Source organism: Podarcis melisellensis, assembly GCF_964234715.1.
Source record: "Podarcis melisellensis genome assembly, chromosome: 1".
Taxonomy (NCBI): domain Eukaryota; kingdom Metazoa; phylum Chordata; class Lepidosauria; order Squamata; family Lacertidae; genus Podarcis; species Podarcis melisellensis.
In genome coordinates, this window is record NC_138528.1 from 10,562,142 (window position 1) to 10,704,326 (window position 142,185).

The 142,185-nt window shown below is 47.1% G+C and overlaps 5 protein-coding genes across 16 annotated transcripts in view; 4 read left to right on the top strand and 1 right to left on the bottom strand.

The window, feature by feature from the left end:
* Positions 1-5,496: 5,496 nt before the first annotated feature.
* Positions 5,497-80,729, top strand: MTHFD1 (methylenetetrahydrofolate dehydrogenase, cyclohydrolase and formyltetrahydrofolate synthetase 1). The gene is made up of 29 exons (XM_081910642.1): positions 5,497-5,652; positions 16,513-16,597; positions 17,541-17,600; positions 18,763-18,816; positions 19,514-19,650; positions 20,792-20,892; positions 26,062-26,198; positions 26,945-27,056; positions 32,884-33,011; positions 34,593-34,690; positions 35,893-36,066; positions 37,600-37,736; positions 38,770-38,816; positions 40,778-40,885; positions 41,016-41,090; positions 42,035-42,137; positions 43,154-43,230; positions 48,412-48,552; positions 49,344-49,412; positions 51,609-51,720; positions 54,524-54,663; positions 57,135-57,176; positions 59,149-59,249; positions 62,615-62,792; positions 66,285-66,392; positions 67,567-67,719; positions 76,323-76,431; positions 76,910-78,457; positions 79,541-80,729. The coding sequence occupies exons 1-27, from the start codon at positions 5,612-5,614 to the stop codon at positions 76,410-76,412; spliced, it is 2,808 nt and encodes a 935-aa protein (XP_081766768.1). The 5' UTR covers positions 5,497-5,611; the 3' UTR covers positions 76,413-76,431; positions 76,910-78,457; positions 79,541-80,729.
* Positions 80,730-88,990: 8,261 nt separating this feature from the next.
* AKAP5 (A-kinase anchoring protein 5) lies at positions 88,991-100,594 on the top strand. Of its 6 annotated transcripts, none has more exons than XM_081913067.1 (2): positions 88,991-89,249; positions 97,680-100,594. In XM_081913067.1, exon 2 carries the CDS (start codon positions 98,466-98,468, stop codon positions 99,906-99,908), a length of 1,443 nt encoding a protein of 480 aa, XP_081769193.1. In that variant the 5' UTR covers positions 88,991-89,249; positions 97,680-98,465; the 3' UTR covers positions 99,909-100,594. The 6 variants fall into 6 exon arrangements, with proteins under 6 accessions (XP_081769193.1, XP_081769195.1, XP_081769190.1 ...); XM_081913069.1 differs by lacking the exon at positions 88,991-89,249 and adding an exon at positions 89,318-89,339; XM_081913064.1 differs by lacking the exon at positions 88,991-89,249 and adding an exon at positions 89,448-89,660.
* A 5,540-nt stretch (positions 100,595-106,134) lies between these two features.
* On the bottom strand, positions 106,135-115,996 carry ZBTB25 (zinc finger and BTB domain containing 25). 5 transcript variants are annotated; one of them, XM_081913671.1, is made up of 4 exons: positions 115,804-115,996; positions 113,483-113,662; positions 107,316-109,492; positions 106,135-106,547 (listed from the first exon to the last, which is right to left on the bottom strand). In XM_081913671.1, the coding sequence occupies exons 1-3, from the start codon at positions 115,812-115,814 to the stop codon at positions 108,358-108,360; spliced, it is 1,326 nt and encodes a 441-aa protein (XP_081769797.1). In that variant the 5' UTR covers positions 115,815-115,996; the 3' UTR covers positions 106,135-106,547; positions 107,316-108,357. The 5 variants fall into 5 exon arrangements, with proteins under 5 accessions (XP_081769797.1, XP_081769796.1, XP_081769798.1 ...); XM_081913670.1 differs by having other exon boundaries at positions 107,316-109,495; XM_081913672.1 differs by lacking the exon at positions 115,804-115,996 and adding an exon at positions 115,558-115,623 and having other exon boundaries at positions 107,316-109,495.
* A 7,660-nt stretch (positions 115,997-123,656) lies between these two features.
* Positions 123,657-142,185, top strand: part of PPP1R36 (protein phosphatase 1 regulatory subunit 36) — a gene marked incomplete at its 5' end in the record, with an annotated part of 69,582 nt that continues 51,053 nt past the window's right edge. Inside the window, one exon of the mRNA XM_081927724.1 lies at positions 123,657-124,022. Within this exon, the coding sequence (XP_081783850.1) occupies positions 123,657-124,022 (366 nt within the window). The remainder of the gene's footprint in view (positions 124,023-142,185) is intronic.
* ZBTB1 (zinc finger and BTB domain containing 1) lies at positions 128,499-138,393 on the top strand. 3 transcript variants are annotated; one of them, XM_081911371.1, is made up of 2 exons: positions 128,499-129,151; positions 135,783-138,393. In XM_081911371.1, the coding sequence occupies exon 2, from the start codon at positions 135,803-135,805 to the stop codon at positions 137,927-137,929; it is 2,127 nt and encodes a 708-aa protein (XP_081767497.1). In that variant the 5' UTR covers positions 128,499-129,151; positions 135,783-135,802; the 3' UTR covers positions 137,930-138,393. The 3 variants fall into 3 exon arrangements, with proteins under 3 accessions (XP_081767497.1, XP_081767499.1, XP_081767498.1); XM_081911373.1 differs by lacking the exon at positions 128,499-129,151 and adding an exon at positions 129,177-129,266; XM_081911372.1 differs by lacking the exon at positions 128,499-129,151 and adding an exon at positions 133,839-134,969.

The following is a 142,185-nucleotide window of genomic DNA, read 5'->3' on the forward strand; positions in this document are numbered from 1 at the left end:
ACTCGATATTGAAGACATCTTCAGGTTGTATTTGAACAGGAATCAGCCATGAGCAACATCAGTCCCCATTTGCTAAAGAGTCCCTGAGAATGTTTTCATCCTAGCTGCTGTGCTTTAAATGAAGGGGCTCCAGCCAGATTCATGCTGACTAAACTCACTAAGCAGTGTGCTGGGAAGAAAAATAGGAAGAAATAAATTTGTGCAGCTGGTGAAAACCACACAAGCACTCTGCACCCTGGGTATGATCTGAAGAGCACTCTGTGTCCAGCCTGCATTACCCAGATTCTAGGGAGTTCTCTTGCCTTGTGACCCTTCGCAATCATGGATGCCAAATCAAGAAAGGAAAAGGAAGTAGCGTGACTTCTCTCAGATAAATGCACCAGTGTTACAGAAGAAACATGAGCTGGCTTTATGCCTCAATGGGCTATTCCAGATAGCGGAGTCTAGTACAGTCATACCTCGGGTTACAGATGCTTCAGGTTGCGTTTTTTCGGGTTACGGACCGCCGAAACCCGGAAGTACTGAAATGGGTTACTTCCAGGTTACGGCAATCGCGCATGTGCAGAAGCGCTAAATAGCACTTTGTGCATGCGCAGAAGAGCCGACTCACAACCCGTGCGGGCGCAGACGTGCAGCTGCAGGTTGCGAATGCTGCGGGTTGCAAACGTGCATCCTGCACAGATCGTTCGCAACCCGAGCATCCACTGTAGTCCTAAAACAGGGTTGCAGAGCCCAAACAGGATTAAGGAGAGGATCTTGGGGAGAGGTGGGTACAGTACTTTTCTCTAGGACATCAGTGAAGATAGCATGAGAAGCCAACCGTTGTGCACGGCCTGATGGGGCTGGGTTGATTCCTGACTATGGTCTGCACCAGTGAAAACCACAGGCATCATATTCCTGGATCTTAAGACACCAGGGGAGGGGGGGAGCACTGATACAGCACTCCTGATCAATCTGGACAAACATCCTGTAAGCCAAGTTGGATTGTGGTTAAGTGTGCACAAATGCAGCACACTTCAACAGGTGCCAGACTTAAATCAAGACTGCTTAAATCAGCAAGAGAAAAAAGGCCCATCAAAACCAGTGATTTAAATCCAGCTCCCCACTGATAGCTCTTCACGTATTTCCCAAGCAGAAGCGCAAACCTGATCACCATTTATTTGTTGCACTGTATACACGTGGGGATTTTTGTAACTCATATTTTACTCACATTGCTTTCTTGTGATCAACATTCAAGACTTAAGTAACACCCCACCCCAAAAAATTACCCAAAGCACAGCAAAGGGAGTCTGAGCGGTTAAAGTCTAACTCTAGCTCATAATACGAAGTTTTAATATTTAACTATTGCTTAAGTAACTACAGGGCGATTGCGTTGATGAAAAATCCACCTGCAGTCAGGGAAAGTCTCGACCGAGCAGACTTGGGAGGGGGGAAGCTCTTCCTGGTGAGATTTTTATTGCACACTTATCCTGCCTCATTCGCTGGATTTTTCAGAGGCTCCTATTCTTAAATTAGGGGACAGGTGTGGTGCTGTGGATTAAACCACAGAGCCTAGGACTTGTCAAATTGGGCGGTTCGAATCCCCGCGACGGGATAAGTTCCTGTTACTCGGTCCCAGCTCCTGCCAACCAAGCAGTTCAAAAGCACGTCAAAGTGCAAGTAGATAAATAGGTACCACTCTGGCGGGAAGGTAAATGGCGTTTCCGGCGCTGCTCTGGTTTGCCAGAAGCTGCTTAGTCATGTTGGCCACATGACCCGGAAGCTGTACGCCGGCTCCCTCAGCCAGTAAAGCAAGATGAACACCGCAACCCCAGAGTTAGCCATGACTGGACCTAAAGGTCAGGGGTCCCTTTACCTTTTTATTCTTAAATTGCTTGTTTTTCTGAAAGCAAGCTGCCATTCTTTAACCAGAAGCTGCCTGCTATTCACAAATTGAAAAGGCAGTTTCCTCAAAAAGTCCAGGGAAGATATAAAGCACAGCTCAGGGTGTGATGGGGGGGGCATCCCTTTGCCCCACCCTGGCTAGAAAGCTAGCCCCGAATCTACTTTACCTCTGCTACCTACGGTTGGTTACTCATTATTCCTGTTTCGTTCTCAGACCATCTTCCTCACGGCCCCCGTTTCTTCCGAAAACTTCTGATTACTCAAATATTGTGACTGTCCTTTAGATGAAGGAGGGTGGACGCCAGCTCCCTGCCCAATCGTGGCTAATTAGCTGGCAAAATGCTGCAGAAGCATCGAGACAGCTCTGCAAGTACCCTAAGCATTATTGCTATGGCTGCGGTGTGAAATGTCAATTTGTAAACTCATTTGTTCCTTCTGACTCATTCCTCGCCCTGGAGAGGAGTCAAGATAACCTCAAACGAGGGGCGTATTGAGGCCATCTCTGGGATTGTTCCGAATCTTCTCCAGCTAAAATGCTTTCGATATTAATAGATCTCTTTCTTCTCTCGACCCCAGGTTCTCATCAGTAAAATAATTACACTTAACAGCCGCATGCGGTTGTTGTCGAGATAATTTAAGGCAAAAGGGTGCAGGCAGCAAGAAGAGATGGGCAGGAAAGGAGTTGCGGTAAAAAACTTCATTGGCATCAATTGCTAATGACGCCACTTAGTATTTATACAGAACTTTTCCAAAGTGCTCAAACACTGTTATCTTGACAACCTTCACAACATCCCCATGAGGTAGGCCATCTATTATCGTCCTCCGTGGGTCGTGCAAACGGCTATTCTGAATAATGTTTTTTGTACGGTAGGATAGGGAACCACTGGGTTACAGTGCCAGATTAGGAGACACAGCCAAATCCCCAATTTAGCCACAAAGCTGACTAGGTGACTGTTAAGTTGCGGGTGAACATATCAGACGACACAGCGATTCTTCAAACAGCTCTTGTTTATTCACAGACCCAGAACAGAACTGTAGGGTTCAGCCAGCCTGCTCCACTACAACGCAACAGTAACAACTTTCTGTAACTATCCAATCACTGAACGTCACTTTCAATTCCTTATTTGCATATGGGGACCTGAGTGAAAACTATCTACAGTATCCCCCTGCTGGCCCAGGGTGAGAACTTCAGTACGTAACAGTGACCCTGGCCCAGTAACTGTCTCTTAGCTTAAAACAAAAAAAATTCCTTCCAGTAGCACCTTAAAGACCAACTAAGTTAGTTCTTGGTATGAGCTTTCGTGTGCATGCACACTTCTTCAGATACACTGAAGTATCTGAAGAAGTGTGCATGCACACGAATGCTCATACCAAGAACTAACTTAGTTGGTCTTTAAGGTGCTACTGGAAGGAATTTTTTTTGTTTTGACTATGGCAGACCAACACGGCTACCTATCTGTAACTGTCTCTTAGCTTAACCTCCATCACAGGGTTGTTGTGGGAGTTAAACAGGGAAGGGAGAACTACATATGCCACGTTGAGCTCCTTGAAGAAGGAATAACACATGCAATAATAAGTGAAATATTGGAATACATGTACCCCCAGATACTGATCTTTGACATCTCCTATATATATTTATAGCAGGCATCACCCAGGCAAAATTAAGCAGATTTATCTGAAGGCAGCCCTGTATCGGCATTTCTTTATTTTTTTAAAATCCTGACTGTATTTAAACCGTTGCAAATTATTTTTTTTTAAGAATGGAACCAGTTGTTTTATGCCTCTCTGGTGCTGCTATTTTAATGATGCAATTCATGTCTTTGTCTTTAACCTATCTTTACTGTATTTTTGTGTCCTGAATCTGGAAGGAGCTGAAGAGCAAGTGGATTGATATTATTCTATTTTATACGCTTCCTTTCAAAAATATATTATCTTCCCGTCACGGCTTACAACATATAAAAACAATTTAAAACTGCATAAAGTGCAAGCAGTACACTAATAATGACAGCAGCAGTGATAAAACACCTTATTACTTCCAATTCAATTTCATCGGCCAGCCCAATAAAAATAGAAAATAGAAGCCGCTGCCTTTCGCAAACCTTCAATAAATGCAACTGCGAATAAGAATGTGTTTTAGAGTCTGCTGAAATGGTAGCAAGGAGAGAGCTGGCCATAAGGGCAACTGAAGCTTTCTTATACCAAATCAGATCACAGGTGCAGCTGACTCATCACTGTCTATACACTGACTGATAGCTGTTCTTCAGGCCCTCCCACTGAGCCATTGCAGTGACACAGAATGTTCACAAACATTCCAACTGCTGAAACAGGATTGGTAAAACACTGGACTGAAGGTGAGATAATATGAGAGAAAGGGGAAGGACAGGATAATCCTAAGGTTGAGTTTCTGTGTCAAAGCCAGATTTCAAAAGATACAAACTTTCTCAGTTTTTGCATTTATCTAGTGGCAAAAAGCTTCACTCCTTATGTTTCTCTCTGCCAGCTAACTCTTCAAACAGGCCTGCCTGAAATTTAAAAAGAGCCGTTGTAGCCCCAGTTAGAGGGCTGACTTTTTGGTTTGTACCTGGCCAGAGTTTTGAAGAAAGATTGATGGCCGAACTACAGTTACATTAAGCACACTGTTTGTTTGTTTGTTTGTTTGTTTGTTTGTTTGTAAATTTTATTTATGATTTTCGAGTTTTATACATTTCGATAATTTTACAGTTCAAATCATGACTTCTTTCCCCGATGGAACTCCTGGCGCCAGGACGACGGCAGCCCCGACGTGCTGCTTAGCATCCCCTCCAACCAGTGCAGCATCTTAATGTAGTGATTTCCCCCTCTGCATCCCTTTCATAACTCTATTTATATAAATCATTTGTGCATCCATAGTTCAAATTTTTACTACAAGTTTTCTCTCAATCCTACCAATGTATGTAACTCTTTACAATAGCCTTTCAACTAAATTATAAACTTTCCCCATTCTTTATTAAAGAGGTCCTCTCCCTGGTTTCTAATTCTGCCTGTAAGCTTTGCCATCCTGACCGACGCCGTTCATCAGTTTTGCCTGCCCCTCTTCTTTGGTCGGAGTTGTAGACCCTTAGGATCATCTAGTCCAACCCCCTGCAAAACACAGTCAGTGGCAGCCAAAGCAGCATGGCTCCATCAGTGGCGGATTTCTGTATAAACGAAGCCAAAATCCCTTATTTTGGCTGCTGATCCCTTATTTTTGAGGCTGCTGCCCCTTATTTTCAAATCTGTAAGTTGACAGCTACGGTCCGACACAACCACCCTTCTTTCCACCCTGTGACCTCTCTTCCACCAGATCGAAAGGCAGCGAGGGATCCCCACCGGCCCCACCTACTCAGGAGGAGGGGGAGGGAGGCGGTTGCACTCCCTCGGGGGAACCGACGCACCTTGGATCGCGCACAAAGGGGCGGATCGGGGGCCTGGAGGGGGCGGGCGCGCCGGAGGAAGAGGCGGCCAGTCGCGTTGGAGATCCGCTGGCTCCCTCCTCCTCCGGCTGCCTCCGCCCCTGGCGCGGGCGGGGATCGGCCGGGGTCGACCGGCCTGGGCTTGCGGGGAGGGAAAGAGGAAAAAGTTTCGCGGCCACGTGGGTGTCCCGTGCAGAGGGGCGGGGAGGGCGGGCCGGGCCTCCTCTTTTGACCCCTCGGCAGGCACCATCGGGGCTTCACTGAGCGCAGGAGCTGCATTCGCCCGGGGTGTCGCCATGCCTCCCGCCGAGATCATCAGCGGCAAGGCCGTTTCCGAGTAGGTCGCCGCCGCCGCCGCCCCCTCGGGGCTTTGGGGAGGACCGGGGTTTGCGCGCGGGGAGGCGGGGAGGAAGAAGACGCGTGTATGCATCGCTCTCGGGGCCTGCTAGGGCGCACTCGGGGCTGTAAGTGGGGGGGGGCGTGTTTTGCGCCCCACTTCTCCAAGACGGCCAGACCCCCCTTAGGATAAAGGATTCCGGGTTTGCTGCGCGCCCCAGCGCACGTCCGGACAGGAGTCTCCCGCGTGGAGTTCCGCGGGACTTGCGCGCCACTTGGCGTAGATTTCACCAGCTTCATGGAATGGTAGAGTTGGAAGGGACCACGGGGATCAGCTGCTCTTTGTCCCAGCGGGGGACTCGAACCCACGACCGTCAGGTTAAGAGTCTCGTGCTTGGAGGGAGGGAGCCCTCCCACGCGGACGCCCCCAAAGCCACGTGCCGTTTCCCTTCGCTTCCATCCAACTTATTCGTTGTTGCATGAAGTTGCCGTTCGTTTTAACTTCTTTCTTCTTCTTTTTTGAAATCGCCCGCCTTCCTCCCATCGCCTGGAGGCCAAAGGAGGGTCCTGTGCCCGGTTCCCAGGTGGTCTCCCATCCAGGCACGGGCCAGATACGGCGCTGCTGAGCCTCTGCAAGGTGGTGGTGTCCTAGGGCTGTAAATCGAACCCGAGACTGGCCTTTTCCTCCAGGGCAGGGCTAGCTGCCCCGTGGCTCTCTCCAGCTGCTGTTGGGCTGGCAACTCAGATCAGCCCCAGCCAGCATGGCCAGTCGTCAGGGATAGATCAGTCGCTAGAGCATAGAACCAAAGACTTGTCGAGTTGGAAGGGACCCCGAGGGTCATCCAGTCCAACCCCCTGCAACACAGGAATATGCAGCTGCCCCATGCAGGAATCGAACCTGCAACCTTGGCATTATCAGCACCATGCTCTGACCAACTGAGCTATGGGGCTCTTTAATTTCAGGGACATTGGTTCAAGCAAGAGATTTCTGCATTGTAGGGGGTTAGACTAGATGACCGTCGTGGTCCCTTCCAACCCTACAATTCTATGATTTTACCCCTGCACCCTGAGGGTTGCATTCCATTCTGGGCAACGTTTTATTCTTTACTATTATCATTATATATTTACTTACTTGCAAGGAAGGTGGTTTACAAACAAAAATAAGAACTGCTAAAAACTCAAGTGCAGGGACAACAATCAGAATTTAAACTATATAGATAAAATACCTTAAAAGCATACGGATAACTGCAATTAAAGCAGCATGGCACCAGCCCTTTCTTTAAAAGCAGTCTGTTCCCAGCAGCCCATTGGAACGTGAAGGTGGGAGGACAGCAAGGAGGGAGCGAGTCGAGCTTCTCGAGGGATGGAGTTTGGGAGCTGCCACCACCGAGAAGGCCCTGTCCTGCAACCCCCACCAAGAATGCCTGTGAGGGTGGTGGGACGGAGATAATAGATCAAAGCCAGCATTTTGAACGATGCCCAGATATAGATTGGTACCTGGTGGAGCTGTCGTACAAAGGGAGCCATTATGCTCCCTGGAGCCTTTGGGGAGCCATGCCTCAGTGCTGTGCATGGAGGAAGGCAAAAGTGGCCAGAGCAGCGAATGCGAATGCTGCCTTTCTACAGCAGGAGAGCTTCTCAGCATGTGCTCCTTCACCTTGTCTCTGTTCTCCATCTACACAACAAAGGACAGTGGACGCTTGGGTTGCGAATGTGATCCATGCGGGAGGCACGTTCACAACCCGCAGCGCTGTGTCTGCGGGTTGCGATTTGGCGTTTCTGCGCATGCGCATGCGCAAAGCGCAATTTAACGCCTCTGCGCATGCGCGAGTGCTGAAACCCGGAAGTAACCCATTCCGGTGCTTCCGGGTTTGGCACGGTACACAACCCAAAAACACGCAACCTGAAGCGTCTGTAACCCGAGGTATGACTGTATTATCAGACTTGGAGAGGACACATTCCAGCCTGGCAGAAATACTGGGAGAGGACCAGGGAGGAGGGCTGTGGCCTGCAGAGATTTCCAATGGAATTGTCTCCTGTCTCCCTTTATTGCTCTGCTGGCTTAATATTAACCCAGTGGCTGGTCCGTGACTGATTAACATTTGATTCCTTGATCCTGAAATCATATGCGTGTGTCTTAAACTATGTCCTCTTTTGAAACCTTTGCTTTTAAAGCTCACTTTTTTCCAGGGGCCTGGCTGAAGAAGCTGCTTTTAGTTTTATTCCTCTGTCATTGTACCTGCATGCTGCACAAAACAAAAAACCTCACCTGTTAGATTTCTGCCTGCGCCTAGGAGGCTTGTTAGACCTCTTTGCAGCATGAGAGCAGAAGCTGCCTCCCTTGTTCCGTCTGTGTGAGGTTTTGTGCTTCTGCAAAAGACTGCTCCCTTCCTCTCCCCAAGCTGCCCCAGAGGGTTGGGGAAAATCTTGAAATCTTTGTGCTGTTGAAATGATGGGGTCAGTGTTATACTGGATTCCACCATGAGTGTTGCCATTGTCCTGCAGTCTCTTTTCTGAAGCTCATCGCTACCCTTGAGTGCAGGGGTGCATTGGAGCTGAAAATTATGCAAACCATGGGATGCTGTCTTCAGTCCAAGCCAGCATGACCAGTGGTCAGCGGTGATTGGAACTGCAGTCCTGCAAGGCCGCAGGTTCCCAGTCCTTTATATATGTGCTCAGCTCCCATCATCCCTGACCATTGGCAATTTATTGATTTGTGAATTGGACATATACGTCCCTAGGCAATTTGCAGGCAGGGAGCTGTAGTTTAGTTTTAGGGTGGTGGGGATTATAGTTCCGCGAGAGGTAAACTACAGTTCCCATGATTATTATGGGGCAAGTCATTGGCTTTAAATGTATAGCACTTATGCAACCAGAGCTGATGGCTGGGCGATGTGGACTGCTTTAATTTAGTGGCGCTGCTTTCATTACTGCCGCTGAATCCATACGGGTTGACCTTCATATGTCAATTTTGCATTGGAAGCAGATAATTGGCATCTGATCCAGCTGCCTTTCCCTTCTCCCCCCTCCCCTGCTCACCACCCAATTGCACAATTTTAACACAGCGCTGGAAGTGGAAAGACAAGGGAGCCAGCAAAGCAAACAGCTTCAGGCAAGAGCACTGCACTACAGGATCTGGGCCTGCATGAAATTTAACCAGGGAGCCTTTGTAGTTTCATCTGGTTGAACTTGCAAGCCTGTGGAATGCCCTAGCCCTTTATTTGTGAAATTCCTGCAGCAACATATGCCCTTTCCCCCTTTTCGGGTTCTTGGAACGCTCACACAAATGTGTCTTCCAAGCAATTCCCATAGATAACCATAGAGGTGTGTTTCTTTCCAGCAAATTTTTATACTTCTCCCAGACTCTATACAAATTCTTCCTGATAATGTGGTTTGTAATACTCATATAAATTTTAGCTTTTCCCATACCAGACAAGCATGCCTGCCAAATTTTATGTCATGACCTTCTAGATCTAAAATGTCTGCATTTCCCAATACGATCCATTATTTTAACCAGCACAAGCAGGCTGCCTCATAATACAATTGCAGGGCAAAGCCTCCTCTTTCTTTTAAATCTATCAAAATTTTATGTTTAGTTCATGGCTTTCCCCCCTGCCAGGTAAATTTAGAGATATATTTTTTCCATTATTTGAGGCAACAATATTTATTTATTTCTGTTCCCCATTTTACAGATGGGGAAATTCTGTTTACAACTGCTCAATCCAGATTATTCTTTGAAATGACCTACAACTTGAGAACAGCTTTGAATCTGTGTTTTCTGTTGAAGCAGGGCTCTAGGCTGCCTTGGGCTCTCTGCTGTTGGGGATACCATTCATACAACACTTCAATTTACACTAGAAGACAAAAGGGACCTTTTTGTTTGGCGGTGGTAGTAGTTTACTTGACAAAAGGCCACATTGCACATTGCATTTTTCCTGCATAGCAATCAGATCATTATACCAACCTGGTACTCTCCAGATAGTGTTAGAAACTCAGTTATATAATAACCTTGGTGCCAAATGGCTCCTCAAACCAAGGTTACAGTTGCTAAAATGGAAGGTCTAATTAGCATTTTGGCATACCCGTATTTTTTGCTCTATAAGACGCACCAGACCACAAGACGCACCTAGTTTTTGGAGGAGGAAAAAAAGGAAAAAAATATTCTGAATCTCAGAAGCCAGAACAGCAAGAGGGCTCGCTGCGCAGTGAAAGCAGCAATCCCTCTCGCTGTTCTGGCTTCTGGGATAGCTGCGCAGCCTGCATTCGCTCCATTAGATGCACACACATTTCCCCTTACTTTTTAGGAGGGAAAAAGTGAGTCTTATAGAGCAAAAAATACGGTAAGTCTTTTTTTTCCTGACTGTGATTGATTCTAAGTTAAACGTCTGCCTAGTTCAGATGACAACTTTGAGCTAGATTAAGAACTTAATTAAATAGAAAAGTCACTTGATCCAGGGACAGCCCACACATATATTGGCCTATTTCAACCTCTTTTTCTTAACGGTGACACAGAGCATTCATGACGTCAGAATATTCTTCACAACTGTGAGCAGGGCAGTGGGGTGGGCTAAGTGGAAGACAAGCGACAACAGTTAACTACAACGTTGTTCACTGCTCTTGTTCAGGCTGCACAGGAAAAGCGTTTTGGTTCCTGAAATCCATTCTGATTCTGCAGATAAAATATAATGGGTAGAATTCTTCAGGGTGTGTTACTAGTGTGTGAGCACAGTCCAAGGATCCCTAGGCTTGCACCTCCAGATTTTGGAGGTATCAGGTGCTGTCCTATCAGCCTGGCACCCGCACTTGGTCACAAGTGGTCAGTAGCTAGGTGCAAAATGTGAATTTCGAAAACAGCCTCCAGATGTTCTGGACTACAACTCCTGGCTGGGACTGATGGAAATTGCAGTCCCAAACATTTGGAGGACACCAAGTTGATGACGTCTGCAGAAGCGTGAAACCAAGAAGTAAATGTTGCAGCAAATGCTATTGCTACATTGATTGTGCCACAATAAATCTGTATGTCTTTTTCAGTTGCCACAAAGTTATTTAATATATAGATACAGTGGTGCCTCGGGTTACAGACGCTTCAGGTTACAGACTCCACTAACCCAGAAATCGTACCTCAGGTTAAGAACTTTGCTTCAGGATGAGAACAGAAATTGCACAGTGGTGGCAGGAGGCTAAAGTGGTGTCTCAGGTTAAGAATAGTTTCAGGTTAAGAACGGACCTCCAGAATGAATTAAGTACGTAACCAGAGGTTACATTGCTGTAGGGATGCGAGTGACGCTGTGGGTTAAACCACCACTTGGGCTTGCTGATCGAAAGGTTGGCGGTTCAAATCCTCGCAACGGGGTGAGCGCCCGTTGCTCTGTCCCAGCTCCTGCCAACCTAGCAGTTCGAAAGCATGCCAGTGCAAGTAGATAAATAGGTACCACTCCGGCGGGAAGGTAAACGGCGTTTCCGTGTGCTGCTCTGGTTTCGTCAGAAGCAGCTTAGTCATGCTGGCCACATGACCCAGAAAAACTGTTTGCAGAAGCGAACAAACGCCGGCTCCCTCGACCTGTAAAGCGAGATGAGCGCCGCAACCCCAGAGTCATTCACGGCTGGACTTAATTGTCAGGGGTCCCTTGACCTTTATACATTGCTGTATCTGATCACACGTTATCTTGCTGAGATGTGGGACAGACCAAAGAAGGTACTTTGCTCCCACAGTTTTTTGTTTACTATCACATTTACGTCCTTCCTTTTCTCTGGGTGGTGTGCATTGTGGCCCCGCTCCATTTTACCCTCACAACAACCCTGTGAGGTTGGTTAGGATGAGAAGCTGTGACAGAACCATGGGCGAGCGTCATGTACTGAGGGCCACCAACATGGACGTCTTTAAAAGAGAATCAGACACGATGGCTATGTTCCTGTACAAAATCTAACCTTCATATTTGTAGCCCCACCCACCCCCGTCCCAGCCCACCTCAGAAGGTCGCTAAGACTTAAACGCGGCCCTCCCTACAACAAAAGTTTCCCACGCATGTATTAGGGCAAAATATGAAGAACAATAGGTTTTATTTATTTGGGACAAGTTAGGGGCACCTGTAGGGATGCGGGTGGTGCTGTGGGTTAAACCACAGAGCCTAGGACTTGCCGATCAGAAGGTCGGTGGTTCGAATCCCCGCGATGGGGTGAGCTCCCGTTGCTCGGTCCCAGATCCTGCCAACCTAGCAGTTTGAAAGCACGTCAAAGTGCAAGTAGATAAATAGGTACCGCTCCGGCGGGAAGGTAAACGGCGTTTCCGTGCGCTGCTCTGGTACGCCAGAAGGGGCTTAGTCATGCTGGCCACATGACCTGGAAGCTGTACGCCGGCTCCCTCGGCCAATAAAGCGAGATGAGCGCCACAACCCCAGAGTCAGCCACGACTGGACCTAAATGGTCAGGTGTCCCTTTACCTTTCGGGGCACCTGTAATCTCTTGTACTGGGACTTCAGCCCTCGCTTCCTGCCCCTAGCATTGCAGCCGAGGGAGATATTTGAGTGGGTTTTGGTGAAATATTAACTAGCTGACATTTAGAACAGATTGTCCTTTATGGCTCATCACAGAATCTGCCAACTCTAAAAATTGTGAAACAAAAGTTAGCAGGGGAGGTGCTAACTGCTAACAGATTCAGGTGTTGTATTTTTGCCGATTCATAGAATTGTACAGTTGGAAGGGGTCCCTGAGGGTTATTTTATTTTATTTATTTATTGAATTTATATACTGCCCTATACCTGGGGGGCTTCAGGGCGGTTCACAGAATAAAATCAAGATATAAAACCACAAAATAAATAATAAAAATAAAAACAACAACCCAGTAGCCCCCCCCCAAAAAACCCCCACACATTTTAAAAGGGCATGTGATGTAAATCAGATCAACCAAAAGCCTGGGTTGAAAGAATGTTTTTGCCTGGTGCCTAAAGGTGTATAATGAAGGTGCCAGGTGAATGTCCTTTGGGAGAGTCCAACACTGCCATCCAGGAATCTCAACTAGTTCATCCATGGCAGATGGCCATCCAACCTCTGCTTAAAAACCCCCAAGGAAGGAGAGTCCACAACCTCCCAAGGGAGGTTTTGCAGGCAAAGTATTATCTTAAGAGACAACACCAGAAGACACTACTGCGCTAGCTGGACCAATGGTCTCACTTGGTATAATGATAATATAATAAATTTTTATTTATACCCCGCCCTCTCCAGCCAGAGCCGGGCTCAGGGCTGCTAACACCAGTAAAATTACAATAAAAACATAATGGGAGGGGGAGCCACACCAATTTTAAAATACAGGTTAAAATACAATTTAAAATGCAGCCTCATTTTAATAGTAGCCCATAGATCAAAACCATAAGGAGAGGGAAACATAAGGGTCAGACTGAGACCAAACCAAAGGCCAGGCGGAACAGCTCTGTCTTGCAGGCACTGCTGAAAGATGTCAAGTCCCACAGGGCCTTAGTCTCTTGTGACAGAGTGTTCCACCAAGTCAGGGCCAGTACTGAAAAGACCCTGGCCCTAGTTGAGAGAGCATCCTTTGTCAGTGGTTCCTGGTGGTGGCAATGTTTTAGGTGGTGCTGGCAGCTGGCTCTAGCCACCCTTTTAATTTCCCGCAATTCCCCAGATCGGGGTTATTATGGGATATTTAAAGGGTGGCAAGACCCACCCATCTGGTGCTTTTTAGAGTGCTGGACTAGCAAAGAAATTAAGGGTGGGGATTGGGTGTGAATCTGCGGTGGTTCTCCTAATCTGCCCAGCTATGCCAAATGTTGGTGACAGATCTGCGTAGCACACTGGTTTCCTCCAGGTAGAAGTAATAATTTGCTTAGGTGTGAGTATTAACTTCTTTGCAGCCAGAACCAGATTTTTATCCAAAAGAAGAAGAAGAAGAAATCATGCCTAGAATCTAGCCCCTATCCCTAGAAATTGCTGGTGGGCTTATGATCCATTCTCAGAATCATGGGTTCTGCAGATTTTCCCTTGTGCATTTTTACAAGTGCATTGCCAAAACCTACATAATGAATAAATGGGTTATGTCAGCCTTTGCCGACCTGCTGCTCTCCAGATGTCAAAACTAGTTCCCAACATCTGGAGGGTGCCAGGATGGGCAAAGTAAGAAGCAGAAAGCTATAAAATCAAAGCAAAACACTTTTAAACAGAGGTCAGTAGCTGAAGATCTGCATAGTTTGTCAGATATTATGAATATCTACAGGCTGAAAATGGGCCTTACGCTTTTTAATTAAAACCTTTTTTTATTTGCAAAAGCAGTTTCTGTTACCTGCAGCTGCACCCTGCGCTCAGTAGATGGCATTGCAATGCGAGTATTATTATTTCTGCAAACCGGCGTGGTGCAGTGCGCCTCAAGAGTGACTGTAATAGCAACTGGCGGATCCATTTGATTTTGTTTTCACTGGGGTTCTTATTTTTAAATCTTATTATTTTTAAACGCACAATGAATGTGCCTGACTTAATCTTTTTAGCTTGTGCCTGAACAGCAGTTGGAGACCAGCTATATCATGAACAAGAAACAGCTACTTATCCATGAGATCCTACGTATAGTACAGATGAGAATGAATTGTGGTTTCTTTGTGTTGGCGTAGCTCATTGTGTTTGCTTTTCTGTTCCTAAATCGGGTGGAGTGAGAGCCAGCATGGTGTAATTTGAGAGCCAGTGTGGTATTTTGGTTAGGGTGTCTGACTAGGAACCTGGGAGAGACCAGGGTTCGAGTCCAGTTCTGGGCACCACAGTTCAAGAAGGACACTGACAAACTGGAACGTGTCCAGAGGAGGGCAACCAAAATGGTCAAAGGCCTGGAAACGATGCCTTATGAGGAACGGCTAAGGGAGCTGGGCATGTTTAGCCTGGAGAAGAGGAGGTTAAGGGGTGATATGATAGCCATGTTCAAATATATAAAAGGATGTCACATGGAGGAGGGAGAAAGGTGGTTTTCTGCTGCTCCAGAGAAGCGGACACGGAGCAATGGATCCAAACTACAAGAAAGAAGATTCCACCTAAACATTAGGAAGAACTTCCTGACAGTAAGAGCTGTTTGACAGTGGAATTTGCTGCCAAGGAGTGTGGTGGAGTCTCCTTCTTTGGAGGTCTTTAAGCAGAGGCTTGACAACCATATGTCAGGAGTGCTCTGATGGTGTTTCCTGCTTGGCAGGGGGTTGAACTCGATGGCCCTTGTGGTTTCTTCCAATTTTATGATTCTATGATTCTTCACTTGGCCATGAAGCTCACAGGGTGGCCTTGGGCCCGTCACTGCCCCTCAGCCTGACCTACCTCACAGGGTTGCTGTGGGAATTACACAAGGGGGAGAACTATGTGCGCCACCCTGAGCTCCTCGGAGAAAAATGCGGGATGCAATCAGTAATAATAATAATAATTTATTATTTATACCCTGCCCATCTGGCTGAGTTTCCCCAGCCACTCTGGGCGGCTCCCAATCAAGTGTTAAAAACAATACAGCATTTAATATTACAAATTTCCCTAAACAGGGTTGCCTTCAGATGTCTTTTAAAGATAGGATAGCTGCTTAATTTCTTCACATCTGAAGGGAGGGTGTTCCACAGGGCGGGCGCCACTACCGAGAAGACCCTCTGCCTGGTTCCCTGTAACTTGGCTTCTCACAATGAGGGAACCGCCAGAAGGCCCTCGGCGCTGGACCTCAGTGTCTGGGCAGAACGATGGGGGTGGAGACGCTCCTTCAGGTATACTGGACCGAGGCCGTTTAGGGCTTTAAAGGTCAGCACCAACACTTTGAAATGTGCTCGGAAACGTACTGAGACCAATGCAGAGTAACAAATGGCGTGTTTACACAGATGTTTCCCGTGAAAATGCATGGATTTCCTTGCTGCCTCTTGAAAACTGCTTTACAGTGGTACCTCGGGTTAAGAACTTAATTGGTTCTGGAGGTCCGTTCTTAACCTGAAACTGTTCTTAACCTGAAGCACCACTTTAGCTAATGGGGCCTCCCGCTGCTGCCGCTGTGCAATCTCTGTTCTCATCCTGAAGCAAAGTTCTTAACCCGAGGTACTATTTCTGGGTTAGCTGAGTCTGTAACCTGAATTGTATGTAACCCGAGGTACCACTGACTCTGTGATTGGACCTTGGTGTCTTGGACTGCATGCTTTGCATGCAGAAGGTTGCGGGTTCAGTCCCCAGCATCTCCCCAGAGAGCTGCTGCCAGTCAGTGTGGACACTACAGTGGTACCTCAGGTTACATACGATTCAGGTTACATACGATTCAGGTTACAGACTCCGCTAACCCAGAAATATTACCTCAGGTTAAGAACTTTGCTTCAGGTTAAGAACAGAAATCGTTCAGCGGCAGCAGGAGGCCCCATTAGCTAAAGTGGTGCTTCAGGTTAAGAACAGTTTCAGGTTAAGTACGGACCTCCGGAACGAATTAAGCTCTTAACCCGAGATACCACTGTACTGAGCTAGGTGGACCAAAGGTCTGATTCAGTATAATGCAGCTCCCTGGGTCCTTACAGTTTTGCTTTGTCACAATTTCTCTCTCCACCTTCATGCATTATGGCAGCGTTCCCCAACCTGGTGCCTCCCAGGACTACATCTCCCATCACCCTGACCAGGCTGGCTGGGGCTGATGGGAGTTGTAGTCCACAACATGGAGGGCGCCAAGTAGGGGAAGTTTCCTCTATGGGTAGAGGTAGCAAAGTAGTAGTTAGGGGTACATAGGTTCCAAGATTAAGTCTTCCAGAAAGTTCCAAGTTGGTTTGAACCCTGGCACATCTGTTTGGAACTCTACTTCTCCTAGTTTTTCCTGCTGCTGGATTTGTGACCGGTGCCTTCCTTTTCTCCCTCCGATCTCTTCCTTTTCTAGGCAAGTGAGGCAGAGACTCAAGAGCCAAGTGGCAGAAATGAAGGAGAGAGTCCCAGGCTTCAGACCAGGCCTTGCAATTCTACAGGTTAGCGGCTATATCTACAATTTTGAGATTTGTTTTCATCTAAAGCAGATTCTCACAGGGTCAGACGTTACAGCGTCATTCACCCACTTGGATGTCCTCATGATATTTTGGACAGAATTTCACGCAAAAACAGTTTTTCTGTAATATCTATCTATCTATCTATCTATCTATCTGAAACTTTGGCATTGGCCTGTCTGGAACGGTGTAATCCGTGGCCACTTTGTGTCTTGAAATAATACTTATTATCTGCGAAGCAGTCTTTGGGAGGAGGAAATTAAAATTTATAGGGATGAGGAAAGGCTTAACCCTTTTCCCCCATTTGCTATTGCCCATTTCAGTGGAATTTCAGTGACCGAAGAGGAACGTCAGGAAGCAGACGGTTCTTGTGTAATGTGGGATTTGGTATGGAGGCCTATTATTAGAGGGTGGGGTTGCCCCAAACTGGGAGGTCTGCTAATTTTGTGTGAGGTTCCCTCCTCCATACCAATAGGACCCTTAAAGGAGGGTCCTATTACCGTCTGGATGAGCTTGGGGGGGGGGGCGAGGAGACACCCTGTCAGGAAAGGATTTGATGAAATAATTAATTGAACTAGAATACAAAAAAGGGAGGTGTGAGGAGGTCAAGGAAACAAGTAAATGAAAGACAAGATATGGAAAGATGGATTTTTAAAAAAAATGTTTTTACTTTTTCTGTATTTTGTATTTTCTGTTTTTCTGTTTTTCTTTTTGTAATCTTTTTGAAACTTTAATAAATATTATTTAAAAAAAAACCAAAGAGGAGACACCCTGTCAGTGGTTACACAATTGGGCGGGGGGGATGAGAAACTTTTCTTTCATTGACTTCCTTGAGCTAAGTTATCTTAGGAACCGAACCAAAACTAAGTGAAACTAATAAATTGCCTTCTGTTTGTGATTTATTTTTTTCCTCTTCCTCCTTCTAAAGGTTGGTGATCGGGATGATTCAAATCTCTACATTAACATGAAACTCAAGGCCGCTGCTGAGGTAATATTACCCACACACCCAAATAGCATAGGGTTCTCTGGAGTGTTTCATTCCCCCTTTTCACTTTGGTGTTGATAATTTAATAATAATAAAATAATAATAATAATAATAATTATTTATACCCCGCCCATCTGGCTGAGTTTCCCCAGCCACTCTGGGCGGCTCCCATTCAAGCGTTAAAAACAGTACAGCATTAAATATTAAAAACGTCCCTGAGCAGGGCTGCCTTCAGATGTCTTTTAAAGATAGGATAGCTGCTTATTTCCTTCACATCTGAGAAAGGCTGTGAGGCACAGTGGGTATAGCCTGGTGGACCACATCAGAGCCAAGGAAGCAGTGACTCAGGGAGAGCACCTGTGTGTTTGCTTCAGCGCCATGTGTAGCCATGGTCGTTCTGCACTCCTCTCGCCATTCATGGCTGTGGCAGCGGCGCATGGAAAGGATGCAACGTTCTAGGAGGAACGTTGTGATGGGCAAACAGGATGGCCAATCTGCATGTGGGGAGTGAGTTCGAAACATCGGAAGCTGCCATGTACTGGGCCAGACCATTGCTCCATCCAACTTAGTGTTATCCTCGCTGACTGACAGCAACGGCAGACGCTCTTGTCACTGAGCTACATCCCTTCCCAGAACATTATGGTCTGCCACCGATCTGTGGTCGTTGCCCTGATTCCCAGCTGCTCCAAATAAGCGCCTCCATGGAAAGTCACAGTGAGTGAGAAAGAAAGAAAGAAAGAAAGAAAGAAAGAAAGAAAGAAAGAAAGAAAGACAAAATGTTCTGAATATTATTTCTGTTTATATCCCAAGACCAGGGAGAAGAGGGCAAATAGGAGACATACTGTTGCTGTCGCACACTGCCTTGTTGATGGTGGACAGCTAAACCACAGCGTGAGAAGACGGCACATGTCTCCTGGTTGCCTTGGCAACGTGTTTTCCTGCCCAGTGGGCAAACACTTTCCCTCTCTGGAAAAGTTGCCCAGAGCAAGGTCCCTTTCTGTGCATGTGGCGCGGAGAAGAAGGGAGCCAAAGGTTTCGGCTCAATTCTGCCGTCTCTTTCCTGAGCCTTCCAGAATGAGAAAATTACTTGGCTGCTTTTCATCTAATCACATCACAATTCATAGAACCTAATGATTTCTATTTTGTTCTCCGTCTTATTTTCCAGATCGGGATCAATGCCAACCACATCAAGCTGCCAAGCACTGCAACAGAAGCTGAGGTAACCCCGTTCTGCTTTACCAATCTCTCTGGGGTTTCACAGGGAGATCCTGTTGCATTTGCCGGATCACGGTTTCTTCTGAAAGTGCCTCATCGATTCCTAAATCTTCTTCCTGCGATCTTTTTCAGTTGGAGGTCCCTGGGATTGAACCTGTGACCTTACTCTCATCTGCTATTGTGCTATGAAGCTGCATGTTGGGAGGTTCAGGAGAGAGAACGATTCTATGAGATACAAAATTAAAGTGCTGTAATGAACCATCTTGTTGTCTAGATAGCTAATTTCCTCCTTTCATACAGAGGAGTTATTTATAAACTTCCTCAGGGATGGAAGTGAGAGCGACCCTCAGACATCAGTCGATAATTCAAATATTTTAACAGATATAAGTGTGTTCATCCTCCTGTGACCCCTCCCAAAACGCCCCCCAACTATACACATGTACCACATGTACGGGGAAAAACGGAGAGAGAAGGTTCAAAACAGCTCAGTGAGGACTAGCATGATGGGTTAGCATGCTCAGTAGGCACAGAATGCTGACAGGTGTGGGGAGCAGTGGGGAATAGAAGGAAGGGAGATAGAATGGCAGACTGGAACCCTGAACAGGAGAATGCTATGCTGCAACATTTTGTTGCAGAACCTCACCTGTTTCTAATTCTCTCCACCCCCACCCCCTGTCCTGTTCCTGCTTTTAAACGAACAGGTGCTGAGATGCATTCACAATCTGAACGATGACCCTGCTGTTCATGGGTTTATAGTACAATTGCCGTTGGATACCAACAAGCCCATCAACACGGAGAAAGTCACCAATTCTGTGGCACCTGAAAAGGATGTGGACGGGTAAGCTTGCGGAAGGGTCAAAGGTCTACCTTGTAGGCAAGGTCCCGGGTTCAATTCCTGGCAATTTCAAGGTAGAAATAGGAATGTCCTCTGTAATCCCAGAGAGGTGCCTGGAGATGAGACTGAAGTGAGAAGGTTTCTTTCTTCTTTGGCGATCCCTCCTAGCTGAGTAAGATTGTCTTCCATAAACACGGTTTTAAAAGTGAGTCTGTAAGTGACTGTGGAGGCCAGTTCTGGATCTGCATGTCTTTCCACAGTGGGGATGTAGGTTTCCAGGCGGGAAATTGATCACAGTGAGGGTTTTGCCAAGCGTGCCTTCCTCTTAGCGCGTTTCTTCCTTTTGTCCTGAGTTCGAGTTTCTTCAAAACACATGACACCTTGGTAAAGGCTGTTCTCCAACTGGAGCGCCTGCAGGCAAGTGTTTCCCAGTTCTCAGTGTTTATACAGTGGTACCTCAGGTTAAGAACTTAATTCGTTCCGGAGGTCCGTTCTTAACCTGAAACTGTTCTTAACCTGAGGTACCACTTTAGCTAATGGGGCCTCACGCTGCCGCCACGCTGCTGCCGCACGATTTCTGTTCTCATGCTGAAGCAAAGTTCTTAACCTGAAGCACTATTTCTGGGTTAGCGGAGTCTGTAACCTGAAGCATCTGTAACCTTTGGTACCACTGTATACTACTTTTTTTATATATATATAGATTTGCCTCCTTGAGAGAGTCTTTGAACCTCTTTTGTTGACCCACCAGCATTACGCATTCCATTTTTAAGTTCGGAGTAGAGTAGTTGCTTTGGAAGACGATAATCAGACATCTGCATAACATGACGAGTCCAAGTTGGTGTTGAAGAATCAATGCTTTGACACTGGTGATCTTTGCTTCTGAAGTGAGATCTTTGCTACTGAAATGAGAAAATTTCAGGCCTATATCACATGCATACCGTATATGGCAAAGGGATTTCAGTCCAGAACCAGATGCTTGCACCTTCTGGAACAGATAACATTTGCGTCCCCCGTCCCCCATTTATTTCCAGAGGAGGTTGCGCTTCAGTTTGCCCCAGACTTAGAACGAGGGAATAGAATTCCAGCCAGCTTTTTCCTTCCTCAAAGACCGCTGACCACTGCTGCTTTGTTCTCACCTTTTCAGCTTGAGCAGTATTAATGCAGGGAAGCTCTCACGCGGCGACCTCGGAGACTGTTTCATCCCCTGTACACCGAAAGGATGCATGGAGCTCATCAGGCAGACAGGTGAGCAAGGAAAAGCCATGTGGCCTCTTGCCTTGGTAAAGATGCTACTGTGAAAGAGGTCCAGGAGGAATTAAGGTCCTGTTGTGTTTTGCCGTGGTAGGGACAAAATATTAAGGAAAGGGCTAAAATGTACAAGAACTAATGACAGATAGGTAGCCGTGTTGGTCTGCCATAGTCAAAACAAAAAAAATTCCTTCCAGTAGCACCTTAAAGACCAACTAAGTTCAGGGGCGCCGACTTATAAAAAATATTGGGGGGGCCCATACCGGGTCCTGCCCCTGGAAGTTTTCTAAATTTTAGATGAAAATTAGTGAGTTTTAAAGTTTTTTTAAAGTATTTTAGAGTCATATGATCAACATTAGAACCCCGAAAACTCGACTCTCTATAACTCCACACTCCGGGAAACTCGACAAGCCTGAAACACTTTTTGGCTTTGAAAAAAGAAACAAAACATAAACACGCTTGGTATTTTCGTAAAAAGCTAATTTAATTTACAGTAACAATTATGCTTATAGACTATTACAGAGCAGTGAATATATAGCTCTGAAAAGACTGAAATGATATTTAAATAAATCCTAAACTATCATTAAAAGAATAAAACATAAAATATTGCTGTCACACGGTAATAGCACTTTGATTAAAAAGTGAAATAGCTAATTTAAGCTTACTTTGAATAAGGCTGAGGGTTCATTAAATAAAAATAATATCTCAAAGTTAATGCTTTAATACAGTTAATAAAGTTAATACAGTATGCCTAATACTGTATGTAAATACTGTAATACTGTATGTAAATAACGGGCTTTAATTGGGTCTTACACCCTAAAAATATTTAAGTATTTGAAAATAACTAATACAGTACTATTGTAATATAGAAATACAGTACTAAACTAGTACTAATATTTCGAAACTGAAAATTTAACATTCTGTATGTATTTAATTCTCTATTTTATAAAGATTTTTAATATCTGACAGTGAGTTTGGAGTAGCCCAATGCAAAAATCCTGAGGATCCATGTGGATCCATGCTTTGTAACCACGGTTTTTGCACCACTGTGACCCTAGGCAACAGTGGGTGCGTGATTTTTTTGGTGCAAGATGTAGCCATGGACATGCTATGTGATCTGATGGTGATTTTGCGGTGACCCAATGCAAAAATCCTGAGGATCCATGTGGATCCATGCTTTGTAACCACGTTTTTGCACCACTGTGACTCTAGGCAACAGTGGGTGCGTGATTTTTTGGGTGCAAGATGTAGCCATGGACATGCTATGTGATCTGATGGTGAATTTGGGGTGACCCAATGCAAAAATCCTGAGGATCTATGTGGATCCGTGCTTTGTAACCACGTTTTTGCACCACTGTGACCCTAGGCAACAGTGGGTGCGTGATTTTTTGGGTGCAAGATGTAGCCATGAACATGCTATGTGATCTGATGGTGAATTTGGGGTGACCCAATGCAAAAATCCTGAGGATCCATGTGGATCCATGCTTTGTAACCACGTTTTTGCACCACTGTGACCCTAGGCAACAGTGGGTGCGTGATTTTTTGGGTGCAAGATGTAGCCATGGACATGCTATGTGATCTGATGGTGAATTTGGGGTGACCCAATGCAAAAATCCTGAGGATCCATGTGGATCCATGCTTTGTAACCACGTTTTTGCACCACTGTGACCCTAGGCAACAGTGGGTGCGTGATTTTTTGGGTGCAAGATGTAGCCATGGACATGCTATGTGATCTGATGGTGAATTTGGGGTGACCCAATGCAAAAATCCTGAGCATCTATGTGGATCCGTGCTTTGTAACCACGTTTTTGCACCACTGTGACCCTAGGCAACAGTGGGTGCGTGATTTTTTGGGTGCAAGATGTAGCCATGGACATGCTATGTGATCTGATGGTGAATTTGGGGTGACCCAATGCAAAAATCCTGAGGATCCATGTGGATCCGTGCTTTGTAACCACGTTTTTGCACCACTGTGACCCTAGGCAACAGTGGGTGCGTGATTTTTTTGGTGCAGGCTGTAGCCATGGACATGGTATGTTATCTGATGGTGAATTTGAGGTGACCCAGTGCAAAGATCCTGTGGATCCATGCTTTGTAACCACGTTTTTGCACCATTGCAGCCCCAGGCCACAGTGGGTGCGTGATTTTTTTGGTACAGACTGTAGCCATGGACATGTAATGTGATCTGATGGTGAATTTGGGGTGACCCAATGCAAAAATCCTGAGGATCCATGTGGATCCGTGCTTTGTCACCACGTTTTAAATGGGGAGGGAAGGAAAAACACAGAAGGGACAAGAAGCACAAGAGGGGTGTGCGGAGAAGCAGCTGGCTAAGAATGCAGGCGATGAGTTTAACGGGGTGGGGGGGAGGAAAGGAAGGCAAAAGTCCCCCCCCCCAAGCCAGCCCTCTCTCTCTCTCTCTCCCACCTGGAGCCTGCACGCAGTGTAACTAGGAAAGAATTAGAAGGAAGGACTCGATCCTTTCCTTAACCCTCTGCTTGCCAGGAGGGCAGGGGATTCCCTGCTCTTTGTTGAGTTTGAGCAAACGCAGCAACAGAAGCGGGTGGGCAGTAAGACCCTGAGGAAAGCTTCTGCCTTCCCTCCGCCCGACTGCCCGATCTTATTTTTGCCTATTTTTGCCCCTGCGCTCCGGCGAGTCAGCTCCAGGGACCACACATTCGCTCAATAACACGCACAGAGCGAAATTTACGGTAATAGTTTTCTTAAATTATTGGGGGGGCAGAGCCCCCCCAAACGAATTTTTGAGGGGGCTCGGGCCCCCTCAGGCCCCATGGAGTCGGCGCCTATGACTAAGTTAGTTCTTGGTATGAGCTTTCGTGTGCATGCACACTTCTATACACTACTATAAAAATACAGGATGGGCGCATAGACACCACCTTATACCGTAAACCAACTGACCGACAAACATATCTACATGCCTCTAGCTACCATCCCAAACATACCCAACATACCAAACAGTCCATTGTATATAGCCAGGCACTACGTTACAGCCGCATCTGTTCCAATTCTACAGACAGAGACTCTTACCTAAGAGATCTACAGCAAACCTTTTTAGAACTAAAATAACCAGCAGATGAAGTTAGACAACAGATCAACAGAGCCAGACTGATACCCAGAGAGAACTTGCTACAAGACAGACCCAAAAAAGAAAATAACAGAACACCTCTAGTCATCACATACAGCTCACAAGTTAAAACAGTACAACGCATCATCAGAGATCTACAACCTCTCCTGGACAATGACAGTTCTCTTTCTCAAGCTCTGGGAGGAAGACCTTTCATTGCCTACAGACAGCCACCCAATCTCAAACAACTCCTAACCCACAATAATACTACAACCAGACCTAACACGGACACTGGCACCAGAGCCTGCAATAAACCCAGATGCCAACTTTGCTACCACATACACCCAGACAACACCATTACTGGCCCCAACAACATCACACATACCATCTCAGGACTATTTAATTGCTCATCGTCTAACATTGTATATGCCATCAAATGCCAACAGTGTCCTTCAGCTCTCTATATTGGACAAACAGGCCAGACCTTACGCCAAAGAATAAACGGACATAAATCGGACATCAGGAATCACAAAACAGAGAAACCAGTAGGAGAACACTTCAATCTCCCAGGACATTCTATACAAGATCTCAAAGTAGCTGTTTTACTACAAAGGAATTTCAGAAATAGACTGGAAAGAGAAGCTGCTGAATTGCAACTTATCACCAAACTTAAAACCATGGAGAAACCTGGCCTGAACAAAGACATTGGATTCTTATCTCATTATACATGACAAAGCCACTTTTCACCTTCTCACCCCTTGCTTTTTCCTGTAAGACCTATTGCAGTCGTTAAGAGTCGTCAACAGGCTCATCACAGCTATCTGCCAATCACCCATTCCCACCACCCTTCTGAGTAATACCCCTCCCCACCTTCTCACTATATAGAAGGGTCTGGAAACTTCTGTTTCAGTGTATCTGAAGAAGTGTGCATGCACACGAGAGCTCATACCAAGAACTAACTTAGTTGGTCTTTAAGGTGCTACTGGAAGGAATTTTTTTTGTAAGAACTAATGAGTGCTTGAAATCATCAGGAAAGGAAATGTATCTTCTACCACATGTGGTGAACTTGCAAAGAGGTAAAGGCTTTCTGGGAAATGGTATATAATGAGTTAAAGAAAATGTTTAAAAATACTTTTGTTAAAAAAACAGAAGCCTTTTTACTGGGTATAGTGGGTGAAGAGATACTGAGGGAAGATAAAAGACTCTATGTGTTCAACAACTGCGGCAAGAGTTATTTTAGCCAAAAAATGGAAATAACAAAAAGTACCAGTGAAAGAAGAGTTGCAGGTGAAGATGATGGACTTTGCAGAACTGGCAAAGCTGACAGGAAAAATCCAAAACCAGCGCAATCAAGTATTCCAAAGGGATTAGAGTAAATTTATACAATATCTGGAAGATTATTGTAAGCAATTAACGTCACTAGCAGGGCTGTTTGAAGACTTGTAATGAGAGATTTTCCGTCTTTTTATATTAATGTAAATTTTGAGCCATTCTGTAATGAGCGTAATTAGAATTGTAAAATGTATAAATTGCAATGATATAAAGGTTGATTTTGAAAGCCATGAGGCAAGAGGGAAGGAAGTCAATAGGCTCTAAAGAGCCAGGGCAGTATTTTGGATAATAATGATGTGAATGTATAATATTAAATGGAAAATAAATAAAAATTATATATACAGTGGTACCTCGGGTTAAGTACTTAATTTGTTCCGGAGGTCCGTTCTTAACCTCAAACTGTTCTTAACCTGAAGCACCACTTTAGCTAATGGGGCCTCCTGCTGCCGCCACGCTGCCGGAGCCTGATTTCTGTTCTTATCCTGAAGCAAAGTTCTTAGCCTGAAGCACTATTTCTGGGTTAGCGGAGTCTGTAACCTGAAGCGTATGTAACCTGAAGCGTATGTAACCTGAGGTACCACTGTATATAGGAGAAAGATGCCACCGTTCCTGTGGGGAAGCAAAGTGGCTCAGCGGTATAGCTTCTGCTTTTTTCATGCAGTGGAATCCCACAAGCCCTAGAGGCTGAAATACGTCATTACCACAGCTCAGAATTCAGGCAAAACTAAGTTGTCAGTTCTGTGTTTCAGGTGTTCAGGTGGCTGGGAAAAGAGCCGTGGTGATTGGTCGCAGCAAGATAGTTGGAGCTCCGATGCACGACCTCCTGCTCTGGAATCACGCGACTGTGACGACATGCCACTCGAAGACTGCGTCCCTGGCTGAGGAGGTAAGGCTGGGAGGCGGGCGGGATATAAATAATAAATTATTGTTGTTATTATTTTTATTTATTATGGTGCTTGGAAGTACAAAGTGGCCTTGGTGATACTATCGTGTGTCAATTGCAGTAGTCATTGTATCACCACCCTCTTCACTAGTTTCCTTGTAGAAGTCAGCAGAGAGGATGCAGGGGACAAAGATAGGATTAGTTGGCTCTGCCCATCGTTGGCTCTGGCTCCACCTACTGTTGGCCTCCTGCATTACACCCTACTACTTCTTCTTCTTCCTGTTCTTGTTGTTCTTCTAAATTTATTTATAGCTCACTCTCCCCCCTGATGGGAACAGCTAAAACAATGGGGGGGGGAATTAAACAATATCCACACACAGATGTATGTATACACAAATACACACCCACCCACTCATACATCAAAATCTGTAACAGCTATACAGATAATTACAATAAAAATAGTGCAGCGCCAGTCTGACTTCTCAAGTGGAGGGGAGTTCCAGAGTCTGGGAGCAGCCACCAAGAAGGCCCTCTCCTACGTCCCTATCAAGCATGGGATCAAGAGGGAAGGGCCTTGCAGGACTCTAGCCACCACTGGGCTCTTCTCCTCTCTTCTCCCTGTCTTTAAACATTTCTTTTAAAATAGAGTATTTGCTTTAAAGGGGTGGGGTAGTAGAGAGACTGAGCAAGAGGGAAGGGTGGTAGAGCATGCCTGGTGAACCCTGGGTTGATGCAAGCTCTGTTTGCAGGTCAGCAAAGCGGATATCCTGGTGGTTGCTGCTGGCAAGGCAGAGATGGTGAAAGGAGATTGGATCAAACCTGGCGCGGTCGTGATTGACTGTGGAATCAACCACATACCAGGTAATTTTTTTAAAAAAAGGCGTTGCACCATGTGAAATATGAGCAAGCTGGGCTGAACTGATATTACCCTTGCTGGTACCTTTCCCGGGAAAATCAGAGGCTCACTATGTCAGGTTCCTGTTGAAAGACCGGACAAACGCTAGAACATTAGCAGTGGCGAAGTTTTTAATCGGTGGTTGCAAGAACCAATGACCCCTATCTTTAAGTGTGAACAAAATGCTTGTTTAACCTGGAGGTAGGCTGTCTGAATTGTGCATTGCTTTGTAACGATTTGTTGGGTCTCTGGACCATAATAAAGATTGATAGACTGTATAAAAACCTTACATATAGTGGTGCCTCGCAAGACGAAATTAATTCGTTCCGCAAGTCTTTTCGTCTTGCGAGTTTTTCGTCTTGCGAAGCACGGTTTCCCATAGGAATGCATTAAAAATCAATTAATGCGTTCCTATGGAAACCGCCTTCAGACCAGGTCCGGGGACAGTCTGTCCCCCGACCTCTTCTGAAGGCTGGCGGGGGGCGAAAGTCTTTGCTTCCCCCCCGCCTGCCTTCCCGGGACAGCGGAGACTTTTCCGCTGTCCCGGGGCGATCTTAAAATGCTGGCGGGTGGCAGCGAAGCCTTCGCTGCCGCCCGTCAGCATTTTAAAAACCCTGAGACAGCGGAGGACTTCTCCGCTGTCCGGGGCGATCTTAAAATGCTGGCGGGCGGCAGCGCTGCCGCCCGCCAGCATTTTAAAATCGCCCCGGGACAGCGGAGGAATTCGATTTAAAAGCCCCCGGGAAGGCAGGCAGGGGGGACAAAGACTTTTGCCCCCCGCCCGCCTTCAGAAGAGGTCCTGGACCTCTTCTGAAGGCGGGCGGGGGGCAAAAATCTTTGCTCCCCCCCCCGCCTGCCTTCAAAAGCGGTCCGGGGGCTTTTAAATCGCCCCAGGACAGTCCCGGGGCGATTAAAAAACCCCCGGTTAGGCAGGCAGGGGGGACAAAGACTTTTGCCCCCCGCCCGCCTTCAGAAGAGGTCCTGGACCTCTTCTGAAGGCGGGCGGGGGGCAAAAGTCTTTGCTCCCCCCGCCTGCCTTCAAAAGCCATCCGGGATAGCGGGAAGCGCTTCCCTGCTATCCCGGACTGCTTTTAAAATGCTGGCGGTGGGGAGCAAAGCCTTTTGGCCCCCGCCAGCCTTCCTGGACCTCTTCTGAAGGCCGGAGGGGGGGGGGAATGCTTTGCTCCCCACCGCTAGCATTTAAAAGAGGTCCCCGGAGATTTCCCTATGGGCTTTCTTCTTGCGAAGCAAGCCCATAGGGAAATTCGTCTTGCGAAGCGCCTCCAAAACGGAAAACCCTTTCGTCTAGCGGGTTTTTCGTCTTGCGAGGCGTTCGTCTTGCGGGGCACCACTGTATTGATACTCATAAAACTATGCTGCAGGGGGAAAAAATAAAAAAGCGGTTTCTGGAAAACAAAAACATGAGAAGAGCCTGCAGGATCAGGCCAACGTCCCGTCTAGTCTTACAGTGGCCAGCCAGATGTCTGTGGGAAACCAGCAAGAGCGCTCTCCCCTCCTGTGGTTTCCAGCAACTGGTATAATAGAGTTGGAAGGGACCCTGAGGATCATCCAGTCCAACCGCGTGCAGTGCAGGAAAACGCATCTGTCCCTTACAGGGATTGAACCTGCAACCCTGGTGTTATCTGCACCACACTCTTACTGATTGAGCTATCCGCTACGGCCTCAAACTGTGGAGCCAGCACACAGTAGCCGTTGAGAGCCTTATCCTCCATGGAGTTCGTCTAATCCTCCTTTAAAGAAATGCAATTTGGTGGTTATCGCTGCCTCTTACAGGAGCAAATTCCATATTTTTCAGTGCTATCATGATAACCTCTTACTCGCCTTTCCTCTTAAAAGTCCCGAATGTTGCGACCTTCCCTCACAGCCCCTTGATTCGAAACAAAATAAAAAAAATCCTTCCAGTAGCACCTTAGAGACCAACTAAGTTAGTTCTTGGTATGAGCTTTCATGTGCATGAACACTTCTTCAGATACACTGAAACAGAAGTCACCAGACCCTTATGTATAGTGAGAGGGTGGGGAGGGATATTACTCAGAAGGGTGGTGGGAATGGGTGATTGGCAGATAGGTGTGGTAGACCTGTTGATGACTGTTAATGATTGCAATAGGTCTTACCAAAGCAAGGGGTGAGATGGCTAAAAATAGCTTTATCATGTATAATGAGATAAGAATCCAGTGTCTCTATTCAGACCAGGTCTCTCCATGGTTTTAAGTAAGTTGCAATTCAGCAACTTCTCTTTCCAGTCTGTTTCTGAAATTCTTTTGTAATAAGACAGCTACTTTGAGATCTTGTATAGAATGTCCTGGGAGTTTGAAGTGTTCTCCTACTGGTTTCTCTGTCTTGTGAATCCTGATATCAGATTTATGTCGCATTTATCCTTTGGCGTAGGGTTTGGCCTGTTTGTCCAATATAGAGAGCTGAAGGGCACTGAAAGCTCATACCAATAACTAACTTAGTTGGTCTCTAAGGTGCTACTGGAAGGAATTTTTTTATTTTGTTTCGACCATGGCAGACCAACATGGCTACCTACCTATCTGTAACTATCCCCTTGATTGTTTTGGTTGCCCTTTCCTGGACGTTTTTCCAACTCTGCAATATCCTTTCTGAGGTGAGGCAGCCAGAACGGCACACGGTATTCCACACACAGCTGTGTAATGCCATCAGGTCTTTTATTTTTCTTTCCTAACACTCCCTAGCGTGGATTTCACCAGTTTTCACAGCTGCTACCCTCTCAGAAAGTTGAGAAGTGACCTCTAAGTCTAGGAAGACTCCAAGGTCAGCACAGCTTGGAGTGCAAGAGACTTCCTCTGTTGGGGAGGAAGGCGAATGGAGCTGGGCAGGATCCTGGCAACCAGAAATTGGGAGATGGCATCCAAAGCCCGAAATTATGCGCCCTCCCCCATCCCTCCAATAACAAAGCCGTTTCCATACTTCATTGGGTTGACAAGCGACTTCGGCAAGCCGTGATTGTCACCATGTTAAATAAAATTATGGAGTCATAGGAGTGCTTTTTTTTTAAAGAAAAAAACCCCACTTTCCATTAGATAATTGCAATAAATCACTATAAAAACAGGCTTCATGGAAGTGCAGTTAAGTGGGAGGATAGCAACAGCCTGACAGGTGTGACTAATCCTCTTATTTAAGAACCTGAGAGTTAGATTCTTAAGCGGGGCGGGGGAGAGAAATGCAGCAAAGAAGTGTTTCTAAAGAAGCAATCTATGCCAGCCAGCCTCTGGTTCATTCACTGAGTTCTTAGAGCTGTCAACGAATAGCAGGGCAGAAAAATCTTGGTGTATTTTACGTCCGCCGTTTTGCATCACTTCGCAGGCCAGGTATCTAGAGAAAGGGCTGCCCCCTTGCAAACTGGTCAGTGTACCTTCCAAACAAGGTGGGGTGAGCTTTTCCAGCATGGTCGCCCCATGAGCAACCTTCTTGTGCTTGGGGCAAGAGCGGAGGAAAAACCTAACCCTATCAGGTCCATAAATTACCATATAGCGTATATTCAACCCAAAAAACAGCAACAGTTTGTTGTTGACAAAGGACAGCTCGACATATAAAGGGCCCCATTACCTTCAGTAGCTTAGGGCCTCATTAAACCTAAATCTGGCCCTGGTTGCAGGGGGTTGGTCTAGATGACCCTCAGGTCCCTTCTGTATATGATACTGTATAGTCAACCTTTAATACAGGGTTGAGGAATCTCAAACCCTCTAGGCCTGGCCCCTGGGGGACTCCCCAGGCCATGCACCGACCCTAGCCACACCGCTTGAATTCAGGGGAAGAGGTTGAGAGGAGGTAAAGTGGACAAGCGCAGACTTCTGCATGTGAGATAGAATTCTCAGAGACATTGAGAGCATTTGCAGGCCTGGGAGCTGTCGGATGGAGGCTCCGTCTCTGCCCTGGACATCAGTTTGACGGCGGCTGCTATGGAGACGCAGGCAGCTGATCTGAAAGTTCAAAAAGGGAGGCAATAATTTAATGATCTTGAGAATAATTGCCCTTGTTCTGCCGGTTAATATTGAGGTAGGGATAGAAAACAGCCCAATTTCAGGATCAAAGTCATTTTTTTTAAAGGCTATATTGAAATAAAATCTTATTGGATGAAACGGGCTACATGGAGCTGGTATCGAATTAGGCACGAAGCTTAAAATTCTTTATTTTTGAAATGTGGGTATAATTACATAAAAGGATAATGTGCTCTAAAGATCCCTGCTGCATAAGCTGAAGTCTAGAGCAGCTGTTGCTAACCTGGCAGCTTACAGATGTTTAGGACAAAAAATTCCCATCTCAGCTAGCTGGGGCTGATGGGAGTTTTAGGCTGAAACACCTGAGGGATGCCTGGCTGCTGAGGAATGTTCTGGAAGGTGAGATGGTGTGAAAAGCGCTGACAATTCCACCGATCCCTTTCCTCAAGAAATGACTGTCAACATAGTGTGTGACAGATGTGTTTTGTTTTTTTAACCTGAATTTTTTTTGGGAAAGTTTTCAACGTGCCATACACTAAAAACCAAACTAATCTAAATAAAAATAGAGAAGAAAACAAAACAAAAAAGACAGATAGAAAATAGAGACGGGCGGAAGAGAAGCAGAGAAAGAATAATACAGAGCCCTCTATCGAGGTAGATCTTAACCCTTTTGCTGTTGTTTAGTCGTGTCTGACTCTTCGTGACCCCATGGACCAGAGCACGCCAGGCACTCCTGTCTTCCACTGCCTCCTGCAGTTTGGTCAGACTCATGTTTCTGGCTTCGAGAACACTGTCCACCCATCTCGTCCTCTGTCGCCCCCTTCTCCTTGTGTCCTCCGTCTTTCCCAACATCAGGGTCTTTTCCAGGGAGTCTTCTCTTCTCATGAGGTGGTCAAAGTATTGGAGCCTCAGCTTCATGATCTGTCCTTCCAGTGAGCGCTCAGGGCTGATTTCCTTAAGAATGGAGAGGTCTGATCTTCTTGCAGTCCATGGGACTCTCAAGAGTCTCCTCCAGCACCATAATTCAAAAGCATTGATTCTTTGGCGATCAGCCTTCTTTATGGTACAGCTCTCCCTTCCATACATCACTACTGCGAAAACCATAGCTTTAGCCGGCCAAAAGTGCTTGCAATTTGACTGAATGGGTTTTTTAAAAAAAGAAAAGAAAGGAAAAGATTTGGCTAAGGCAACTCTGGCTCCATGGCATTAATGCAGGATTATTATTCATGCCCACCCCCTCGCCCCACAAATCCCAAGCTATCTTGCTGCCTTGCAAAGTCTTAAGAAAAGCATGATGCATCGGCCGCTTATAAAAATAGTACACGCAGGAGTTTTTGAGCAAACCTTGCTCTTGGATGAATTTATTTTTCTTTCTCTTTTTTGCATTTTTATATACACGTCCTCCTGAGTGGTTCACAGATTAAAATCTGCAAAACACAAATCCGGTCCGCGCGTAAACGATTGCTGCTGCAGTTGCACTATGGGCAGAGCTGTACGTCGAACCAGCATAAAGCCACATGGAGCAGCGTGAACACGGATAAAAACAGTGCTAAAACCCAGGGAGTGGGGAAATCCTCAAGGGGAGTTTTTCTGGATGAACTGTGCAGTTCACCAGCTTAATAACACAGCAATTATTAGTGAAACCTGAAAGAGGAGGAGTAACAGAGTCGTCTGATGTGTTGCCTTAGTGCTGCCAAGAGATTATGCGTGTGTTTTTCTGCCGTTGCAAAGATGTTCCCAGGCCTTTTCCCTGCTCCCTCTTTGTATTGCTCTGATGCGCACCCTCCCCTTATCTCTCTCTCGCACACAGACAGTACGAGGGCAAGTGGGAAAAGGGTCGTTGGCGATGTGGCCTACAGCGCAGCCAAGGAGAAGGCGGGTTACATCACCCCGGTCCCTGGAGGTGTCGGGCCAATGACGGTTGCCATGCTGATGCAGGTGTGTGCCCTTGGTTCACGCAGAGAGCGCACTGGTTGTACCTGTGGGAGGCGCATGGGCTGCGTTGCTCTCCCACAACCCCACCCTCAAAACTCTGGCTTTCCCCCAGAGCAGCTGCACTTTATGTACGGGCGGGGGGGAGGAATGGTTGTGGGTGCTCTAGGGTGTTCTCTGTGTATGTGTGTGTGTGTGTTTTTGTCCCACCTTTTGGCGTGAGCATAAATTGCAGAGGTGCAGGTGCAGCTGCTACCTATGAATGCATGCTTGTAAATGTTAAATAATGGGATAATAATAATAATAATAATAATAATAATAATAATAATAATAATTATTTATTTATACCTCGCCCATCTGGCCGGGCTTCCCCAACCACTCTGGGCGGCTTCCAAAAAAATATTAAAATAATGTAATACATCAAACATTAAAAGCTCCCCTAAACAGGGCTGCCTTCATTCTATTTGACTTTAGGAGACTGCAGAAGGCAGCTCTGTATAAGGAAGTGTTTAATGTTTGATGTTTTGTTGTGTTTGTCATATTTTGTTGGGAGCCGGCCAGAGTGGCTGGGGCAACCCTGTCAGGTGGACTGCGTGTTGTTGTTGTTGTTGTTATTTGATGGGGCTGCTTGTCTCTGCTGTATGTCTGTGTTTTTCGTCTGCCATTAGCCATGATGGCCCCCATATGTTAGTTGATTCTTAAAAAACTTGTTTGTGATAGTTTTGTAACCTTGTAAGCTGCTTGTATGTCCATCTCTGTTGCATGAAGAGCTATATAAATTGCCGGAATAAATAGCAACCTCCAGTATTTCTGATCACTGTGCCTCTAAATCAGGGGCAGATTGGAGTCTGTCATCTATTATTCTTGTCCATTAGGCATGCTGGCTATAGATGACAGGAGTCCAATAGCATCTGAAGGGCCAGAGGCTCTCAAAATATAAACCACGATGATGATTTAACCTTTGTATTCTGGCTTTCTGCTGATGTAATCAGTGTCTGACAGCAGAGATCAGAAACGATAATCCTAAAATGCAGCAACTAATGCTGTAAACAGTTATGGTCCTTTGTTTTATATCCTGCTTTTTTGCGGGGGGGGGGGATCTAAAATTGGCTTCAAGGGCAACAGAAATAATAATCGGCCTTCCCCCAAAACCTACCCAAGCAACCAGGTTGTAATGAAGATGTTAGAACGAGGCAGGGGATGGAGGTGTTGAGGCCGGGCTTCCTAGAGAGTGCATTCCATAACAGCAGTGCCACAACCAAAAAGGCCCTGCAGCTTGTACCCATCTGCGTAACAAGGAGTGATGGAGATTCTTGGCCGGGGGCGGAAGTCCTTTGTTGCTGCAGCCGGAGGAGCTAGATGCCTGTGGAAAGCCTGCAAGCGGGACTTGAGTGCAACTGCACTCTCCCTGGCTCCCAGCAGGTAGTATTCAGAGGGAGAACACAGCAATTGCGGCCAGTAGTCTTGCCAGGTGTGTGCTGGGCTCCTGTTCTGTCTTGCCTATGACATTATTGACTGATCTGCTGGAACGTTTTGTGTGATGGACCTTTCCTTGGTTCGCTTCTTTGTTTTTCAATACGAATTTAGAGCACTGTAGAAAGTGCGCAGCGCTTTCTGGAGAAATATCAGCCCGGCAAGTGGAATATTCAGTATAACCAGCTGATCCCTAGAACGCCCGTTCCAAGGTAAGGAACAATTTATGGCTGGAAGGCCATTGATAGAGATTATTTCATTCTGGTTTTTGCCTGAATTTATATGGGGGGGGGGTGTTGGGGCATGGGATAGGGGGTGTTGTTTTTATTAAGTCTTTGTAGAGGTCCAGCATGTTCTCTTCACCACTCACAGCAGAAACTTGGAACTGATGGAATATATTTCTGTGGTCTGCAAATGGGTGATGCAATTGATTTTTGTTGAATTTGCAGGGAACAGCTTTTTTATAATAATAAAAAAATAATCTAGGCGGTTGTTGTTTTAAAACAAGGTCTACCTTCCCCCAATCTGGGGAAGATCATGTGGATCTTAATCTCAGGGTTGTGCATTTGAGCTCCACATTGAGCAGAGTAAAGGTAAAGGGACCCCTGACCATTAGGTCCAGTCAGGACCGACTCTGGGGTTGCGGCGCTCATCTCGCTTTACTGGCCGAGGGAGCCGGCGTACAGCTTCTGGGTCATGTGGCCAGCATGACTAAGCCACTTCTGGCAAAACCAGAGCAGCGCACGGAAATGCCGTTTACCTTCCCGCCGGAGCGGTACCTATTTATCTACTTGCACTTTGACGTGCTTTCGAACTGCTAGGATGGCTAGGATGGCAGGGGCCAAGCAACGGGAGCTCACCCCGACGCGGGGATTCAAACCACCGACTTTCTGATCGGCAAGTCCTAGGCTCTGTGGTTTAACACACAGTGCCACCCACGTCCCTACATTGAGCAGAGAGAGCCTTGCAACTGCAGGGTGTGGTGGACCAGATGATCCTTGTATGATGCCTTCCAAGTCTGCAATTCTGTGGTTCTAGGAATATCTCCAGATGTTGTGGCTGGGACTGACAGGTGTTGTAGTTTTAAAACAGCCGGAGGGCACCCAAGATGAGAGCTCGCTCTGGTTCATCCTTCTCCTGCTAATTTTCCAGCTTGCTAGGAGCCTTTCTTTTAGGCGAGCACTCAGAAACATGACTCTTCCTCCATACACACACAACTGTAGTGGGGAGAGCCAGGGTGGTGTTGTGATTAAAGTAGTGGGCTACAGCCTGGGAGGCCTGGGTTCGAATCCTCACTCGGCCATGAACTTCACTGGGCCAGCGATCTATAACTCAACATTAAAGCAGCTTCCTATAGTCCTGCGTATCGTCTCTCTGTAGAACTCTTCCTCACCGCCCTCTTGTTGACTTTCAGCGACATCGAAGTATCCCGGTCCTGCTTCCCCAAGCCCATTGGCCAGCTGGCCAAGGAGATCGGTCTGCTCTCAGATGAGGTGCAACTCTACGGCCAGTGCAAGGCCAAGATTTCGCTGTCGGCGCTGAAGCGCCTGAAGGACCAGCCCGACGGCAGATACGTTGTCGTAACGGGGTAGGTTTCATGGGTCCCTTTCTGCTACTCTCATAGCCTTTTTCAGTTGGTGACATTGGGGAGCAGCCTGCCAGGTGGGGTGGAACAGCCAGTGGCGTAACATGGGTTTCCAGTGCCTGGGGCTGCTTGGAGCGGGGTCGGTGAGAGAGAGGGATGGAAACAGACAGAGTATGCATTCACATTCAACTGCATAATGGTGTCCGCGTCACTCAGGAGTATTGCAGCCACTGTGATAAGAAAAGAAGAGTCATTCACTGGAAGTGCATGTCGGGATCTCCGCTCGGCCAAGCTGATAAAGCTCATCTTCCTCCGACTGCTTCGGAATTGCCCCCGATGAATAATTAATGACCTGAGCCTTTGATGAGGCCTCAGGCACATTCCCCCATTCAGCAGAGAATCCAAAACAGCACGCGGAAGTGATGAGATTTATGGCTACATGCTATGCTTTATTACTAAGCTATGCAGAGAGCAAAGAAAAATACATCCTCTCTCTGTGAGAGCAGAGAGCAACTGAACAACAAAGGAACAGGAAACCAGTAATGTCACATCCGTCTCCCTTCTCCCGTGAGACTTCCAATAGCCTGGAATGTCTCTGGAATGTAAACAGAGCCTTGTGACTCTTGAGGAGATTTCACCCCTCCCATATCCAAGAATCTGCTGATGTTCTCTGCTGATTCTCCAGAGAGGAGGGGGCCGTTTCTGCTCTCTGCTTATTCCGTTCCAGCCTCACATCAGAGAGAGAGAGAGTGAGTGTTAGAGAGAGATTGTGTGTATAGATAAGGTTGCTGCTAAGAGCAGCTGCAGACACTCAGTGCAGTTCAGCATTTTTCGTTTAGACCTCATTTAGCTCTGTATATAGTTGTGTATTATAGTTGTAGATAGAATAAAGAAGATATTCTACAGAGCTGCTCTCCGAGTCGTTTATGCTCTGCTGTACTCTGCTGTGCGACGACTGTCTTCTTGTGGAAGTGAATCCGGTGCTCACAACTCTAAGCTGTGAGTCCACAGCACCTTGACTTGTTCCTGTGCAGAAGGTGGTCTCTGGAAGTGCTACCCAGCTCGCCTAGCCCAGTTGGGGCTGAAGTGGATGAGTCCAGAGGTGGCACTGGCTTAATTAAGGGCGATGCTGACAACTCTAAGCAGCTGCTCAGTGGCAAAACAGAAACTAACAGTGCGCAGCTGTGTCGAGGCAGCTCTGGGTGCTGAAATGGTGCACCCCAAACAATTTTGTGCCCAGGGCAGCTGCCCCGTGGCCCTAACCATGCTATGCCACTGGCTGGAGCCGCTGCACTCACTTCCCAGGAGGCAGGTGGTAGTTGTTTGCTGGGAGGGGCAGAGGTGAGGCAGCACGAGATCGGCATCGTGGCCGTCCTGTGATTTGCTGGACCCCAAAGAGCTTGTCTTGAGCTTTGAATACCAGCGCTAAGGGTGCATGCGGGAGATCACCTTGTTCATAGCCTGTCGGCTTTGCTCAAAGGAAACGGGTGCATTTTCCCAATGCCTTGGGGTTTGGGGTTTTTTTTTGCATTTCAGTATAACGCCCACACCCCTGGGAGAAGGGAAAAGCACCACAACAGTGGGACTGGTTCAAGCGCTGGGAGCATACCTTGGTCGGAATGCCTTTGCCTGCGTTCGGCAGCCTTCCCAAGGACCCACGTTTGGAATTAAAGGTACGTAAAGGTGGGCCGTGGGCCTGATCCAGCAGCCTCTTCTTATGTCCAGGGTGCACCTGGAGATGCTGGGGGGGGGGTGAATCTGGAATCTTCTGCATTCAAGGCAGATGCACAGCCACAAACTATATCCCTTCCCAGAACATTACAGTGGTACCTCGGGTTAAGTACTTAATTCGTTCCAGAGGTCCGTTCTTAACCTGAAACTGTTCTTAACCTGAGGCACCACTTTAGCTAATGGGGCCTCCCACTGCCACTGCGCCGCCGAAGGCTGATTTCCGTTCTTCTCCTGAAGCAAAGTTCTTAACCTGAAGCACTATTTCTGGCTTAGCGGAGTCTGTAACCTGAAGCGTATGTAACCCGAGGTACCACTGTACTGAAAATATTGTTTCCGGTATCAGTAATTTGGACTGAAAAGTTATGAGATAACATAAGACAACTTACAGATAAGCACATGATCTACTTTCATCTCTGGTAATCGGATGCAGGAGGTTTTCGGACAAGCCCTTTTTTTGACACCCATCACTGCTCCGAGAAGTTTGTCGGTTTTGGAAGCCTGTGCATCCTCTTCTAATCTAAAGATGCTCACGCTTTTAAGAAATTTAAAGAATATCTAGCTAAATATTGTAATATAAGATAAATAGGAAATTATTGGAAGTAATAAATAGGCTTAGGGGTAGAGTAAGAATATGTGGTAGTAAATATTAAGGATTAGAATATTAATAAAAGAGAAGAGGTTAGTAAATGAAAGGAGTTAATGTTATTAGAAATATGAATTTGGAGAACTTTTAAACAGGTGAAATAATGAAATTCAGTTAGAGGGGATTTGAAGAAGTCAGTTATCAATGTAACGAAAATCAGGGATTTGAAGTAATAATTCTTTTTTGTGTCTTTTTTTCTCTTTTTCTCCGTTGTGTATTTTGTAATGCTTTCTTTTTCTTTCTGTGATAAATGTGAAAATCAATTTTTTAAAAAAGATGCTCACGCTTTTTGCAAGCGCGGTCTGATGAATGGCATACTTCCTTTTATGCAGGTGGTGCGGCTGGAGGTGGATATTCTCAGGTTATCCCTATGGAGGAGGTAACTTGATTCCTTAATTTACGACTGCATTTCAGACAAAACGGTTGGTGTGGGATTAGCTCAGTCGGTAGAGCACGAAACTCTTAATCTCAAGGACGTGGATTCGAGCCCCACATTGGGCGAAAGATTCCTGCATTGCAAGGGGTTGGAACTTGTGGTTCCTTCCAACTCCACAATTCTGTGATTCTGTGTTTAAAGCAGGGCTGGGAAACCTTTGGGAAGCCTGTAGTGGTTGAAGGAACTTCTTCTACGATTCCCACTTCCCTGGATCTCTGGAAATTTTGCATTTTGACATCAAGAGACGGCTCTTGTCTCTTGCCTATCACAGAGCAACTTTCTAACCTCACCTGTAGGAACATTGCTAACAACAACAACAACAACAATTTATTATTTATACCCCGCCCATCTGGCTGAGTTTCCCCAGCCACTCTGGGTGGCTTCCAATCTAGTGTTAAAAACAATACAGCATTAAATATTACAAACGTCCCTAAACAGGGCTGCCTTCAGATGTCTTTTAAAAATAGGATAGCTGCTTATTTCCATCACATCTGAAGGGAGGGTGTTCCACAGGGTAGGCGCCATTACCAAGAAAGCCCTCTGTCTGTCTGGTTCCCTGTAACCTCATTTTCGCAATGAGGGAGCCGCCAGAAGGCCCTCAGAGCTGGACCTCAGTGTCTGGGCTGAACGATGGGGGTGGAGACGCTCCTTGAGGTATACAAGACCGAGGCCATTTAGGGCTTTAAAGGTCAGCACCCACACTTTGAATTGTGCTCAGAAACGTACTAGGAGCCTGTGCAGGTCTTTCAAGACCGTTGTTATGTGGTCCCAGTAGTCATTCCCAGTCACTAGTCCAGCTGCCGCATTCTGGATTAATTGCAGTTTCTGGGTCACCTTCAAAGGTAGAGCGCATTGCAGTAGTCCAAGCGGGAGATAACTAGAGCATGCACCACTTTGGCGAGACAGTCCGCAGGTAGGTAGGGTCTCAGCCTGCGTACCAGGTGGAGCTGGTAGACAGCTGCCCTGGACACAGAATTAACCTGCGTCTCCGTGGAATATTTCGCTCTCCAGCTCATAGTCCTGTTTTGGGACTTGCTGGGCTTTAACAGAGGATTTGAGGTTGTTGTTGAGGTCCTCTCCACCCCAATCCAATTTGTCTCCCCCTTTTTGTCATGGATATTCTACTCAATATTGATCCAGGGTAGATTCCATTGTATAGTTAGCAAAGTAAAAAACTTAAACATGTTGCAAGATTCCAAAAAAAAATAGACCAGAGGCAATTGTATTTCATCCAGCAGAGCTTTACTGCCACTGAAGGCAAATGAGCATAATGGTCACAAATCCAATACATTCAGGACTGGCCCTGTCCATAAGAAATCCAATTGCAGCAGATTTAACTTAAACTTACAATAAGTCTGAATCTTAACACTAAGCATACTATGTACAGTCATACCTCATGTTACGTCCGCTTTATGTTACGTTCTTTCAGGTTATGTCCCACGGCGACCTGGAAGTACTGGAAAGGGTTACTTCTAGGTTTTGCCACGCGCATGTGCAGAAGCGGCGAATCACAACCCGTGCATGCGCAGATGCGCCGCTGCAGGTTGTTCTCTTTTCATGTTGTGAACGAGCCTCCGGAACGGATCCCGTTCACAACCAGAGTTACCATTGTTCAGAACACCACACCAGAAGGAAAGAGAGACAGAAAGAGAAAGTGTGAAACCCAGGCTCCTTCTGGCCTATTTTTATAGTCAGCAATGACCTTGACTGAAAGAGAACAGAGCTAGTTTAAACTAGCTGCACTCGGCTTCTCTGAAGGAATAACCCAAACATCGTGAACCTTCTCTCACACAGAGAAGCTTCCAGAACCCTCTTGAATTAATTAGAATAGGAAAGATCTCAACACATCAGATCAGTACTTTCTGCGCTAAGAAATGCAAACTGACATTTTCCGTCCTCTCTAGTTCAATCTCCACCTCACTGGCGACATCCACGCCATTACTGCAGCCAATAACCTGGTCGCTGCCGCTATTGATGCCCGCATCTTCCACGAGGCCACGCAGTCTGATCAGGTAACACGGTGCGATTTATCTTTTCCCCTGTAGCATTTGTGTGTGTATGTGTGTGTTTGTGTGTGTGAGAGAGAGAGAGAGACTTGTTGAGTGCTCTGCAACCGCTAAATAAGTGCCTTTGCTCCTTAAGGCTCTCTATTCCCGATTGGTCCCTTCTGTTGACGGCGCCAGGAAGTTCTCCAATGTCCAGATCCAGAGATTGCGGGTGAGTTTGCAGAGCCTGTTCCGGTAACCAATTTCCAGGTCCCTTCCATGTGGATGTTTCATGGACTATATACTCAGGGATGTGACCATCTTGCATGTTTGCAAGCATAGAATTTGGTGCAAAGCCCAGAATACTTTTATTTTATTTTAATAACTTGTACTGAAAACAGCAAAGCATAAAAACACCAGGCAAACAGGAGGCAAAAAATGCAAGGTCGGGTATCTGGCAAATGTACGCAAAGAGTAATGTGAGGACTTGCCTTAGACATTCAGAAAACAATTCACACAAGTCACACAAAGGACTAATCAAGAACACCTAATGAAGTCATATTTGTGCATCAATGTTGTCAAGTAAGCCATCAGGAGCCAGCAGACAGTTGCAAAACCCAGAATCTTGGCCCTGTAATTTATGAGATTTGCACCCAGGCAAAGTGTGATGTACTATGCCAGCCTTCACCAATGCCCTCCAGCTGTTTTAGTGGATAGTCTGAAAGAGCTGGAGGGCACCAAGTTGGAGAAGGCTGATTTGTACAAGTCTCTCTATTTCTTCAGGAAAATCTGGCTCTACAATATATATCTTCTTTCAGATTAGGCTCCTGTTCCAGTTAGCTAGGCAGGAAACACACTTAGGTCCCCTATCTATAGCTGGCCCATTGAAGTTGAAATTCTGGCTTAAAAAAAATTCTGTCACTTACATCATTCCTAGTTTGCACAGGATGCTAACCCATGGTTTAAACAAACCATGGTTCAGAGTTATGTGCAAACCATGCTTTTTCACATTTCTTCTTGGCAGGTTTCAAGTTTCAGCCTAGGCTTTTAGACGCTGCTCTCCCTTTATTTTTTTGCTTTAAGAACGATTCCTCCCCCCACAAAAAAATGAACTTGCTCATTTCCTGTAACTACCCACCATCTTATTTCTCTCCCCCTCCTTTCATTCCTCCTCAGAGATTGCATATTGAGAAAACAGACCCAAGGGCTTTGACAGATGATGAAATAAACAAATTTGTGAGATTGGATATTGATCCAAACAGCATAACGTGGCAAAGAGGTATTGGCGCAAAAATAACTCACAGTGGGCAAAGTAGAAAGATGTTTAGAAGGGTGCGGGAGTTTGAGCTTTTGTTTTTGTGTGTGTATACCAAAAAAAAAAAAATGGTTTAAGGTTTAGACTTAGAGACTCCTGCTTATCTCCCTCCACTGCCTGTCCCCATCCCAGAGCCTTCAATGTTAGCCAAAATCTGATTGCACACAGATTATAGATAGTTTTGGTCCTCCGCTTCCTGTGTAGCAGAACTGTCCATCCTCCAAGGAGACAGCCGTTGCTTCTCTGCATGAGTCATTGCTCTGGGCTTGCCGACTTCCAATCAGGAACACCCCCAGAATTGCTGGGCCTTTACAGAGTTATTGATAGGGCTGGCTCAAGATTTGAGGAGGGCCCTGTGCGACATCCCCTCTGCTGGGCCTTCTCCTTCCTATGTGCTCCCTCTCAGTGGGCTTATCTGGCAGAAAGTTTTTGGGAGGGAGAGGGTTGTCTCTGTGCACCTGTGTGTGTGTTCCTGCATGTGTTTGAGTGTGTGCACGTATGAGTAGGCATTCACCTTTCAGCAGCTTTTCTGAGCTAATGGGGTAGGCAGCCTAAGGCCCAGGGGCCAGATGCGGCCCAATCACCTTCTCAATTCGGTCCATGGACGGTCCGGGAATCAGTGTGTTTTTACATGAGTATAATGTGTCCTTTTATTTAAAATGCACCTCTGAGTTATTTGTGGGACCTGCCTGGTGTTTTTACATGAGGAGAATGTCTGCTTTTATTTAAAATGCATGTCTGGGTTATTTGTGGGGAATAGGAATTCGTTCACCCCCCCCAAAAAAAATAGTCCAGCCCACCACATGGTTTGAGGGACGGTGGACCGGCCCACGGCTGAAAAAGGTTGCTGACCCTTGCTAGCCCCCCCCCAAAAAAACCTGCCTAAAATGCCCATATCACAGGGTCCTTTTTAACCTGCTTTCACTCATCCATCCATTCATTCTCTCCTTCCCTCCCTCTCCTCGCTTTCCCTTGCTCAGTGATGGACACAAATGACAGGTTTCTGCGGAAGATCACTATTGGGCAGTCTCCAACCGAAAAGGGATTCTCGCGCACAGTAAGTGCCCTTTCTTCTCTCATTCCGAGATGCTTTCCTATTGCGGGGGGTGGGGGTGGGGACTGGCTGGTCTTTGAACAATAGCATCTTACCCTCCCTTAGCAACTGGGTTGGCCTTAAGCTAAGAGGTGTTGGGGGTTTTTCCCCCCCACTGAGTGTTTTTCTACAGATGATGTGCATGAGAACATAAAAGTGGAGGAAGGAAAAATTAACCAATAAACTGAAACTGACACGGGGACAAATAGAAGAAGACCTTCACCCCAGTATGGCTCCCCTTTATCACATACACAGCCCAACAAGACAATGACAAAAATCCACCAACAGCATACAAATCAATATGGCTAACCTGATCCAAAACAACCACCCACCCCACTCACAGACGAAAACAAAGATCACCACAGCCAGTCACAAACAAACAACCACACCCTAGGCCAACCCCAACCTATCTCACCACCAAAGGAACACAAGTGAACAGCACAGAACCTGCACAAGTGACGCTGACGCAAAACCCCACATATATTAAGTAAAATAGAAACATCACCACCCAACCCCACCCCCACTCACCTTTCCCCCCCTCCACCTCTTTCCCCCTTTTCTTCCTAATGTCTCAACAAATGAAACTGATCTGTAAAAAATGTTACTGGGGGGGGGGAGAGAGGCATTGCACATACTTTTGTAAACCAAGAAAATGTTTAATAATAAATAAATAAATGCGGAGGGAGGGGGCGAGAATATGTACCTGGTGCTAAATTGCTCTGAGGGGCTGGCTTTTCCACCCACAGTGTTTTGGAGTACAGTGGTACCTTGGTAGTCAAACAGCTTGGCTCCTGAACAAATTGGCTTCTGAACGCTGCAAACCCGGAAGTGAGTTTGCAATGTTTGCAAATGTTTTTCAGAAGCTGAACATCCAACATGGCTTCCACATCTTCTGATTGAGTGCAGGAAGCTCCTGCAGCCAATTGGAAGCCGCACCTTGGTTTTCGAACCGTTTTAGGAGTCGAACAGACTCCCAGAACAGATTAAATTTGAGAACCAAGGTACCCCTGTAGTCTTCTCCATGTCAGACATCTAGTTTGCTTGACTCTGTGTTGTCTTTGGCATAAAAAATGGCAGCTCTTCCAACACAACCTTGCGCTATCTTTCCTGCGGAACATGGGTAGTGGTTGGAAACTGGACGGCATGCGGGTGGTAGGTGGAGCCAGAGGCAAAATGTGGGTGGAGCAATGGAGTTGACTCTTACCTTACAACAGGTGACTTTCCAGCCATACGAAAGTGAGAGGTGTGTGTATTGTAGACACCATCATTTATCTCTATTTTATTTATATATTTTGTTTCCCAAGATTTAGACACCGCTTGATTGTAATAAAACCTCAAAATGGTTTACAAAAACACTAACATTATCAGGGCTTGGGGGAACAGCTAATAAGAATGCGGCAGCTAGACTGGTGACTGGGAGCGGCCGCCGGGACCACATAACACCGGTTCTGAGAGATCTGCACTGGCTCCCAGTACGTTTCCGAGCACGATTCAAAGTGTTGGTGCTGACCTTTAAAGCCCTAAACGGCCTCGGTCCTGTATACCTGAAGGAGCGTCTCCACCCCCATCGTTCAGCCCGGACACTGAGATCCAGTGCCGAGGGCCTTCTGGCGGTTCCGTCATTGCGAGAAGTGAGGCTACAGGGAACCAGACAGAGGGCCTTCTCGGTAGTGGCGCCCGCCCTGTGGAACGCCCTCCCATCAGATGTCAAAGAGATAAAGAATTACCTGACATTCAGAAGACATCTTAAGGCAGCCCTGTTCAGGGAAGTTTTTAATATGTAATGCTGTACTGTTTTTAACGGGACGCAGGTGGCGCTGTGGGTTAAAGCCTCAGCGCCTAGGACTTGCCGATCGAAAGGTCGGCGGTTCGAATCCCTGCTGCGGGGTGCGCTCCCGCTGCTCGGTCCCAGCGCCTGCCAACCTAGCAGTTCGAAAGCACCTCCGGGTGCAAGTAGATAAATAGGGACCGCTTACCAGCGGGAAGGTAAACGCCGTTTCCGTGTGCAGCTCTGGCTCGCCAGAGCAGCGATGTCACGCTGGCCATGTGACCCGGAAGTGTCTCCGGACAGCGCTGGCCCCTGGCCTCTTAAGTGAGATGGGCGCACAACCCCAGAGTCTGTCAAGACTGGCCCGTACGGGCAGGGGTACCTTTACCTTTACTGTTTTTAACACGGATTGGGAGCCGCCCAGAGTGACTGGGGAAACTCAGCCAGATGGGCGGGGTATAAATAATAAATTTTTATTATTATTATAATAACAATTGGGAACATTTTTTTAATAACCAGAATCGGCAATCAGCTAAAAACCAGATTAATTTGAACAACCACAGGCAACACACGGCTAATAATATGCTAACAAAATATTTACAAAATTATAATGTTTCTCAATTCATAAACAGAAAATATGCAGTGGAGTAATGAATCATCAGAGTCAAATAATGTTCATGAACAATAGAGAGCGTAGTTAGTCAGTGTCAAAGAACCTGGAGATGGAGGCAAAATGCCTTTCAACAGTCACAGTCCTGCAAATGAGCAGAGATTGGTGCTCCGAACGTAGCGTAGAACAGTTTTTACTACACTTCTCGGTGATTGCTGGTCCTTTGCTACTAGATGTACCTGTAGGGACAATTCATTTGCTGATGAAGAATTACCATTGAAACAGTTAATCATCCAGAAAAACTGTTCTGCACTGACTGTGACTGTTATTGTTAGCAAATTATTAGCCGTGTGTTGCTTGTGGCTGTTCGGAGTTGTCTGTTTTGCAACACAGGGGATTTCCTTTGTTGTTTATTCAAAAACCAGATTAAAGCATGCATCATCATTCTGCACACCTTAAACAAAGATGTTTTTAGCAAGCAGCAAAAAAATTGTCAACAGGCAGGGAATTCCAAAGTGTGGTGCTGCCACACAAAAGATGGATTTTGTAATGGTTATAGGGGTTGCTCGTGCGTAAGTTGCCGCCACTCCTGGCTAGGTTACCTAGTTAAACCCTTTCTGTCTGGACAGCCCTTCACTTCGTGGCTGTTTCAGTTGCTGGCAGAATCCATCAGTGGGCGTTTCTTGAACTTCTTCCAGCAAAGAAGTTCTTTGACGCCAAGTCTCCGCCTACTCTCCCTGCGCGGAGGTCTTCTGCGCAGGGTGGGTGTGGGCAGCGGAGGACCTGTGCTCTCCCCGCTGGTCTCCGGCGAGGAGTCCTGGAGCCCTCTCTCCGATTCCTCCATCCGCCCCCCTTTATCCCTGGTGTTACGGTGATTTCCTTCCCCAGCCGATGGGCTGCCTCTCTTCCTGCTGGGCCCCTCTCCAGCATCGCTCTGGAGCCTTGCCTCCGCCTCTAGCTCTGATGGCAGTTCCCTGACAGATTCCTTCCAGGAAAGCGAGAGGCGTTGTGGCAGTTCATGTTGGAAAACGCCCTGTGGTGCTCCTGTAGCCCCCGCACTCCGAGCATCCTCCGGTGTGCGCAGTTCTGGAAAAGGCATTTCCCTTCTTCTCCAGTCTGCTCAGCGACGTATACCAGATAGTATATGCACACTAATCTTCTAGCATTGCACAGCAAGAAGCGCGAGACATCGTAGAGCTAATCTACCTATTTATTTACACACTATGTACAGACAAAGAATTATGGCGCCCTCTCTCATCAGCTCCGAGAGAGAACAGGACGAAGTAAAAGCAGAAGTACAGTCCCAACAGTGCCCACAACGGAAGAGAGAAAAGGCTGTCTTCCGTTCCCACCGTCTTCCCAGACGGGCATGTGATTTACACTGATCACATCTGCAGCATCGGATGCATGAAATACTAACAGTTCAAGGATTCATTCCAGAAAGGCAAAAGCGCTCAAGGAAGGTGTAGCTTGCAGGATGTGGGTGACCTGGGAAGCGTCTTGGGGGCTAAGCAAAAAGGCCGCATTGGCCCCTGCGTCTAATGCTTCTCTCGCCTGTTAACCACAAAAATCCATCTTGCCATCCAGGAAAACAAGAGGCACTCTTGCAGTTCAAGGCGAGAACCAGTGTGGTATAGTGGTTAAGAGCAGTAGACTCGTAATCTGGTGAACCAGGTTCGCTTCCCCGCTCCTCCACATGCAGCTGCTGGGTGACCTTGGGCCAGTCACACTTCTCTGAAGTCTCTCAGCCTCACTCACCTCACAGAGTGTTTCTTGTGGGGGAGGAAGGAAAAGGAGAACGTTAGCCGCTTTGAGACTCCTTCGGGTAGTGATAAAGCGGGATATCAAATCCAAATTCTTCTTCAAGGACACATTCCTGCCAGGCAAACCCACTTGAGGAGGGCAATGAACAGGGTCAAGGAGACGTGGCATGGAGAGAGTCCTGAGCGGGATGGAGAGGTTTGAGGTGCCACATTCGTCCCCTGGGTCTGAGGCTCCCCACCTTTGCCAGGCCTGGAAGAGCCCTGGAAGTAGCCTGAATATTATCTACTCCAAGTCCCTGCAATGCAGCAATAGGCAGCTGTCTCTTACTGGAATCAAACCTGCAACCTTGGTGTTATCAGCATCACACTCTAACCCAGAGCTTGCCAAACTGTGTGTCACATCACATTAGCGTGTCTGCTGCAGTGTGCAGGTGTGCCGTGCGAATTCTCCCTGCGCTCCTCACGGGACTGGAAAGGGGTTAGTTTAAGCCTCTGGCTTGCTAAGTAACACTGAAGTACCGTGTCGCGAAATGATGCATGTCTAAAAAGTGTGTCACCAACATGACAAGTTTGCAAAGCTCTGCTAAGCAATTCAGCTACCCAGAGGTCAGGGGTTGAACAAAATGTATGGGGTGAAGGAGGGGGGTGTTTGCTCCAGCCTTGCCCACTTTGGCCCTCCTCACCACCAGGGTGCCCAGATACAAAAGAGGGCAAAGCTCTGGGAATGTCAGTGGGTGTTGTTTGCAGGACAAGCTATCCCTGCTGAAATCCCCTCGTCTTATCTCAACCTCTGCAGTTTGCAGGAGCCCTGCCCATCCACCAGCATGCAGCCCCCAACTGCTTCCCTCCAAGGAAACAGGGCTGTTGCGAGGCAAGGAAGATTCCCCCACCCCACATCCCCACTATAGAGTTTGTATCCGGAGACAGTGATTCTCCTTTAAAACAAAAAAATGCCGCTTGGGTTGAAAGGAGACTGTTTTTGACCCTGTCCTTCCCTCCGGCAGGCTCAGTTCGACATCACAGTTGCCAGTGAAATCATGGCGGTCTTGGCTCTCACAGATGGCCTGGAGGACATGAGGCGCCGCCTAGCCAAAATGGTGGTGGCTTCCAGCAAGAACGGCATTCCAATTACCACAGAAGATCTGGTACGTAGGCCGTCATCTTCCTCAGTAGATGAAGCTTCGCCAAAACTGACCTTGATGGTGCAAGTTTCCCAGAAACCTCTGCTGGACTTAATTCGGGTTCAACTGTCTCTTGGATCTGGGTGTTTAGCTCATAAACCTAAGCTGGCCCCAGGATAACGTAGAATCATAGTATTGTGGAGTGGGAAGGGACCCAAGAGTTATCTAGTCCAGGCATAGGCAAGCTCGGCCCCCCAGATGTTTTGGAACTACAACTCCCATTATCCCTAGCTAACAGTACCATTGGTCAGGGATGATGGGAATTGTAGCCCCAAAACATCTGGAGGGCCGAGTTTGCCAATGCCTGATTTAGTCCAACCCCCTGCAGCGCAGGAACAAAGTAGAACCTGTAGAGCATCTTCTTCTTTGCGAGCCCCTTGTGATTCAGGTAGTCTGAGGAGGCCCTGCTCCAGAATACCATTGTGTGCCTAAGGTAAATTGCCCTGGACACCAGCTTTAATTAAAAATTAAAAATAGGGAGAAGTAGAGGCCTCGCACGCACCAAGGCTGGTCTCTTCGGCACTTGAGCACTATGCTTGGGATCCCAGAGGTAGATCGTACATGTGTGAAATTAACCTGCCTGTAATTGTGGAATTTAAAAAATGGTGAGCATGGCATCCTCCGCTGTGTTCATTTAGCATCCTATTTCTATCAAGGTGGAATAGTGGGCTCCCTTGCGGTTCTTGGAGCATCTTAAACCTGAAGAAATTGGTACGAACTGCCACCCAGGTAACTCTAAACACTTCTTTCTTTAGGGAGTTAGTGGTGCCCTGGCAGTTTTGATGAAAGATGCTATTGAGCCAAACCTCATGCAGACTCTGGAGGTAAGTGCATATCCTGTGCGAGCTTTGTGCTTTCAGTTGGAAATCGGAAAACCTACCTGCCCCCCCCCAAATGTTGTGAGGCAGTGGTTCTCAAGAACATTTTGCACCTGACAACCAATCACCCCTTCACGGTTTGCCTTGTTTGTTTGCTGTGTTTCCAAAGTGGTTTGCAATTAAAAAAAACATTAACACAAACAAATGGGATGAGAACCTTAATCTATGAAATGGTAGAAAAATAATCTCAGGGTGGCATCAGCTGCCGATGACACTACATCCATCCTCTTCTGCCTGCCCCCAAGGGGGGGGGGAAATGGCTGGAGAAGGAGGGACAAAGGCTGCCTCGACAGATCTCCCAGGCCACTGGCGGTCCAGTCAGGAGTTGGTGGCTCTCTGCTGGCTTGGCCTAGTCTCCCTAGCTTCTGCCTTACCTCAGCTTCTGCCTTACCTCAGAGCACACAGGTTGTAAATAGGAGTTGGTCTTCATGTTGCTTAAAATAGAAATTATATAGACCTGTCAAGGGCAACTGGCCATGATCAATAGAACCTTCCCATGCAGGGGCAGTGTATCTTGGAATACGAGTTACTGGGAGGAAAAGAAGAGGAAGTGTTGTTTATCCAGAAGTGTTGTTGGAATCAGGATGCTAGCCTGGGATTCTTGCAAATTCTGCAGGCTCTTAATCCAGAGACAAAGCTCTTGCTATTTAGAGTTAAGTACCAAAATATAACGCAGCAGGAATGGATGTGGTTTACAGACTTGTCGCATTCCCAGAAGGTGTGGGGGTGGCCAAGAAAGGACTCTGAGCTATGAGGGAAGCCAGTTCCTAACAGGCAAGATTGCATCTTCTTCCCCTACCCTCAGCTAGCAGAGGTGGAGGTGGGGGGTTTGCCATCTGCATTCCTGAAGGAGCCAGAAAGGTTTAAACTTCCTGGATCCTGCCCATTCTGTGCAGGGAAGGATATGGCTTGAGAAGTGAGAGTTCCCTCCTCTCCTGTAGAACTGTTTGGGTTTGACTGGCACAGAAAGAGAGTCTTATTTCATTTCACTTTCAATTTGTATACCATCTTTCTATATTACTATACACAAGGCGGTTTGCAGCCACAAAATATACACACCTTATAATGATCTGATCCAGTACAAAAAGGCATAATGAAACATAACTTTAAAAATGAACGACTTGTGTCATATAAAGTGATATTCAGTGATGTGTTAGAATATAATAGAACACAATAAAATTAACTCTTAAATAATACCGTATTTTTCGCTCTATAGGACGCACTTTTTCCCCTTCAAAAATGAAGGGGAAATGTGTGTGCGTCCTATGGAGCGAAGACGCCATAGCCCCGCGACCCTCTCCAGGCTGGAGAGGTGGCGTGCGGATATGGCAGGAGCCTCTATAGCCGCGCGCCACCTCTCCAGCCGGGAGAGCGCGCACAGGGCTAAAGAAGCCATAGCCCCGCAACCCTCTCCCGGCTGGAGAGGTGACGCACGACTGTGGCAGCAGCCTCTCCGCTGCGCGCCTTTCCGCTGCTCCCCGACCTGCTCTTTGGGGCTGGTGGTGGGCTTCCCCCCACCAGCCCCAAAGAGCAGGTCGAAAGGAACCTGAAGCCTGGAGAGCGAGAGGGGACGGTGCGGACCGACCCCTCTCGCTCTCCAGGCTTCCAGGCCTGAAGGCGACTGAACGCACCTTAAATGGCACCTTGTTTTAGAGGGGGGAAACAAGAGGGGGAGAAATTTTTAGCAAGTGCCATTGAGATCCATGGAATTTGCTTCTGAGTAAGTGTGCGTAGGGCTTGCCGATCAGAAGGTCGGCGGTTTGAATCCCCGCGACGGGGTGAGCTCCCGTTGCTCGGTCCCTGCTCCTGCCCACCTAGCAGTTCGAACGCACGTCAAAGTACAAGTAGATAAATAGGTACCGCTCCGGCGGGAAGGTAAACGGCGTTTCCGTGCGCTGCTCTGGTTCGCCAGAAGCGGCTTAGTCATGCTGGCCACATGACCCGGAAGCTGTACGCTGGCTCCCTCGGCCAATAAAGCGAGATGAGCGCCGCAACCCCAGAGTCGGCCATGACTGGACCTAATGGTCAGGGGTCCCTTTACCTTTTAAGTGTTTGTTGGGCTTGCAGCATTCCAGGTGGCAAAGCATCTTTTTTCCATTTGCATTTCCTTCTTCCAGTTGCATTTCCCCCTTCTCTTCTCAGGGCAACCCTGTGTTTGTCCACGCTGGTCCATTTGCCAACATTGCCCATGGCAACTCATCCGTCCTGGCAGACAAGATTGCCCTGAAGCTCGTCGGCAAGGAAGGGTTTGTGGGTGAGTCTCTGTGCGCCGACTTCCATGCACCGTTTACTTACGGAATTCATGGCCGCACGATGCAGTGGGTGGGGGACTTGTGGCCTTCCATAGGTTTCTGGACTACAATTCCCATGATCCCTGTTGGCCTCTCTAGCTGGGGATGATGGGAGTTGGAGTCCAGCAACTTCTGGAGGGGCATGGGTTCCCTATCGTTGCTGTTGCACCGAAAAACATTTGTGAAATTGACCTAGTAATTCAAGGAGGGATAGCTTTGTGAAGTTGTGTCCCCTTCCCCAAGTTTGTTTCCCATAATCATTTCAATGATTCCATGGCTTGTTTACTTGGGTGTAAGTCGTATTGAACACAGTGGGCTTACTTCTGATTGGACATGCATAGAACTGCTATGGGTTTTTACAAGGCAATTCTTGTTTTTAAAAAATAAAATAAAAAGGCAGAGAGAAATTCAAGCCTAAAACTTGTTCAGAAAGGCTTGCAAGGAACAGCACTCTGTGAGTTCATCTATTTAACAAGCCTGCTTCAGTCACTGCTCTTTCTCTGGAGGTGTGTTTAACACTGCACCTCACGGATAAAATGAGATGCTTGAGGAACAAGCCGCCCACTCTGTAGAAGTGTGTGTTTTTCTGCTTATATTCAGCTGCTGTCCACTGAACTGCCAGCCCCCAGGGAATGGCAAAGGAAGGGGCTGTGTTTTCCACCGTATTCTCAAAGAGCACCTCAGAACAGGACTTCATGAGGGAAACAAAATGGCTGCACCTCTGTTTCAAATCGCACCAAAATAATTTCACCTCACCCCGGGATTATAGCCAGACAAAACAGCCGGTTTCAAAGTGGGTGAAGTGGCTGGGAAAATGGGCTTTGTCACTTTGGTTCACCCTTCCGGCTACCATCATTTATTTATTTAGAATATTTACATGCAGCCTTTAAATCAGAAGTAACCGAGGCAGAGTGCAACATAATCTTCTTCTCTGACGATCACTTGTAGCTGAGTAAGATTGTCTTCCGTTTGAGGATCTGGACATTCGCAGGGAAACCAAAATAATATTGATTCCCAAAATGCAACACAATAACTTAAGACAATCCACTAAAACACATGGAACACCATGAGGGTTTGAAAATCTGCATCTTCCAAATCTAAGGAACAGGTTTTATTTTGGGGTGATTTTTTTTTACTTTTTTGCCAGTTATTTTTGTTGATTTTCCATAATTTTAATCGAATTGTCACCAAATTAGTACAAATTTAAAAGCTGACTTCCAGCTCCACCCCCAAGGTTCATTCTTTTTCCCTCCCTCCATTGCTGCTCCAGATACATTTGCTTCCCCAACTTTCAATAAAATCAAACATATTTATTTTTGCAATAATATTTCAACGTTTGTCCTTTCACATCGGCTGTACAAGTACCAATTTCTGCTTAAGACATTTGCATATATTATTGTAGCCTATCCATAAAATAATCAGGTAGATAAATCCTCCTTTATCTGTCTATGATAATCATGAATCAATAATGACATATCAGTACTGTCAGCGCCTGCTCTGTATCCAGGGGGAGACCATTCCACAAGGAATGACTTTTGTGGGAGCCCACCTGACTGCTTGGGGTCCCCATACCAGAGGACATTTTGCATAAACTCTTTGACACTGTTCCAGCTGGAGCAAGGACTTTGCATAGCTAGGAAAGAGGGAGGGCAATGAACTGAATAGAGCAGGCACCCCCAAATTCAGCCCACCAGCTGTTTTGGGACTACAGTTCTCATCATCCCTGACCACTGGTCCTGTTTGCTAGGGATGATGGGAGTTGTAGTCCCAAAATAGCTGGAGGGCCGAGTTTGAGGATGCCTGGACTAGAGGAATGAGGTCAGTGTGGTGCAAACAAACAGCAGAAGTGCCAGGTCAGGTCTGCTGATGTGTTTGCACCATGCTGGCCACATTGCTGCCTTGCCCCTCTCCCTCCAGGTGTGCTGCAGTGACTTGGGTGATGGGAGGCCAGGTAAGCTGAGCGCTAGGAGTCGAGAGACTCAGGGGCTTGCCGGATCTCTGCTAGGAATGCCTTACCCTTTGTGGCATCGTCATTGCCCTTCCTCTCCTAGTTTGCTGCTGCTGCTTATTAATGCCATGCCTGGGGAGCTTCTGCTGGAGGTGTGTGAATAGAAAGGAAAGAGGAGTTATTAAACCCTCAGGTTTTCATCCTTGCTGCGCATCTCTGGTTCAGTTGTGCTTTGGGCAGTTCCGTTTCCTCGTTTCGCTCTTGCTGTTTTGGGAAACTCTTGCACGTTTCCCAAAGCGTGAATTCCTCCGAGTTGAACACTAGAGTGGATAGGGACGCGGGTGGCACTGTGGGTTAAACCACAGAGCCTAGGGCTTGCCGATCAGAAGGTTGGCAGTTCAAATCCCCGCGACGGGGTGAGCTCCCGTTGTTTTGTCCCAGCTCCTGCCAACCTAGCAGTTCGAAAGCATGCCAGTGCAAGTAGATAAATAGGTACCGCTCCGGCGGGAAGGTAAACAGCGTTACCATGCACTACTCAGGTTTGCCAGAAGCGGCTTGGTCATGCTGGCCACATGACCCGGAAGCTGTACTCCAGCTCCCTCGGCCAGTAAAGCGAGGTGAGCGCCACAACCCCAGAGTCGTCCATGACTGGACCTAATGGTCAAGGGTCCCTTTACCTTTAAAAACAAACAAAAAAACACTAGAGTGGATGGTTTAAGGACGGAGATTAAAATGAGAATGATGCTAATGCTGCCAAGCAAATAGAAAGGAGATTGTACATAATATAATGCAGTTTTCTCCTTTTGTTCTGCCTGCAGTGACAGAAGCTGGCTTCGGAGCAGATATTGGCATGGAAAAGTTCTTTGACATCAAGTGCCGGTATTCTGGCCTGCAGCCCCATGTGGTCGTCTTGGTGGCTACTGTCCGAGCTCTGAAGATGCATGGTGGAGGCCCTACGGTGAGTGGCAGGCTTGGCGATAGGGAAGCCCAGAGACCAGTGCTTAAGTCATTTTAGTTCCCCCATTCTGGTGCCCTCCAGGTATTCTGGACCACAGTGCCCAACAGCTCCAGCCAGCACGGCCATTGATACCTGTGGATATTATCCACATGTATGTTTTGATTTCTGAAGACTTAAAATTCAGGATAAATGAAGATGCATACAGAGAGGTGATGGGACAGAAGGGACCTTTGGGAGAGGCAGGCTGGAGTAGCTTTTCTCAGGGTGTGTGACTGACGAAGAGGGAACCTCTCCCAGGTGAGAGCTGAGAGGTTTCGCTTCTCTGTATGAGGATCAAAAATTAAGATATAATGGAGGGCTATATATATACAACTCTGTGCTCTCTTTCTTTTCTCGTTTTCTCCCTTCATTTTCTGTATTGTTGTTGCTGTCATTTTAATAAGTATTTATTTTATTTTATTTTTTACATAAAATGCTGTAAAAATCAAACTAAATAACAGAAATAATAAGAAACAAAGAAAGGACAAGAAAGGAGGAAAAAAGAGGGGGGGAGAAAGAGAAAGGAGGAAAACATAATAGCTATAAGGGTCCTTTATCACATTTATATCATATGATAGAATAAAAAACCCAACTAGTCTAAAATAATGATAGATGGGCCCTTTAGCACTTTTGTTGTTGTTATTTTAGACTAGTTGGGTTTTTATTCTATCACATGTTGAAAACTCTTAATAAAATTTATATTTTTTAAAAAACCGGAGGGCACCAGATTGACTTATCCTTCCCCAAAGTGTGCAGTGATGATGAGGAATCTGGCTCCACTTTCCAGCTGCCCTTTATTGGGTAGCCAGTGCTCTCAATTCCTCTCCAATCTCCCTCGGTTTCTTTTTCTGATTCTGATCCTCTCCCTTACCATCCGCCATGATGTTTATTCTCTTTCTTCATTGGAAAAGCAAAAAAACAAAAACACATTTTGCTCTTTTCCCCACTCCCTCTATACAGTCCTCTGCTTGCTTCTTATTTAAAATTTAAAAACGATAGCTTCTGTCAGTATATAAGTGATGGTTAACGTTATGAAGGCGTCAGGCTTTTAATTTGCATTGCTCCTTTCCCCTCATGGCCCTTGCTGTTTGGATAAGCAAAGCCTCCTTGCAGAGACTTGTCTCTGATGAATTAGGTTTACATTGGCCGCGTTGGCGGAGCAACCAGACTGCCATGTTTCAGAAACAAATCTCCATTTTGGGTAGGCAGCAATGCTCTGCTTTTCTGTTTCTTACAGATTCCTTAGGCTTTGCGGCATAAGCAAGAGGCTCCCCCCTTTTCCCTTTCTGTAGCCTAATCCCTGATAAGTATTCTGAATATTTTCCCTATTTAGCTTCTCCTTACAGAGATGTCAAGCAGAATTGCTGCCCTTCTGTGTCAAAGAACGTTTGCTTTTTTGCCAGTCTTAGAAATACCTTACTTCCTTTTTTATCTTTTGAGTTCAAAGTGATCTTATTTTTTAACAGACTGTGTGTGTGTGTGTGTGGGGGGGGGGGGGGGGGGCTAAAGATGGAGTAAAAAGAGAGAGAGATTTGCACACACACGCAAACACAAGCCTCTTGGTGACTGGCAAACAACCTCTTCTCTGCTTAGCTTGGAATAGGAGCTAAGATAAGTTCTTCTCCAGAAAAACATTAAGAGTCTGCAGGAGGAAGGAGGAAGGTCAAATTCATTCCCTCAGCATTGCCCACTGCTTCTTTGCTAATGAGATCTTTTGTGTGCCGCTGGCTATCGTCTTCACAGTCTGGTGTCTCTCTTCCTTTGGCCTCAGAGCCTTGTGTTGAGAGGTAATGATACGTCCCTGGAGGCAGCCATCTATTCTTTGTGAATTCATCAGAGGGAAACAATTGCTGCTTGGTTCATTATGTTAATCTGCAGGACTCCTAGACGTGAGCCAAAACTCACAACCTTTGCTATGTCCTTGTAGAAGAACTCCCCTTCTCTCTCGAAGTGGGGACCTTTCCTAAAAGTCTAATTTGTGCCCACTCCACCTCTGGTCCACTTCATCCTGCTTGTGAGGAATCTGAAGGAGCATCTCCACCACCACTGCTCAGCCCGGACACTGAGGTCCAGCAACAAGGGCCTTCTGGCAGTTCCCTCACTGCGAGAAGCCAAGTTACAGGGAACCAGGCAGAGGGCCTTCTCGGTAGTGGCACCCGCACTGTGGAACGCCCTCTCACCAGATGCCAAAGAGAACAATAACTACCAGACTTTTAGACAACATCTGAAGGCAGTCCTGTTTAGGGAAGCTTTTAATGTTTGATGTATTACTGTATTTTAATATTGTGTTGGAAGCCGCCCAGAGTGGCTGGGGAGGCCCGGCCAGATGGGCTGGGAATAAATAATAAATAATAATAATAATTAAACAGGCTCCCAGGTAAACTCCAGGGTTGGGAATGAAATTGGAGTTCATAGGTTTTTGCTCTTTGCAGGTCGCAGCTGGAGTTCCCTTGCCAAAGGAGTACACTGAAGAGGTAACAATAATTTTCCGACTCTTATTTACTGTTCCCTGATCTAATAAGAACTTTGCAAGACACAAGGCAGCCTCAGCACCCTCAGTATGTGCCCTTAAATGCAGTACATATACTTCCGCTCTGAAAAGTGCTGCTTCCCATCTCCGCTCTGAGGAATAAAGATTGCTCATTTTGAGCCAAGATTTGGGGACCCAGTTCTTACATCATAATCCCAGGCCAGTAAACCATGGTTTGTTGGTCCCCAAATGATCTGTGTGGCCACACCTCCTTCCCTCATGTACCTGATGCCAGCACTTCTAGCCTAGCTTGTTGGAAACCACAATTCCAACCACAGAGAAACCATGACTTTAAGCCCTGCTTAAAGACCAGGATATGAAATCAGTTTCTAAGCAGCTATTAAGCCATACGTTTCTCTAAACCTTGGTTGGTTTGTCTAACTTTGCTTTCCCCACGTTTTTTATATCTTGCCACGCATCAGGAATGAGGTGGCCAGGTTCACACATAGCATCAAGTTATAAATGAAATGAACCGAGTGTCGTAATCCAACAAGAAACCATCAGGATTGTGGTTTGTTGGCAGTAATTCAGCTACTTGGCAAGGTTCACATACAACACGAAGCTATAGTTTAATAAACCACGGCTTGGCGTTATGTGTGAACCAAGCCAGTGGCAGTCTGATATTGAATGTAAGCAAGAATATATGGTAAAGACTCAAGCTGCTTCAGGTGTGGAAATTAATCCTGAAAAGGGGGTGTATCAAAGCTTCAGAGGAAATTTAAATTACTTAAGTATTAAGAGATCACTCTGTAGCTTGGCCAGAATCCCCACCCAGCTCAGGTTAGGAAGTTGAAAAGGAGAGTTTTTCTCTTAGACATTTTGTTTGCTGAGAAAGCAGAATGTAGGGTGCTCTCAGCACACAAAATGCCTAAGAGAAAAACTCCTTTTCGACTTCCTAACCTGAGCTGCAGTGCTTCATTTTTCTAACGACACATTGGGCTTGCAGTGCTCACTGCTCGTTTAATCCACAGGTCTACTTAAAATTTTCCATGCCAATAGTTTTATCTCTCTATAACCTCTCTGTTGCTGCAGCTGTGCTTTTTTTTTTTTTAAGTAAAGTGCCTGGGAGGTAGCTGAATTCAGGTCAGGAAAATGGTAGCCTGGGGTTAAGGGTAGCTTCTGGCTGTTTGGTTGAGGATTATATGTTTGTATTTTAGATAAGCCCAAGCCACTGGGTGCTTTACAATAAGGCAAGTAGATAAAAATCCACAAAGTCCCTAAAATAACAATCCGTTAAAAACTCCTAACAAATCACAGAAGAGCAGTTACTAACAGAAGCAGCAGCAATCAGAGTTTGCTTCCAGACACCCTCCAAAAAATATGCATCTTGGCTAGCCATCTGAAACAAAGCATTTACGTTTCCCATCGATATAGGCTCCTGAGGTAGCTTACGGCAAATGATGTTGCAGTGCACAGTTTACCACGGAAAAAGCAACATTAGATAGAGCAGTTGATAAAGCAGCTTAAAATCTTTCACAATTGGACGTTAACTTTATTAACTGGCCAAGATTGGCGGTGGGTTCCAGAGACATAAAAGGCCAATTTCTCTGGAAGAACAAAGGTGGAGCACTCAAGAGTAGACAGAAGATGGACAGATTCATGCAGACTCCCTCGGGAGGTTGTGGACTCTCCTTCCATGGAGGTTTTTAAGCAGAGGTTGGGGGGCCATCTCGCCATGGATGCGTTAGTTGAGATTTTGCATTGCAGCGGGTTGGACTAGATGACCCTGGGGTCCCTTCCATCTCTGCAATTCTGCTATTCTATTATTTAAGTGATCCTGAGAATATGCTTCCGAAAAAAGAGGCTAAAGATGCCGTAACAGCTGTACTGGGAGCTGGCAAGTTGCAAATGCTACCTAGCACTTGTTCATCCCCAAACAAACTCTCTCCTTTTCCCCCCCTTTCCTTTTCGTACAGAACCTCCCACTTTTGGAGAAAGGGTGCAGCAACTTGCGGAAGCAAATCCAAAACGCCAGGACCTTTGGCATCCCGGTCGTCGTAGCTGTCAATGCATTCAAGTAAGTAAGAGAGTTAAAAGTCCCTGCCTATCCATGCAAGGAAAATAAAGCAGTAAAGGGGACTCACACTACTTCAGACTGTTGTTTTGAAACTGCAATGAAAGAGTAGCATATTATTGCAGGGCTGTTGTCACCTGGGGCTGCCTCTGAAACTGGTTCGGAAACTTCAGGTAGTGCTCAGCATAGCAGGCAGGTGGTTAAAGAACGCAGGGAGGTGGGATCTCGTAACACCAGTTCTGTCCCACTGGCTGCCACTTGGTTTCCAAACTGAACTCAAACGTGCTGCTTTTGACGTTTAAAGCCCTGTATGGCTCAGGACGTACCCAAACTTAGAGGGTCCCCTTTTCCCATATTAACTTGTCTGGACACCACAATCAACATCTGAAGCCCTTCTCTTGAGTACAAAGGTTGGTGACTGGAGACAAGGTCTTCTCGATAATGGCCTGACTCCCCGACCCCATCTGTAAAATGGGGGGGTAATTCTGTCTCACTGTACAGGCTTTTTGTAAGGATGGCGACAAGATAATGCACATGATGTGCTTTGAATACTGGAAAGGACCATTTATATGGGTGTTGTTGTTGTTGTTGTTTAGTCGTTTAGTCGTGTCCGACTCTTCGTGACCCCATGGACCAGAGCACGCCAGGCACTCCTGTCTTCCACTGCTTCCCGCAGCTTGGTCAAACTCATGCTGGTAGCTTTGAGAACACTGTCCAACCATCTCGTCCTCTGTCGTCCCCTTCTCCTTGTGCCCTCCATCTTCCCAACATCAGGGTCTTTTCCAGGGAATCTTCTCTTCTCATGAGGTGGCCATCCTACTCAAAAGCAAGTGGACACTCCCAGCTCTTACCTGGGGAGCTGCCCAGAGTACAAACATTATTATTATTATTATTATTATTATTATTATTATTATTTTATTTTCCCGCAGCCAGTGTGAGAGACGCATATGAACTTTTCTCCAGTACAGTGGTACCTCGGGTTAAGAACTTAATTCGTTCTGGAGGTCCATTCTTAACCTTAAACTGCTCTTAACCTTTAGCTAATGGGGCCTCCCGCCACCGCCGCGCGATTTATGTTCTCATCCTGAAGTATTGGAGCCTCAGCTTCAGGATCTGTCCTTCCAGTGAGCACTCAGGGCTGATTTCCTTCAGAATGGATAGGTTGGATCTTCTTGCAGTCCATGGGACTCTCAAGAGTCTCCTCCAGCACCAGAATTCCAAAGCATCAATTCTTCGGCAATCAGCCTTCTTTATGGTCCAGCTCTCACTTCCATACATCACTACTGGGAAAACCATGGCTTTAACTATACGGACCTTTGTTGGCAAGGTGATGTCTCTCCTTATTATTATTATTATTATTATTAACACCTCCCCCAGTGGCGCAGTGCAACCAGAAGGCTGGTGGTTCGAACCCACCCAGGGATGGCGATGCGCAGAATTCCAGCACTGCAGTGGGTTGGACTAGATGACCCTTGGGTCCCTTCCAACTCAACAATTCCTTGATATTATTATTATTATTATTATTATTATTATTATTATTATTATTATTATACCAAGTAACATAGGAAAGGGTGCATTCAGATGAGGTGTTTCTCCTGATAAGGCCTTGGTGGTCCTGATACATCCTAAGGCAGGCATAGCCAAACTTGGCCCTCCAGCTGTTTTGGGACTACAACTCCCATGATCCCTAGCTAACTGGTCCAGTGGCCAGGGATGATGGGAATTGTAGTCCCAAAACAGCTGGAGGGCCATGTTTGGCCGTGCCTGCCCTTAGGAAACCACCACGTATGGGTGACCATGTTTGGCCGTGCCTGCCCTTAGGAAACCACCACGTATGGGTGACCGATTGAAAGGTGGCAAGCTACCCACACAATATCTTGTTTGTGAGCCCAAATTAAAGCTCTCCTGCTCCTCCCCGGTCCCCGCCCCTCCTCTCACGCCATCTGTGAGTCATCCTGCATGTGTCTTTCTTAAATGTGATCTGCATCCACATGAGATGTTTCTCTGAAGTGCATTTGAGAAATGTTCTGTGGCAGCTCTCTGCTCTCCTCTCGTTTTCAACCTTGAATAAAAGAAAATGCCTTCGCTAATCAGGCAGAGCTTTTTCATTCCTGCCAGCTGGATCGTGGGAGGTGGTGGTTGGGATGTCATGAAGATTAAGCACTTAATGGTTTTCAGTGAGCATTAATAGTCAAAATTAAATCTCCCTATGCTTCTCCCTCTATGGTTTACATCATCATTGGCTCAGTATAGTGATAGCATCTCTTAGGTAAAGCTCAAGACGCGGGTGGTGCTATGGTCTAAACCACTGAGCCTTTTGGGCTTGCCAATCGGAAGGTTGGCGGTTCGAACCCCCGCGATGGGATGGGGTGAGCTCCCGTTGCTCTGTCCCAGCTCCTGCCAACCTAGCAGTTAAAAAGCACACCAGTGCAAGTAGATAAATAGGTACCGCTGTGGCAGGAAGGTAAACAGTGTTTCTGTGCGCTCTGGTTCCCATCATGGTGTTCTGTTGCGCCAGAAGTACTGTGTCCAGTTCTGGGCACCACAGTTCAAGAAGGACACTGACAAACTGGAACGTGTCCAGAGGAGGGCAACCAAAATGGTCAAAGGCCTGGAAATGATGCCTTATGAGGAACGGCTAAGGGAGCTGGGCATGTTTAGCCTGGAGAAGAAGAGGTTAAGGGGTGATATGATAGCCATGTTCAAATATATAAAAGGGTGTCACATAGAGGAGGGAGAAAGGTTGTTTTCTGCTGCTCCAGAGAAGCGGGCACGGAGCAATGGATCCAAACTACAAGAAAGAAGATTCCACCTAAACATTAGGAAGAACTTCCTGACAGTAGGAGCTGTTCGACAGTGGAATTTGCTGCCAAGGAGTGTGGTGGAGTCTCCTTCTTTGGAGGTCTTTAAGCAGAGGCTTGACAGCCATATATCAGGAGTGCTCTGATGGTGTTTCCTGCTTGGCAGGGGGTTGGACTCGATGGCCCTTGTGGTCTCTTCCAGCTCTATGATTCTATGATTCTAAGTGATTTAGTCATGCCCCGGAAAGCTTGTTGTTGTTTAGTCGTGTCCGACTCTTCGTGACCCCATGGACCAGAGCATGCCAGGCACTCCTGTCTTCCACTGCCTCCCGCAGTTTGGTCAAACTCATGCTGGTAGCTCCGAGAACACCGTCCAACCATCTCGTCCTTCCAAATGCCTGCTCCCTTGGCCTGAGATTTTTATCTACCCTGATACCAAATAAAAGTAAAGGGTGTACAGGAAGAGACACTGGATTTTCCTGCTGTTTGCTAAGGTGCATTGACCCAAGGAAAACCACCCACTTGTTTCCCCCAGTGATAACTCTCCGTTAATGGATATCTTTGCAGATCTGATACGGAGGCGGAGCTACAGCTGGTCATCCGGTTGGCTAAGGAAGTGGGCGCTTTTGATGCCGTGAAATGCACCCACTGGGCCGAAGCAGGGAGAGGAGCCATGGCTCTGGCCGAAGCTGTACAGAGAGCATCGCTGGCCCCCAGCAACTTCAAGTTTTTGTACAATGTGGAGGTAAGGATTCTCACTGAACCCTGTGTGACTCCTCTTCCTCCTTTGGGATGTTCGAGTTATAATGCAGAAAAAGGGAAGTTATTTTGAGGAAAGGAGTCTGCAGCTGGGCTAGCAATGATTCTGGTCCATGGGTGAGAAACACAGGCATATAAGCAGCAGCTCCATCTCAGTGTCGCCTTCTCTGGCTGACAGCAGCTGTCCAGGGGGTCAGACAAGGGCCTCTCCTAGCCTTAAGATCCCAGGGACTGAACCTTTCTTCATATAAATTTTAAACCTTCCACTAAACTCAGGAGCTGCACGTATTGAGTTTGCAAAAAGAAGAAAACAACTAATAATAATAATAATAATAATAATAATTTATTTATACCCCCCCCCATCTGGCTGGGCCTCCCCAGCCACTCTGGGCGGCTTCCATAGAAACCAAAAATACAGTAAAATATCACACGTCAAAAACTTCCCTGAACAGGGCTGCCTTAAGATGTCTTCTGAATGTCAGGTACCGTATTTTTTGCTCTATAAGACGCACCAGACCATAAGACGCACCTAATTTGGAGGAGGAAAACAAGAAAAAAAAAATATTCTGAATCTCAGAAGCCAGAACAGCAAGAGGGATCGCTGCACAGTGAAAGCAGCAATCCCTCTTGCTGTTCTGGCTTCAGCAATAGCTGCGCAGCCTGCATTCGCTCCATAAGACGCACACACATTTCCCCTTCCTTTTTAAGAGGGAAAAAGTGAGTCTTATAGAGCAAAAAATACGGTAGTTGTTTATCGCTTTGACATCTGCTGGAAGGGCGTTTCACAGGGCGGGCGCCACTACTGAGAAGGCCCTCTGCCTGGTTCCCTGCCAACATATAGCTTATAAATTGCCACAATGAGAGTTGTTCCGGCGAAAATGACTCTTGTTATTTTTACAGGAGCTTTTCATGTTCCAAATCTTGCTCCTCAGTTTTCGATCAGCCTAATCCTCGAACGTTTTGGCTCCCGAACGCCACAAACCTGGAAGTGACTGTTCTGGTTTGTGAACTATTTTTGGAAGCTGAGCGTCCGACGGGGCTTCGGCGGCTTCCCATTGGCTGCAGGAGCTTCCTGCAACCAATCAGAAGCCGTGCTTTGGTTTTTGAACATTTTGGAAGTCGAACGGACTTCCGGAACGGATTCCGTTCTCCTTCCAAGGTACGACTGTATTTATCTGTTTCACATTTATCTGTTTCACATTATTCACTTCTTCAGTTATACATCTTCAAAAATATATGTACATAAGCTCCCAACAATTACCAGTTTTCTTCATTCATAAACCCAAAGACCCTAGCCTTTGTTGCTCACCTATTTTCGCTATGATGGCGATCCCTGCTGTAAAGTTAGGTGGGGAGTGAAAGGCGACTTTTGCCTCCTTGCACCTTTCAAAGCAGGCTCTGCTGGCAGCATCACTGAAGTCTTTCTGGCACCAGCTAAATACCTTATTATTTGCCCAGACCTTCCAGCATTTGAATTGGCTGCTTTTGTCCTGATTTTGTTTTTAATAGGTCCCCCCCTTAGAATTTTTCTTTAACTCTTTGGAGTAGGGAACCTTTGTCACTTTGGCTGTTGCTGCACTAAAGTTCCCAAATATCTGGGCCAATGGCCGTGCTTGCTGAGACTGATGGAAGCTTGCAGTTCCACAGCATCTGGTTCCCCACACCTGCTCTGGGGGAAGATACTGATAAGCTTGTGGGAGACTTGGGAAATATTGGCTGATTGGGGGGGTGAATGGCTTAGGGCCTCAAAATTATCATAAATGCTCTTGCAGGCTCTCTTTCCACAGCTAGCCAAGCCAGGTACCCAGCAATCCCCTCTGTCTCTCTCTCAGGCTAAATCTAATTCCTTGCCCTTGAGTCAGCGGCATAATCAAATTGCTTTCTAATGTCCCTGGGAAGACACAGAATTTTTTGTTCTGAATGCCCAGAATCTGACTGGCATTCTCAAAGCGATGGGGAATAATGTGGTTGTGTTTTTTTTAAAAAAAGAAGTTAATTAATGAATGATGGATGGCTTAAAGGGAAAGTGAAGCTCGCTGGGCCAAGGTGTTCTGAGTTCCCTTCCACTGTTTCCTGCCTCCGCCTTGCAATGAATTTTGGTTCCCTCTGAGAAATGAAAGGCTCCCTTCCCCTTCCGCACTCCCCTTGCAACTCTCCTGGTGTTTCAACTGCACTTATGGGGCTTTTCTGAAGGCTTGACTGGTTAGTAAAGGTAAAGGACCCCTGACCATTAGGTCCAGTCATAGCCGACTCTGGGGTTGCGGTGCTCATCTCGCTTTATTGGCCGAGAGAGCCGGCGTACAGCTTCCGGGTCTGTGGCCAGCATGACTAAGCCGCTTCTGGCGAACCAGAGCAGTGCACAGAAACGCCGTTTACCTTCCCGCCTGAGCGGTACCTATTTATCTACTTGCACTTTGACGTGCTTTCAAACTGCTAGGTTGGCAGGAGCAGGGACCGAGCAACGGTTCAGCTCTCACATCCATACATCACTACTGGGAAAACCATAGCTTTAACTATACGGACCTTTGTTGGCAAGGTGATGTCTCTGCTTTTTAAGATGCTGTCTAGGTTTGTCATTGCTTTTAAAAGCAGGTGTCTTTTAATTTTGTGACTGCTGTCACCATCTGCAGTGATCATGGAGCCCAAGAAAGTAAAATCTCTCACTGCCTCCATTTAAATTTAAAATACATATTATTAATCACGAAAGCCAAAAGTGGGAATCTTCTTTGTTGCCTTTTGGGATCACTTTCCCAGTGTGGTGTAGTGGTTAAGAGCGGTAGTCTCGTAATCTGGTGAACCGGGTTCGCTTCCCCGCTCCTCCACATGCAGCTGCTGGGTGACCTTGGGCCAGTCACACTTCTCTGAAGTCTCTCAGCCCCACTCACCTCACAGAGTGTTTGTTGTGGGGGAGGAAGGGAAAGGAGAATGTTAGCCGCTTTGAGACTCCTTAAAGGGAGGGAAAGGCGGGATATCAAATCCAAACTCCTCTTCTTCTTCTTCCTGTGATGGGCGGGGCCAGAAGTGGGTGGAGCAAAGAATGTAAATTATTTACCTTTGCACAGTAAGCTGGTTTCCACACACCCCTCTCCATCCCGATGGGCAAGAGAAATGAATTATCGAAGTTCAAGTCCAGCCAGGCAGAAGCACCCAAGGAGGGTGCAAGGCAGGACCAGTGACAGGTGTGATCTAAGGAGAGGGGTGTGGCTTGGGGAGAGTACAAAGGGCCAAACAGAAAGGTCTGGAGGGCCACATCTGTGCCCTTGGCCTGAGCTTCCTCCCCATCCCCATCACTCAGGGTAAGCCTTCCATTTTCTGGTGCAGCTCCTCGCCCGTAAGTTTTCTGCTTGGGAAAATGATGCGTCCATGTTGCTTTCAGATTACCATGATTGGCTACGTTCCATATTGATTTGGCATCCCATGGCGGAAGGAAAGGAATTGGGCTGACTCTCTCTCCCCGCTCCCTTTCCTGTCTTTCTAGCTTCCAATTCTAGACAAGATAAGAATTATTGCACAGACGATCTACGGGGCGAAGGACATTGAACTGCTGCCAGAAGCAGAGCAGAAGATTCTTCTGTACACCAAGCAGGTATGCTAGCAAAACATCCTTGCAAGATTGGGCTCTTACGGTTGGATTCCTTAGTGCACGTTCTGATTTTTCCTGCGCACGTAGCCTGAGTTGGTCAACAGCTACCAAGACTGTCTTAATTAATTTCTTAGGAAAGAATCCTAGAAAATTCTTCTTCAGAAAAAAACAGGCTTCATTTTGGCATGTTGCCTATTCTTGCTTTCTCTCTCTCTCTGATATGATGCTGATAATTAGGGCTTATTCTTTTTATGAGCTTGTAAACTTAATTTGTATCTTCTCCTATTTTAGTGGGATGTCATTCGGCTTTTCTTGACACCAAATCCAGGCTGCCTTAGTTAAGGATGTTAACATTTTGTAGCTTGTATGTGCATTTGTAAATTTCGAAAAGAAGGTTTGCCCTGTAAAAGCATTCCTTGCTAAAATTCCATAGGCCAATGATATGCAAAGCTGTTTGCACTTTATCCTGTGTGTGTCCATTTAAAAAGCATATTTGGAGTTTTTGCTTACTGCTGCTTACTCACCGCTCCTTAATAAACTAAAGTTACGGCACCCGCAGCTCCAGTTAAGTATCTCAGTTGAAACTTTGCTTCCAAATCGCTGGGATGAAATTGTTGTGTTGTTGTTGTTTTAGAAAGCATATTGGCTCCTGGCAAAAGCACTTGCAATTAGCAGATTATCTTCATAAAACTGCAAATGGCAGCATTAGGGGGTCTTTTACTTTCCCTTTGGAGTAGCAGTGCTACTCCGTTGCAGCAGAAATTACACATGAAGGGCTTAGGGTTGCAGCCAGATTTAACAGTGCAATCCTATAACACAAGCATAGGCAAACTTGGCCCTCCAGATGTTTTGGGACTACAATTCCCATCATCCCTGACCACTGGTCCTGTTAGCTAGGGATCATGGGAGTTGTAGTCCCAAAACATCTGGAGGGCTGAGTTTGCCTATGCCTGCTACAACACATCTGCTCAAAAAATAAGTCTCCATTGAGTTAATGGGGAATACTTCCCGTTCAGTAGGTTTACAGCAGGCATAGGCAAACTCGGCCCTCCAGATGTTTTAAATCAAGGCACGACAGAGCTGAGTACACTTTAACTGGAGCAACTGCATAATGTTTTACTGGCACGCTGTTCAAAAGTTGTCCTACTCTTCCTTGTGGTCTCAATCCATCATCCAGGGTTTTGGGAACCTGCCTATCTGCATGGCGAAAACCCACCTGTCGCTGTCTCACGACCCAGAACAGAAAGGGGTGCCCTCTGGTTTCATCCTGCCCATCAGAGACATCCGAGCCAGCGTGGGCGCAGGATTCTTGTATCCATTAGTAGGAACGGTAAGTGCTACATATTGAAAGCTTTGTTGTGTGGATTAAGTTGGAGCGGGTAACAAACATGCAGAGCTGCCTTCAACCTTTTGTCTATGTAGCCTAGCGCAGCCTTTACCAACCCTGGATTCCCAAATGCCATTGGACTACAAATCCCATCATCCCCGGCCAGCATGGCCAGTGGCCAAGGATGATGGAGGTTGTAGTCCAACAGCATCCAGGGACACAAAGTTGAGGAAAGCTGGACTGGCGAAATGCTGTTTCCAGATGAAAAAGAGGACTGGTGGGACTGTGAATCTCTGCAGTTTGTGTGGATCTCATTCTCTTGATGTTAGGCCATAAAGCACCCCTTCTCGTTTAAAAAGCCCTAAACAGCCTCAGGCCTGTATACGCCAAGGAGTGTCTCCACCCCCATCATTCTCCCCAGACACTGAGGTCTAGCTCCAAAGGCCTTCTGGCAGTTCCCTCACAGCAAGGTGAGGTTACAGGGAACCAGGCAAAAGGGCCTTCTCAGTAGTGGCGCCCGCCCTGTGGAAGGCTGTCCCATCAGATGTCAATGAGATAAGTAGCTATCTGACTTTTAGAAGACATCTGAAACCCGCTCTGTATGTTTCGTGTTTTATTGTTTTTATATGTGTTTGATGCTGGGGTGTGGCTGAGGCACAAACAAACACCTGTTTTGTGTTGTGCAAGCTTACAAAGCAATTTTACTTTCATTGCTTCGTACATTAAGTCACTTTTGTTTTTTGTTTTTTTAAATCAATAAATCACCATCACGCTGCATTAAACCTGCAGCCCAATTACACACTTTCCTTATCCAAATTAACCTTCAATTATTTTATGGTGAATATTGCTGATTTTGGGTGAATATTGCTGATTTGTGGCCAGGAGAGAGTTGAGGGAAGGAGCTCTTTTCTAAGATATGCTTGTTAGCCCAAGAAAAAAAATGTTCTCTGGTATAAATAGCAAAGCACATGTTGCAGGAATGTTCGGAAGACTAAAACATTTTGTCTTGTTTTGGCCTCTCCAAATTTGGACGGCTTGGCTTTTAATTGAAATCCCCCAAGCATCTTACGCAAGTCTGCCTGTAGCACTAGATTCTTGCTGTTGTTTTTCCAGGTTCTCACAAAACCATATGGCATAAATAAAAAAAAGACTCTCAGGAGCTGGCAGTTTAAGGTAATGCTGATGATGTTCAGGTGGAAGAGCCATAGCTCAATGGCAGAAAGAGCCAGCCTTGAGGTCCTGGGTTCAGTCTTCAGGTTTAGTAGCAGGGCTTGCATAAATCCCTGTGCCTTTGGAGCACCATTGTCAAGAGTATGCAGGACACTACAGGTGACTGAACTTTCTTGGCCTGAGGGACACATCACCCCTGCAGTTCCTCTGGGAGGGGCAGGAATGCTGAACACGAGGGCCTGGCGATACCTGTTTTTCAGCATTGTAATATATCACCAGCTAAACATAGCAATATGGGTTAAGAACTTAATTTGTTCTGGAGGTCTGTTCTTAACCTGAAACTAGTAACAACAACAACAACAACAACATTTTTATTTTATTTTATTATTTATTTATTTATTATTATTTATTATTTATACCCCGCCCATCTGGCTGGGCCTCCCCAGCCACTCTGGGCGGCTTCCAACACAATATTAAAATACTGTAATGCATCAAACATTAAAAGCTTCCCTAAACAGGGCTGCCTTCAGATATCTTCTAAAAGTCTGGTAGTTGTTGTTCTCTTTGACATCTGGTGGGAAGGCGTTCCACAGGGCGGGTGCCACCACCGAGAAGGCCCTCTGCCTGGTTCCCTGTAACTTGGCTTCTCGCAGCAAGGGAACCGCCAGAAGACCCTTGGTGCTGGACCTCAGCATCCGGGCAGAACGATGGGGGTGGAGATGTTCCTTCAGGTATACTGGGCCGAGGCCGTTCTTAACCTGAGGTACCACTTTAGCTAATGGGGCCTCGCACTGCTGTCGCCACGCGATTTCTGTTCTTAACCCGAGGTACTATTTCTGGGTTAGCGGAGTCTGTAACCTGAAGCATCTGTAACTACCACTGTATACTGATACATCACAATGTGTGAAAGAAAGATGGAACTATATAGAGGCATTAGCTGGCTTCATGGTTTTTCCTGCATCACAATTTTTGCCAGCGCTTGTGATTCGCTGGAGTCAATGGAGAGCTGAGCAGGCAGAGAGAAGCATTGGCTGGCTTTGCGCTTTTTCCCACATTGTGATTTTTGCAAAGTACACACACGCACACACACACACCATGATTCACAATATATTGCCAGGTCAAAAATTGTGAAACTGATATCACAATAAGGACTTCAAACCAGTTTTGGACAATATATCGCCCAGCCCTACTGTAGGCGTGATTACCCCTGGCAAGATGTCGTGGACTGACTGGTTGCAGAGGAATGGTGGGAGGAGCCAGCCGGGGAACCCCCAAGGGAAGGAGGCTCAGAGCCTGGGGATTGGTGGTGGGATGATGATGAGCGGTCAGAGGGAGAAGAGGGATCAGACTGGGAGGAGGAGGAGGTGTTGGAAGCTGAAGAGGTAACAGGGCTTAGTGAGCAGGAAGAGTCTGGGGCAGAGAGCAGTGCAGACGCTGAGGCTGAAGCAGAGGCTGGAGGGGGAGGGGACCAAAAGGCAGAGTGAAGACAGGCTGCTGAAGAATCCAGGGAGTCCCCACTTCCTGCTGCGACCAGCTCCGCTCCCTCCTTGGTCTCCAAGAACACACAGAGCAATTAAAAGAGTGGGGCAGAGATGAATTGTGTGCAGCTGCAGTTTGAGACTGTGTGGGGAGTCAAGGAGCCTTAGGGGTGGAAAGATGGGGACATCCAGGCCTTGCACAACTGCATCATCAGGGCAAGACCTCCTGAAAAGCGTTGCTGAAACCACTAGGCCCGAGCTGCAGTTTGTTTCCCTCAGTAACTATTTACTTGAGTGCTTTATTGTTTTTGCTGACAACCTACGCCTGACACAAGCCACTCAAAAACCAAAGACTTATTCTGGCAGTCTTGGGAGCACCGGTTGATGTCGGCCAGAGGGGAGGGGGTGCGCTCAGGGGGTTGAATTTGGTCTTTGACTCCACCGACGTTCTCTTTCAAACTGCATCCCAGAATAAGCACACGTCAGCCAACGAGGCCATTAGCATAATCTTTATGCTTAACATTATTAAAACCCACTCGCTCAGCGCAGTGTCGTTGCTCCCGTTAACATCACTTCAAAACGCTAAGATTATAAGGAGCCCTGCGGGTCGGAGCTGGTTTTGTAGCTGGGCTGGTGGAGGAAGCCTTGTATTATGGTCTGCATGGCACAAGCCTGCAGTCCCCTCCCTCCCTGACTGTTTGCAACCTCCCCAGAGAGCGCCAAACACTCGTCTCTTTCTCACTTTTGTGGAAACATTCATAGCCCTACCAGCTGTGGGAGTGGAAACGAGAGAATGGATGTATTATGTTCCCCTGTACTTCAGATCAGAGGTGCACAGCGAAGGCAGCATTTGTTCCCTCTACCCTGTGACAACCGCCCACTCGCCCTGCAAAGCTCAGGAACAGAATAAGCACCAGAGGCCTATTGAACGCAGCATCCTGCGGCCAGCCCAAAGTCCTTGCGATGCCCCATAAGGAGAACAGAACAGCCCTAGGCCTCTCCTGTTGCAGCAGCTGAAATTCAGAAGCATCAGTGCCTCTAATCCCACAGGGAGCAGTCATCATCCTGACTAGTAGCTACGGATATAGTCTTCTCCTCCATGAATTTATCTCAATTCCATTCTAAAGCCTTTTTCAGCAACACATCTTGTAGTAAGGAACAAGTGGACTGGGAAGATTGTGGCTGGAAGGCTATTGGTATAGGTTATTTTGCTCTGGTTGAATTTATTTGGGTGTGTGGGATAGGAGGGTGTGTTTTTTTAAAGCAGTATTTTCAGAATTGCATCATGTTCTCTCCATCTCCCACAGCAGAATGGGATGGTAGAAACTTGAGCGTATGGAACATATTGCTGTGGTGCAATTGATTCTGTCTCTCCCCAATCTAGAGAAGATAAGGAGACTGTTAATCTCCGGGTTGTGGGTTCAAGCCTCATGATGGGCAACAAGATTCCTGCATTGCAGGGGTTGGACTAGATGACACTCGGGGTCCCTTCCAGCTCTACAATTCTATGATTCTAGTGCGCTCTGTAGTTCAACAATGTGAGGAAGTCTTTTTCTTTTTCTTTTTCTGTCCTGAATTTGCCGTCACCCTATGGCTTTGTTGAATGACCCTGGCCTCTAAAAGTTACAAGAGAGTGGTGGGAAATATGTATTTCATCCACACTGTACATTACGTTATGTACCTCTATTGTGTGTCCTGACTTGCTTTTTTCTAAACTATAAAGTCCTGAATATTTTAGTCTTTCCTCATAATGGATGGCTTCAGTCCCCTGGTCATTTGGTTTCTCTTTTTTGTATTTTTTTATTTATATTCTTCCATTACAATTTTTTAACATTTCATTGAATAGAACTATATATTCACAATCTTCGACTTCCCTTCCCGCCCCCTTCCATTGTTCTCTTTATTTATCCATCACAACTGCATATTCTAATGACCCCATATGTTCACATTCTCTCTCGTGTAAACAGTATTCCTCATATTGTCCTGGCCTGAGACAACACTTACTATTATATATTTTTATGGATGGGGCAACGCAGGCCTCTTGAGCAACATAAATGCAAAAGTGACTTTATTTACGAACACCTTTCCCCTCCCTACGCTCATTAAAATATTTGTACTATAAGAGCAAGGCTGTGGGAAAGGGTGAACACTGGCTTTGAATGGACGGGTCTGAAAGTAGCAGGTGCAAAACGTAAAGGATGGCTTAAATCTCCATCTTTTCTTGCTGATTGTCAGCCCGTGGGTGTTTCTGATGGGCTTGTACCAATGTGAATAAACATCATCTCTCCCTGCTTTTTAAAAGTTCTGTTATGTAAAGTTCTTTAAGAGAAGGGAGAAAGATCTGGACACATACTATGTAGAGAGAGAGAGAGAGAGAGCACGCACATGGTAGAAATTTTGTGCAAGAAAAGTCATTTTTCCGGGCTGCCCAAATCTTGTAACGCAATCCTAGCCATGTTGTTTTCAGAATTAAGTCCCAGCGTATTCAGTGAGGCTTTCTTCCGGGAAAGTGTGTTTTGAATTGCAGGCAAAGGTCGTCCCACCCACAGTGAACCGAGTTCTGCAAGCAGCTTGCTGTATAAGGAAGGGCATCTTGAAGGTGAAGCAGGGGGGAAAAAATCCTGCTTCTCTTGCTCAAGATTAAGCAACCCTTCCCGGCATGTTCTGATCGAACGGCGCTAGAGAGTTATAAATCCCAAAAAAGGGGGGAGGGGGGAATAGGAAGCCTCTTGCACAGAGAATTTGCTTCTTCTTTGTTGCCGTACCTGCTTATTTTCTTGAGCAAATGGTTAAGCCAGGCATTAAATGGCTTTGCTGGTCCGCAAGCCCTGCTACGGCCGACTTCTGTGAGCAGATTTACAGCCCTTTGTATGCTGGTCGCTGCTATGTCTGCAGCTGCGTGAACGTCCCTAACCTCTATTAACCTGCCATGTCTGCTGCCTGCAGATGTACCCATTCAGCGCTGACGCCGAAATCCCGGCCGCAAAGGCAAATGTTAAGACCTTGTAAATGGAGCTGTAGACAAGGCTCACTTATTCTGGGTGGGAAGAGCAAGTAGCTTGAAAGCTCGTGCCGTAATAGATGTACTAGTCTCTAAGGCCCCATCTGATCTCCTGGTTGAATCCATACATTCCCCCAACCCTCCTCTTTGCAATCAAAGGAGGTTAACAAGACTAGCAAAAAGAAAAAGAAAAAACACTATTTACAATTCATTCCAATAATGTTCTGCGGAGCCAGATGGGAGCCATTTTCAGAGTGTAATAGGTTTGCTTTGTGGGTTGTTGGGGTTTGGTCTGGTTTTTAATCAGAAATGCTGCTTGCTAGAAATCTTCTCGTCTTGTTTTTTTAAATACACGGGTTAATCTTTTAAAAATGTCTCTCGCGAGCCCGGCTCACCTGCAGAAAGAATACCGCTGATTAAGGGTTATGATCCCTTGTGTGTGAAGCGAGCCTTCTAAGGAGCTGCATAAAAATGTACCGTTGCTTCAGAAGTAATCTTAGCGGAGCAGGGGGTGGAAATACGTCAGCCGATTTATAGCTCTGTCTTGCTTTAAGACTCTGCTGCCTGCATGGCCCACCAGCCAGGATTAAGATATTGGAAGCGGGGGCTCATGTCTCAGCTAAACTTGGAGCTTTCTTTCGCAGTGCTGAGCAGGAAATTCTTCATCCACCTAATTGAGCTCTCTGCAAAATGGGAGAAAGAGTGGTGGAAATCTTTTTCTCTCTTTTTGAAAGAAAGAAAGAAAGAAAGAAAAAACGAATCGGAAACGTGATTAAGGTTCATCACCTAATGCCTGGTGTGGGAAAAGTGAGTGGAGATGCTTTTCATTCTCCCTTCTCCAAACTACAAGGTCATTCCATGAAACTGCATGGTGGGCGATCAAAGCAGAAAACAGCGTCTTCCTCACACAGTAAAATTGCAAAGCTGGAAGTAACCCCAGCTGTCCTGTGTGAGTGTCTGGAGGCAGTTGGAGGATGGGTGGCAGCTAACAGATTGAGGTTGAATCCTGACAAAACAGAAGTACTGTTTTTGAGGGACAGGAGGCGGGCGGGTGTGGAGGATTCCCTGGTCCTGAATGGGGTAACTGTGCCCCTGAAGGACCAGGTGCACAGCCTGGGAGTCATTTTGGACTCACAGCTGTCCATGGAGGCACAGGTCAATTCTGTGTCCAGGGCAGCTGTCTACCAGCTCCATCTGGTACACAGGCCGAGACCCTACCTGCCTGTGGACTGTCTCGCCAGAGTGGTGCATGCTCTGGTTCTCTCTCACTTGGACTACTGCAACATGCTCTACGTGGGGCTACCTTTGAAGGTGACCCGGAAACTACAACTAATACAGAATGAGGCAACTAGACTGGGGACTGGGAGCGGCTGCCAAGACCACATAACACCAGTCTTGAAAGACCTACATTGGCTCCCAGTACATTTCCGAGCACAATTCAAAGTGTTGGTGCTGACCTTTAAAGCCCTAAACGGCCTTGGCCCAGTATACCTGAAGGAGCGTCTCCACCCCCATCATTCTACCCGGACACTGAGGTCCAGCACCGAGGGCCTTCTGGCGGTTCCCTTGCTGCGAGAAGCCAAGTTACAGGGAACCAGGCAGAGGGCCTTCTCGGTAGTGGCACCTGCCCTGTGGAACGCCCTCCCACCAGATGTCAAAGAGAAGAAGAACTACCAGACTTTTAGATGACACCTGAAGGCAGCCCTGTTTAAGGAAGCTTTTAATGTTTAATGCAATACTGTAATATTGTGTTGAAAGCCGCCCAGAGTGGCTGGGGAAGCCCAGCCAGATGGGCAGGGTATAAATTATTCATAGAATCATAGAGTTGGAAGAGACCACAAGGGCCATCGAGTCCAACCCCCTGCCAGTCATCATCATCATCATCATCATCACCTAGTTCAACCCCCTGCAATGCAGGAATCCTGCTCACAGCCATCCCTGGGTCAGTGTATAGTTTAACTATGGAATTTGCTTCCACAATTTGCTTCCACGACGGACTTTTAGAAGGCATCTGAAGGCAGCCCTGTTCAGGAAAGCCTTTAACGTCAGGACCCGCCCATAGTGGCTGTGGCCACCCAGTCAGATGGGTAGCATACCAATACTACTACTACTACTGCTGCTACTAAATAATAATAATAATAGATTCAGGTAGGTAGCCATGTTGGTCTGACACAGTCAACATAAAAAAATAAAAATAAATTGTCCAATAGCACCTTAGAAATCAACTAAGTTTGTTCTGGGTATAAGCTTTCGTGCGCATACACACTTCTTCAGATACACAATACTAACAATAGTTATTAATCAGGGTTCGGATTTGAACCTTAGCAACCCACAAAGGCCACAGGCTCAAGATTGTAGCTGAAACGAATCCATACGTTTACTGGTGCTTCATTCAAAGCGTACTGTTGCCTTCTCGTGAACTTTGAAGCCAGACTCGAAGCAATGAGCTTTCCTCTCGTACTTTCCCAAAGAGCCCCACCCTAAACAGCAGGGGCCTGTTTGCAGCAACTAAGAGAGCAGCTGGCGTTTTGGATGGGGGGTTTTTTTGTCTGGAATGCCGAAGAACTGGCAGGCAGATGGAACTGTACTTTCTTAATTCCTCCCATACCTCCTTTCTGGTAGAGGCTTTGCTGGAAAGAAGATCCCAGCTTTGCTCCCCTGTCCCTTTCTCCTTGTGAAGCCACAGGGCAAATGTCAGCTGTACCAGTGGCAGTCCTGCCTGGGAAGAGAGGTGTCAAGTTTTTCAGTTGTCTAGTCAGCAGGAAGAGGGTTGAAATGCCTTTGCCTTGGTGGTCTGCTTCCTGCTGGTAATCGGACTTTGGCTTCAAGCTGGTCCACTGACATGACCCAGATCCAGCAAGGAAGCTCTTAATGTTCTTTGCTCCTGTTTCCAGCTCCAGTTCTGATATTTGTTCAGTTCGTTTCAGTTGATTTTTTCCCCTTTTAATTCCTTCCAGATGAGCACAATGCCGGGACTTCCAACTAGGCCTTGTTTCTATGACATTGACCTGGACCCAGCGACTGGAGAAGTGACCGGCCTGTTCTAAAATGAACTCACAATCCAAAGTGAGTACTTCATTGCTCGCTATCCTGCAGGACTCCCTGCTTGCAACTGCTGGATTTTTCCCAGCTCTGCAATCACGCCTGGTCCCACCATTCACTCTTCCCTGAAATAGCGTGGAAGCCTTTTTTCCATCATGCAATCCCTATTCTGCAATCCCAGGAACATGCATGTGAAAGAACTACATAGTTCTTTGACCTACATACAGTGGTGCCTCGCAAGACGAAATTAATCCGTTCCGTGAGGCTCTTCGTATAGCGGTTTTTTCGTCTTGCGAAGCAAGCCCATAGGGAAATTCGTTTTGTGAAGCGCCTCCAAAACGGAAAACCCTTTCGTCTAGCGGGTTTTTCGTCTTGCGAGGCGTTCGTCTTGCGGGGCACCACTGTAGCTCTAGAGAGCTGCAGTTGGCCATCTGTTTTCTGCATTTTTCATCATGGCTTGCAATGCTGAGGACTAGTGACATGATTTCTTTTCTTTTTGTAGGTATCCAAGCAATGCCAGTTTGTCAAAACCTGAAGAAGGTACTTCAAGGGGACACTAGGAAGCCTTTGGAAACAAATCAGCCTGCTGCATTTTTTTAAAAAAATAATAATAATCTGTAATACTGTATTTTTAATTAGGTTGTCTACTTTTTAGTCACTACAGGTAAAAGTCTGCATCATGTTAAACGCAAAGGGTGATCACCAGAATTAGTCATATTCAGGAGTAGATCTATGGACTTAAATCCATTGATTTCAGAGGGCCTACTCTGGCTAATGTTGGATATCACCCAGAAACCTTTTTAAATGGGTTGAAAACGTGGTTTTAAACAGTCAGTGAAAAGCAATATGCGGTTTTAACTAGGGTAGCAAACTTATTAAAGATGTTTTAATTGATTAATCACATGAGTTTCGATCTATGCAGTATGCATATGGGTAAACAGAATATTTCTAAGCAAAAGGTGGTATTTTCTTTGTTGGTAGATTGTATGTGTCGTCTTTGGCAATATCAAAAGAACGTTCTTTTGGAAAGAGATGCTAGAGAAGGCTTCTTTTAGAATGGTGTTTGCCTTCTGCACTTTTTATATTCGCAATACTTTGTTAAAAAATCTGCCCAGCTAATTGGAGGAGATCCTTTTTTGGGTTGGTTAAAAAAAAATGTGATCATGTAATCCTAACTGATTAATCGGTTCAAACACTGCAGCCCTAGCATCCTCTATTAGTGCCTAATGTACAAAAGTGTGTGTTTTAACGTCTTAAATCTTTGGTGTAATTATGAATGCTAGTACATTCCCATGGAATGGGGCAGCCAACTCTGCACATATCCCCAAGCTGCACAGCCCATTCTGAAATCGGCAAGGCAATGCACTGTTCAATGGAAGAAGCACGCAGAGGGTAACCCAGGTTCAATCCCTTCGGTTAAAAGGATCTCTGGATGCAGGCCTTAGAAACTCTTGTGCCTGAGACCTTGCTTCTCATTGTAGGCGTCATCCAGTGCGGTGCCTTCCAAATGAAGGATGAACTACGACTCCCATAAACCCTGGCCATAGGTCATTGCTGGTCAGGATTCATGGGCAATGGAGACCAGCAAAAATCTGGAGGGCGCTTCATTGTCTAAGTTGTTAGTAGACAGTGCCTGCTAGTCATGATGCTTGTAGAGACAGTATGATTGTTGAACGCCAACTGCTGGAAAACAACAGTGGGGAGTGCCGTCATCCACGTATCCTTCTGGAGGACTTCCCACTAAGGCATCTGGTTGGCCACTGTGGCCAAACAGACCAGCATTCTGACGGTGCAAAGGGTGCTTTGCATGGTCTGTTGTTGTTGTTTAGTCATTTAGTCGTGTCCGACTCTTCGTGACCCCATGGACCAGAGCACGCCAGGCACTCCTGTCTTCCACTGCCTCCTGCAGTTTGGTTAAACTCATGTTTGTGGCTTTGAGAACACTGTCCAACCATTTCGTCCTCTGTCGTCCCCTTCTCCTTGTGCCCTCCATCTTTCCCAACATCAGGGTCTTTTCCAGGGAGTCTTCTCTTCTCATGAGGTGGCCAAAGTATTGGAGCCTCAACTTCAGGATCTGTCCTTCCAGTGAGCACTCAGGGCTGATTTCCTTCAGAATGGATAGGTTTGATCTTCTTGCAGTCCATGGGACTTTCAAGAGTCTCCTCCAGCACCATAATTCCAAAGCATCAATTCTTTGGCAATCAGCCTTTTTTATGGTCCAGCTCTCACTTCCATACATCACTACTGGGAAAACCATAGCTTTAACTATACGGACCTTTGTCAGCAAGGTGATGTCTCTGCTTTGCATGCTCACATCAGTTTAAATGGCCTTCATCTCCTGTTCGGCAGCAGTCAACTCCCCTAATGCAGGCCTGCAAATATATGATCAGCCAGTCTGAATGCGCGGATTGGGGCCCATCAGGTAGCTTGATCAACCTCCCTTTTTATTTAGTAGTCCTTGGGAGGCAGCAAAAAAATAAAATAGAGGACAATTGATGAGCAGGTTGGCGGCATTGTGCTTGGCTCAGTGGGCGACAAGTGGTCTATTCTGAGATGTGTAGCTAGTTTAAATGATACAGGGAAGTGGGTGGATGATTGTGTTCCCTCTATCGACAGCTCCCCACGCAGTGGTACAGAACTGCCCATCACTTGAGCAATGCTTCCTTGGGTAGCTGCTTGGTTTACTTGCTTGCACACACACCTGTCTGAGTGTATGTTTGCTTTTGTGCACCCATGAACAGAGCCTGTCTTCCTCATAGCAACTGGAGAAAGGAAAACTTCAAAGCCAAACCCTGTTTAACTTCTTCCACTTTTGCACTGCTTGGGAATTCATTTAACAAGCATCTTAGTTTTCCCGTCAGGGATTGGGACTTGGCACATGTTCAGCGCAGGCCGCAACCAAATAGGTCATCTTGTAGCTTGGATGCCAGCCAGCCATTGTAGCAAATTGCCCAGGTCTCTTGGGATCCCTATGTTGCCCTCACTGTGTGTTGGTTCTAAGTATACTTTTCCCTGTGGGTGCTTGATGTCTGCACGCTGCACCTTTTAAAGTAGTCCTGCTGTGTTTTCATTTTGCATTGCTTCAAAGGCTCTGCTTGTTATAGGAGTTGTTCCGTTCCTGGTTTCATTCCAGATCTGGAGTTTATTTACGCCTACCCTAATCATTGTCAGACAACAAGGATGGCTGGGAACAATGTGGACTTGTACGGTCAACCTTGATGGCTTCTCAGGCATCTGCTGCCGTGAGACACCTTGTTTGCCCAGGATGTTCCCCTGCACTGGGAATGTACAAAATACCTGAATACCTCTCCTTGAGTCCTTTTCTGACTCTCAGTCGTGCAACTCTGACAAAAGAAATTAGAGATGATGGATAGAAAACTTTCCTTGCTCCATGCTTCTCTCTTATTTCATAAAAGGACAAAGTTCTTGGTTTTGCATGCAGAAAAATATCCCAGGTTCCATCCACAGGTAGGGCTGGGAGAAAAAACCCTTTTCTGAAACCCTAAAGAGCCCCTGCCAATCAACATAGACAATTCTGAGCCAGATGGACTGGGTCTGTATAAGGCAATTTCCTATGTTCCTGTGGGTTTTTAAAAACGTATTTTTAATTTTGAATATATGAACATACAATCAGCTTCATTTCCCCAACCCAATAACAACCCCAGCTATGTACAGTTGCATTAGTACATAAAGTAAAACATGGACTTGATGGCTGCCGATTTATAAAGTGCTATTCCACAGGCTCCCATGTGTCTTGGGTGGTTCATATGCTTGTTCTTCCTTTGGTGCAAATGAAATAATTCCTGCGGTTTTTATGATGGGTTTACTCCTGTTTGAAGTCCAGATCCTGACCTCCAAGAGAGACCCAAATTGGCCAGTGCTCTTTCCATCTCCGTCAGCATCGCATAAGAGAAATTTGCATGCAGCCCTGATTTTTCTTTTTTCCAGAATCCAAAGTCCAAAAATCCAACTCCAAAGGCTTTGCCTTCAGTGCTCCTTGGTGGGCACCTCTTTCTATTTGTGGGGAGACTGGATCTCCCACATAAGACCTCAAGGATGGGACGTTTCCTCCCGCTTTGCCTTTTTAATAGGTCCCTGGTGTTCACTGCCAAACCTCTATTTCTTTTGTGCAACATTCATGTTTCTGTTCAAGTGATCAAACAAGATGCAAAAGCTGTTTCAAATAAGGTTTGTCTCTCTCTCACACACATAGAGGAACATCCTCTTTCCTCTCCCCCAAAAGATATATTACTTCCTAATGTGAAAATGCAATTGTTGCCAGACTTGTAATTAACACAAATAAACTGCTACATCTTTGAAAAGCTCTCAGGTACTTGATGAATGTGCTGTGATTAATGTAGAGGAACTTGTTTTTATTATGAGTTCCAGAACTGTTTTGGGCAAGAGCTCTGGTTACTAGAAATGGATTATAAATGCTGCAATATTTGCATCTGCAATGCACCAACATGGATGGGTTTAAACCTGGGTCCTGGGTCTCTGGAAAGGGGAAGGGGAAATGTTCACATATGGAAGGAAATTCTAAGGCCAGACATATAGTCAACTGGATTTTGATGTATATCTGAGCTGTTTTCATTGCCTGTGTGCCATCGCCCTTTGTTCAAAGAGATCGAGGGACATACTGCTTCTCATTGAAACTCTTATTAAAGCCTTCAGTTTAACTTAACACTTATACTCCTTACCTCCTCAACACTTAGTGAAAATAAACCTGAATTCATTTTAGATTATTCTGTAGCTTAGTGGTGGTGCATATGCTTTACAGGTAAAAGATCTCTAAACCACTGAGCCTCTTGGGCTTGCCAATCAGAAGGTCGGCGGTTTGAATCCGCACAACGGCGTAAGCTCCCATTGCTTTGTCCCAGCTCCTGCCAACCTAGCAGTTCAAAAGCATAACCGTGTGAGTAGATAAATAGGTACCACTACAGCGGGAAGGTAAATGGCATTTAGTCCTGCTGGCCACATGACCCAGAAAGCTGTCTGTGGACAAACACCGGCTCCCTCGGCCTGAAGCGAGATGAGCTCTGCACCCCATAGTTGCCTTTGACTGGACTTAACCGCCCAGGTTAAAAGATCTTTTTAAACGATCTCCATTTCAAACCATGGCTTCTCCAGCTAAAAAGATCAGGGTTGGAGGGGAAGGGGAAGACCTTTCTCTGAGACACTGTAGAGATACTGCCAGCCAGAGTGGGAAATACTGAGCTCTATGGACAAATAGTCTGACCTGGTGTAAGGCTATGCTCTACATCGGGGTGCCAAAACCTGTGGTCCTCCAAGTGTTGAATCACGGCTGCCATCATCCCTAGCAATTAGCCATCCTGGCTGAGACTTATGAGAGCAACCTCTTTAGTGTGGCAGCTTCTCCACCCCTGTTCTGCTCGCAACTGAAAGCATATTCCTTACCATTTTACTACCCATTCACTCAGTTTGCGAATGTCCTTTTGGAGCTGTTTGCAATCTCTCTTTGTTTCACTGACTGAACTATGCAGTATCATCAGCAAACTTGGCCACCTCATTTCTCCTAATTCTTTATGGTTTATGAACAAGTTAAAAAGCATGGGTCCCAATACCGTGCCTGGTGTTTTGTATGCGCCATAGAAGTTCACTCCATTGGTTAATCTCACCATAGGAAACAACTGTGTAGAAGAGAGAGTTTTTACTTGGCAAACACCAACATACCCACAAGCTGCTGGCAGTTGCTACAAGAAGTATTCACTCTCTGAGCCCAGAGAGGGTTCTTTGCTTTCAAAGTCCACAAGGCAAGTACTAAGTTGAGATGCTTTCAAAGTCCTGCAACTTCCAGAGTTCTCTTGAGTCCAGAAGACTTGTAAGTTGTACACCTTCTCTCAGATGAGCTCTTCTCAAAGCTTCCACAGTTCCATAAATTTCTCCAACAGTCTTCACAAGTCTCCACTATGTCCCAACAAAGAATACCATAACCAGAGCCCTTTACGTACCTAATGCTATGTGCTAGTTTGCCAAGCAACTCAGATAAGACAGTCACAGGATGCTTTGTTGAGTTGGAAGGGACCACCAGGATCATCTAGTCCAACCCCTGGCAATGCAGGGATATTTTGCCCAACATGGGGCTCAAACTCCCAACCCTGAGATTTAAGAGTCTCATGCTCTACCTACTGAGCTATTGCCCACCCATGTCAAGTGCACACCCAGGCTGGCTTCTATGCAGTGTGTTATGCGGACGTAGAATGCAGAAAGGGGCCATAGCTCAGGGCCAGAACAACTGCTTTACACACACACCCAGGTTCAATCCCACGTATCTCCAGTTAGGTCTGGAGTGGGAACATCCCATGCTTGAAGTCCTGGCGTGCAACTACAAGGCAGTGTTGACACTACTAAGCTAGGAGGACCGGTGATTTTACATGGTATAAGGCAACTTCTGGTGCTCCTAAGTTCTGTAGTGGTGGCAAACCAAAAATTTCTGGAGTTGCTTTCACAAGGGAGGAGCCCCTGTGTAGGCGAAAGGCTTGCTATATATAGCCTAGCTATTGGGACACGGGTGGCGCTGTGGGTTAAACCACAGAACCTAGGACTTGCTGATCAGAAGGTCGGCGGTTCGAATCCCTGCGACAGGGTGAGCTCCCGTTGCTCGGTCCCTGCTCCTGCCAACCTAGCAGTTCGAAAGCACGTCAAAGTGCAAGTAGATGAATAGGTACTGCTCCAGTGGGAAGGTAAACGGCGTTTCCGTGCGCTGCTCTGGTTCACCAGAAGCAGCTTAGTCATGCTGGCCACATGACCCGGAAGCTGTACGCCGGCTCCCTTGGCCAGTAAAGCGAGATGAGCACCGCAACCCCAGAGCCGATCACTGTTGGAGCCAGCCGTCACAAGTGGCAGTTGTTTAGTATAAAATAAAGACACAGAAGCCAGCAATATTTCCATAGTAAGAGAGAGCAGCCCCTCTGTCTGCCCTTCTCCGATTTATTCTCCTTTGTTCTGTCCAGCCGCATGGCTGCATTCCAATGTCTCACATTACCTCATCCGGTCAAGCTTTTATTGCACCCATGCCATATAAGGTCATTACATTCCAATACCTTGTAAAGCTCAGAGTGCTGGTCATGAGGTCCGGAGGTACCCTGCAGTATTTACAAACCTCTGCCATGGCTTTATGACTCCCACAGGTGTCCTAATGGTCAGGTGTCCCTTTACTTATTGGGAAGAAGGAAATTCATGCAACAATTAGTTTATTGTCTTACCTGTAAAGAGTTTTGAAGCTTAAGATGTTTCATGTTCCTTTTAAACCCCCCCACCCCCATTTTTAAGCATTGTGTTCAAGCAATGACAGCTGATAGGGGTCTCCAAGGCAAAAGGAACCAACTGTTTTGGTGTCCTCCTTAGGTAGTTATTCTGCATGCAATGTGCTGTGCCCTGAGAGACTGGCAACTGGTGTGCTATGAGGAATAAATCACGAAAGACTCCTGCGCCCGGCCACCAAGGAGGCTGTTGCACGCCTGTGTGATTTATTGCTGTCCCTTTGCCTGCTCCCAGTCATTCTTTACTCACAGCAAAGCCGTAAGCTCATCCATCTTCTACAGCTCTGTGCTGGAAATTATCTGAACGGGCGCTCTCTGGGCGCCAAGATTGCAGCAGAAGTCACTCTCGTCCAGTATGTTGTCTCTGCATAAATCACTATTAGAGCACCGCCTTCCAAAGAGCGTTGCATACCCAGAACAAAAGGGTCGTTAGCAGAGGGGCTGTAGAGGTTGTGCTATGCAAGATCAGGCAGCAGGTGCTGGGAAAGACCCCACAGAGCTGCAGCCAGCCAGAATAGATTGTACTGGGCTAGATCAATAGTTTGAACTGGTAGAAGGCCACTTCTTCTGTTTTCATGTCCCTATGTGGGAAGATAGTTCTTCTTGCACAACCCAGCAGGTGTTTTTTTGGGAGGATCATAGAATCAGTAATCTAGGGTGCATTTACAATTAAACATTCCCACCCCTCCAGTTACTTAACCAAGGCTTTCTGCCATTCTATGGGTCTGTACTGAGAATTGCTAAATTGGAATCTCCATTCAGCCACAAACTTGGAATTGAAGAATAGTGGCAGAGAGATTACTCTACCAACGGCACACGTACAAATTTGTGTTAAGCCATGGGTCTCAGGTTTTGAGAAGGGTCCCCTGGCGGGGGCATACCTTGGGGAAAGGGAGTGCAAATTTCCAGGAAGGAAGAGGTTCCAGAGGGAGGCAATTTGGAGACAAACTCTCTTTGCAGCATCATTTAACTCTGCAATCAGACAAAATGCTCCGTTAGCCAAACTAGCTGCAGATGAGCAGATAGGGAGATAGGACTCATCTCTCGGGCCAGCTCATCCGTTGCAAAGGATTTAACTCTTATTAGGACATTAATCCATATTATCTTTACAAGGCCAAGCAAAATATTACAAGATGCTGTGCAAGCTTTCACGTTCTCCATAACTCTTATTCGGGGTTGCTGGTAAACAAAGAGGAGAGGAGAGGAAGGAACTTGCTATTGCTAAGTTCTGGAGATCTGTAAGCACAGATTTATTAGCAGTTGGGTTTACATTGCTTGGGAACCGAATTCTTATGGAAAAATCGACTGGCAAAGATACATTGACAAAGCAGCAATGAAAATTCAGGTAGGTTTTCTGCAGCTTGCTCCAGTTTTACATCATAAACACATAAAAAAACAACATGAGCACAGACCACCTGCTTCTTCTGAGGAAATGGAAATACACGTTTTCTGAAAGAGGGAAATTGTTTGTATTATACTGACTAATTTGTTTGACAAGATGCTGCACTCTTTGAGGGGCATTCTGCTTGTTATATCTCTCTGTGTATAATTTATTAATTTATTATAATTATTATTTATTCAATTTATATACCACCCTTTTTCAGAAGATCCCAGGGCGGTGTACAACATTAAAAGCACATTACAGAACATCAATGGTAAAATAATAATAAAGACAGACAACCTAGCATACATATTAAAAGTAAGGCGAATGGCAGAGATTTACAGTTAAGGAACGATAAATGTATTTACCAGGTATGGTTGCAACTCAGGTTGCTAAGAATGTCGTCTGCCCATTTCCCTACAATACATTGATCATTTTTCCTACATAGGCAGTTATCTTTCTACAAGGGCTGACATGGATGCCAAAATCCAGCATCATCTGAGCTCTGGGAGCGCAGCGTTCTCCTGATGGAGAGTGCAGAGTGTTTGAGAACTAGGACATTCGCAGGGAAACCAAAATGCTTGTTTACAAAGCTATTGTCCTACCAATCTTACTGTACGCTTGTGAAACATGGACCACTTATAAACGCCATCTCCAACTCCTCAAAAGATTCCATTAATGGTGTTTCTGAAAAATGTTACACATCACTTGGGAAGACAGGTGAACAAATGCACTGGAGGAAGTGAAGATCACCAGTGTCAAAGCAACGATTCTCCAACATCAACTTTGTTGGACTGGTCATGTTGTTCAGATGCCTGATTATCATCTTCCAAAGCAACTACTCTATTCCAAACTTAAGAATGGAAAACGAAATGCCAGTGGACAACAAAATAGGTTTAAAGATACTCTCAAGGCAAATCTTTAAAAATGCAGTATAAGCATGGATAATTGGGAAACACTGGCCTCCCGTTGGAGAATAGCCTCTCCCAAAGGTGTCGTGGACTTTGAAGACGCTCAAACTCAGGACAAAAGGAGAAACGTGATGAGAGAAAGGCACACTTGGCAAACCCTCACTGTGATCAACTCCCGCCCAGAAACCTATGTCCCCACTGTGGAAGGGTATGCGGATCCAGAATTGGCCTCCACAGTCACTTACAGACACACTGTTAAGACCATATCACAATCTTACTCGGTTATGAGTGATCGCCAAAGAAGAAGTTGTTCATGAATTCTTTCTCCAGGCCAAAACAGAGCCTCCTTGTCAGGTGCAGGCTACCAGCAGAAAAGCTAGATTATAAGGGTGCTATGTTATGGAGAATCAAGGCAATCTTAACATAAAGAAAGTGGGGGTTAATTTAAGGTGGTGTGCTAAACAGAAAAACTAACAGAATCTGTTAGCAGTGCTTGTTCAGAGAAAGGGATCCCATAGGCTTCTGGAATATGCTGGACTACAACTCCCATCGTGCATGACTACTGGCCACACTGGCTGGGGATGATGGGAGTTGGGAGTCCAACAGCCGTTGGCGGGATGCCATAGGCTCCCCCTCCCTGCCTCATAGAATGAAGTCCCATCTCCAGATACCCCACATGTCCTGCATCACAGGGGGTTGGAATAGATGACTCTTGGGGTCCCTTCCACCTCTACAAGTCTGTGATTCTACGAAATATCCTCTTCCTTCAGGCTAGGATCGCACTGCTGAATGGCCGACTTTGGCATTCAGCTTGATAAAGCTGGTGTTTTCATTCAAGGGTTTAATCTGGAATGCATCCCCAATGTTTGCGTGAGTCGCAATGGTGGGGGAACCCATAGCATATCAACCAGTCTGAAGACATTAGTATTACAATCACTGGCCGCATCTGTGCAGGCCTGGCCTCTGGTACTCATTTCCCATGTGTGGGAAGACAGCCAAGACAAATTGGATTCGTTTGATAATGTTCAGACTGGACCAGCTGCTACTGCATGAGCATAAAGGCCTAAGCCAAGATGGTGGCGTTCTATCTCCTGTGTGAGAGGAAGACTCTGAATGCCAGTTGGTGGTGCTTCGATTTATTACATTTATACGCCGATTTCCATTCAAATGGGTCTCAAAGTGGCTTACAAGCAATAAATAACAATAACATGCTGGCTAGAACATCACAGAATGTCACAAATACAGAATAAACTAAATCATCAGTAAAACAATTGCAATCTATAAAGCACAAAGCAACAACTTAAACAATAAGCCATATTATATTATTAGCAAATCAATTCAGCATTTATAATCTATAAAACAGGGGTCAGCAAACTTTTTCAGCAGGGGGCCAGTCCACGGTCCCTCAGACCTTGTCGGGGGCCGGACTATATTGGAGTGGGTGGGCGGGAATTAACGAATTCCCATGCCCCACAAATAACCCAGAGATGCATTTTAAATAAAAGGACACATTCTACTCATGTAAAAACACACTGATTCCCAGACTGTCCACGGGCCGGATTTAGAAGGCAATTGGGCTGGATCCGGCCCCCAGGCCTTAGTTTGCCTACCCATGCTATAAAACAATATTAACCTTTACCAAGATCCAGCAGGGCTTCTTATGTTGTTGACAATGGAGTGTGCCTTGGGGGGTGAAGTCAAACTGCTGCTTTAGGAGACCAGTTTGGGGCACAAGCCTGGGCAGTGTATATTTAGGGAGTCCTGGGCTGCCCAGAGGACAAGATCTGCCTCTCAGCACCCCTGATGTGGTCCAAAGGAAAGCAGAGCAGTATGTTTGGCACCTGCGTGGCTGTAGGAGTTGCAGGAAGGAGACACACGAGGCACCATCCATTTTAGGGACTCCATTCTGGATTTGTGGAGGGTTTAATCCTTAGCCTTTTCGTCTCTCCAATATGTCCCCCAAGGCAGTGGAGGTTTAGGATCAGAGTCTTCCTTCTCCTCGATGGGCTACCTTCCCAGGTTGACGAGCCCCATGTGCCTCTTGTTCATAAACACCCCATCAGAATCCCCAAATGCTTGCGTAAGTCGCATCTCCCATTAGCCCTGATCACTGGGGTTTCCTGGTTGGAGCAGATGGGAGTTGGAGTCCCACAACACCTGCAGGGCCACAGGCTCTGCATCCTTAACCTCATTGATGTTCTAAACCAGGCTCCTCCAGTCTGATGTTGTCCAGATGTTGAGGACTACAAACCCCATCAGCCCCGGCCAGCATGCCCAGTAGACAAGGATTCTGGTGGCTGTCGGGAGTCTGCAAAATCAAGAGGGCACCACTGCAGGTGTGGAAAAACGCCTGGAGGTGAAGAATAACAGGACAGGTACCCAGACTTGTCTCAAACAGATACAGTGGGCAGTTATGGGATAGAGGACTGGCTGCCAATTAGTTTCCGGGCCCAGTTCAAAGCGCTGGTTTTGACCTATAGACTCACACAGCTCAAGACCTCAATACCTTAAGGAACGTCTCTCTCAATATGAACCAATCCAAACACTGAGTTTGTAATCTCTATATCCTCACCTCCTTGAGAGGTTTGGAGAGTGGCGGCATGAGACAAGGCCTTTTCTGTAGCTCCCCAACTATGGAACACTCTCCCCAGAGGTGAAAATATTCCTCTTTACCCAGGCCTTCGGTTACTGAATAATCTATGGCCTGTTAAATGTGTGAGAGATTGTTATTATGATTACATGGTTATTATGATGTGTATTATGTTTTCATTGTTATGCTGAGTAAATTATGTTCTTAATGTTGTACACAGCCCTGGGACCTTTGGATAAAGGGAGGTATATAAATTGAATAAATATTGTAGTAACCTGGCTGCACTATTAAGGCTGGTTCACACATTCGTGTTTGCCAGCTGATGAAAATAAGGTACAATAACTTGTAGATGTGAATGGGGCCATCATTGCTCTGACACAAGGGAGGCAGGGCTCATACTACCCCGAACCATCACAAACACCCCCATGTTTGAGGGAAGGGGAAGGCGCTATCTCTGCGTGGAGAAGGTGTCAGGTTCGATCCTCGGAAGAAATAGTTTTGCTTTTTTTTTTTTTACAAAGGATCCGGTATGAGACGATGGGAAAGGCTCTCCGCCCTGACCCTGGAGAGCCATATGGGGGCTTCAAACGGACTCACAGCACTTCCCTCCAGCGGCCTCCGAGAAAACAACCGACGCGCGTGCGAACGTGTGAACCTGCGCCCTTGCTGCACTATGCGTAAGAGAAGCGCGCGTTTGCAGGACATGCGTTATGGGAAACGTTTCCATCTTTCCACGCAGCAGCGACACCTGCATGTTTCCAGGGCACGTAGGTCTGGTTCGTCACCTATACGCTAGTTTCTTGGCGGGGGAGCCGACCCGGCGTCTGTTAATCCGAATTAAGGACCAGAGGGGGGGCGGCACTTTCCCTCCTGCATTTGCCGCGACCCGATCCTGGGCGGGGAGCTTCGCCTTGGCGCGCCGAGGGGGCGCCCGAAGGACGGCTCCCCGCCTCCTCTCCCCTCCCCGCGGCCGTCCAGTGGGCGGATCTCGGCGGCGCCGCGGCAGGAGGAGAGCGCGAGCGGCGGGCGGGCGGGCAGGCAGGACGGCAGCGCGGGCGAGGCGCGGGGTGCGGCGGCCGGAGCGCAAGGTGAGCCTGGCGGGGCAAGCGATCGCCCCGGGGAAGCGGTTGCACATTGCCAAGACGGGAGCGGGGATGCAGATCCGGAGCGGGCAGGCAGGCAGGCGAGCACCGAGGCAGCAAGCGCGGAATCCAGCGGGCAGCAGCTGCAGCAAATGCCCGGGGGTGCATCGCGCACGGCGGCCCGGGAGTGCCAAGCGCCCGGGAGGAAGAGGGGCGGGACGGGCGAGCAGCCGCAGGCAGCCCCCACCGGTGCAACGAGGGGGAGCGCGCGGCGTGCAGAGCCGCGGAGGCGTGCAGCAGCAGCAGCAGCAGCAGCGTGCGCGCTGGGGGCTTGGCGGTGGGGATGTGCGCGCCGGGCGCCTTGCAAGCGCGAGGCTTTTGCAGCTGCACAAGGGCAGCGCGCCCGCTTGCTCTGCAAAGATAGGCGCCCCTCGAAGCTGCAAGGCGCGCCCGCTCCCGGGCTCCGCAGCCGGGATGAGGATCGCCTGAGCGCCAGCAACGACGAGGTGCAGGTAGTTGCAGGTTCACCTTAAATGATAGGCAGCATTGGGGGGGGGGGAGAGTGATTAAAAAAGAGAGAGCGGTGCATAGCCCAGGGCTGGACCTCCGCGAAAGCCGCTTGTTAGAGATCTCGACGATTAAGCGGCATACAAATTTTTCAAAAGGGAGATGTGCTAATCTTCGCGCGGTCAACCTGAGCATGGTCCCTTGGGGCAAAGCGAAGGGCTCCTTCTCAGCCTCAGTGACTTGTCTGTAGAATGGGTGCATCGGGGATCTCTTGCACGGTGGTTTGGAAAGGTCTTGCTGGTTCCCGGAGTCGGTGCTGGCGGCTTCAATCCTTTGTCTGAAGAACAGGTGGAATTGTAGACTGGCACACTTTCTGTGAATCGAGAGTCAGCAGTTCTGACTGCAGGTATCCGGGGCTACCTTTACGATGTATCTTTAAAATAAAATTAAAAATCCCACTTAATGGATGCCTGCAAAAATGCTGGGTTTGCAGTACAGAAACTACCTTGTAGGGGCTTGTCGCTCTTGTGAGCGGCGTCAGATTTTTGCAAATCAAATTTGCATGCTATTATATGCATTAGAAATGCAGAAGGCAGCTTGTGTTTTGCAGGGTTTGGCTAATTGATTTAAAACGTTATCTGGCTTAACCGGGTGTCAATTTTATATATATACGTATAATACACCCATATTGTGGTGCCTGGCAGGTAGCAGCTTAGAATGCCCCCCCCCCCCCGTTTTTCTTGAATAGAGGAAATAATACTTTCAGTGGAACTTGATGTGACCGGCGGAAATCATTTTTTATCCTGGCCTTTAACACCTGTGGCAGGTGTTTCCACCCTATTCCTGTGACTGTAATTTGTTTTAACTGTTTTCAATACCCCTTTCTAAAAAAAAAACACACCTTCCAAACTATTGTTCATTCATTTGCAAATAAATACCAGTGTAATCAGACAACGAGGTAGTAGGATCGACTAACATTTCTTTCACCCTGGGGTTGTGCTTGCAGAAATGTATACGATAATGGCTGTCGCTGCAACTCCCCCTTTCTCTCAGTGCAAGGACTGCTAAAAATGTTCTTCACACTATATGGATTCATTCTGTGCTCGGCTTTCTCTGCCGCTGGCTGCTTTTTTTTGCAGCTGGCTCCATGTACCAAATTCCGATCAAGACATGCAAATAACTTCTCCAGTGGTCGTGTAGAATAGGTGGGGGTAATTAACATTGTTGTTTAGTCGTGTCCGGCTCTTCGTGACCCCATGGACCAGAGCACGCCAGGCACTCCTGTCTTCCACTGCCTCCCACAGTTTGGTCAAACTCATGTTTATAGCTTCGAGAACACTGTCCAACCATTTCGTCCTCTGTCGCCCCTTCTCCTTGTGCCCTCCATCTTTCCCAACATCAGGGTCTTTTCCAGGGAGTCTTCTCTTCTCATGAGGTGGCCAAATTATTGGAGCCTCAGCTTCAGGATCTGTCCTTCCAGTGAGCACTCAGGGCTGATTTCCTTCAGAATGGATGCGTTTGATCTTCTTGCAGTCCATGGGACTCTCCAGAGTCTCCTCCAGCACCATAATTCAAAAGCATCAATTCTTCGGCGATCAGCTTTCGTTATGGTCCAGCTCTCACTTCCATACATCACTACTGGGAAAACCATAGCTTTAACTATACGGGCCTTTGTTGGCAAGGTGATGTCTCTGCTTTTTAACATTGGGCACCTTTAATGATGCAGTGTCAGACTAGGACCTGGGAGACCAGGGTTCAAATCCTCCACCCACAAATCTCACCTTTTTGGGTCTAGTTCACACACGCATTTACATTGCTAGATTTCTCTGCGCTCGGTGGCTGTGTGAACTGGCTCCCATTGCAAGTGAGAGGGACACACTGCATCAGAATGGTGCACAACTTTCACCAGTGGTCTTCTGGTTTGTCCCATGGCACATGATGATCACCAGTGGAAGCTGACGTCAGTGGCTGCTAATATGTAGGCATGGACCTTGCATCTTTCTCTCGCGCTCTCTTTTCTTTGCAAACTTTCTCATTTTTCTGATCTTAACAAGTTCCAGTCCGACGGCGTCGAGAGCTGCTATCACAGCTCAGCCGGCTTGCTCCAGAACACAGGTTCCTTCTTCTGGGAACAGGCTTGAACTTTGCCATTCTAACAGAGTTGCTGCTTTCTCAAATACTATCTGCCCAAGTGGTACCATTTAAATAGAGCGGGTGGAATTCAGCGCTGCGCTGTTCCACTTGTTCCGGCTTTCACAAGCAATTTCAGCTGGCCAGTGCTGTCCTGGGCATTCTCCCCCCACCAAAAGAGTGAATTTCACAGGGAGGGAGGAGCCTGGTTTTGAGAGCAGAAGTTTTTCCACAGGGCACCTGCCAATGGAGGTGAATCCCGCCGAGTAGCAGTACCGTATTTTTTGCTCTATAAAACACACTTTTCCCCTCCTAAAAGGTAAAGGGAAATGTGTGTACGTCTTATGGAGCGAATGCAGGCAGGAGGCTCTGCTCAGCGCTCCCTTTAGAGAGCCACGTGGAGCGTGTGTGCGGCTCTTTGGGGCTTTTCCCCGAGGAGGGAGAAGGGCTGCCCCGGCTTCTGGGATTCAGAATATTTTTTTTCTTGTTTTCCTCTTCCAAAAACTACGTGCGTCTTATGGTCTGGTGCGTCTTACAGAGCGAAAAATACGGTAATTGGTTTCATATGGTGCCTCTTTAGAGCTAGACATGGTGGTTAGAATACCAGACTCGGTCTGTAGAGCGACAGAGGAGGAAAGAGGCAGGTTCAAATCCCCACTAAGCCAAGACTGGGTGACCTTGAGCCAGTCACCAGCCTACCTCAAAGGTTTGTTGTAAAGGTAAGTTGGGGGACGCGGGTGGCGCTGTGGTCTAAACCACTGAGGCTCTTGGGCTGGCCAATCAGAAGGTCGGCGGTTCGAGTCCCCGTGATGGAGTGAGCTCCCGTTGCTCGGTCCCTGCTCCTGCCAACCTAGCAGTTCGAAAGCACGTCAGCGCAAGTAGATAAATAGGTACCACTTTAGCAGGAAGGTAAACAGCATTTCCATGCACTCTGACTTCCGTTGCAGTTGTTTGGCTTCTCCAGAAGCAGTTTAATCATGCTGGCCACAAGAACCGGAAAGCTGTCTGTGGACAAACGCTGGCTCCCTCGGCCTGAAAAGCACGATGAGTGCTGCAACCCCAGAGTCGCCTTTGACTGGACTTAGCCGTCCAGGGGTCCTTTACCTTTTACCAAGCAGGGGGTGGAAATGCAGGTAGTAGTAATATTTAGGTTTATACAGCACAACAAGCTTCAGGTCATTGGTGGCTCGCCACAAACTAGTCCAGTTGATTGCATGGACTTTCCAAACGGACTTGGGTTTTTACAGATAGGAAGTCATGGACAGATAAACTTCTGTCGCAGCAAATCTTCATAGAATCATAGTATCGTAGAGTTGGAAGCAGGGTGGATAAAAATCAAGATTGTTTGTTTTCTTAAACCAAACTAACAGATTTGTTTTATTTAAATCAGATTTTTAAAATTTAAATCAGATTTTTAAAATTTAAATCAGATTTTTAAAATTTAAATCAGATTTTTAAAATTTAAATCAGATTTTTAAAATAAAATGCTTTTGGAGGAAATATATTTCTAAAGATTTTCTAATTAAGTTACATTATAGTGCAAAGGCTATTCATCAGGAAATAAGGATTTGTTTAAGTTTTTCATGTGTGCTAAAACTCAGTCTAAGTTGTTGGGTTTTTTTAAAAAAAATTTGTTTAACCGCATCAGTTAACAAGCATGGATACATATGCTATAATGTTATTGTTTTAGTTAAATAAATTGTTTAAATTGCTATGAAGGAAATGATTATTTTTCTCGTTCCAATAAAGTTCAGCAGAACAGTTGTCAAAATATAAACGGTTCACTTATTAAACCTAACCATAATTTCATCATTATCGGTCTATGTATTTCTAAGAGTATCACCAAATCAGTAATTTTTGATAGAACTGTAAAAACAACTCTGAAAATTTATTATTCCAAAAATGAAACCTTCATCTAGTTGTAAATATTAAGGTGATACCAGCTAGAATGAGTCTTTCTGTAAAGAAAAAAGATTTAAATCAAGTCTTAATGACTAGTGATTTAAATCATTCGTCAGTAAGACTTGATTTAAATCATTTTTTAAAAACAGATAGACTCATTCTTGCTGGTATCACCTTAATAGTTGGTTAAACATTTGGTTAAACACTTAAGATGTGGTTAAACATTTCAAATCCAGTCTCTGCTCAATGTTGAAGCTCCTCTAAGTCACCGCTAGCGAATGTGCGCAGCTATCCTTGGAGTCCACTGGCCTGATCTGAAGGCAGGAGAAATGTTTAGATGGGGCATCTTGTTTTACTGCAGCCACCCACAACGTGTGGATATCATCGTCCTCCAGACTCCCATCAGGCCTTGCCAGCGCGGCCAGTGGGCAAGGATGATGGGAGTTGTAGTCCCAAGAGGGTGTCAGATATCGCCAGACCATGGTCCCATCTGCCGCAGCCCTCTCTGCTCCCTGAGAGAGGTCTGAGGTGCAGGATCCTTCCCCAAACAGCTCCCTGAGAGCCCTTCAACTAGAGGCGCCAGGTGTGGAACCTGAGGTACTCTACATGCCAAGCATGTGCTCTGGGCCAGGAGTCCTCTGGCTGTTAGACAGCTGTTAAAACAGCTGCTCTAAACCAGCATTTGAGGTTGGTGTACCAAAGGCTTAGCTCCCTTTATTCCTGCATTCCAGGGGTTTGGACTAGATGGCGGCTTGAGATTACTTCCAACTCTATAATTCTATGATTTAAAACGTTTTTTCCACACACACACCCAATAATAATTATTAAATTTCATACAAAGACATAACTTAAACATAACAGAAAAAGAAAAAGAAAAACAATAAAAGAAAAAAGATAATAGAGAAAATAAAATATTACAAACCTCCCATATACCACCACATACATAAATACAATAAGACTTACAAATTAATTAGTTAAACTCCAACTTCATAAACATATTGCTTGACTTCATCTAATCTCTTCCAACTGAATTTCCTTGTAATTGAATGTAGCAGTTTCCAATATCATTATTCCATATAACAATATTCTGGTTATAATCAAATTTCCTAACTTTTCTTATCCTTATCTTATCCTTATTTATTTATTTATTTATTTATTTAACCCTAGGCCTAATTAGTTCTTTCAAGTAATTACAAATCTTTAATATTACAATATTTATTCAAATAGTCTTTAAATTTCTTCCAGTCTTCTTGATATTCCTCTTCTTTCTGGTCGCGGATTCTCCCGGTGAGATCAGCCAGCTCCATAAAGTCCATCATCTTCAGCTGCCATTCTTCTACCGTTGGTAATTCTTGTGTTTTCCATTTTTTCGTATACAAAAATACTTTTACATCTCTTTTGAGCAATTTAGAACCTATTATTCCAAGGAGAAAGGCTTCTGGTTTCTTCATAAATGTATATTTCATCATTTTTTAAAATTCATTATAGGTTTTCCCCCAGACGTCTTTTACCTTTTTTTTTTAAGAGTGACTTTTCCTCTTGCAATGTGCCTGCAATTTTTAAAAATAATAATAATAATAAATGAAAAGGGATGGGGTGGGCATCCAGGAATTGTTATTATTTGATTCCACCCACCACTGAACCCAGTGGTGTTTCCATTTCATGTATACATGCAGAACCTGGGAATCTAACCCTCCACACAAGTGGGTAGACGCCTGTGCTGTTGCTATCACAAATTATTTGTAAGGGCACAGTGATCTCGACGAAAGCTCTTAGAGTGAGTAATCGGATGTTTGGGATGAGCCTGAGGCTTTGCAGCAAATCTTGGTTCTTGGTGCTGCGAATCTTGGCGGAAAACTCTCCCTCCTTCCTTCCACCCACTTTTAGAAGTACAGTGGTACCTCGGGGTACTTAATTCGTCCCGGAGGCCTGTTCTTAACCTGAAACTGTTCTTAAACTGAAGCACTACTTTAGCTAATGAGGCCTCCCGCTGCCACCACCATGCGATTTCTGTTCTCATCCTGAAGCAAAGTTCTTAACCTGAAGCAATATTTCTAGGTTAGCGGAGTCTGTAACCTGAAGCGTATGTAACCTGAAGTGTATGTAACACAAGGTACCACTGTATCACAATGGCATTTGCGGTTGAAGGGCTTCGCCCGTAGGTAGCGCCCGCGAAATGCTGAAGACATGTGCTTGGCGATTTATGCTGCAGTTGCTATGGAAAGGGAAGGCAAGACTATAAATAAACATCCCTCGTGCAGCGCAGCTCGCGTTTTTGAAGAAAGCTGTGGGTGCTAGCAAGAAAGCACCTATATGACGTTTGTGTCGCAAACGGGACTTGGGTTCCCACGAAGTAGACATCCCTTCCTGTCCACAGCACCACGGCCTATATTTTTTTGCAGAACCTGAGCTTTCTTCAGGAGTTTGTTGATGGTGGGGATGACTCGTCCTCTCTGCTGCAGAGGGCCTTCTCGGTAGTGGCGCCCGCCTTGTGAAACGCCCTTCTGTCAAATATAAAACAGATAAACGACTACAGTGGACCCACCGGATACGAATTAAATTTGTTCTGGGGGTCCATCCACATGCCGAAAAGTCCGGAGGCAGAAGCGCTGCTTCTGTACGCGCGACACGCAGAGTACTTCTGCGCATGTGCGCATGGCAAAACGCGGAAGTATACACTTCCAGGTTTGCAGCATTCGTAACCCGAAAGCCACGTATCCAGAGTGGTCCGTAACTAGAGGGTCTACTGTATGTGACTTTTAGAAGACATCTGAAGGCAGCCTTGTATAGGAGAGTTTTTAAGGTTTGATGCTATATTATGTTTTTATATCTGTTGGAAGCTGGAGTCCGGGTTCGATGCAATTCTCCACAAGATAAGTCATCTGAACTAGTCAGATGTTTAACTGATCATCAAAATGGCAACTGGACATTCCATTTTGGGCACTGTAACTTTGGTTTAATGCCTTCGGATGCCTTGCTTATACAGTTGTACCTTGGTTTTCGAACAGCTTCGTTCTCAAACGTTTTGGCTCCCGGACGTCGCAAACCCGGAAGTAACTATTCTGGTTTGAGAACTATTTTTGGAAGCCGAACGTCCAATGGGGCTTCCGTGGCTTCTGATTGGCTGCAGAAGCTTCCTTTGGTTTCCGAACGTTTTAGAAGTTGAACGAACTTCCGGAACGGTTTCCGTTCAACTTCCAAGGTACGACTATATCTCAGTTTCTAACACTGCTCTCCTCCACTGTATTTTGTTTATGGCTACATTCAATAGAGATGTAAACTTGGGGCTCCTACAGTCAAACCCAATACCTGCCTACAAAGGTGTTTAAATATAAATAAAAAAATAAAATAAAGCACTTCTCCCTGCAAAGCAGTCTGATTTTTTTAAAAAAAAAAAATTTGGAGCATTAATTTGTGTGGGCACCCTGAGTACAGTGCAATATTACTTTCCCCCATTTTTCTTTCTCTCCCCCCCCCCCCTTGCAGGTGCCCACAAAGCAATCCCATCAATGAGGAAAGTTGTTGCGTTTTATAACCCGAGGGATGCTAATTGGAAAATGGACCAAAAGGCAATAAGAAGCAGACTTGGAAGGACACAGAGATGCCTCTCCCTGAACCAGTTTATGAAGATGGCCTTCTTTGTAGTCGCTTGCATGCAAAACCCCTGATTGGGAAAAGGCACGTATATTTGCAAGTGGATGTTGTCTCCCGGGGCTGTCGTTAATGGAGCAGGGCCAGTCTCTGTGATTATCCAAAATCTATTTTAAACTATTAAAGCGCCAAGCTTCTGATGAAAGAGTATCGCCCATCGCACCGAGAGATGATTAAAATTGATGCTCAGAGGTGTCGGGCAGAGAGTTCTTCAGTAAGATACATGGAGGGGGGTCAAAACACCCTGCTGTCAAAAAAAGAAAAACCTCACTCTTTTAAAAAACAAAAACACTAAGCGAAAGAGAAAGCTGCCTTCAGGTGTCCATCAAAAGATGTTTTTGTAAAAAATAGAATAAAATAGATAGGTCATCTTGAGGTTGTGAGAAGACATCTCAAGGGATGGTTTGTTGAGTTTGATAACGGCATATCAGCGCTGCAGATGCAAAGAAGTTCAACAGTCATCTCCTCTCTGCAGGGAATTGTGGTTCTAAGGATTTTGTCACTTCCCAAACTACAATTCCAAGTATTCACAACTGCTATAAAACTGATACGTTTGTGGTGTGGATCTGCCATAAGGATGCCTTTCCTCTGAAACGATAGCTAAGGGACAGGGATTTAAGAATGGAGGATGCAACGAAAGAAATTCAGACAGAGAGTATGCAAGAACCGGAAGCCTCAAATGTGGAAAAGCCCTTCCTTCCACACGAGAGCCCGGCCCAAAAGGCCTCCGCGATTTGCTTTAAGAAAAGGAAGAAGTCCTACGCAACAGAGAAAGACGAGGATCGTGAATCTGTAACCCGAAAGGCTACAAACCAGCTCTCCAACTCTGGGCAAAGTCAAATGGAGGCTTCAGATCTATCGTGGACGTCCGGAGGGGCCTGGTTGTCCTTCAAGCGTCTTGTGACACTGAGGAGGAGGTCCAAATCCGCTTTGAAGAAACAAGCGCAGTCTGGTTCCCGTGTGCAGCTGGAGACGAATGTGGAAAATTCTGGCGCAAAGGAGCGCACCAGCTCCAACCATAAAATTCCCTGCCTAAGGTTCTGTAGAAGCAAGAAGTCCTGCCAGGCTGAAATAACAGAGGAGGGGGATCATGGCGAGAAAGCCAGCGAAGGGGTGAGCATTCTGGATAACAAAAGGAACAGTGAACCGGAGTCTGTGTCTGTGGAAGGTCCTCTGAACGCTGACCCCAGGGATGCCCTTGAAAACGAGGGCGACAGGGGGGTTGTAAACAACTCTGAAGAAGTGGCTCCAGCCAGGAGAGAGGATGCTTTTTCAGAGATGAGTCCGGGTCCCGACCAATACACAGACTTTACAGCTCAGTCAGAAATTATCCACTCCGAAACGGTCCTCAAAACAGAACAGGAGAAGCAACTCTTCCAGCTGCATCACGGAAGCCTCTATGGGGAACCTGAAGAAGTGAGAAACGAGAGGTTTGATTTTGAGGGAGAGGTGGGCTCCCTCCTTGCCCAGGACCTGCCAGAAAGCCAACCCAACGTCTTGGAAGGAGAAGACTCCAAGAACTCTCCTGTCAAAGAGGCTGAGTTGGAACAATCTGGGGAAGATGTTGTGCCGGAGATGGACGGTGCCAAGGAAGGCGATTCGGTTGAAGTGATGCTGCATTGCAGTCTGCCTGTGTCTGAAGATGAGGCTTCACAGGAGCCAAATTGTCCCATCCAGGAAGCAGAATCTGACGAAAACAAGCTTGCGATGCCTGGGGCGGGCATTGTGATAATGATTACAGAAGCGGAGGCCTTCCAGGAGGAAGAGGAAGAGGAACCCAGCTACAGCTGCGAAACGTTTTCCTTTCCGCAAGCCAGCAAACAGAAAGCGAAAAAGAAAACCAGCAAAGTCCCCGATTCCAGGTCAGGGAGGGAAGGCAAGACGTGTCCGCAGGCCCAGCCGCCTTTGGGTGCCAGTGACCAGGAGCACTGGGCTTCAGAACAATACGAGGTGCTTCTGATTGAAACGGCCGCCTCACTTGTGAAGGCGGCCATCCAGTCGTCCATCGAGCAGCTTGTGAATGAGATGGCTCTGGAGCAAAATAAACAAAACAGTTTTCTATGATAGGGTCATCGGAGCTCCCTGGTGGTCTTTGGCCAGGCCCTGCCATCAGACTTCCACAAGTACTGTAGCAGAATCTGAGCACCGAGGAAAAGGTGCAAGGGACCTGCTGTTTAAGTGGCTTGGCTGAATTTTCTGCATCAGGTGCCAAAACTACCTGTCCTCGCCTTACAGGTTAATCCAGTATTAATGCCATAGGAAGGGGGAAGAAAGTCCTACAATATTTGAACTCAACATGAAAGACATCGGATGAAACCCCGAGATAAATTGCAGTGCTCGCTGCAATTAGCTTAATTTTGCATGTCGGTGAGAGGAATGTATCATGTACGGAAGAAAAGGATTTTTGGAAGGATTTTGCTGCATGGTGACGTGTTAATGGCTTGTTCTGCGTAGTAGAGCTAGGAGAGCAAGAAGCCACCTTCCCCATGTCCATTTATTTCCCTTACTTAGAACCAAGTTGTTCGATTCCCATTATTGCCAAATGCTTGAAGAAGCCCTACGTTAATCAAATTTAACACCCGCTAAATTGCTTTTGGTTAAGTTGCTGTTAGAGGCAAGTTGTTGAACCGAGATCAATTTACAGAACAGTGAATGAAGGATGCAGACGTTGAAATTGGCAAGCGAGTCGTTTTTATCGGAGGTCTTGCAGAGGCCTTAAGAGCCATATTAGCAAAACTTCAGTGTTCATTTAGAAAAGTGTTAATCTCACTGAGTACAGATTAAAACTATCGTCAAATATCAGGTGGTGTAAGGGGTCGAAAATAAGACTCCTAATGCCGTTATACAAATCTGTGACGTGGTCAGTTCTTGGAATACAGTATGCAATTCTGGTTGCCGTACCTGAACCAAGGATATTGTAGAGCTGCAGGAGAGGGCAACCAAAATGATAATGGAGGTGCAGTCCGTTTCCTAGGCAGAAAGGCTGCAACACTTGAGCCTTTATCTATATTTAAAGAGGCTTTTTTAAAATTCAAAGAGTAATTAAACTGTTCTTCCTAAGGCTTGGTTTCTAGACCCTTGATCATTTTGGTCGCCCTCCTCTGCACATTTTCCAGCTCTTTAATATCCTTCTTAAACTGCCACGCAGAACTAAACACTACTGGAATGATAAAAAAAAAGATTTGCTGGAGTGAGTGTTTCTGAGGAGATCCAGCAAACTAGGCACTGCTTTGGTGCTTAACCGTTTTCAAATGCAAGGGCTCCATCTACTCCTTAGTTTTCCTTAGGTCCACATAGGTTACTCTTGCACAAGTGCAAGAATGAATCATGCCTACCCATTTATTTCAGGAAAGAGTATATCCCTCAAGCCATTTGAAGTTCAGGAAGCCTGTGGAAAGTCCCCAGAAGAGTGGGTGTGTTTTTTTGGGAGGTCACCAGAGATCAAGGATGGAGAACGTTTTCAAGCTAAGGGCCACGTCTCCACATAGGGAGGGGCCACATGTGGAGGTGGGCGGGGCTAGAGACAAAAGTGGGTGGAGGAATAACGTGACACTTTGCTGGCTACACTCCAACCATGCAAATAATCTAGAGGTTTCTACACCTGCAGATATAGGCGACCAATAGGCATTGTCCCAGTTAAACACCTGAGGGGATGCCAAAGGTTCTGGTAGGGGTTGTTACCTGGGGATAGGTCAGGACCTAAGGGAGGGTCCTGAGGGCCAGAGAATGGCCTAGGGGGCCACACTTAGCTGCAAAAGATGTTCCTGGGGCTGCCATCAAGATAAGCGTGTCATTCGTTCAGTATTTCTGGAGTTGTCATAAAGCAGTACCTGCGCATAAGGTTTGCAGTAAGTAATAAAGGCTCTGGGATTGTTTTCTGGAGATGTCTGTTAAATATGATGTCAATCTGGTGAATTTGGGAGTTTGCAGCTGCTCCGACCTACACATCCATAGGCATTGCACCGTCTCCAGATGTTAACCAAACCTCCTGCATACATAGCAGTGGGCAATGCAAGGAGTGACACTGAGCCTTCTTGGTGTCGATTCTAGTCACCCCCTTCCCAAAATTGGGAGAAAAATGAAAACGGCTGCAGAGAATTGGGCAGTTCATAAAATTCACTGAAAAATTGTATTTAAAACACAATTCTTGATTGGCACATAATTATAGGCAAAAAGGATGGAAGTTGTGCAAAGGAGGACCTGAAGCTGATCTCATTTTGTCAGCTCCCAAACAGTATTACTGTTTAATTCAGGTCCAGTTTATGTGTTTATAAAAATCACATGGTACAGCCCTACTAAGCTGGGACTGTACCACTTCAGAATGGAGGTTAATTTTTGGTTGGGGTATTACGTACTTGATTGCTCCAGTTTCAGCCTTGGCTACTCCCTGATGTTCTACTTTTCTAGGTGCTTGGAATACGGTTCTGGTTTCTGCTTTAAGTGAGAGAATCCTAGAATTGTAGAGCTGGAAGGGCCCTCAGGATCATCTAGTCCAACCCCCTGCAATGCAGGAATATGCAGCTGCGCCATATGCGGATTGAACCAGCACTCTTGGCATTTTTAGCACAATGCTCTAACCAGCTGAGCTCTCCAGTCCTGCAATCCCAAATCTGCCTTCTGAAATGACACAGCCTTGGAGGTTAGAAATCCTTCACCAAGGCTAGCAACAGCCCCTTCTCTTTCCCCCAAAATAATCTATTAATGTCCCCAACTTCCTTTCCTTTAAAGAGGCTTGGTCTTCCGTGTGATCCTGTGCCTGTCAACTCAAGTTTTATGTCCAGAGTTTACTCTTGGGTAAGGCAGGGGACGCGGGTGGCGCTGTGGGTTAAACCACAGAGCCTAGGGTTTGCCGATCAGAAGGTTGGCGGTTCGAATCCCCGTGATGGGGTGAGCTCCCGTTGTTCGGTCCCAGCTCCTGCCAACCTAGCAGTTCAAAAGCACGTCAAAGTGCAAGTAGATAAATAGGTACCGCTCCAGCGGGAAGGTAAACGGCGTTTCTGTGTGCTGCTCTGGTTCACCAGAAGCCGGCTTAGTCATGCTGGCCACATGACCCGGAAGCTGTATGCCGGCTCCCTCGGCCAGTAAAGCGAGATGAGCGCTGCAACCCCAGAGTCGGTCACGACTGGACCTAATGGTCAGGGGTCCCTTTACCTTTTAAGGTAGGGTGGCAGATCCACATACTCTGCCTCTTTCTGCTTCTGGCGATGAGCAATTCATATTGGAGATAAATTGTTGATTTATTTCACATACCACACGGCACGCATCGCCCCCCTTTTCCTTACAGCTTTTGTCACGTATAAAGGTAAGCATGCAAGAGAGAAGGGAGCAGCTCATAGGTGTGCGTGTGCGAAGTAATACAAAAGAAAAGGAGCTAAACAATGAAACTGAAGCTATTCCTTGCCTCTCCACTTTCATTGTCATAACACAGAAGAACTGCAGAAAGAAAAAACGAGGCGGCTCTGAAAGAAGCCTCTGGAAAGATGGAAATCAGACAGAAGGCAACATTTGCTTTCAAGCCGCTTAAAACCAACATAGACACCTTGGCCCCGATCCTTAGCAGGTGATACTATTGTTGTCTAGGGATCTGTACAGCTAGGCTGCATCACCGCAAACCTTCCTTTCGGTTATATGTATGTAGGAAAATCGGCTAATCTAAATCCATTTGGGTTTTGTGTGTGTTCCCTCCTGGGTCAATGGCTTCTCGTTTTGTTCAATTTGCTTTGGTTTTGATTACTTTAGGACACTCCCTTGCTATTTTTGGGCGGTGCTATTTCCCGTTTTGAGTTTCACAATACGCCTCTTCGGGTGCTCTATTTTTTCGGTCACAAACGTCCCTAGAAATAAATTTCAGGGAGCACAAATAGGGGACTAGTGAGTTTGCAGCAAGAATTTCTGATCAGCAAGGGAAAAGGTCCATTCTTTTTGCTTGCTCTCCTTTTCCAATTGCACCCTGATCTGCAATAAGTCAGATGTGGATTTGCACTTGCATATGTTCTGAAATATTTCAGAATCTTTGTTCTGAAATATTTTTACTCAGCCCTCCAGTGGAAAAGGGTTGTGTCAGGTCGATAATCTGGGACTCTGGAGATAATGCATCTTTAGATGGATGGATGGCGGCTAACAGATTGCGGTTGAATCCTGACAAGTACTGTTTTGGGGGGACAGGAGGCAGGCAGGTGTGGAAGATTCAATGGTCCTGAATGGGGTAACTGTGCCCCTGAAGGACCAGGTGCGCAGCCTGGGAGTCATTTTGGACTCACAGCTGTCCATGGAGGCGCAGGTCAATTCTGTGTCCAGGGCAGCTGTTTACCAGCTCCATCTCATACGCAGGCTGAGATCCTACCTGCCTACGGACTGTCTCACCAGAGTGGTGCATGCTCTAGTTATCTCCCACTTGGACTACTACAATGCGCTCTATGTGGGGCTACCTTTGAAGGTGACCTGGAAACTACAACTAATCCACAACGCGGTAGCCAGAATAGTGACTGGGAGTGGCCGCGGAGACCACATAACCCCGGTCTTGAAAGACCTACATTGGCTCCCAGTACGTTTCCGAGCACAATTCAAAGTGTTGGTGCTGACCTTTAAAGCCCTAAACGGCCTCAAAGGCCCAGTATACCTGAAGAAGCGTCTCCACCCCCATCATTCTACCCGGACACTGGGTTTCCTCACTGCGAGAAGCCAAGTTACAGGGAACCAGGCAGAGGGCCTTCTCAGTAGTGGCACCCGCCCTGTGGAACGCCCTCCCACCAGATGTCAAAGAGAACAACAACTACCAGACTTTTAGAAGACATCTGAAGGCAGCCCTGTTTAGGGAAGCTTTTAATGTTCGATGTATTACAGTATTTTAATATTTTTTTGGAAGCCGCCCTAAGTGGCTGGGGAAGCCCAGCCAGATGGGCGGGGTATAAATACTAAATAATAATAATTATTATTATTATATAGGGCAACATGTATTACTTGCTTCAGAATGGTGGTGAGCTAGCCCTGTTGCATTGGGGGATCATTGCTCATTCTGAGTGGAGCTGTGGACCTCTCTGCCCTAAAAGCGCCACTGCCGAAAGGTGACAGCACAAAAGGAAGGGATGAGGTGGGGAAAGGAAAACAAGACACACGTTTTAGGAGGCGAGGGTTATCAAAAAGAATCCAGCAGGAAAACAGCGCTCAGAATTCAAGACTGCATTTCCTTGCCATTACAGTCCAAAAGAAAAGCTTTCAAGTATTTCCCACCTTCAGTAAAAACACATTTTTCAAAAAAAAAAAAAATTATTTCCCGCCTCCTCTTCATGCTCTTCTGACATGTGTTTCAAAATTCCCTCATAAATCTGGGTGACTCATTGTGTGTCAGAGAATTGTTGCAGAAGAACAGTGGGAGGCGTGGAGCGGGTGTGTATGTGTGGAATAACAAAAGGCCTTTTAGTGGAGTTTACAACTGGCAAACTCACATTTTAATTTGAGAAAAGAACATTGTTTGCGCCTTGCTGCCACCTGCTGGCTGATCAAGTTCTGACACGTAATAAATCTGACAAGAAGACAAAAGCTAGAGGTGAGGACTTTTTGCTTGAATTCACACAGAAACCTGGGCCAAATCCAGAACTATGCCTCTTCCTACCACACCTCCTGGTTTGCTACATATGCCAGGCCTTTGGTCCGATACAACCAAACGCTTTCGAGTGTGGTTTTATGGTGAAAATCTCCTGGAAGCTGCTTTGAGACCAAATACTGTAACCTACAAAAAGGAGCCCCCCTCTCCAATGCTCTGGGCAAACCAACCGCATAATCAGTTTTTCTACAAGAAAATAGAAAGCACGAGCCGATGGAAGATTCAGAAGATTTTGGTTTTATTCCTCATTTTTTTGTAAAAATAAAAACGGAGCGAATAACTTAAATGGGGTTGGAGTCTTTGGGAGCAAACAGTTAGAGAGAATCTACAGGTTGTGCTGTAAGGGGGAAGAAATCTATCTTACGCAATGTATCCAAATCCAAAGAAATGGGTCAGCAACTAATATGAAATAGTGCAATGAGAAAAAAACTCACACAGGACTATCTAAAGCTAGCAAGGGCAGAGCTTTTTATTGCACCAATCTGCTGGTAAAGGTTCCATGCCCCTTTGTGGCTAAACTGGAAAACTTGTAGGGCTGGGACAGAATCAAGGAATCCTAAGAGTTGGAAGGGACCACCAGGGTCATCTAGTCCAGCCCCCCAAATGCTCAGGGTTGTGGGTTCGAGCCCCACATTGGGCAAGAGATTCCTGAACAGCCTTAGTGTTCCTAAGGCTGCGTGATTTCCCAGACTTCCAAAAACTGACAGACTTGCGCCTTTTTCTCCTGAATTGAAGGAACACACCACTTACATGTGAAAAGATTTTTCCAAGCAGTGTTGGAGAACCTCAGGCCTAGAGGGACAAATGCAGGATTCTGCACCTCTCTTGAGTGTATAGAAACATGAATTTGGAATGGGTGGGCTGTAGGCTACATCTATCCATTGCTCTGCCTGCTTTTAACCTGATCTCGTTCATCACTTCCTTTGCTGTCTCCCAAAGGTTCCCCAGAGGGACCAATTCTGTGTGTTTCCGCAGGAGTCACTGATTTGAGACAAGCCTCGTGGACAGCAACTCATCCAGAGAGGCGACGAGAGTCTTCCCCTGAGGCTGGGCAGTCTTGTAACCACCTCCGCATCGCAGGTTGAACTACCCAATCACACCTTTTAACAGGGAGAAATGTAAAGTATTGCACTTGGGCAAAAAAAATGAGAGGCACAAATACAAGATGGGTGACACCTGGCTTGAGAGCAGTACATGTGAAAAGGATCTAGGAGTCTTGGTTGACCACAAACTTGACATGAGCCAACAGTGTGACGCGGCAGCTAAAAAAGCCAATGCAATTCTGGGCTGCATCAATAGGAGTATAGAATCTAGATCAAGGGAAGTAATAGTGCCACTGTATTCTGCTCTGGTCAGACCTCACCTGGAGTACTGTGTCCAGTTCTGGGCACCACAGTTCAAGAAGGACACTGACAAACTGGAACGTGTCCAGAGGAGGGCAACCAAAATGGTCAAAGGCCTGGAAACGATGCCTTATGAGGAACGGCTAAGGGAGCTGGGCATGTTTAGCCTGGAGAAGAGGAGGTTAAGGGGTGATATGATAGCCATGTTCAAATATATAAAAGGATGTCACATAGAGGAGGGAGAGAGGTTGTTTTCTGCTGCTCCAGAGAAGCGGACACGGAGCAATGGATCCAAACTACAAGAAAGAAGATGCCACCTAAACATTAGGAAGAACTTCCTGACAGTAAGAGCTGTTCGACAGTGGAATTTGCTGCCAAGGAGCGTGGTGGAGTCTCCTTCTTTGGAGGTCTTTAAGCAGAGGCTTGACAACCATATGTCAGGAGTGCTCTGATGGTGTTTCCTGCTTGGCAGGGGGTTGGACTCGATGGCCCTTGTGGTCTCTTCCAACTCTATGATTCTATGACCTGAAGAACCGGTGCCACAAAATCAGCCTCCCGGGTGGAAGCTCTTTGGGAGGATGTGAGGCCAGAACGGGGAATCCTGCAGAGATGCAGCAGGGGCAGCCGAAACTCAATCCAGGTGCAGCCCTCGAAAGTGGCTTCAGGGCACGACTGCTCCTGACCACTTTATGTTACTCTTTCTATCCACTGGCGATAGCCCTATACAACAAACTCTACAGAATATTCCATCTGTAAGAATGCTGGGGCTAGCACAAAATGTGTTATGTGAACACATGGAACTGCCATAGAGGGAATGAGATCTCTGGCCCTGCTAGCTGTTTTCCTCGGTCTCTGAAAGGGATATTTCCTGGGTCTGAAATCTAGTCCAGGGCATGCGAGATCCACTGGAGGGACATTGCCAGAGAACCACTGTCAAAGGGGCTCATCACGGAGCAAGGTTTCCCAAACTTGGGCCTCCAGCTGTTTTTGGACTACAATTCCCAACATCCCTGACCTGCTTGCTAGGGATGATGTGAGTTGTAGTCCAAAAACTGCAGGAGACCAAAGTTTGGGGAAAACCTGTCGCAGAGCCTCCTTGAAGTCCATCTGCAGGTGTGGTTTGCATTCAAACCGCTCCTGCAAATGGACAAAGCAGGGCTTGCAATCAGCTCTGACAGTAAGTCCCGCTTGCAAAAGAAAACACTTGGAAGCACAATATAAGCATGTCCAATTGTTCTTTTGAAGCTGCATTCTTATCTGTACCTACATCTGGCATCTCATATGATTTTAAGTGTGGCAGTGCACTCAATTCAGTTTGCATTTTGTGGCAATGCACAGCCATGTCACCTGCCCCTTACCACATGGTCTCACCAGTGCATATGTTACTGGAGCAGTGTGAGAAACAGCCGCGCAACCGAGTCCACGGGGCAACCCAGAACAGGGCTTTCAGTCTGCCGATTCCTATTTTGCAAGAAGACAGAAAACACCTTCAGCGACAATGAGAGAGACGTTGAAAGGAGCGCAGGAATTCACAGGCAAAAAACGCATACAGGAAAAAGGAAAGGAGCTATTCAACCAGTATGGTGTCAATACTCTCTTGGGAGAGGTCAGGATCCGGCGCGTTATGCGAATCCGCGTGAGCTTGCGAGAGGGCGGTGCTCTTCACCGGAGTCCAGCTGCTGCCCAGCAGCTGAAATTTAGGGGCTGCCGCGCCGCCCAGTCTCTGGCACCGGCCCAGTTTGAAGTGTTTGCCTTTGTGGGTGTACATGTGCTCAAGCAGCTGGCTCTTGCGAAGGAACTTGTGGCCGCAAACCGCGCAGCTAATCTTCCTCTTCCGCGAGAAGGAAAAGTTGCAGTTCAGTTCCACCGGCTCAGAATCCTTGGAAACGAGAGACAGCTGGCCGATGGGCAGAGGCTCCAAGCTGCCGTGAGCCGCATGCTCCAGGTGGCGCTCGTCCTCTTTCCGGAGGAAGGATCCGAGCCGGTGGCTTTCCGCGGCCTCGTGGTTTTCGTGCAGGGGCTGCAGCTGGCCAAGGTCGCTGCTTTCCAGAATCGAGGCCGGAACCCCAAACGGCAGCGACCCCGAGACGTGCGTGAAGAGGTGTTCGCGCAGATTGCTCCGGGATTCGAAGTGCTCCCCGCAGTACTGGCATAAATGGACCTTGAGGTTCGTCCTGGAAAAGGCTGGACCGCTGACATCCGGGGACGATGAGGTGTGGCTCTGAGACACCACTTGTTCCGGGTCGTTTTTCTCCTCTTTTATAGTTACAGGAGCGTTTGGAAGCTCCTCTGCCGGCTTCGCAGCCGGAGGGAGCGAAGGACGAGAAAGCTGCTGGTCCAAAGAGCCGTCGTCGAGCCCAATAGCCAAAGAGAGCTGCAGCTGGGGGTGATCGCTTTGGCCGGCGGTTCTGGTTCCGAGGCTCGTCAAACTTTCCTTCGCCTGTAGGCCTCCCTTGACGGATTTGTGCGTGGTGGAGATCTGGATGCCGTACAGGTTCGAAGACTGCACGGACTCCGGCGACAGCATCTGGTTCATTTCCACAGCCATGCGGGAAAGGTAGTCGGCGTGTAGGAAATGGATGCCTTCCTCCAGCCGGGTCTGGTTGACTATCTGTTTGGGTCCTTTGCCGGTGTACATTATATGCAGCAAGTAGCTGAATATGTCGGGTTGGATATCTGTTGGCTGGATCTTTATGCAGTCGCTGCTTGAAACAAAAGAGGAACGTTAGGGAAGCGGATTGCAGCACAGCCGTTAAGAGTGAAGACAAACATAACAATGAAGAATCCAGAAGAACTTTAAAGACCAACATATTCACTGTGACATAAGCTTTTGTAGGTTTTAGTCAACAGCAAGTATGAAGGGCTATCCTAAGTTGGCGTTTTTATATACACATGGGTGCAAAGAAAAATACGTGTGAGCAATGAGGGGAATGAAATTAAAAATATATACAGATACAAGCTGTCAATTATACTAAAGCTGAGAATGCACAAACAATAAGTAGTGACCATTCACGAGCCAGTGCTGATGATAATGCAAATGTTCAGGCAATCGTAAGCCAATACCAGGATTTAAACCAGACTCCTCCTACCCTTGAGGAATAGCCAGAGGTCATAACATACTGTGCTTTTGAATAAACTGACGGCATGCAGAAATTTATGGAAGGGGAATTATACTGTGGTTTCTCCTAAGAACAAGTTATTCTTCGTTTATTTATGTTATTCATTTGTTTCTTGGTTTTACAACTAAAAAACACCCCACAATTGATTGCTTTTAGAATAACAACAAGCTGAATATACTGTAAATTTCGAGAGGTGACATTTTTGGATGCGGTCTAACACATTTCTCTCTTCTTCTTCCCTTTCATATTTGAGGCAATGTCTGTTCCAATTTCTTAATCTTAATCTTACTTCCTTTTCTAATGAATTAAAAATTTAAAAATACGGGTGCACCTTCTGGTCTCTAGGATCAAGTTATTTTCTGAAAATCTTCAGCAAACTTAGTGATGGATGCAGACACACATCTGGTTGGCCCCAATGAAAACAGGATGCTGGCCACGGGCCTGATTCAGCAGACTCTTCTTATGACACACTAACTGGATTTTTAATCATGCTATTTATGACTGACAACGGCCTTGGGCTAGGCTGTAAAGACTTGGATTTGGATTGGGCAGTGTTTAAAAGGGGGAAAACTCAATTTGTTTTTAAGACAAGGGATGAATGTAGAGCTGGATAAGCATTAAACGTGGCATACTGAACTAAAACAATTATTATTATTATTATTTTTAAAAGATAAGTATCCTGTCCATCTTAGATAATGTTTCCTTTTATCTGAGCTCCTGACAAATGTAAGTGTCAGGGAACTGACATCAGAGCCGAGTGGAGAGGTTAGGCTCCCTAATGATGCCGGAGAGGGAACTAGCAAGGAGAGAGAGAGAGCTTCCGCTGGGGAAGGAAACCAAGGTGACACCAGGAAGAAAGGAGAGGCTGAGAGTACTTCAGAGGGGAGGCTCCAAGACTCTTCCAGTGAGATCAGTGAGGAGAGTGCAGGACCACCGCTTGGCACGCCCACTCTGCGCAGAAGGCTTCCGCGCAGAGAAGCGAGGAGGAGGTTGGCTGTTAAGGAATTCTTATGTTGGAGGAAGTTTAGGAAACGCCCACTGACGGATTCTGCCAGTGACTGAGACAGTCGCGCTGTTAGGGCTGTCAAACCGGGGAAAGGTCCAGCTATACAACCAGCTCGGAGCAGTTTGGAATTTATGCACAGGCAACCCCAATTCCCATTACAGTAAGGGTCTGCACTTCGGCAGGAAGAACCAGATGCACAAATATAGGACGGGGAAAACCGGGATTACTAGCAGAACATGGGAAACGGATCTAGAAGTCTTGGTGGACCACAAGCTTCACATGAGTCAACAGTGTGATGCAGCAGCAGCAAAAAAAGCTAAAGCTATTCTAGGCTGCATCAACAGAACTCTATGGTCCAGATCAAGGGAAGTAATAGTACCACTCTACTCTGCCTTGGTCAGACCACATCTGGATTACTGTGTCCAGTTCTGGGCACCAGAATTTAAGGAAGATGTTGACAAGCTGGAACATGTACAGAGGAGAGTGACCAAGATGATCAAGGGTCCCAAGCCTTATGAGGAATTGGGTATGTTTAGCCTGCTAAATATTAGACTGAGAGGCGATAGGGATCACCATCTTCAAATATCTGAAGGGCTGTCACATGGAGCAAGTTTGTTTTCTCCTGCTCCGGAGGGCAGGACCTGAACCAAAGGATTCAAGTTACAAGGTACATTATACGAAAAGCTAAAAGGCTTGGGGTTTTCGCCACAGGCACTGATACCCGCAGGTTATGAGAAAGCAAGATAAACAATTTGCCAACAAATATGGGATGTAGAATTTCAGGGTCATGTGAGTGAGAAGAATAAGCACCCAGCAATCAAAGACAATGGGAGAGGTTTTACCCCAGCAATATATCTGTCAAAACTACATATATCTAAATATAGATGGTTGTTCACCCTCGCTAGATTCAACTTACTGCCATCTGCCTTATCGCAGGGCAGATATGTGTGTAAACCGTATGCAGAGTGAGTTTGCCCCTGCAGCTTGACAGAGGTGGAAACTGTCTCCCATGTCTTGCTTCAATGCCGTTTTTATGAGGATATACATTCGGTCTTTATTACCCCTGTTATACAGAAAATCCCAAGTGGGTTTGAATCTCAATGCTTAAAATCCCTGTTAGAGGACAAGAATCCAGAGATCACACTAAGGGTGGCCAAATTTTGCGCAGCTGCCATAAAACCCGGGGAACAAGCTGTGCTATTACAAAGACTAAGACCTCAAATAAGGGACGCGGGTGGCGCTGTGGGTTAAACCACAGAGCCTAGGACTTGCCAATCAGAAGGTTGGCAGTTCGAATCCCTGCGACAGGGTGAGCTCCCGTTGCTCGGTCCCCACTCCTGCCAACCTAGCAGTTCGAAAGCGCATCAAAGTGCAAGTAGATAAATAGGTACCGCTCTGGCGGGAAGGTAAACAGCGTTTCCGTGCGCTGCTCTGGTTCGCCAGAAGCGGCTTAGTCATGCTGGTCACATGACCAGGAAGCTGTACATCGGCTCCCTCAGCCAATAAAGCGAGATGAGCGCCGCAACCCCAGAGTCGGCTGCGACTGGACCTAATGGTCAGGGGTCCCCTTTACCTTTACGACCTCAGATGCGAACTCTAGTTATTTTTTTAGAGATTAAGACCTAAACCACATTTCTAATATGCTGCCATATTCGTACTGTTTATTGTTATAATTGACTGTTAATCCAAACTTAATTCTATTGTGTTTTATGCTCTTTTAATATGGTATGTAAAACTGGTCTGGGACCGTAATAAATTTCTTTCTATCTATCTATCTATCTATCTATCTATCTATCTATCTATCTATCTATCTATCTATCTATATCTATCTATCATCTATCTATCTATCTATCTATCTATCTATCTATCTATCTAGTTACAAGGAAGGAGACTGTGATTAAATATCAGGAAGAACTTTCTGACGGTAAGAGCTATCTGGCAGTGGAACAGGCTCCCACAAGAGATGGTGAACTCTCCACAAGAGATGGAGAGCCAGTGTGGTGTAGTGGTTAAGATCGGTAGACTTGTAATCTGGGGAACCGGGTTCGTGTCTCCGCTCCTCCACCTGCAGCTGCTGGGTGACCTTGGGCCAGTCACACTTCTCTGAAGTCTCTCAGCCCCACTCACCTCACAGAGTGTTTGTTGTGGGGGTGGAAGGGAGAGGAGATTGTTGGCCGCTTTGAGACTCCTTCGGGTAGTGATAAAGCAGGATATCAAATCCAAACTCTTCTTCTTCCCTTCCTTGGAGGTTTTTAAGCAGAAGTTGGATGGCAGCCTGTCATATACGGTCTAGTTGAGATTGGACGTGATGACCCTTAAGGTCTCTTCCAAGTCTACAATTCTGATTCTGCCATTTTATCTTTCTCCTACTAGGGCTGGAGGCAGGTATAATATTTAAATCTGCTTCTTCGCTTCCCCCCTTTGAACCACAACATTCCAGGTAGCCAAATGCTGCGAAGTCTTATGTGTGTGAGGGAGATATTCTGGAAGCTCTGAAAGCCTCCCCTTCCCAGAAAACAAGTTTGTGATTGCATCCGTCATGCCCCAAAAGACATGCACTGCCTTACCTTGTCTGGTGAATGAATATCATCTTAAAATAGTTTGAGAAGGCAGCCAGGACAGCTCGGTGAGCTTTGAAGTAGACGTCTCCTATGGCCACAGTGCAGTCACAGAGAAAGCCAAATTCCCGTTGCATGTTCAGCTGCTGCAGGAGGATCAGGCTGTGGCTGGCAGTCTCCATACTGTTTCTGCAGGACAAAGCAAGAGCTCTTATGGGTGTTCAGGCTTGAGATCTTGTTTTTACTAAACTCCAAAGATCTACCAGCTGCAGTCAGGTGCAAAAGAACAGTATAGTTGGAAGAGACCACAAGTGTCAATTACGCCACCCCATGCAATGCAGGAAGGTTTTGCCCTAGATGAGACTTGAACTCACAACCTTGAGATTAAGGGTCTCATGCTCCGCTGACTGAGCTATCCTAGGTCAAGCAGTTAAAATTAAAGAGCAAGGGGCCTCTGAGAATGTTCTGAGCCTAGGAATTCGCTTCTAGTTGAAGAACTGAACTAAGATTGCAGTCCTTTCACACTCTCTCGATTTCCCCAAACTCTCTTCATTTCGCCTGCCTAATTTAGGTGGGATAGTTGTTGCTATTGCAAGACAACTGAGGATCAGAAGCCCTTGCAGGTTTACTGCAAAACAGACATCTACAGTGGTGCCTCGCAAGACGAAATTAATTCGTTCCGCGAGTCTTTTCGTCTTGTGATGTTTTTTGTCTTGCGAAGCATGGTCCGTCGCAACTGCGCCTCTTCAAGCGGCTTTAGGAAAAAAGCAAACAAACTCGCAAGACGTTTTCGTCTTGCAAAGCAAGCCCATAGGGAAATTGCGAAGCGACGCAAAAAACGAAAACCCCTTTCGTCTTGCGCATTTTTCGTTTTGCGAGGCATTCGTCTTGCGGGGCACCACTGTATCTGCAGATTTCCATCTACCTTCTGCCCACTCTCCCTGAGAAGGCATGTCCATTTCAGGGTAGCAGGAACTACAACTCCCATCATTCCTGACCACTGAGCAAGCATGATCCGGAATACTTGCTATATCGGCCTGTGTGTTGTTGTTTTTAATGCTAATAAGATTCAAACCACCAAAACCACAAAACACACTCAAACTTAAAACAACAATATCTAAAATACGAGGCTTCAAAATGCCCGAAACATTAAACCAGCCTTTGCCAAACTTGTGCCTTCCAGATGTTTTCGACTACAACTCCCATCAGGCCCAGGCTGGCCAAAGGCTGCATTAGGCAGTTTCAACTGAGTTGGCTACAACTCTTAAAAGTGCTCCCCCTCCCCTCTTCTCCAGTGAAAGCAGAGGGAAAACAGGCGCATCAGAAGGACAGGATCCTGTTCTCACAGTGGCCAAACAAAGAGCAGGACCAGAGGACAAGACCCCTCTCTCCACTCGTGTGGTTTCCTGAAACGTGTTTTCAGGGCTGCTGAAATGCCTTACCGATGGTGCAATCTTTAAAAAAAAAGCACAATCACCCGGCTGCAACCTGCTAGCAACCGGGCACAAGCTCGCACTCTCAGCGGCGAAGCACCCGCTTTGCAAGGCAGAAGATCCCGAGTTCAAGCAGGCAGGGAGAGGGCACCCCTCGCGCCCGAGACCCTGGAGAGCCGCTGCCAGCCAATACTGCGCTAGATGGCCCTGCGCAAGGCGGCGACCCGGCAGCCCCAAATACCTGCGCGCTTCTGGCTCGGGGTGCCGCTGGCCTGCGCGCCTCCAGCCCTACCAAAAAAACCAAAACCCTTGGCCGCCGCGCATGCCCATAGTAAGCTACGGAAATGCAAACGTGCCACACACGCGCGCGCGCACAGAAAGGCAGCCAAGGCCGGCGGTGCAGCGGGGTCGGTTTGCTTGCTTGCAAATAGCTCGCCGGCTCCTGTTGCAGACGCGGCGCGCGGCTGCAAAAGGCGAGGTGCGCAAGGAAGCCATCCCACCCCGGGCATCTATTCCTGGGTTCCCCCCCACACACCCCTTCGACCGACCGTCCCCATCTCCGGTGGAAGAGGGGCTGCTCCCCATTGCACAGCGCTCCCCGACGCCACCCCGCACCCCCATCTCCGTCCCGTCGGCTCCTGGCCCCCTTACCCCACCAGGCAGCGGGCCTCTCGGCGCGGGGAAGCGGCGGCGGCGGCGCAGCGACGGCAGGGAACAAGGGCGCGCCGGATACGCGCGCGCGCTCCCACGTTGCTTTTTTTTGCGCCTCCGGGCCGAAGAAGGGAAAGCAGAGGGAGGGGAAAGGGGAGGGGGCTGTGGCGCAAGGCACCAGGAGGCAGCTGCAAAGCCTCTGGATTGCCTGTCTCCCTGGCGCGCCTCCCTCCCTCCCTCCCTCACCTTGGAGTCATTTCGACAGGGGGGTTTCCGTTTCATTTAATGCATTCCTTGCCTCTCAGCGACGGCTCACGTGAAGGTTGGAAAGCCGGCCTGCTCCCATGGCAGTAAAAAAAAGACACAACAGGGCAATGCTGTTGTATCCCCGGGACAGCTCAGTCAATAGAGCACGGAGACGCTTGGTCGTGGGGTTGGACTAGACCAGTGTTTCCCAACCTTTTTTGGGCAAAGGCACAATTGTTTCATGAAAAAAATCTCGAGGCACACCACCATTAGAAAATGTTTAAAAAATTAACTCTGTGCCTATATTGACTATATATAAAGTAACTCTCTTTAATAGGAATCAAATAAACACAAAGAAAGTATTTTATAATTACTTTATTATGAAATAGTAAGTAAACAGAAATATGAAAAATTATAAAATACTTTATTCATTTACCTTTGAGGTTTGTCTCATGAAAGTTGCCTGTTTCTCCGTGTTTTCACGCAGGCGAACAAAATAGTCCGCATTCTGGTTTTGAAGCGAAGGGTGTTTCGTTTGGAGATGGCGTTTAAGTTTGCTTGGGACCATAGCACTGTTAGCTAGCTTTTCACCACACACCACGCACAGTGGAGTTGGTTGGTTTGCATCTCCGGTGAAAGTAAATCCAAATGAAATATAGCTTTCGCTATATTGCCTTGTGCCAGAGAATTTGCTTGAGCTAACCATCTTTGCTTTCTTTTCATGCCCACTCATACTTGGGCTCTCATCTGGCTCCAAATTTTGTTCAGAGTCCAGTTCTTTTCTTTTCAAAAACTTTTCCATCACTGCAGTATCCGGCCATCCAATTGCCACTGACAAACGGATACAGACCCCTTTTTTTTACAGCACAGCTCGCACAAATGTACACGGAACACCCTTTTCGAATTAAAACACACAGTCTCACGAGAGCAAGGAGCAGCGATTTTATATTTTACAAAAAGAAGTCGCTAGTCCTCATGGTGACAGGGTGGAAAATATTTAAAAGCAGAACCACCTTGAGGAAGGTGGAGCCATATCACATCCGGGCAGGAGGCCTAAATTGGTGGAACGCTCAGGCCCCGCTTATTCAAAGAGGACACCAGGCAACGTCTCAGGGTATTAAGAACCCTGAGCTAGATTAATGTCCCCAAACGTCATGGTTTGTGCCAACCTACTGACACTCCACAAAGCATCTTAACCATGTTTGTATGGGAAAAAAATGGGGTGCTGCGGCTCTCCCAACCCACCAACTACCAGCATGCTTCAACACAATGCCGCGCGCGGCAAGAGCCCAGGCTTTCTGATCCAAGCCGCTTTCCTTAGCGCTTCCGGGCAAAGCCGAGCACATGCTACGAAGCGCCCACACGTGTACGAAAAGTCCTGGCTCAGCCGCGAGTTGGCGCAGGCAGATGCCGTCCTGGAGGCAAAAGCCGTCACGTGGGGATTTTCTTCCTCCCTCCTTTAAATTTGGAACATACGGCGCGCGCTCCCTTCACGCCTAGGGGGATTCCCCCCTCCCCTTCCCGCTCTCTCTCTCTCCCTCCCTCCTTTGGCGCGCGCTCCCTTCACGCCTAGGGGGATTCCCCCCTCCCCTTCCCGCTCTCTCTCTCTCCCTCCCTCCTTTGGCGCGCGCTCCCTTCACGCCTAGGGGGATTCCCCCCTCCCCTTCCCGCTCTCTCTCTCTCCCTCCCTCCTTTTCTCCACCCACACGCCTCCCTTTACGGCTGCTCTGCGTGTGCGCGTTGCTGCGACGCTCTTCCAGTCTTTCCCTGCACCGTGGGAGGTAAGTGCTGGCTCCTGACGCGGGTGCGTGCGGCGCCCCCTCCCCCCCCGACCGCCTTCCTCCCACGGCACACCAGGCAACGTCTCGCGGCACACTAGTGTGCCGCGGAACACTGGTTGGGAAACACTGGACTAGACGACCCTTGAGGTCCCTTCCAACACTCTTCTGTGGTTTCAGGCTCCAAGATCTGCAGCTGGTGGGATGAGGGGCCCCTGCATTTGGTCTCTGGTATGAATGCACATCTGCACACATCTGGGAACTGCACTGAGGTTCTGTGTAAGGTGAACAGCCTGCCAGTCATATGAAGCACCTGGCAAGCTTTATTTGAAACTGTTGGCCACAGTTTATGGGGCGCTTCTGTTGTTTTTCCAGTTTGTATCTTTAACCTGGAGAGCAAAAAACGCTCTGTTGTTGTTTAGTTGTGTCCAACTCTTCGTGACCCCATGGAGAGCACGCCAGGCACTCCTGTCTTCCACTGCCTCCCGCAGTTTGGTCAAACTCATGCTGGTAGCTTCAAGAACACTGTCCAACCATCTCGTCCTGTCGTCCCCTTCTCCTTGTGCCCTCCATCTTTCCCAACATCAGGGTCTTCTCCAGGGAGTCTTCTCATGAGGTGGCCAAAGTATTGGAGCCTCAGCTTCAGGATCTGTCCTTCCAGTGAGCACTCAGGGCTGATTTCCTTCAGAATGGATAGGTTTGATCTTCTTGCAGTCCATGGGACTCTCAAGAGTCTCCTCCAACACCATAATTCCAAAGCATCCATTCTTCGGCGATCAGCCTTCTTTATGGTCCAGCTCTCACTTCCATACATCACTACTGGGAAAACCATAGCTTTAACTATACAGACCTTTGTTGGCAAGGTGATGTCTCTGCTTTTTAGCAGTGATCCATGAAGGGGGAAAACGCTCTATTGGCTTCCAAATCAGTGGAGAAAAGCCTAATGCAGGATAAACAAATAACAGCCTGCAGCGGGCAGAGAAAAGCCTATGGCAATGCATAATTGTGGGAAAGGGGAATAAGAAGCCATAATCCTTGGAATGAAAATATGTGGCTCTTGCTTGATGTGGCAGCAATTGTCCTTGTGTCCTCCTGGCAACCTCCTACATTGGTTTGGGTTTTTAAAGAACTCCTCAACTCGGGCTTATATTATACCCTGAAACATGAACTGGGCCTTCAGCAGAGCATCTGCAAACCTTGGTGTCTCCAGAAATTCAGGACAATTAAATAAACCACATTTCTTCATGCTCTTTATCTTTGGTTTGACCACACAGAAAAATGTCTTGCAAAGTCTTTTTTTTATTTTTACGTTGTAGCTTCACTGAGTTTACACTTAAATGGCTTAAGAAGAGGTGAAGTTGCATAGGATGGAGCTGTTACAGTTTAGAAATGTAATTATTCTACGCAGAAGAGAAGGACCCCTTTCCCTGCTTACACCTCTGCTGCAAGTATCTTAAGTAACGGTGAGTTGTATCGTTCAGTTGCAAGACAAAGTGGTTAGTCCCAGCCAGCTTAGACAGACATGTGGCAATTTCACATCTTTAGGGAAATTCTGTAAGAAGGGGTGGAGAGGTCGAATTCTGGTAGAGGGGCATGTAAATGAAGGAGGAATGGCAGAATCCAGAGGAGGCTTTATTGCTTTTAACAACTAGAAACTAGACCCAAATCCATCCAAACAAGGGGGGGGGATGGGGTCGTGTTAAGCAACTAGTGCAGAGAAGGAAGGTTGGTTTGGTGCCGGGGTGGGAAAATTTTAAAACACACGCAAACCAAGCCACAAAGTGCCGTGCACTTTTAGACTCCACCTGCATTGCAGGAAACATCTGGAGGGGAGGTGGGTTAAGGTATCCTTTTTTACTTGCTAAGCTCCGAAAGTGTTTGAGATGGTGTGGTACACAGTCCTGGTGCTTTGCATGTCGGCTTGTGGGGGATGAAACGCTCCGTTATCAGGCTTTGCAGGGATCAAAAGAGCTAAAAATGTGACCCTGATGCTGCAAAGATCCAATTGGTATCCTCCAGTTAATTGGGCATGAGTTATTATTATTATTATTATTATTATTAATTATTTGTATACCAGCCTATACCTGCAGGTCTCAGAGTGGTTCACAAGATAAAATCACAAAATAAAAACATAAAGTACAGAATAAAAACAATCCAATAATCTCCCCTCGCACAACACATTTTAAAAGGGCATTGGATGTCAATCAGCCAAAGGCCTGGTTTAAAAAGAAACAGTTTTGCCTGGCACCTAAAGGTGTATAAGCAAGGCACCAGGTGAGCCTCTTTGGAGAGAGCATACCACAAACGGGGAGCCACTGCAGAAAAGGTCCGTTCTCGTGTTGCCACCCCCTGTACCTCTTGTGGAGAAAGCCCATGAAGAATGGTATCAGAAGGTGATCTCAGGGTCCGGGTAGGTTCATATGGAGAAAGGTGGTCCTTATAGTAGACAAGAGTGTTGGATGAACACAGGAGAGACGCAGGTTGTAAAGGATGCTCTCTGAGGTTAAGGGGCAGTGGGGAGGACCTCCATGAATAATATTAATTAATTAACATACTGCTTAATTGCCACTGTGGCTTTTATGTAAGTATGAAACGAATTACAAAAATATACATAAGCACACTGAGCTTCTAGGGAGGGTGAGATTAAAAAAAAAACCCCACAACAAAACACTTTGCTTGGGTGGCCCCCAAATTCCCTGTTCCCCCACACTTGGAAATTGCTCTGCTCCTTGTAGCATCTGTCATGCACTGAGCTAGATGCTGCAGCTTTACTACATGCATAGAAGAAGAAGAAGAGTTTGGATTTGATATCCCGCTTTATCACTACCCTAAGGAGTCTCCGAGCGGCTAACATTCTCCTTTCCCTTCCTCCCCCACAACAAACACTCTGTGAAGTGAGTGGGGCTGAGAGACTTCAGAGAAGTGTGACTGGCCCAAGGTCACCCAGCAGAGGTCGATGGATCGAAACCATCCTCTGCTACCACTTGTTGTTTTGCAAGCCCCCTCCATAGAGGCTGGCCTCTCTCACTGTCCTTGGAGCTTGCATACCCGTAATCTCCTCTGGCTGATATCCAGACAGACCAGGGAGATTTTGATAGGCGACATTTTCCCAAGCGTGGGTAATATGCACAACCCCTCCCTCCTCCTGCTTCCACAGGGGAAAGAAAATAAGTCAGAAATCTATTTACATAATGTTTATTTCTGACATTACAGCGCTAGAGAAAAACACGTCCTTTCAGTTCAGTTCTTCCAGCAAGTCTGACAAACTTCCTGAACATGTGCAGTCAGAAGGTTTCAAGTTACACTCTTCACAAAGACGTATCCAGCCTGTGAACGTCCTGGGAAATTCTTCTTTCCCACAGATAAGCGCATCATGTCAAGAAACTGGCTGTCTGCAGCAGTGATGTTTCCATATACTGACAGCAGCTGCATGTGGAGGAGCGGAGACGCGAACCCGGTTCCCCAGATTACGAGTCCACCGCTCTTAACCACTACACCACACTGGCTCTCTAGAAGAGACTCAGAAGCAGGCATAGAATCTTAGAGCTGGAAGGGACCCTCAGGATCATCGTAAGTCCAAACCTGCAATGCAGGAATATGCAGCTGTCCCGTACGGGGATCAAACCTGCAACCTCAGCATCCTCAGCACCACGCTCTAACCAGCAGAGCTATCGTACACACAAGGTGGTGGTCTGCAGCCAGCAACATTTCTTTGGTCAAACCATAAAAAGGCCGGAGCTGCTGTTTTGATAGACTATAACGGGTAGGCAATCTAAGGCCCGGGGGCTGAATCCGGCCCAATCGCCTTCTTAATCCGGCCTGCGGATGGTCTGGGAATCAGTGTGTTTTTACATGAGAAGAATGTGTCCTTTTATTTAAAATGCATTTCTGGGTTATTTGTGGGGCATAGGAATTCATTCATATTTTCCCCCCAAAATATAGTCCGGCCCACCACATGGTCTGAGGGACGGTGGACTGGCCCACGGCTAAAAAAGGTTGCTGACCCCTGGAGTATAACAAGAGGAAGCTCAGAAGTTGGATGTGCAAAAGGGAACTGCAAAAATAAAGATTAAAATGTTATCACGCGGGTTTCAGACAGCCAGTTCCATTTCCCCTCCACAACATGTCCCCTTCCACAACCGTCACCCAGCATTCCAAGATGAGCGCTCAGGTTTTGGTGGTCTCGGTTCCCCCCACAAAAATATTTCATCTACTTCTGGAAACCTTGGGTTCCCCCACCACACACATCTGCCGACACCTCCCCTTGCGGGTGGTGCTATTTTGGCTCCAAAGGGCTGCACATTTGGAGCATGACTTCGCTATTTGAATACGTCATGCACAAAAATATCCATCTGAAAGCAGCATTGCTCTTCCTGGAAGGTCTGCAGGCATCGTTTTGCTCTCCTTGAATATTTTCACACTATTTTTTTTTTTTATTAGTACATTTCCACATACCGCCCCAACTTTCTCCCGTTGAGGAACCCAAGGGAACAGGCACACACTCAGGGGTCCCGGGTACAAAACCCTGGCATCTCTAGGGAGGGCTGGGAATGTTCCCTCGCCCGCAACCCTGGAGCGGCGCTACCAGTCAGTGCGGGCAAAACTTGGTCCACTGGTCTGATTTGGGATAAGGCAGCTTCCTACATTCCTAAGGCACAGAGAATAAGTCAGCATCAAGAGTTTTAGGGACGCGGGTGGCACTGTGAGTTAAACCACAGAGTCTAGGACTTGCCAATCAGAAGGTCGGAGGTTTGAATCCCCGCGACAGGGTGAGCTCCCGTTGCTCGGTCCCTGCTCCTGCCCACCTAGCAGTTCGAAAGCACGTCAAAGTGCAAGTAGATAAATAGGTACCGCTCCAGCGGGAAGGTAAACGGCGTTTCCGTGCGCTGCTCTGGTTCGCCAGAAGCGGCTTAGTCATGCTGGCCACATGACCTGGAAGCTGTATGCCGGCTCCTTCAGCCAGTAAAGCAAGATGAGCGCTGCAACCCCAGAGTCGGTCACGACTGGACCTAATGGTCAGGGGTTCCTTTACCTTTACTAAGAGTTCGCCATCTGTCACTTCCACAATCTCTTACAATCCCCATAATAATATTATTTATGCATTTTCAAATTAAATTTATATACCACTCTTCATCCAAAGAGCACTGGGTGTATGTGTGTAATGGTATACTGTTATACCATCCACCTAACTCCCATCCTCCCCGGTCAGGATGGCCAGGAATCAAGGATGATAGGAATTGTAGTCCAGAAGTATCTCATTACACTAGACATCCTGTCTGAGGCACAAAAGCCAGGCAAAGGCAACCGAGAGATTACTTGTCAGGCTCTAAGCAGGCGTTGGTGGTAGGGAGAAGTGGCTGGAGTGAGCGGCACTGCCTCTAAAATTCAAACAAGCCAAAATGGGCCAAAGTAAGTTGGTAATTCTTGTTACCAACACCCCACCCACAAAAAGCTCGCCAGTCAATTCAACCCCAGCTAGGGGCAGTGGCAAACCTACATTGGGGGGGGCTGAAGCTTGAACAGTTATGGGGACCCTTTTGCAAACAGTAACAAGGTATGGGTAACCCCTGTTATCTTCTTTAAAGGGGTTGCTCCACAACAGATCACCACTTTCAAAAAAATAATTAACTGCTATGTCTCAGATTTTGATTAAAATTGCTGTACTAGAGTATCTCACCAGTCAAGGTCAGGGATGCAAATTAAGAATTCCTATGCCTTATTGTTTTCGGGTTATGGGGAGGGGATAAAAATTAAGGAGATGCATCATAGAATGATGAAATTGAGTCTACTAGAGCACCCCCCTTTTTTTAAAGCAATGTGGACCAAAAATGGCTTCTGGGCCCCTCCAGGATTAGGGGCCCTGAAGTTTAAGGTGCATCATTCCTGCAACACAGGGAGTTGGATTAAATGCCCTTTGGGGTCCCTTCCAGCTCTACAATTCTAATAGCAGATCCACCCTGGCTAGGGAGCGGGGTGCCTTTGAAGGCCTGTCCCCCACCCCTTGCCCAGCCTGACACTGACACTCTGGTCTGGGGCATTCCGGCGGAGGACCCCCCAACCCACCAAAGCCGGGGAATGAATGGGGCCGTGCAGGATAACACGGAGAAGGAAGATGCGGCGGGAGGGGGGGGCGACCGCTGCGCCCTGGCCGCACCCGCCGCCGCCAGCAGGGCCCGGCGCCGCTCGCTGGCCGCCAGCCGGGGGGAGGGGTCCGGCGGCTCCGTGCGGTCGCGGCGGAGCCGGAGCTGCTTCTGCTGCACCAGAGCAGGGGCGGCAGCAAGGGAAGCAGCAGCAGCAGCAGCAGGCGCGGCCGGGGGCGGAAGTCCTTTGTTGCTGCAGCCGGAGGAGGCGGCCGCGGCGCCGGGAGAGCAGCTGGCCACCCCTCGAGCCCCTGCCTCGTCCTCCCGGATCCCACCCCCCGCACGCCTGCATCGGCCTCGGGTAAGTGGGGCGCAACCACGGCGCCAAGACGCTCGCTTCCCCGGGTAGAGCTTGCGCAGGCCGCGGGAGGAGAGAGCCTCCCTGGGTGGCGCAGCGCCCGGGCGCGCGGAGAGAGGCGCGCTGCAGCCGGGCCGAGGCCTCCGGCCTGGGGGAAGCCGATCGCGGAAGGGCAGCGCCCGATCGCCGGCGGAGAAGCGTGCGCCCCTGCGTGCGCCCGGGGTTGGAGAGGCTGGTTCCGGCATCGTCTCCCTCTCCCTGCGCGCGCTCCGGAGAGGGAAAGGCGGCGCTAGCTGGCGCGCCCGGCCTTGGCTGCATCGGGCTTTCCCGGCCGAGGCCTCTGGAGCTGCTTCCCCGCCCTGCCCCGCTGGAGCCATGTGGCTTGCGCCCTGCGCCGCCATCGGCGCTCTCCTTCGGGGAGAGGGGAGGGCGAGAGGCGAGGCGGCAGGGCGCCCCTGGCGGCGCAGCTCCTTCTGCTGCGCGGACGGCCGGCAAAACTTGAGTCCGGGGATCGGGAGCGGCGCGGGAGATCGAGGCGGTGCCGTGGATCCGGGAGATCCAACTGCTCTCTTAAAGCCGAGGTCCCACGGGCATTTCGTCCGGCGCTAGAATGGGCTGTCTAACTTTTCATACCAAGTGGGCCGCAGAAGTACTTGGACACGAACCCCAGACCGGGTGGTGGGTGACGAAGCTAAAATTTGACACCTTCCCCCAGCCCTCATGCTGTCTTCCCAAAGAAGGAGGCATGGGGCTCTGGCAAGACCCTAGAGCCCTCCTACCTTCTTCCCCAAGCTGGGAAAATGCGAACTAGGTTATGGGAAGATGGGCACCTCCTTCCCAATGCCCAGATCCTGGCTTACCTGGTTTTGGGAAGGCAGGCCAAGGGCTGGGGCAAGGCGTCAGATGTTGCCGAAGGCAGGACCCCCCCAAATCTAGACTCTTTCCTGCTTTGGCGAATGTGCGATGCCTGTGGCTCACAAGTCACAGTTTTTTTCCTGCTCTTGGAATCATTGAATTATAGAGTTGGAAGGGATCCTGAGGATCATCTAGGCCAACCCCCGGCAATGCAGGAATATGCAGCTGTTCCATGTGGGGATTGAGGCTGCAACCTTGGCATTATCAGCACCATGCTCTAACCAACCAAGCTATCCAGGCTTTGAATATGGCCTACCTTAAAAACCATGGCCCTTTAGGATACTCTGCTGTGAACTGCTTGCTTCGAACTTTGCTCCAAACTGCGCTGAGATTTGTGGTTGTAAATTTATAGGTATGTTTCTGCTCTACCCCACGCTCCGTTTCTTCCAAATTTGCTTCACTCTCCAGTGAAACTGTCAAGCCCAGGGGCTGCTGAGGCTTATCAGTTGTTAAAGATAACTTAGGTTTGGTTTGGCTTTTAAATGTTCTTATGGCAGCGGTGCAAAGTAGGAAGTTCAGAATCGTCTCCACCCCCATCGTTCTGCCCTGACACTGAGGTCCAGCGCCGAGGGCTTTCTGGCGGTTCCCTCGCTGCGAGAAGCCAAGTTACAGGGAACCAGGCAGAGGGCCTTCTTGGTGGTGGCACCCGCCCTGTGGAATGCCTTCCCACCAGATGTCAAAGAGAAAAATAACTACCAGACTTTTAGAAGACATCTGAAGGCAGCCCTATTTAGGGAAGCTTTTAATGTTTAATAGACTATTGTATTTTAATATTCTGTTGAAAGCCACCCAGAGTGGCTGGGGTAACCCAGCCAGATGGACGGGGTATAAATAATAAATTATTATTATTATTATTATTATTATTATTATTATTATTATTATTATGTATAAAACCTGTTCTCAAGTGTCACCAACCTCTGAAAAAGGGGCACTCTGGAAAGGACACCCCTTCTTCCAGGCGTGCTCTTATACTAAAGCCTCATACTTTAGTAGTGGAACACATGCTGAAAGTCTCCGGTTCAATCCAGTACTCAGAATTTGTCAGGCACGTTTTGCACCTGGCTATTGGCCACCTGCGACCAACTGAAGATGCCCAGGTGCCAGGATGGCACCTGACGTCTCCAACATCTGGGGTTGCATCCCTGGGGATCCTTGGATCCCGATTTGCAAACACTAATACCCATCCTGTGGAAGTCTATCTGCTAAATTTTATCTGCACAATCAGAAAGAGTTTCAGGAACCAAAAAGTCATATTGAAAATTATGACTTTCGAGCTGTCTGCCCACAAAATGGCAACTAGGCATTCCGTTTGGTGACGGTAACCCTGGTTTAAGGAGCACCTAGATTATATATTGGAGTTTCTAACAAGGGATCAATTCTTCCCTAACATCACCGGTTAAAAACAGTTCTCGGCTATTTCGATGGATAGTCAAATATGCCATAACGTGACTTCCTGTGCCCATCCATGTCTTTTTCACAGACCCCTTGTTCAGAATAGTATTGCGCTGGCTTGGTCGCCTGTGGTGAGCAGGAGTTTTCTGCAGGTGACCAGACAAGGAAGCTTTTTCATGGTCTTATTCTCAACAATGCAGGAGCAGAATCCGACATTGTGAGAAATCTTAGGGTCATAGGAAGCTTCCTCCTACAGAGCCAGACCATTGGTCCACCTAGCTTAGTATTGTCTACACTTAGTGGCAGCAACTGTCTGGGGTTTGAAGCAGGAGTGCTGCCCTGCTCTGTCTGGAGATGCCTGGGATTGACCCAGGACACTTTTGCATGCTAAAAGTGTACCACCGAACCAATAAATCCAACGTTACCAGACTCCATTCATCTATGGTTAAAGTAATTATCTGGAACGTGACGCTAACAAGGCAACTGCACCCCCTGCATTGTGGTCGATTTTCCCATGCATTATTTCCTGTCTCCTCCCAATTGGGAGAACCGATCCTTGGAATCTAAGGAAGCCTTGCACAGTTGGGTCAGACCTTTAGTAAGACCAGCTGAGATAGCGCAGAATAAAGAGCCAGCTTTTGAGTTGTCCAGGGCTCTTGGTCAGGCTTGATGTTGGAACACAGCCATGGGGTTGGGGGAGAGAAAAGCTGCCTTGATTCTTAAGCCACAAAAACCTGCATTTGGTCAGATTCCACTGCGCTCCATCTCAAGTGCAGCCCAGGAGGAGAGATTGGTCTTGCAGTGCAATTCTTGCATGTCTGCTCACTACCCCTGAGTGCAGTGGTTCTTGCTCCCGTGCCTAATAGGATTGCAAGCAGTGCAGACATGCACCACCTTGCTCTGATAATTGGATCAGCTCTCCTGGGTGCTGCGTAGGTTTCAGGCTGCACTTAGCAACACGGGGACAAAGACAAGCCGGGGTGGTGTAGTGATTAGAATGGCAGGCAGGCTAGGACCTGGGAGACCGGGGTTCAAATCCACACTCGGACATGAAGCTCACGGGGCGACTTTGGCGCAGGCACTGTTTCTCAGCCTAACCTACCTCGCAGGGTTGTCGTAGTGGCGGGGGATGGGGATGAAAAAGAACCAAGCAGGCCATCTTGAGCTCCTTGGAGGAAAAGCGGGGTATAGATGTACAGTGGTGCCCCGCAAGACGAACGCCTCGCAAGACGAAAAACCCGCTAGACGAAAGGGTTTTCCGTTTTGGAGGCGCTTCGTAAAACGAATTCCCCTATGGGGTTGCTTCACAAGACGAAAAAAATCTTGCATCCCCCCCGCGGTTTTTTTCCGCTTTTTCCGCCCTTTTCTTAAGCCGCTAAGCCGCTTATCAGCTGTTCCGCTGATAAGCCGCTTAACAGCTGATCGCTGGAAGCCGCTTGACAGCTGTAGCGCTAATCCGCTAAGCTGTCAATGGGCTTGCTTCGCAAGACGAAAAAACCGCTAGACGAAGAGAATCGCGGAACGGATTCTTTTCGTCTTGCGAGGCACCACTGTACCTTAATTTGCACAGAAGGGACTTTGGTAGCCAGTTCTCAATGTTTTAAAATGCCTTCAGCGAGGTGGGCATGAAACACGCTGGACTAGTAACTTGGGAAGATCAATATCATCTACAGTGGCTGGCAATGGCTCTCCAGGATTTCAAGCAAGATCTTTCTTCCAGCCCTATCAGGAGACGCCAGGGACTGAACCTCTGTCCCTGAGCTACGGGGAAGAAACCAGGGGGCTCCAGGCCTCTGCAGCTGAGGGGGAAGCCTCAGCAGGTTCCCCGCCACGCCGCCCCTGCCGAAAAAGCAAACCACTTTTTTTGGCTGCAAGAATGAAATGTTTTTCCCCTCCTTAATCTTGCGGCTCAGAAGTTTGGGAATGGCATTCCTCTCGAAAGTTACTCAGGCCTCCTCCCTAGTTACAGAGAATCGGTATCTCTCTCTCTCGCTCTCTTTGCAGAATTACTCTTGGCTTAATTTGTTCAGAAACATTCTGTTAGTTGGCCTCCAACCAACTAATATTTGTTTTGTTTTGTTTTTGTCCCTCCCGGGCAACACAAGCCTGGGAAACCTCTCTCAGTGCTGCCTTAGTGCATTCAGCCAGCCGGAGCCGTGACGCTTAGGGAATTGTGCAAAAACCGTGGCGGAATTTCTTCTTCTTCTTCATTTCAAAGAAATGCTCTTCTTGCATTAGTGGGCGGAGAGGTGGGCGGATGAGAATGGAGGACAAGTAGCAGAAGCAGGAAGCCAGCGTGTGCCTGCCCGGCTGATAGATAACTTGCGTGAAGACCGCTTTGCATCTCCCTGTTAAGTTTCTCAGAGGCGGAATCTGTTCCGCCCTGCATGCTTTCTCACCACATTTTGTGTGTGCGTGCAATCGTGCTTTTGCCCATTGCTGCTCCGTCGGACTGTTTGTTGCAAACCAATATAGCCGGTGATGTCATGAGCGGCATGTGAACTGGAGCTCTCGCTGCTTAGGCAACCACTCCTGCAGAAGGCAAAACAGGAGGAGATGCCGCGAGTCTTCCTTGGCTTGGAGACATCGCTCGCCTCTGCTGCGTTTCATGCGTTAAGGCCCCTCTCTCCGCCCCCTTTGCAGTTTATTTCAAGTTTATTTATTTATAACAGAAGCCTCGCGCTCATCGTGGTCGGGGAAGGAGCGCCGCCGCAGCTACGCCTGGCTCACGGTTGTTAGGAGGATGTCGGAAGGATGTGGAAAGGATGGTGATAACCAAGTTTAGGAAGCGAGTTGGACGAAGCGAAGCTGCAGGAATTGGGCAGGTTTGGTGGCTCAGATCGGGGAAGGGCGCAGCGGCAGAGCATCCGTCAACTTTGCATGACGTAGATCCCAAATTCAGGACCGGGAGAGAGACTCCTGCTTGAAGAGCTGATGCTGGTCAGTGTATACACAATGCTCTAGACCAGCCTGTTGCAACCTGTTGGTCCCCAGATGTTGTTGAATTACAACTCCCATCACCCCTAGCTAGCAAGGCCAGAGCGCAGGGATGATGGGAGTTGTAGTCCAACAACATTTGGGGACCCACAGGTTGAGAACTGCTGCCAAACCGATGGTCTGTCTTGGTATAATCCAGTTCCTTGCATCCTTTCGTGATTCCTCAAGCCCTGCCAGCACCTGTGGCAAGAGGCATGTTGTCCTGAGCCACCCACCCAGAGCTCCTCATTTTCTCTTCTTCTGACACACTCCGGAGAGGCTGCCCTCTTGGAGGTTTGAGATGTTGTGTGGATGTAGATTGATGCATCCTGCGTTGAGGAGGGATGCTGAGCTGCCTGTAGCATTGTGGTCATTGGCAGGGCACGATGCAGGTGTTTTGATCTTCCCATGGGTCTTGTTTGTCTGTAAGGATGTAAAAGCAACTGTGGGGTGGGAGGGGAGGAAGAGTTGGTTTGGCATGGGGCAGCAGTCCTTTCCTCCCCGCCTTGCGTTCCTGATCAAAATGCCTTGCCCCCAGACATCCAGCTTGCAGATACAGGAACCTGCGTTTTTCTTTTTCTTCGCACCTTTGGAGGAATGCTTTAGACCAGGGGTCAGCAAACATTTTCAGCAGGGGGCCGGTCCATTGTCCCTCAGACCTTGTGGGGGGCCGGACTATATTTTTTTTGGGGGGGGGGATGAACGAATTCCTATGCCCCACAAATAACCCAGAGATGCATTTTAAATAAAAGGACACATTCTTCTCATGTAAAAACACGCTGATTCCCGGACTGTCCGTGGGCCAGATTTAGAAGGTGATTGGACTGGATCCGGAACCTGGGCCGTAGTTTGCCTACCCATGCTTTAGACGAGGAAAGCAGTGTGGAAGGGAAGAGTTAAACGCGCACAGGCTCCCTCTTGCTACTGCCCTGATTGAGATCAGTGCCTCCCTGGCAGCTGCTTTTGAACTTTCTGGAAATCTGACCAGGGATCTTCCGTGTCTCCTTTGGCCCTAAAAGCCTGAGCTGCAAATCAGGACGTCTGTGATTAGACTCTGGCCCCAGCCACAAACTCGTTATATGTAGCTTTTAGCCTGTTAGCCTCAGTCCGTTGTTACACTCACCCACCTCTTAACCCCCCTTCACAGATCCCTCAATGTGTTTTAAAGATTACAAGACAGGAACACCTGCTGAGTGCTTTGCACACTGTATAAATGCTACGCACTACTCAGGAGGTTGTGGACTCTCCTTCATTGGAGGTGTTTAAACAGATATTGGGGATGCTTCAGTTGAAATGCCTGCATTGCAGGGGATTGGACTAGAGGACCCTCAGGGTCCCTTCCAACTCTACAGTTCTGTGATTCTATGATCCCTAGACATAAACGGGAGATTTTGTGTGGGAATGGATGAGCAACATGCAGCTAAAGTGCCTTGTTGGTTGCACCTCACAGAGACCTGGGTTCATCTTCCCATTGAGTTACGAAGCTTCCTGGTTGCCCTTGGGCCATTATTGTATCTTAATAATTATTCTTCATTCATTGATATAGGAATACCCTTTTAAAATATGTCTAGAGGAGTTTGACAGACACCACCATAGGAACAGCTAGAAACCGTTTTCAAAACAGCACGAAATCAAATGGTAAAGGTACAAAATGAACACCTAAGGCAGATACTTTTCTCATTCATCTGGGAAAGCTTGTTGAAACAACAACAAAAATGTCTTCGTTTGTTTTTGGAAAATACAGATAGTGGGGACCTGTTTTATCTCAATAGGAATGCTGTTCAGGGACAGCCTTACTGAAGGCTCTGCTGCAAGTTCCATTCAGTCTTCTTTAGCCTAACCTTCCTTACAGGGTTGTTGTGATAATACACTATCCTGCAAGTGTGTGTGTGTGTGTAAATAAACTGTAAAAGTGATGGCACTGTTTCTCTTGCACATCTCATAGAAGAATATGCCTTATGAACAATTGCAGCTTAGGATTTTCCAATGTATAGGAAGCCATTGGTATCTCACTAAAAAGGCATACCTGAAGTCATAAGTCTTTGACTGCAGTTAACTCAGGCTAGAGATAAAAGAAGGCAGGGGAGAGATAAGTATGCAGTTTGGAAGAGAGCTTGTTTTGGCTGCAGGAAACCCTGGTCATATCCCCACTCAGCCATGAAGCTCCACTGAGCGGTTTCCCTGCTCATCTGTCTTCCTGTCCTTCTCCCTCCCTCTGTTTCCTGCCTGCCTTCTTGGGAGAATGAAATGAGGCAACCGCCATGAAAAGCCGCTCTGAACTCTTTGGAGGAAGATTGGGATACGGATGTTTGCAAAAAAAGGAAACACTGTTTGCTACCACCCCCTAGAAGCAAGGTTGCGTAAAAAGATCGCCATCGTGTTGCATTCATTGCTCTAAAGGATGGTGGCAATTTGCTCCATATGTTGGGCTGCTGTTGACGTATGTGAACTGGCACCTGGTTTCCTGAGGCTAGAGAACCATCTCCCTGCTGCCCAAGAGGAAAGCTTTTGCAAACTGGATGAATGCTGAGTATGCATCAGAAACTGCTGTTTTATACAAAGTCAGGCCACAGGTCTGTTGGGCTCACTTTTGTCAACACTGGCTGGCAGCAGCAGCTGTCCAGGGTTTCTGATGGAGTAGCTCTCCCAATCCTACCTGGAGATGCTGGGGACTGAACCTGGAACCTTCTGCATGCCAAGCAGATGAACGACCTGCTTGTCACATAGAGGCATCCATATGGACTCTCTCCTTGGAGCTTTTAAAGCTTTTAAATCTAGAAGCATCCATATGGACTCTATCCTTGGAGCTTTTAAAGCAGAGGTTGGATGGGCATCTGTCATGGATGCTTTAGTTGAGATTCTTGCCCTGCAGGTCGTTGGACTATCCGGTGCACAACCTGTGGCCCTCCAGATGTTCTTGGACTACACCTTCCATCACCCCCAATCACTGGCTGTGCTGTTTGGGGCTGATGGATGTTGTAGTCCAGAAACATCTGGAGGACCTCTGGACTAGATGATTCTCTGGGCCCCTTCCAACTGTACCATTCTGTGATTCTATAATTCCTGCTCCTTTCTTTTAATTCTTCTTGCTAGTGCTGGTATAGTGATGATTGCTATGCTTTTGACTCTATAGGCATTCCTTTTGTAAATCACCTATTTCTGCATCGCGTGGCAAATAATAACAATAATAATAATAATGATATTTATATGCAGACTTGTAACCTCTGTGGATCCATTTGCAAGGCCTCATAAAAGGCCCTTCTTAGCAGTCCTGTTTTGCAACTGCAACATCTCTCTCATTATTAGGAATCCAGCATATTTGCCGTAGCTCTGTCCCACTTTTGGCAGCAAGCCTGCCTATTTTTGGAGACTATGGAGAGATCGCGTTGTGGTACGGTGGAGCTCCAGCTTCTCAGTAACAAACTCCTTGCATGTTTGTTTGGCAGAGCTTGGGTTGGGGGAATGTGAAAACTGGCAAATGGTTTTCTTTAGCAAAAAGGGCTAAGGACCACAACGCAGAAGTAAAATTGCCCCTTCTAAACACAATTAGGAACACCCCACCATGATCATATTCTCTTTCCCTGCCCCCTCAAGTAAATTTGTTCTTCTTTGCATGATCAGAGTGAACATGACATGTGCATTCTTCTTAATTCTAACCAAGTTCTATTCATGGCTACAAACCTGTGTGTTTTGCTTACCATGGTTAGCTCTGCAAGGGGAAGGTGAGGAGGACACACGTGAAAGGGGGAAAGCAGAGCATGGTCCTGTGAACGTGAAGAGGGAGAAGCAAGCTGCTAGGACACTTGGGATTGCCTTGCTATGCTTAGGGATTTCCTTAAAGAAATTGGTATTTTTCCATGAGCCCTTAGAAAGCAGTTCTTTGCTGTTTGCAGCCCATGATGGTTTCAGCAAACTCTTTCTAATATGTCCTAAGATGAGCAATGGGTTTTTAAATAGTTCCTGCATGGTCAAACAGGCACAGAGAATGGGAAAATCCTAAATGAGGCATGGATTCGTTTTCACCACAGTCCCAAACAAGGACAAAATATGTTGGTGGTTGTTGACATCCATATGTCTCGGAAGATAGTAGAGCAGTGATGGCCAAACTTGGCCCTCCAGCTGTTTTGGGACTACAGCTCCCATCATCCCTAGCTAACAGGACCAGTGGTCAGGGATAATGGGAATTGTAGTCCCAAAACAGCTGGAGGGCCATGTTTGGCCATCACTGTAGTAGAGGAATGTGCCTTTGGGGTAATGGTCACCCATGATTGCTAGATGCACCCTAAACTAGGGTCTTGTTTAGACAGTAGCATCTGTTGCTTCTGGTTCAGTTCCATAATGGACAAATGAATGTGCAGTAAGTTGCTATGGGAAGGGGCAATTCCCCCCCCCCCTTTTACACAGACGCACAGACTCTGGGTGATTTGGATGGGCAGGTACTAGCTCAGTTTGCATCATTCTCTGCCTCTACAGTACTATAATGTTATTGACCCCACCCCCCAAGTATGGGAGTGGTTGAATGACCCCATAGCATTTCGCAGCAAAGCAGCAAAGCCAAATCACATTTCCAAGTGTCTGCTGTTAACAGAAGCTGAAACATATTGTGTGCACTGCAAATGCAGCACATGGGGCCTTTCTGCAATGTGCAGAGCTGAATTAACCATCGTCCTAAATATCATACAGCACAGTTTGGAGATTCCACCATGGAGAATTGAGTGCCCCCACCCATCCTTTTAAAGCCCTCACAGCTTTACTCAGTACTTTTTTGTCACATGACAGGGGAGCGGCAATGATATGAAGTCATTAAAACCAAAATGCAAGCCCGCTTAGCAAGAAAAACAGGATGGCTACAAATCTCTGCAATGTGCTTTTTCAGTAGGTGAGCACACCTGCCCTGGGCTGCATTGGGGCAAGCGTTTCACCACAACTTTACTGCTCAGGAAGTGCCCCCTGTTTCTCTAGTCTAGAGGGTGTATATTAATGGAAGCCCATCAGCTCCTGTCCTTTGACTGGTGACCAGGATGAGGCCTTGGGATTGGACCGGCCACACAAATACTAGAAACCGGGTCTTTTTGACTTGCATAATTAGCAGAGCATAATACCTTGCCTGCTTTACTCCAGTTCCTGCTATGGCACATAATACCCTTTTTCTGTAATTCTGAACACAATTCCTTGGAAATACGTGCCTGGCAAGTTGTTATTCCTAGGGTCCTGCAGCATTGTGCTTTTAGACACCACATTGCCCCTGGACCTTCTGCTTCGTGCTCTGCCCCTCCTGATTTGATTTTAATTACATATCGGCGGTGGCTGGGAGGATGGATGGATTTCACTTAGACGACTGACATTAATAAGAAAAAAAGGCTGATTTAAATCACTCAGCTGTTTTGCCGCAGTGTCCATGATGTTTTCTAAGGTTTCAAAATCATCCCCCAGGTCCAGAAAAGCTGGGGACCTGTGCATTACCCATACACGTAGACCACAAATCTTGCCTTGTAAGACTACTGAAGACTTGCAGGAGCCAGCTAGAGAAAACCTGCGGGGGGGGGGGGGAGGCAAACATGCAAGAAAGCAGGAGCTGCTGGCCACTTTTTCTTCTTCTCTTTATCTCTCATTATCTTTCAGGGGCTAATTTTCCCTGGAACATACCCCTCCCAACTCATTGGAAAGGTTAGTTGCTGAGCTGTGCCAAAGAAGCATCTGCTTCCCTGTGAGGCCTTGTGAGACCTGAGCGCACGCTCCTGCTTCTCTGTGCGGCAGCTTGAAATCCTGCGCCGCCAGCCTTCAGGAGGAAATCTCAACAAGCTGAGCTCCACTAGGCATGGATACTTTTCACACGGCATGTGCGATGTGTCACCAGCCTCTTAAGTCACGTTGATTTCAATGAAGCTTTTTCTCCCACCTAGGAATTCTAGGATCACAGCCTACCCTCTCCAGCCCCTGCGAGTATTTTTTATTTATTTAATCTTCTTTTATATCCCACCTTTCTGTCGTGGAACCCAAGTTAGCATACACGTGGGCCCCGCGTAGGCACAGATGCAGGCCTGCTTGGTTCCAGCACCATTCCTTCAGACTTTTATTACCCTGGGTAGAGGCAGGGAAGCCAGTGAGTAACCCCAGCACACATACACTTACAACACAGATTCCCTGAGGTCTCCTGTGCCTCTTATTTGGCTCCAGAAGCATATCAAAATGCATTCATCCGTGGCTAGTATGGTAATCAGTTAGGGCAAAGATAACCAGCATGGTGCCCTCAAATATTTTTGCTGGACTACAACTCCCATCATCCCAGGCCATTTGCCATGCTGGCTGGGGCTGATGGGAGATGGAGTCCAACAGAAGCATTAGAAGGGTACCATGTTGTTGGCCATCACTTGGTTCGGATCATGAGGTAGTGGGGCTCTTCTTTCAGTTGTCAAAACTTAGCTGATAGCTGTATATATGTTTTTTCTCTCCTCCTCCCTTTCCCTCTTGTTTGCACAGGGCCGTGATTCTGGCGCAAGATGGCAAGGACCAGCCACAGCAGCTATGTCCTCCAGCAGCTCAACAACCAAAGAGAGTGGGGTTTTCTCTGCGACTGCTGCATTGCGATTGACGACATCTACTTCCAGGCGCACAAAGCTGTCCTTGCCGCCTGCAGCTCTTATTTCAGGATGTTTTTCATGAGCCAGCAGCACAGCACGGCGCAACTAAACCTCAGCAACATGAAGATCACCGCCGAGTGCTTTGATCTCATTTTGCAGTTCATGTATCTGGGGAAAATCGCAACGGCCCCCAACAACTTTGAGCAGTTCAAGGTGGCCATGAACTCGCTGCAGCTGTACAACGTGCCGGAATGTCTGGAAGACATACAGGACACAAACTCCTCGGGTTTGCGGTGCTCCTCTTCCGCTTCCAGCACCCAAAATAGCAAAATGGTCTTTGGCGTGCGGATGTACGAAGAGACGCTGGCCCGAAGCGGGAGTGAAGTGAGCAGGTGCGGTGCTGAACCTCCAAGTTCGACGGTGAGCACATCCCAGGGCAGGGAGGTCAGCGACGAAGCTCTGCGGCTGAGCAGCTTATCCGAGCAGCCGTTGGAGAGCTGCAAAGGGAGTGTTGTGCGCAAGGCCTCTGGCGCCAAAGACCGAGTGTCCATATCGCGCCGCTTTGGGAGGAGCTTCACCTGCGACGGCTGCGGCTTCAGTTTCAGCTGCGAGCGGCTGCTGGACGAGCACATCATGTCCTGCACAAACAGGCACTCCTATCAGAACACCAGGTATTATGGGGCCGATAAGAAAGACGGCGGCGAGAGAGACTCCGCCCTTAAAACCCCATCTCCGCAGCTGGACGAATTCAAAGCAGAGGCAAGCCAAGCGACGGATGGGTCATCCTCCCCAGCGTCGAATGTAACTAGCGGGAAAGGCACTAGCGTTTCACTGGAGGCGCTGGGCAAACAGCGGAGTCGAGCCATGGAGAGGAAAAGGATCATTGTCAAGGTGGAGCCAGAGGACAACCCCATCGACGACCTGAAAGAGTTTAACATTATTAAGGTGACCGACGGCAACGATTCCACTGACAATGACGACCTGGATGATGATGACCCGGTTTACAGGTACTACATTGAGGAAGAGGTCAGTGAAAACAGGCGTGTTAGGAAAGCTTTCTTAAAACCCCACATGCCTATTGATGAGGAGGCCAGGAAATATTTTAGAAGCGCCAGGGTCCTTAACAGTAAAGTCAGTGCCGTCGAGGAGGGCCCAGAAAATGCGTCCTGTGAACTGTGCGGGCAGACAATCACTGAGGAAGACCTCTCTTCGCATTACTTGTCCAAGCACATAGAAAACATATGTGCGTGTGGGAAATGTGGCCAGATATTGGTGAAAGGGCGCCAGTTGCAGGATCATGCGCAGTCTTGCGGGGAGCCCCAAGACTTGACCACCAATGGCTTAAGGAACATGGAGGAGAAAATTGACTTGGAAGAAAGCCCCGAGGAGCAATCTGAAATCCAGGAGATGATGTACGTGGAGATGCTGGACGAGTTTGGAGACGGCCATTTCCAGATGAACAGTTTTCCGAAGAAACAGCTCTACAGGGATTCAGCTTGCCCTTTCCGGTGCCCTAACTGCGGCTTGCGTTTTGAGACGGAGAATTTGGTGGTTGAGCACATGTCCAGCTGCCTGGATCAAGATCTGTTCAAGAATGCCATGATGGAAGAGAATGAAAGAGACCATCGACGCAAACATTTCTGCAATCTTTGCGGTAAGGGCTTTTATCAGCGTTGCCACTTACGGGAACACTATACGGTGCACACCAAGGAAAAACAGTTTGCTTGTCAGACATGCGGCAAGCAGTTCCTAAGAGAGCGCCAGTTGCGCCTTCACAACGACATGCACAAGGGCATGGCTAGGTATGTCTGCTCCATTTGTGACCAAGGAAACTTCCGGAAGCACGATCATGTCCGGCACATGATATCCCACCTGTCAGCTGGAGAGACAATATGCCAGGTCTGCTTTCAGATTTTCCCAAATAATGAACAACTCGAGCAGCACATGGATGTTCACCTCTATACATGTGGCGTATGTGGCGCCAAATTTAATCTGAGGAAAGATATGAGATCTCACTATAATGCCAAACATTTGAAAAGAACATGAATGCATAATGCTTATTGGCAAGAACTAAAACAAAAGCAAGTGGAACACCAAAGCATAGCAAACAATCATACATTTTAAAAAGAATTAAATGGCCTGTTTTGAAATGTTCTGGTTTTCTTTGTTTGTTTGTTTGTTTAAAAGAACCTTTAAATCATGCGCTTCTTCATTTAGGCTGCAATTCTATGCTCACTTACCTGGAAGTAAGCCCCAGTGAACTTAATGGGACTTTCTTCTAGGTAAGTAGTTATGGAATTGCACTGTTAGGGTATTAAAGTTCATAAAAAGCACCAAATGTTTAATTATTGCATTTTTATTCTTGCCTCATGTTAAGTTCTGTTTCTGTGTTTTCTTCCCTGCTTTCTTAAGTAGATGAATCAAATCATTATTTTTAAACTCTAGACTTCAAAAGCACACTGTAGTATTACCTGAATCACCGGCTTCTATTAAACAGCTTCTCAGTTCCATCAATGTAAGCTGTCTCCTTTTCTATTTCCATGTGCATAGAATCGAAGAATTGTACAGTTGGAAGGGACCCTGAGAATCATCTAGTCCAACCTCCTGCAATGCACAAATATGCAGCTGTCCCATATGGGGAGTAAACCTTCATGTGAAAACCGAGACTGCATAATGTTTAATATGCGCAGGGATTGGGAAGAAATATCCACTGGCCACAACCCAACACATAGCATAAACATGCTTAAGCCTGTTGAAATCAATGGGCTGTGTTGGACTGTACCTATTGAGTGGTAGTCAGCTATGTTTTACTCAAGAGTAGACCAAGTGAAATTAATGTTACTAAGGTGGACTATTAAGTCCAGTGAGTACACTGAGCAAAACCTATTGGGTTTATAACTTAATGTATATACTGGCTATCACAGACATCTTGTTTGATATTTAAATCTCATGATCCAGAGCACTTTGGGTGACTTTAGTTCATTCTGCAATACTATCTTGGGGCGAAATGAGAGTACTGCACATCCACAGGAATTCTCTGCTGTGCAGACATGCTGCAACAGAAACATCAGGTTGTTGCAGCATATGCACATTGTAAAACATCCAGGATATACTCTAAAACAGTCTTCCACACCCTTGCTACTTGCCATGCTTTGGACAACAACTCCTCTGAGGTCCACCTCCAAGGGTCTTCCGGCAGTTCCCTGACTGCGAGAAGTGAACCAGGCAGAGGGCCTTCACAGCACTGGTGGCCTTCCTGTGGAATGCCCTCCCATCAAGGAGATCAAGAACTACACAACTTTTAGACGACAGCTAAAGCCAGCCCTGTATTGGGAAGTTTTTAATCTTTTGACTTTTTATTATGTTTTTATATGCCCTAGAAGCCGCCCAGGGTGACTGGGGAGACCTAGCCAGATGGGCGGGGTATAAATACTACTATTGCTGCTGCTGCTGCTGCTGCTGTACTGTATTAACCAAAACCTCAATTAATGGCTACCACAGTACCAATTCTTCATTAAAAATAACAGGAAAAACTGGTGGTGAAGTGTGGGAGGAATGGACAGCCCAATAAGGAGGATACCCCAAGATGCTTGTCCCAGATCTATGGTGCAATGTCTACTTAATGAGGGCCAAAATTATCTGTGCGAAAAGTGGAAAATGTAACTACCATACACAACACCACCCTCAGTTTAATATCCTATGTCTTACTGTGCAAAGACTACAGATATGAACGGAGGCAGAGCTCTAGTTAGTGGGAAAGTTTTCTTTGTCTCCCAAGTTGCAAAAAGACTACAAGCCGTCTTTGATTTTCACATGCTACAGAAGCTTGTATTGTTTCCAACCATTCACCATTTAGAATGGTTTCGGTTGATGTATGAGCTCTGCCTGGTGACTAATCTAAAACATGCATGCTTCTGTTGGAACAGAAATAGATGCTGGGTGGTTTGAAGATTGCAAACTCAGATCCTGTGGCAGGTTGTTCCTTCATTTAAGACAGGAACTGCAGGGCAAGGGGCCAAGTACCGCCCTGCAAGCCTCTCTAATTTGGCCCTTGACCACACCCTTCTCCCATGGCCAAGCCCCGCACCTGTTTTGCACCCTCATTGACTGTCCCCCCCCCCCGACATGTACGCTTGAATTCTCATAATACCTCTTGCTTGAATGGATGGAAGATACAGAATGACCCCTTATTTAAAACTGCGCTTCTCAACAATAATAATGGTACAAATGACACAGGTTTAATCCTCAATTTACTACTTTCACATGATATAGGAAGGTGTGAGCCTCTCTCCTCTCTGCAGCAAATCCTTCATGCCCCCTAGTGGATAACCAGTCGCCCATTGTTTCTTAAGGGACAAGAGCTGCACTAACTGGGCGTCGTGTACACTATGTTCAGGGACAGTTAATTAGCAGTGTGCTGTCTCCTTAGACACAATACAGTCTCCAAATCACTCCCTCTCTCACCTTGAACTAGGAGGATGCCAGGGAGCTGTATTAAGCTAGGGAGCTGCATGAAACCCACATTAATAAACCTGTCCAGTTGCCAACACCTTTGTGGGATCTGAAGTCTGTAGTTGGTGGTCATCCCTATTGTGCTGTGTCCATGATGTTGCCTGACTGGTGCAGGGCAGAGGACGCACCTGTTTTTCTGCCATATGAAGGCACTGGCCAGCCAAGTTAAGTGAGCGAGTGAACTGGGCCTCTGAGATGGGTTCCATAATGCTCAACAGTATTTGCTGACACTTGTGGGTTGGGTCAGCAGGCCTTGTGGGTCGGGTCAGCAAGCCAAACTGGGCCCATTGCGGATTTCAGAGGCCTCTTGCTTACTGTTGCAAGCACTAGGAGCTCTTGAGAGAATGTAAGGTAAAGGGACCCCTGACCATTAGGTCCAGTCATGGCTGACTCTGGGGTTGCAGCACTCTTCTCGCTTTATTGGCTGAGGGAGCCGGTGTACAGCTTCCAGGTCATGTGGCCAGCATGACTAAGCCGTTTCTGGCAAACCAGAGCAGCGCATGGAAACGCCGTTTACCTTCCCGCCAGAGCGGTACCTATTTATCTACTTGCACTGGCGTGCTTTCGAACTGCTAGGCTGGCCGGAGCAGGGACTGAGCAACGGGAGCTCACCCCGTTGTGGGGATTCAAACCGCCGACCTTCTGATCGGCAGGTCCTAGGCTCCGTGGTTTAACCCACAGCGCCACCCACGTCCCCTGAGAGAATGTAACAGGCCATAATATGTGCTCTATGCTGCAATTTGTTCCGGTCTTATACCTAGCAGGGGTTGGCAACCAGAGGTCCTCCTGAGCAGTGGCGTAGCGTGGTGGGTGCAGGGGGCCAGCCGCACCGGGCGCAACATCTGGGGGGGGGGGCGCACTCGCAGTTGCAGCTCTCTGTCCCTACCTAGATCCACGGGTTAGGGGGCGCAAATTACTTGCCTTGCCCCGGGTGCTGACAACCCACGCTATGCCACTGCTCCTGAGTCAAACTGGCACCTGTCCCATTTAGCACCACAAGGTGTGTTGGAGGGTATTTTTAGCGAAGGGACTCTGTAGTAAACCATGAGAAGAGAAAGTGGGGAGCTTCTACTGTGTATAGCTGTGCCTTTAACAGCAACTTGATTGCAGACATTAGAATGGGATAATGTCTGTTCCTGTGATGTGATAAATTTTGCCTGTTCAGCCCGCTCTTAAAGGCGCAGGAGCAGCCTGGCTCTTCCCATGGTAGCAGGCAACTGTATTGATCAGCTAATTCATACAGCTTTCATCAATGGACTATACCCGTAAAAAACCAAGACCTGCTTTGGCCATATGGTATACAGTGGTACCTCGGGTTACATACGCTTCAGGTTACATACGCTTCAGGTTACAGACTCCGCTAACCCAGAAATAGTACCTCGGGTTAAGAACTTTGCTTCAGGATGAGAACAGAAATCGCATGGCGGCAGCGCGGCAGCAGCAGGAGGCCCCATTAGCTAAAGTGGTGTTTCAGGTGAAGAACGGACCTCTGGAACGAATTAAGTACGTAACCAGAGGTACCACTGTATCTCTTTACTCTTTGATGTGATCCAATTGAAATATGGCTGTGCCTCTATAATGAGCGTTTTCCATACTGGCTTGGCTGCTACCAAGGCCCTGCCATAAAACGGCTGTGTGTTGCAGGGGACTCGGGAGCATTTTCTAAGGTGCAGAAGAGTACATGGCAAGAGCTGGCTTGGGCTCTTGGGCCTCACAGTCTCCAAGGATGAGCTGAGAATGCACCCTGCATTGTTCCCTTGCAACAAGATATTACTGCAGAGAAAATCAGT

Coding starts and splice junctions, on each gene's coding strand:
- ZBTB1 (XM_081911371.1), top strand. CDS start 135,803: ATGGCAAGGACCAGCCACAGCAGCTATGTCCTCCAGCAGCTCAACAAC.
- AKAP5 (XM_081913067.1), top strand. CDS start 98,466: ATGGAGGATGCAACGAAAGAAATTCAGACAGAGAGTATGCAAGAACCG.
- ZBTB25 (XM_081913670.1), bottom strand. Junction 109,496..113,482: donor ATATTCATTCACCAGACAAG/GTAAGGCAGTGC, acceptor TTTTGTTTCAAG/CAGCGACTGCATAAAGATCC.
- MTHFD1 (XM_081910642.1), top strand. CDS start 5,612: ATGCCTCCCGCCGAGATCATCAGCGGCAAGGCCGTTTCCGA. Junction 17,601..18,762: donor AACTCAAGGCCGCTGCTGAG/GTAATATTACCC, acceptor CTTATTTTCCAG/ATCGGGATCAATGCCAACCA. Junction 42,138..43,153: donor CAGCATAACGTGGCAAAGAG/GTATTGGCGCAA, acceptor TCCCTTGCTCAG/TGATGGACACAAATGACAGG.